Source organism: Podarcis liolepis (genome assembly GCF_965112155.1).
Source record: "Podarcis liolepis genome assembly, chromosome: 4".
Lineage (NCBI taxonomy): Eukaryota > Metazoa > Chordata > Lepidosauria > Squamata > Lacertidae > Podarcis > Podarcis liolepis.
Window position 1 is genome coordinate 49,792,918 of NC_139558.1, and position 144,179 is coordinate 49,937,096.

Genomic DNA, 144,179 nt, shown 5'->3' on the forward strand with positions numbered 1-144,179 from the left:
CTATGGATGTGTCCACACTACAGTTTAGAGTGGATTTAACGCATTCCATGTATGCATGTTTTTCTCATTGTCCAGGATGTCAATTTCGGGTCTATCCAATTTCTCATTTTTTTCCAGTCTTAAATTCTGTTCTCCACATTTCTGCCGCAATTTGAGAATTTTGTTTTCAAAAATCCTCACGAAAAATATTCTAATGAAATATCTCCTAATAAACATATTTGTTTGTAGTTTTGATTAATGTACACGCCTTTGCAATTTCTCCAAATGTAAAGCATTATCATATGTTATTTTCACTAATATATTCATGCTGTGTACACTTTCCCCTAATCTATGCATCTTTGAAAACATCATTTGGTTGGTGAATTGCATTGCAAAATTCAGAGAGGTGAGAATTCTGAAGGCCAGCTGTGCTTCTGGTCTCATACTGTTTCGAAAAGTGCAAGTATGATAGACCCAGATTTACACGTGAAATAAATTGTATTTCTCCACCATGCCTAGCCTGTACTTTCCTCCCATTATTCTTCAGATAATCAGATTAGGAAAAATAAGCCATTCCTCATCCACACACCACAGGGAAGCCAGTGTGGTGTAGTGGTTAAGAGCGGTGGACTCGTAATCTGGTGAACTGGGTTCGCTTCCCTGCTCCTCCACATGCAGCTGCTGGGCGACCTTGGGCTAGTCACACTTCTCTGGAGTCTCTCAGCCCCACTCACCTCACAGAGTGTTTGTTGTGGGGGAGGAAGGGAAAGGAGATTGTTAGTCGCTTTGAGACTCCTTAGGGTAGTGATAAAGTGGGATATCAAATCCAAACTCTTCTTCTTCTTCACAGTCACTGCTGGGTGGATGATTCTTCGGCAATCTCTCACTGCCCAGAATCTTAATAGGAGGCCTGGTGTCAAGAGTGGAAGACCCAGCAGAACCAGCACCAACCACCAGCAGGCTGAGAAGCAGCAACAGCCAACACTGGCAATGAAAAATGCCTCTCCAAGCTGGCATGGCCTTTCTTGAATGGGTAAACCCATCTTCTGTGCCACACTGCCATATCACCCAGATGGAGCGGGCAGGTAAGCAGAGTGAGTCTGCTTCTTGCCATGGTCATTCAGTTGCTCACTCAAGGGACGTGAAGGAGGTACTGGTGGGTTAGGACTTGGAGGATGAGGGCATAGGTGTCCCAAAACCATTTTGCTGAGAGCCACCCCATCCCACAAATAGACCCAATCTGTCCGGTTTAATAGTAGGTTGTAGGGTTCACTTTTGATTGGAAAACCTGATTGGCCTTTCACCGTATCAGCACTGAAATCTGGAACCAGATAAAATCCCTCTGTGGCTGTATGTGGTTGTGTGAGCTGCTAACTGGCTACCCCCCTGCAAAGTCAATGAATTCATCTCAATGCATGCCGAGTGGGACCTTTGAGACCTTTCAAGTGGTTTGTATCTGACCTTGCTGAGCAGGCCTGAGAACATCAGCCAGTGTTACTGAATGTGAAGTGTTCGCATGCATTTGTATGATGCCCTGGGAACAAGTTATTTGGATGATGCAGCTGTTCTTCTCAGAACATAAAACCCAAGGAGTTTGAAGAGAAGTTGAATTAATTTTTTTAAAAAAACTTGTACATTAAATCATGCCAGGGGCAGGGAGAATGAAAAGAGGCTATTTCTGGGTGGCTTGCTTCTGAGGTAGTTAATCCTTTGGCTGCTAAAAGAGCAATCCCCATGGTAAAGATAAGAATACTCTAAAGGCCATGAAGGCCCCAGAGGTCAAAAACATGAATCTCAAAAGCAGCTTAAAAGAAGGCTTATTTCATGGAAACAAGCTCAGCCAAAATGGCAAAGCCTAACAGAAACAGTGGTGTTAAGCATTGTGCATTGTTTGTAGGAGAATCAGATGGAAAGAAATGGCGCAGATCAAACGGGGGGGGGGCAAATGAAGTTAGGTTGATTTGTAAAGCTCAGTCATTTTGGGTCATCAGCACATCAAGCAACATTATGAATGTATTTTCGCAAAGCACAATTACATTCCTAGCTGACTGACTGCTTGACGGAATGAAGCTGTGACATGTTATGGAAGATGCTTCGCTATTTCAATCATTGTTTTTAAATATCAGAGAAGGCTTGGTTTTCTTTTCAGCTGGTCTCGTTAACCATCCTCTCTGTTCTGAACAAAAAGGAAATTCATTCTTCCTATAAAGGAGATGTCTTATTAGCTCTCAGGTTGTCATTCACGGCCATACTTCAGCCACACCATTCACTATTCTGTGAAAGTGGGGAAAGGATGGTGAGGCACAGTTAAAGGGGACCCATAAATTCATCTGAATTTTCGTTGTTTAAAGGCTGCTATGCAACTCAAACTGTGTATTGACAAGGGCAGAGGAATTTGGGGTGTGATTTCTCTCTGCCAATATATCTATCAGATATATGCAGTGGGGGGGGGCTGCAATGAGAAGCAGAATGCACACACCACCACAACCAGACCACCTGGGTCATGGAGAAGATGGAGGAGCTCCAGATGGGTCTGAAGAATTCGTTGTTATTTATACAGCCAGCATAAATGTTTTTCCCGAGATAACATTTCTCCTGGTATATTGGGACCACCAACAAAAGGAGGAGGGACTGAAATCTTGCCGCGTTAATAGCAGTGGTGTTTATGGCTTTGGCATTTATTAACTTGTGGGAGCTGTTTATTGGTCCATAAAATTTACTAATGGGGATATTATCTGTAAATTATATGCTTCCTCTACTGTTCAGGTTATTTATAGTGGCATAGTTATAGTTTATCACCATTTACTGGCATAAATCCCATAAGGGGACTTTAATTGCAAATTGCTTGTTTATGCTGTGAATAAACTACAGCAGTAATGTACAATATGTTGCGCATGCACATATATACTTCCTTACACAACTACCTCCCTCCACTTTATATTATACTTCTATAGTACAGTCACAAAAATCAACCTGGACCCTATGCAAACTCTTATCTTTATAAACAGAGGCTTACATGGCATTTAAGCCAGCACTTCAGTGCATTGCAGAAAGCAGGAGTGAATGTTTTCTGTAACAGGAGCAGACAGAATAGTCTGGCCCAAATTCAAAGCCCTCTGGAGAAATTGGTGTCATTTAAATTGATTCCAGTGGGCTTTGAAACTGGTCAATGCCCAAGTTTTAAACGTCTCATACACAAGATGTGAGGACATTTCATGAGGGCAATCTAGTGTGAGAGTCAGTGTGATGTAGCAACTGCAGCAGGACTGATGTAGTGTCTCTAGATGTGGTTGGAGTTCCAACTCCCATCAGCCCTAGCAAGCACTGCCAACCATCAGGGATGATGGTAGTTGTAGTTCAGCAACATATGGAAAGCATCACATTGGCTAGTACCATAAAGCTCACCCTTGGTCAGCCAAATTATCTCCTTAACCTATGTCACTGGCTTATTTGTTGTGATGTTATTTTATCACCTTTCCACTCTGAATACAATGCACTCAAGGTGGCTAATGTCATACTGAAAAACAATACATCTACAATGAAAAGAGAGAGAAAAACAATGGTATATCGCCTAGTTTATCCCCTAGTTTGAAGCTCTTCAAGCTTCTGGTCACAGTCCAATCAACTAGAGATGCATATAGTATTTCTGAATTTGATTTAGCTAGGTAACCTGCTTGACCAAATGCACACAAACATTTGTGAGCTTCTCCTTAGGCTGTTTTACTCTAATTGTTCCACAAGTTTGCTGATGATAAACCAAGGACTGTAACCAGCGATTTTTTGTGATATTGGTTTATTGTTATTTGTGCTCTTCCTTTTAGTTTCCTGGACTTGTAACTTTATTTCCAAGCAAAATTCCATGTCGGCAAAACAGTCGCAATCAATAAAACTTTGAAGAGAGCAGATACAAGAACTCAAAGGCAAGGGATACAAAGCAAGACAAAAAGAAACACAAACAGTACCAGATGATTCTTAATATAAAGAAAGCAAAGCATAAAAGTACATTGTCAATTTTATGTTTCCAATAATGAATAAAAAAGCAAAATTCTCTAAATTTCTTGAATAATGGAAACCTTTCTTTAATTCGCTTGTAATTAGTGGTCTTCAAAAATCTGCCCACATTCCAAATTCCAGTTGTATATTCATAAATGCTTGGAACAGAAGTGCTTTTCCAGTTAGGAGCTATCATGACCCTTTCCTGGCTGCACAAACTATATATGAAAAATGACCAAATTGCAGTTTTCCACCCCCACCCCCAATAAACCAGACAAGAAGTTGGCCAATAGGTCAAAAGAAAACTTATAATTTGCAATATCTTTTCTACTTTCTATCATTTGCCCACCTTGAGATTTCTTTGTTTTTGGATAATACCATAAATGCGTATCTTATCTGCCACAGTCTTACCACATCTCCAAGTTAGAGTTTCAAATGCCACAAATTATGTTTTAGATTTTTTTTCTATTACCATATAGATATTAATACTGAGAGAACATTGTTATATTTGTCGTGGGACTGCATAATTAAAATTTATTCCCAACTATGATAGAAGTCTCTTTGCAAGAACCTTTTTTCTTCTTTCACAGGGAAGCATTCAAGCGCACAAGCCCTTACCAGAATCTGAAGCTGCAGAACCAGGAAGTGTGCTTTCACTTCATCTGGCATTTGCTAAAACTAGATCATAATGGGGCAATTTGCAGCCCTTACAACCACAAAGTCAGATCACTCAGGACACTCAGATCTGTAAGCCGCTACTTGCAGATCTGGAATGATACTGCAAGGCACAAGACTGCCATCTGAGAGAGGACTAGGCCTGTGTCCAAGCTCAAAGTAACCTATCATGTTTTTATTATGAAAGCCATCCTAATGCAAAAGTGTCTGTATCTTTTCCAAGTTGCATAAAAGGCAAGGGTTTTGCCAGGCACATCTTTTCTGAGTGAAGATATGCAGTGATGAGAGGCTGGTCAAATTGTTTCTTCTATGCGGCTTTTAAAGGGTCAGGAGTCGTGTCAGGGTCTGGATCAGCATGGCCACTATCCCCAAGTAACTTGTAAGAAAACAGAAGGGCAGCAGAGTCTGGCTGTGTGCTTGTGGTGGTGGTGAGGGACATGCTCCTTAGCTAGAAACTTCACAAAAACATTTGGAAACCAGTTATCCAGTGCTCACTGCACATATAACAACCGAGAGTAAAGGTAAATTTAAATGATTTTAATTGTGAAAGTGCATGTACAGTACAGTCTATTGAAGTTTGAAAGAATTACAAAAGTATCTAAATTATATTTCTACAATAAAGTAAAAAAAACCAAAAACTTACATTTCCCCAAAAATCTATAACTGTGATTCTTTTATTTAAAAAAGCATGTACAGTAAGTCTCCAGAGAAAGGAAGTTGCAACATTTATCTGAAAGAGGTGCTAAGAATCTTCATTACCAAAGAGATCCACCATGAGAGGTAAGTATTGAACCTTCTTCACTGGAAGGGTCGGTGGCTCCCCTCTCCATTCATCTTCATACTAAAAATAATAGAATAAGTGGTCAAAACACATGTAGGGCTGAAATGGAAAGCAGCCAGAAATGGCACAAAACACAATGAAGCCGTGCTGTCCTCATTTTCGTCCATAAATCGTTATACAAACAGAACTATGGTATTATAGAGTAACATTAACAAGAATACGTTTAAGCTTAAGAAATCAGGTGCAAGTTTCTAGAACGAATGGCCTTAAAACAGAGGCAGAGACAAGGAAAAACCTCAGCAGCATTAAAACTCACCTGGGGAATGCAAAATCACTCTAATCAGCCTTAATTTGTGCAGAGTCAGTAACAGGAGACTAGCAAAATCTTAGAGGCTACTCTGAAGGCAGAACTGAATATTGATTCCCATGCCCAACCTAAAAATACACCACCACCACAAGAATCCACTGGTTACGTGCAACTAGTGAGGAGCTTGCTCTCCTCAGCCCACCTTGTAATCAACTTGGGTTTCCATACTTTCTTAGAGAACCTGCAGAAAAAGCTTGAGCTTTCCATGAGCTTTCCAAGAAAACTCAAAAAGACCAAACCCAAAAAAGCTCTCCACAGTGCTTCCTCCCTCCATGCTTTCCTAAAACTTACCATGATAAAAGGGTGTTGGTGCGAAAAACAGCTGAGCTCAGCAGTGGCAGAAGCCTCATCTTTAAACCATAATTTCCCAGTGCCTCACAGAAAACTCCCCTTTCCCAGGCAGCGTATAATGCTCCAGAGGCATGCCCAGGCCCATCTTAAGGATGAGGTCTCTATTGCTCCAGATGCTCCCTGCACTATCTCTCTTTCCATTTGAGAATCAGTGCTATAAAAACAGAATACATTCAATATACCCCACTAACAATATAATATGGCCCAGTTGGCAGTTTGATGGCTGTCAGAGATGGGAGAAGACCTCATCTTTAAACCAGGCTTTGGAATTTTGGGACATAAATTGTTTAGTTTTTGCTAGAGATTAAGCTAGCTGGGGAATAGTGATCTTCAGTACAGCATTCTTGGAGAAGATATCAGGGCAGTAAACTGCATCTATGAAGCCATGGGACCAGCGAGGAGAAGATTTATTTCCTGGGACCTGTTAGCTTAGAAACTGGTAGACAGATTAAATAAAACTCTCTGGATTCAGTTAGTCAATGAAAGTGCAGCCTGAGGTTTCTGTGTGTCAGATATAATCATCAAGCACTCCAGAAATACTCAATCCTAAATCACAAGTGAGATGAAGATATAATGGATAAAGTTCAAAAATCCAACAGGGGGATTCAAATTCCATTCCTTCCTTTAGTTTCCCTCAGGACCCCCTTTTCATTAAAATGTACTCATCAAAATTATCTTCAGCTATTTAAACAATTAAAACAAGGGGGGAAATACACCAAAAATACTTTGAGGCAAGCTGAGCATAGATTTTGACTTTCAATCCAGATGTCATGCAGCAGCAGGAAATAGGTTGGAAATTTGAAGTACTGAGACACCCAACATGTGGCTTATGCCTCATCAGAAGAATTTGCAACCTCAACAGTCAAGTAAGAAGTGGTCCTCGGAATATGAATATAAGCGTAGTGAAGTTCCAGAATCCACAAAATGTTTTGGATGTTTTGTTCTCATTCATTACTAAGTACATTTTTAATTATTTGACTGCAATAATTTTTTGGATTTCCTTTGAAAGCTACAGTAGGAGGTTCTTGTTTGTGCAGGTCTATCAGTCAGAAATACTTTTGGCTTACCTGTAAAGGCATCAAGATGGTTTGGAAAACTGGAATTGGATGATCTCTCCAGTTTAGCCCATCGACTAGTTTCTTATAATTTACTTGCTCTTTGCAATCTTCACACCTAAAATCAGATTGGGAATGCACATATTCAGGAAGTGACTGGCTATTACTTTGCTTAACACAGCAATGATTTTTCATCCTTTACCTAAAAACTATCTTTTTGAACCCATAAGAACCAAATGGACATGAATTCATGATGTGTGTGTGTGTGTGTGTGTGTGCAGAGGGGGAAAACATACCTTATGTCACTCATTGACAGCCATTCCCTCAACGAAAGGCAGTGGGGCCAGTGGGGGGTCTAGCATGTTTCATCTCCACAAAGTTTAATGCAAACTACAACAGCCATGATTCCACGAAACCCATTTGCAACTGCTGTCTTGGTTATTGTTATGTACTGAAGTTCTCACCCTGGGCCAGCAGGGGGATACTGTAGATAGTTATGCAAATGTAGGATCGAAAGTGACGTTCAGTGATTGAATGGATACTGTAGATAGTTATGCAAATGAAGGATTGAAAGTGACGTTCAGTGATTGGATAGTTTTAGAAAGTTGCTACAGTAACGTTGTACTGGAGCTCTATATAAGCAGGCTGACTGAGCCCTTCAGTTCAGTTCTGTTCTGGCCTCTGAATAAAGAAGAGCTGTTTGAAGAATCGCTGTGTCATCTGATATGTTCACCCACAACTTAACAGTTATAGTTTTGAAACTATTTTTCATGCTGATTAACATCTACAGACCACCTTGTAAAAACAAAATCTACTGTGAATACTATCTGGACAGAACTAGAGAATTATATAGAATCCCTGGAATCCCTATATCCTACTGCAGTGTTTATCATTGCAGAGGATTTTAACACACGTTTGGGAGCCAACGATGTTAATTTGTACACACAATACAATCAGATTCTGGAACCAGATATCTACTTAGCCAGAGGTACCTCCCATTTGTCTAAAGATCATATTTACAGTAGCCAAAGTTGTAAGGCAGATGGACTTGCTAATATTAAACAGTATGATAGAGGGAGATAGGCCCGGGGAATATACCCACTTTACAAAGCATGGAGGCAGTGCTACAGATTACAATCTCATGATTTGCATATAAGTTTGTCATGGTGTTTGAGGTGGGCCCTTTTCCCTTCAATATATATTACCTTTAAATAAAACCTTGTAAAAAATAATTTTATGGTGATTTATTACAATAGTTAACTATTTCTGCTTTTTTACCTCAAATGCAATGTATGAAATGTTTATTATTATTATTATTATTATTATTATTATTATTATTATTATTACTGTTATGATTATTATGACTATTTATTGAATTTATATACTGTCCAATGCCCGGAGGTCTCAAGGCAGTTCACATAAAAGGACCACAGTATATAAAATGAAAATAAAAGCAATAACCCAATAATATCCCCCCAAAAGAGCCACATTTTAAAAGGATATGGAATGTTGATCAGGTCAACCAAAGGCCTGGCTAAAAAAGGAGTGTTTTGCCTGTTGCCTAAAGGTGTATAATAAAGATGCCAGGAGAACTTCTCTGGGGGGAGCATTCCATAGATGGGGAGCCACTGCAGAGAAGGCCTGTTCTTGTGTTGCCAGCCTCCGGACCTCTCAAAGAGAAGGCACGCGAAGAAGGGCCTCAGAAGATGATATCAGGGTCCAGGTTGGTTCATATGGAAAGAGGCGGTACCTTACCACTGTGGGAGTACCAAATGAAAATTCCAAATGAAGTGGGAGTGCCAGATGAAACTGTTTAGGTAAGTCTAGTTTGAGCTACCTGCTACTATAAGAATTAACAAATGATGTAGAATAAAGGAAAATTAAACTGTTCATTTATTTTTATTTCATATGCTTGGAGTAGACACTGAATTATATCTGGAATTCTCCTATGAAGAAAGGATGAACACCTCATTTGAACTGGTATTCATGTTCCCTTCTCCTCTGTCTGGGAGGGTATGCAGTGAGGAGGGATGTGGCAGGAGTATTTTCTGAATATTGTGCTGGCCTGCTTATGTTTGCTTTCTCTTCCCCAGGCAATCCATGCCTTGATGCTACTAGCACAATTTAATGGCAGGGAGGCCGTGGTCCCTGTAGCTCCCATGGTTTATCTATCATAACGGAATATTTCTTATAGGCTGATTCCTATGGGACTCATTGCTGAATTCCATGAGGTCCGACCATCCTATGTGAAAATTTTAAAAAACCTTTGTTTATCAGAAGTATGCAACTGGTTTAGGGATGGTAATTATGTTCCTGTGTTTTCTTGCTGATGGGGAATCTGGAAAATTGCCACAAATATGTTTTACATTATTATTTTTTCTTCTGGTTTGGGACAAGTAATCACTTATCACATAAAAATATTGAACCAATAAATAGCCAGAATTTTAGAGATTATATCCAAAATCCTGGATAATAATTATTCCCAATCCCTTATGTTTAAATAGCAAACACACCCAATAAAAGTCAACGGGCATTAAACCTGATTTACACTTCAGTCTAAGAATAAAGTGTATTCTTTCAGTGAGCTCTATGGCCCTTGTAATATATTTCGTGTGTGTTTTTTTTACAGCTACTACTACAAGCTTTCATCACAAAAGTATCTTTTGGGGAAACACTAGATGGCTACACTATGCTAACCTCCTGCAATTTTATTAATAAGTTTTTGCCATTCTCTGCTCACAGTATGCTTCTTTTGGCTGACTCGGAAAAGACCAGGGGGAAATGGAAGAGCTACAAGGTTCTAAGGAAGAAACGCTTGCAATGCATGTACAGTGTCTGATGAAAAACTTCAGAACTCAGAAAGGGACTTCTGGTGGTTAAGCAGAGGTAATGGTCCAATGCCCTGAAAAAGCCTTGTTCTTCTCAAATAGCTACCATTCTCCAGCCTCTGTCCCACAGTCCACCTGTCTCCATTTTCCAGACTCTTCTCACCTTCCATTTCCAAATCATCACCCCAAAATTAATCGGTCAGTCCAAGTTAACCTGGCTACCCGAATCACAGAACCAGAATCTATTATGCAAAGTAGCCATATGCAGATTGGCTTAATTTGTGTCATAGGTTTTTGAATAGAAGGCAATATTTGGATATACCGTATTTTTCGCTCCATTGGACGCAGTTTTTCCCCTCCAAAAATTGAGGGGAAATGTGTGTGCGTCCTATGGAGCGAATGCAGGCTTGTTCCATAGCTGCGCGCAATCCCTCCGGCAGGGGGAGGCTGCATGGGGCTATGGCTTCTTTAGCCCTGCGCAGCCTCTCTCGGCAGGGAGAGATTGTGCGGGGCTAAAGAGGAAGCCAAAACAGCCAGCGTGATCCATCCCGCTCACTGCCTTGGCTTGTGCCATAGCCGTGAACAACCCCTCCGGCAGGGAGAGGTTGTGCTCTTTGGGGCTGGGGGGGCAGTTTTTTATTGATTTCCCCGTCTAAAAACTAGGTGCGCCCTATGGTCCGGTGCGCCTTATGGTGCGAAAAATATGGTATATAAACCCAATTGTTTATTATTTTCCACTGGAAGGTATGCACCTTATTTAAAAACAAAACAAAACAGAAGGCAGTATTTCTGACCCTGTGCTTCTCTTAACTACTGTACATTGAATTGTTGCTCCATGCATGCCTTTCCAAACAGAACCCCAGATTACCCCTTCTGTTAACTTCAGGTGCTTTTGCACGCCCATCAAGTTTCTTCTCCACCCACGCTTCCTTTTCTGGTAACTGATGTGCAGTATGATCTATGCATGTTTACTCAGAAGTATGTTCAATGGGATTTGCTCCCAGAAAAGTAGCAATCTAGCTGCTGGGTTCTGAACTTAAGTTTCTGAGCACTCTTCAAAGGAAACTCCCCACAACACACTTCAATAGTCTAGACTGAAGGTTATCGGAGCACAGGTAACTGTGGCCAGGCTCGCTCTGTGCAGAATGGAATTGTGCCCTAAGAGATGGCGTAAAAAGCTTTGAAATAAGTGAAGTGGGGAGGGGAGATCAAAAGCAGCCATGGGCCACAGGGACCAGGGGGGCCTCTCGTGTCAAAGCTACCTCAAACTGCACCTCCTGACTGGGTTCCTAATCTTTCACAGGAAATGCGGCCCCATGAAGATGGGGTTGAACACTAGTTATCTACCTCCTTTTTCACTGTTCCTATCAAAGCCTGAGTTGTGTGTTAATGTGCTTGTGGAAAAAACAGTACATGCTTTTTCTACCCCTGTAAAACTAGTACTGTATAACTCAAGAAATAGTTGGGGACATGCTCCAGTTTTCAAATTTGTTGGATCAAGTTTTCAAAGAATATTCTAACAAGTGTGGCACAGTAACATGGGAAACTATTCAAGCCCTTAGCCTTCATTGCTATCAAATAACCAAAGCAAATTCAATTAATGTCTGTATTTTAGATAAGTAATGCATTCCTTTGGCCCATTTCATATTTTGCGATATGAAGCCCTGTAGTTTATTTTCAGATTAATACGCTGATTTTAAACACACTGTTCAGACAAAGCAAGGGTGGGCTTCACTTTCAGATAACTGGTGCAATACAGTTCACTTTATGAAATACATTTAGGATCAGGGTACACATCACAAATACAGTTTCATATTATTGCTCCATGGTTTATAGATAACAAGGCCCCCATGTTTAATACTTATTACATTTATCATAAGTGATAGAACATAACTCTCTTTTCTGGTTGCATCTATTTAATTACTGCTTTCCAGAAGGAGGAGAGAATTCTTCATTTCACTCCTGGATTCTAGCTGTCCCAGAACAACTTTTGGCAGTTCAGGTTAGTGGGAGTTCTAAAAATGAATTATTTTACTCCCTTTGACTAATACTCATGAGCAGGTGTCAGAAATGATGAATGTGCAGCAAATTGCAAAAGTCATCCATCTGCCTACCGCAGGGAACTCCCTGAAAAGCTCTTGTTTTATGGAGGCACCAGATTTTTTAATAACTGTGCCTTATTTTTATTAGGCATTTCAGAAAAGAGGGAAAAGACAAAAGGTTACCTACTGCTATGACAGGCCACAAAGAGCTTTAAAAGGTGAGGAGCCATTTCACATTCTGAGAGGTTTCACTTTTAACAAGGCAATACAAGGCAAGTCTGGCATTATATAGTCTTTTAATTCAATATCAAAGCCCTCAGCAAAACAGGAGATGGGGGGGGGAGGGGGCTGTTTGATAAGGAGGAAGTGACCTGAGCAAGAAGCCTCATAGCTCCTGAGAACCCAAGATGGATTAGTTAGGAGGAGGAAAATCTGGGCATCAGCAAGGGATGACAACTTGGGTGGCCTTGGGCCAAGAGACGGCATGCTTCTCCTCCAGTGTACTGCTTTGACCCTTCCTTACACAGAGGCTTCCCTCGTGAGTTTCACAGCACATCTTGAGAAGCCCATGCCAAAACACAGTAAAACTGCAGGTTCATTCTCCCCCACCTCAATGCAAATATGGGAGCTATAAACCTTGTAATATTCCTAAAGTCACACAAGTTAAAGCAATAACTACAAGTTAAAACAATAACTACACTCTCATTTTGCAGGCAGGTTGCTCAGTACAATAGATGCCCAGTGGAACTCTGACATCTGTGCAGTGTCGTTTTCAATCTGAGCAGCCCCACACCTCAATAACAAAGGCCCCTCTTTTCATTGAACGTTGTCAGATTCAGACTGCATTTGCAATCTGTGTCTTATATAGATATTTAAACCATCACTATTGAAACAGCTGTCTGAACAGCACAGTTCCTAAACAATAATCCAGGCTGCATCTCTGAGACATTGAATCAGTGTGCAATGTACACACACAGAGCTTATGTGATCCATCTCATTAATAAAAAGTTAAGAAGGGATCCACAGAAAGGCTGTTTGCAATGAAGACAAAAATGAAACTCTCATGAATATGTGAAGCAATCAACAGGGAGAAGCACAACTTGGCAAACTGCTGACAGCTTGCCATTTTATACAAGTCAGGCTAAAGATTCTGGTGACAATTTGAAGGTAGCTGTTTATTGTGTGTACACTCATCTCATTTTCACCTCAGATAAACAGGTTTTCCAGGTTTTCCCAACTGTTTCAAAAGTTTGCAACAGGAGGCAGTTCCCTCTGTATTCCCCAACAGCCCCAGATGGAGAGGGAAGGTTGTCTGCTTCAGCCTGAGTGAGCTTCTCCTCAGTCCTTAGTCATGCAGGAATGCTTTGAAGTTGCACCAGGCATGCCTCCTCCTCAGCTGTCTCATGCAACCCTTTGGCGTAGGGGTGCGGAACCTCGTGGCCCACAAGGCCATTTCCCCCAAACCACACCCATCTGTTAATCAGCTGACATCACTCTGATGGGTGGGTGACATCAGCTGATGGGGGAGTGGGGTTCAATAATATATAACTGGTGCATGCAGCCAAAGCATCAGGATTTAACACCCCGCCCACACAGCAGCTGATGAGAGAACTGGCAAGCACAGCATTGCACCCTACTCCCCCTCAGATACATGGGTGGTGGGTTGAATCCTGCTCAGAGCCTAGCAGAGAGCAAGACTGAAGTCACTATTCATCAGCTGGTGAGCAGAGGGTTCAATCCTGTTGGGTGCTGCTTCACCAGAGTGTTTGTCCCCTGCAGGAAACAGGCTGGTGAAGCTGACTTCACATGTCAACTCTAGACAGATGGGCAGGGCCACCCAGCTAGCTGTCACCTGATGTCATCATGAGGTCAGGTGATTGGCTGGTGGGTGGCCCTGCCCACCTGTCAAAGCTGGACTTCAGGGGAGAGGGAGAAAAGGTAAAGATCTGGACTGACTCCTGCTTGAAGGAGAGTGCAGCAGGCTCCCTTTTGCAGTATAGCTGGAATTTTAAGAGGGAACAGGACTTCTCTCACCGTGGCAAGATTGTTAACTTCTACCGTGGGTCATGGCCTATCACATTTCACTTGCTGGCCCCAACGAAAGCTGCTTTTGGGAACCCTGCACAGGATTGTTGAGGCACCCCTTGTTCTACTTCTGGATATCAGCAAATCCAGCCACAGCAGTGAGACAAAAGAAACGTACATGTATGCCCCGGGAGGCTATGCCTCCTTCAAACCTTCCTCAAAAACTGTTCCTGGTTTCCAGCATTCCTAACTCAACACACCATTTACATAAATTCATATAATCTTAGGTTGAGACTTACGCAGCCAATATCGCTCGCAAAAGATCATCTGCTACTGGTAGCCTGAAGGACTTGCATATAGTCCTGCACTTGTCGCTGGCCAGCAGTCCGCATCTGCACAAACAGAAATGTTTCTCATGGAATTCATTTTTTAAATGAAAATAGAAAAATGTAAAATGCCTGGTTTAAGAGGTGTCAATACCTGCATTAAAAAAATAGTATCCTGGAAAAGATGGTGGGAAAGCTTTTGGAAAGGAAAGCTTCTTAAAATGCAGTCCAGTGACTCTTCCTTGCCTTCAAGCTGCTCCATTGTGTGGAGCTTTGAGTACCAGGGAAGGCTAATACTCATGCCCACTTATTAGGGTCAAGGGCAGCAGCTCAGAGGTAGGTCATCTGCTTTAGCTGCAGAAGGCCCCAGGTCACTCCCCAGCACCTCCAGACCCTGTTCAAACTCCTAGAAAGCCACTGCCAGCCCATAAAGACAATAAAAGCTAGATGGGCCATTGGCCTGACTTCCTGTTTCTTTTTTCTGAGCCACCAGCCCACCTGTCCCATCTCAGTGCTTCTGCCAGGGCCTCCCCCTCATGCACCCTCAAAGAAGGACTGCAGCTCTCTGGATCTCCTGATCAGCTGCTTGGCAAAGGAGAGAAAAGTAAAAAAAAGAAACCACCACTAGGCACCAGGCTCATCTGCCCACCCAAATGACACCCACACCCCCCACACCCCAGAAATCCCTTTTGCTCAAGCACTTTGCCTCCAGGATGCTAAAATGTGCTGAAGGCCAGTGGGAGACAGATTGCTATATTTGCTTCCAAACCTGGAGCTTTGAATTAACAGATTGCAGACCAAAACAATTAAGTCAATAGGATTTAAAAATTGTTCCCTGTAATAATTAGATTCAGACCATAACAGTGACACTGGATTCTCAGAGCAGCAAAAAGGACACGCCCTGCCAGACAAAGAAGGGAGGCAAAGAAGATACACTGGGTCTATCCAAAATGCTGCAAAGGACTTTGAGACAGACATAATATTTTGCCTATGTTCAATGTAAGGGTAGAAGCAAAGCTCTCCGATCACTTAAAGCAGAAGGACACTCCCAAACCACCATAGGCAAAGCAAAGGACTTTAAGGTCTACAATCCAAAGCAGAGGAAGTACTAAACTTACTTCCAAGTAGATGTGATTAGGATCAGAGTGTGATTCCCACTAATTCCAATGGGAAAATCAACATGGACAGAGATGGCCTTCCTCACTAGGTGAGGCCACCACATTTCCAGGAGGGGCTTCATAGAAACTCAGCTATTTCCTCATACCTAACGGAAACATCTACATCCAGCTGCTTACAAGCCATTAGCATCAGAAATGCAGAAGCTGAATAAGAACAACTGTTTTGAAAGTTCAGAAGCTGTATCCTACTCACAACATACACCTTCTGTAAATATATTATAACTTCTCTGTTACCCCCTTGCACCCTTTAAGTACTTAGCTATGTACACAGTCATTCCTTACTTGCTCCGGTCATTGTACACAAGCACTGCCAAGAGTTGGCCAAAATTCTCAAAGCTATTTTTCTTAAGTTGTTCCTGGGCCACTGCTAGAAGATAGGTGGTGTCCATTTCATTCTTATCTCTCAAGCTATAGTATCGCCCAAGGGTCATAATTTCATGTTCTGATAAATTTCTATCTGAGATATTCAACAGCAAATTTCTGAGGAAGAAAAAAAAATGTATATTATAATTGCTTGCATGAAGTGTACCTGAAAAGAGCAACAAATGTATACAGCATTTTCTGAAGTGGCCTTGCATTAGTACAAAACTGCGTTGGCACAAAACATACCGCTAATTTTTAACTAGCATCTACATTAAATCTTATTTTCGATGAGGTTCAACACAATGAATTGGAATGGAAATTAAAAAATGAAATGGAAAAATACATACAGGCATCCATCATTTTATTTGTAGGCTGCCTTTCCATAGTTAAAACCATGCTCAAGGCGGCTTACGACATGAAAAAGGACATAATTACAAAAATATCAAAGGTAGTATAAACAATGAATGAATCACATCAAAAAGTTCACAACCAAATCCAACAATTTCCACATAAATCATAAGATCTAAAAATAAAGATACAAAAAATTAATATCAATAACAGCAACAACCCCCCTAGCAAAAAAAAAATTCCCTAAACAATACCCCAACTCCACAATGTCGTAACTGCTCATAATTGTGCTTTTGCAGCTGTTTTATCTACTCATCCAGCATAAACACTTTTTTGAATAGCTGCATGTAGAAATAATGACTAATTCATGTAACATGGAAACAAATATATTATTTTTTAAAAAAACACCAATAAACCTTCTTCAAAAGTGGTTATATTTAGGTGATGCACAATCTACTGATTTGGTAACAATATTTTTTTGTTATTTTTCTTTTGCTTTCCAGGGTGTTCTGAAGTGGCTTTGCAATAAGAACAAAAAGTAAACTCAATCTGTGTCAAGATTTTCTTAAAGCTATCGTGTTGTTAAATTGATTGCACTATAATTTGAAAGTGTTGGTTTGCAAAGTTCTCTTCAAATTATTACACATGTTAAAAAACACATTGCACAGGATGGGTTTAAGTCATAACAAAAGCCAAATATTTCAAAGAGATGTATGGATGCTTGCTCAAAATCAGTATGACTTTTCCTGATATAAGAAATTCTCAGAAATATAAAACCTCAATATGTGCATGGTACTTTGCCATTTGATTTTCATTTCAATACAAAGACACAACAACCATGCACATTACTTTAAACATCCAAATTGAGTCCCTGAATATGATAAAGATCCATCCGTGCTTACAAAACAGTGCCCAGCTGTAAAATATGTTTGTAGAAAATGGATCAAACCAGGCCATTAAAACGTAATGCCAAATCATCAACTGGCATTACGAGAACAAAATTTGGGATCACACTTTAGCTTTCAAGGAAAAAACAAGCAAATCATCCGTTTCCAGGCTAGATGGAAAATAAGATAAAGGGTGGGGGAGAGCACAGTAACTGGAAGCTTCAAAGCAGAGTATAATTTTTGCATATTTTCTGCCCAGATGAAAATGACTTGGAAGTGGAGTTTGAAGATCCTAGTTTAAACATTTTTACTGTTTCAGGCCAGTGTCCTACAAAACACAGATTTGCAGGAAAATACCCTTAATTAAAAGACAAGGAGAAAGTGAAAAAAGTTTGCGTTTCCACAGGGTGGTTTCGTGTTTACTTTGACAATGTTTCTGCACAGGACACAGGTCTGTAATTATTGCATGTATCAAGAAAAAGGCAAACATGTATTAAATGTGTTCGATGGGATTTATGTAAGTGTGCATAGACTGCAGCCTTAAGGATTTCAAATGACAGAAATTCTCGTATAATGAAAGAATAGGACTGGAAGTCAGGAATAGAATATAGGAACAATAAAGTGGGTTTGTCATCTGCTTCAGTTTTGCACGCATCAGTGAGGCTTTTGTGTTCCAACAAGAACCTTAGGAACAGGGTGAGGTGCGCATCATCAGAACATGCCAGCAACCAGAGTCAGGTGTGTGGACCAAGGCTTGAGACCTCACACCTCTTTTTAAAAAATGGATCTCGGGCAGCTGGAAAACCCTCTGTCTGAATCTTTAGAGAGCAACTTCTAATCAGAGTGGGAAACGCTGATGAACTAGATGGTCCAAAAGTGTGACTCAGTGTAAGGGAGCTTCACACATCTTAGGCAGTATACACACCATAGATTTAAAGCACATCGGCCCTCCCCATAGACTACACTGGTACCTTAGGTTACAAACGCTTTGGGTTACAAACACTTCAAGTTGCAGACTCTGCTAACCCGGAAGTAGTACCTAGGGTTAAGAACTTTACCTCAGGATGAGAACAGAAATAGTGCGCCGGCGGCACGGCGGCAGCAGCATGAGGCCCCATTAGCTAAAGTGGTACCTCAGGTTAAGAACGTTTTCAGGTTAAGAACGGACCTCCGGAATGAATTAAGTTCATAACCAGAGGTACCACTGTACTGGGAACTGTAGCTTATTAAATGTTGGCGGGGGTGTGTGAAAATGTGCTTTAAGAGTAGGGTGTGTATGCAGCCTGTGTGTATTCACTGCACCTATCATTTATAGCAATGAGACTGCCAAAACTCCACACAATATGTCCATCCTACCAAAAGATACAAATTCAGGTCAGAACAAGACTCCATAGGTGCTCCACAGGTACCACTGCTAAGGACCTTGTGTTAGTTAACCTGTTTGTGCTCTATGTAATAGAGAAAGCCAATATCCAACATCCTAGTAGATTTTCTCTCTCTGTTATTGATGATAGGAACCTCACAGAAGATACCCTAAACTTAAACTGCCTTTCGTCTAGGCATTCAGAGACTTACCTAAATTCATCATAATCAATAGTGGTGGTGTGTTGAGGATCAGCAGCTGCAAAAATCTGCTTAATCTCTCTTGATCGAGGTTCTCCTATTGCCTTCAGTTTGTCCAAAATTACGCAGATATTGGCCATAGGAAACTGTAAAGAAAGGGTCCAGGTGAGACTAACAGAACATGTGTGTGTGTGTGTGTGTGTGTGTGTGTGTGTGTGTGTGTATATATATATATATATATATATATATATATATATATATATACACACACACACACACAAAGTACTAATGCACAGCAGCTTGAAAACTACAGTAGCTAGTTATTCATATCCTTTATGACAAAGACATGCATTAGTTGCATTATATTTGCATTGTTTTTAAAACACCAGCACTGAATCCCAAAGTAGCTTTTATAAAAAGTTTTCAAAGTGATGCCAAGTTCAACCTGAGAAAATCAGTGCCAGTCAAAGACATTGTGCTGCATAAGATGTGGCACCCCCTCCATGTACAGAAGCCAACTGAACTTGTTGCAGAATCTTACTTCAGCACCGGAAATGGAACAGCATTCACCATTTGGGAATCTTACACAACAAATCAGAACAAATGTTCAATAAATAGTGGTTGGCATCTAATCTCCCTGCAAACTTTGCTCAAGCACATCAGGATGAACATTCAATAACAGGTTGTCTGGAAGTGACCCTAATGCAACTTTATTGGAACATGGCTATTTCATTAGAATACGTTACGTACGTAGTTGCCCATAACATACGACTTTTTAAAAACAGTGCCCCTAGCGCTGTACTATCCCTTTCAGGATCCTAATTTTATCTCTATTTGGTTGTTCTTTCCCCCAAGGGCTCTTGCACAACGCCTTTGTGGAGAAGGAACCATAACAACTATCAGATGTTCTTATGGATTTTGTTTGGTTAGCTTCGACTCCTTTATCTTTTGCATGGGGAAATTAACTGGTACAGTGCAGACTGTATCAGCAGTTCTCTTTTTTGCTTTTGCTGATTTATTCTTCCAGGAACAAAGGCGGGATTAGGACATTATGAAAGTCAATCTGCGAGCCTGAATCATCAGGCACAAAGTGCACTCCATGACATTTACCAAATACATTATTTGGTATGTATCTCGCAGAGAACAGGTTGAGAACATGGACCCGTTTTTCTCACCGGGTCGTTTTCAAATGAGACAACGGTGGCTCTGTGTTGATCTTGGGGGTGAATAAACAGTGGTTTTCAGAGCCACCATTATTTAAGCAAGATAATAAAACTCCATATGCTTTAAAGGCCAAATAAGGATTGGAAAGCACAGCTTGCCTCATTTGCATGTTTCTCCATGTAGTTGAAAGCATACTCATCAGCATCCACCAAAAGAAAGACGTGTCCATGGAAACACACTTTAGCTCCGACATACAGATCCTTTGCTGTGTAGTACTCAGACAGTTCAGCCTTATATAGCTCTTGCCCAGGCTTCTTAACACGACCTCTTTCCAGGAATTTCCCACCAATTATCCCTGTAACAAGAGAACAATAAATAACAAGTTGCATATTTCAGAAAGAAACCAAAGAAACTGCACCCTCAAATTTCCTATCAGCCAACTGGCCATACCACAATATTTATTTCCACCTTTAAATGCAGATTCCTTGATATGGCCATTTCAGTGTCTGACAAAGGAGTTTCTCATCCTTCCTCCCACCCACAACAGCTAAGTGCATCCCTCATCAAGTTTCTTATGTGGGTTGGGAATGGTATGGGGTGCGGTACAGGAGCCTGCTGGGGAGGAAGATGAACGTGACCCACTGATTTCAATGGGTTGGATTCCACGTTATGTTAACTTAATGAATTCCTGAAAGTAGGGGAATGGGAAACTTTCCTTCCATCAATTTCCTTAAGTTATCTTATCATCCAAGCCTAGGGTGATTCCCATCAGTCTCCCACAACCCGTCACACATTGTTCAGGAGTGTCTCCAGCCCTCAGGAGAGGTTTTTCAAGGGGCTCCTGTGGCTGAAAGGAGATGGGAAACTTTCCATGCATAAACTTCCCTAAGTTAGTTTATCCTAGAATCCAGGCCATTGAAATCAATGGGGAAAGTTAGTTATCCCTGACCTTTGGGCCATGCAAGCTGGACTGATGAAAGCTCAGTTGAATAACATGTGGAGGTACCACCTGGTCAACCCCAGATTTACGAAGTACTTTTATATTCTGCCATTTTCCATTGTGGAATGGAAGTCTTTATGCTCTCAGGGAGTCCACTATCCAGGCACCGACCCAACCAGAGACCCTCTTAGCTTCAACTAAGTGGCAGCTGCAGCATGTGCCCTCAGATCATTCCCTTGGACATATAATACAAGCAGTACATGAACTCTGGTATGCCTGTGGTTCATTTCCTGCTTATATCTGCACTCCCAACCAAAAGCCCCAAAGCATGCATTAGGCATCATAAAATGTTTCATATGTATTATTTGGTGATATAAGTGTCATAAAAAGGGATGGGCAATACAATGAAATTCCATTTAGAGTCCAAATTATAAGTAAATGCAGAACCTATAATGCTTTATTCAACCTGAATTTGGTTCAGAAATCCTCCTTTCACAATAAAACTGAAAGGTGAAAAATCCATTAAGGTAAAATTCAGGATCTGACTTAAGCCTGTAAAAGCATGAAAATTTAAGAGTCAAGAATAGAAGCCAGGTCACAACAGCTTCCTCCCATCTAGTTACTGATGCATATAAGACCATCAGTTTGAGCAGACAGCTGCATTATCTAGTCAACAAAAGCTTTTAATGCCATTATGGGTTCTGGGTTTCTTCACTTAGAGACATTTACTTTCTAGCAACTATAAAATAATTTTTGCAATGAAAAAATATATGGAAAAATAAAACCAATTATTCAGAAGGTACTGACAAAGACAGCACAGCCCAAACTACTCTCTCTCTCTCTCTCTCTCTCTCTCTCTCTCTCTCTCCCCCTCTAGTGTAAAGATCTGGGAGGTTGGAGAAGGTGCAGTATTTTGTTTTCAGAAATACAGTACAACACAAAGTATACCATCTTGTTTACCCGAGCACAAACAGCACCTAGGAAAGAGTTTCTATCACTTCCTCTTGTTGCAGTTCCCCAGAATGATGGAGTATACCAGACCCAACCTTCTTGTATGAATTTTGAGGGTGATGATAAACAAGTCTGTCCCCATTCCTATCACCACTAGTTGAAGAAAGAATGGCTACTAGTCTTATCAGCTGTTATCACAGATGGGGAATTTGTGGCCTTCCATATGTTGGTCTTAGTCTGAACTCCCGTCATCCCCAACCAATGGCCATGCTGCCTGGGGCTGATGGGAGTTGGAGTCCAGTGACAGCTAGAGGGGCACTGGCTCCCAATCCCCGGGCTATCCAATGGCAGTAAATGTCTCTGAACACCAATTGCTGGGAATCACAAGTTGGGGAGAGGAGTATTGTGTTCAGGTCCCACTTTCAGGCTTCCCAGAAGGATCTGGTCAGCCAAGCACAGGAGTCTAGAAAAAGCCAGAAGCCAGCTCACACATCCCTTAGGATTGCCATTTTCATTGCCAATGGAGCCTTCACCCTAGCCTTCACACACCAGCAAACTACCCAACCTACCCAACCGCAGGCAGTACCCCCATCTTGAAAAATATGCACAGCTGCCTCTGAGGCAAAAGGGGCCACAAAGTGCACCAGATAATTATCATAAACACTGGGAGAGAAAAGGGTATAATCCCCTTCCATCCCCCTGCCCCACCTACGGTACCAACAATGAACCATCATCCAAATCCAACAGACTCTACCACCTGCGATCCATTTAGGCCTGGGAATTGCAGTTGCATCGCGTAATCTCCTTAAAAGCTAAACTGCATTAAATTCTCAGACCACCAATACATTACTGAAGCATCAGGAAAGTGCACCTAAATTTGCTTTCCCCTGCCCCCCATACAGCGTACTGCATATTAAATGCCCATACAAAATCAAGTACTCTTTTGCTACCGTGGAAAATGGTGGGTTTCAGTTTAGATATCTCTATCCAGTTACGCAGTTTATGGCCAGAGACAGCAGGAGCTTTTATTGGTGATTAACACCTGTATCAGAACAAATTGGGGGGGGGGGTATGACCAAATTGGAGGAGGCAGCTACCACAATTACATACCACCCAGATACTAACCAGAGGACATGCAGCCTATGAAGTTGTGATTTTACACAGCCTTGTATTTAAGGATTTGCCTGCTAGCCATAGGATATCTCCTCATCATAGAAACGCCCTCCTTTTTTCCTCTGCTAGCCCCCAACAGACTAGCAAAACATTAATCTGCAGGGCAGGGACTTTTGTAGGCTTGTAGACAAGACTGAATAGTAACCTATGTGTCCGGGGCATGCAAACATGCTACAACAATTTGGGTTTTTAGAAATAAGCAAATGTTTAAAGATTCCTGCACATTCAAGCCTTCATCCTCAAAGGAGTTTGACCACTGTGTCTCTGCATGATCCATTGTTATGCTGGCACTAGCTGGTTCCAATACAGCTCTGCTAGGGGTAGGTAATCCTGGGATAGTGCTACCATTTCTAACGCAACAGGTCTGTTTGCCTTCAAATGTGTGTGCCTTGTGTGTCCCTGCATGAGTTATTTCTCGCATTTATTTCCACCCAAGTGACGAAGGTTGTGATCCTTTAATATAAATAAATAGCTAAGGCCCTCTGCCCTTTTCACTAGAATTACCTAGAACTGAATCTGCTCTCTCACCTGTATTTCGCTGGGGAGGCTCAAACACTTGAATGGTGTCATCACTCAGATAATAAGAAACAATGAACTTCCGGTCTTTGTCAATGGGATCAGTAGTAATAAATTGTGCAAGAAATCGCAGTAAATTACTTTCGAGGCCTTGCCTGTAATAGCAGAAGAGGTACTAATTCAAGATTTGTCTCCTTTTCCTTTACATGGAGAAATCCTGCCATTTGTTTAGTAAAACAATTAAAAAGTTAACAGTCTTTGGTCAACTTTTACATCAGTTTGAACCACTGAGAAGATTGCCATTACCCATGCCCAGGTTTTGCCTTTAATGAGTTTGTTTTTGTGTTTCCAAACACATTTTTGTTTGGGGGTGGGGCGGAATAGCCAACCTAAGCTTAAGCAGTAGCAAAATATCAGAAGCTGTTTACATTCTACAAAGTGTTCACTCTGTGAGGTAGCTGATTAAAAAAGCAGCATACAATTTTACAAACTAAAACAATAAATTGTAAATGGCACTCCAATAACCACACCAGACAAGAAACACATGATTTTATGGATCTGGAGTTACTTGGCAGGACACGACCACACACTACCCGCCGCCCCTGCTCAGGTGAGCTACTAATAAAGGAGACCATACAGTTGAATGGGATCAAACCAGGCCACGACTTTATTGCCTACAGATGAAGTGGTTTGACATAGACATTGGGTATGCATTTTTTTCTGGGCTGCCTACCAGAAATGACATCAGGATCAACCCAGCAGCAGGGATTCCTATGACTTACATCAAATAGGGGGATCCCCGCCTCTAAGAGTGCTGAGGCCCAAGTCCCCCGTCTGGGCAAATGGTCAGAAGCAACTCCATCACGGATCCCTTTAACGGGATATCCTATTTCTGGAGGGGAAGGTGAGGGTACAACCCCCCCCCCAACCAAGGCTGAAAATCCCCCAGGTCTTGCACTGAGCTTGAGCCAACAAAGCCCAGCAATTGTGATCCCACAAAGAAGAGCTGGGCATCGGGGGCTGGTGTGAGCTATTTTAAATCCCTCAGGAGAAGGCCTGAGGGAAGCCTGATTGTTCCCGAGAGCCTGCCCCCTGAGAGCCTAGCCCTTCGCACCATTGGCCAATTTGGCAGGCTGACACAGAGCAGGATTTCAAGCCAGGAATGGGAGCTGAAGCTCGTGCTCCGGCAGGGATCAGACCCCGACACCCAGCCCTGCATCGTCAGCAGGAGGGGAGGCACTGGCCATCCCACAAAGCTACCGCACCACCAAAAAGGGGGTAAGCGGATATGTCTGGGCTCTCCCTCCATCATTCTGCTAATAAAAACTCCCAAGCAAACCATAGTAACACAGAAGCACTGATTCCAAAAAAAGTTTAACAAAACCCAGAATCCCTTACAAAACTGATAAAGCATCACTAGGCAGCACAGCATGTGATTAGACAGTGGAAACAGGAAAAGTAAATGGGAAAACAAAGGAAGGAGAGGACAGCATCTCTCCCCCATTACATACTGGACCCTAGTGTGTCACTATTGTGGTTCTTGTTATCTCTTTTAGAGCTAAGCCTTTGAGATTAATGAAAACAGGCATGTATGGTAGGAACACAGACTCTAAATTCTGAAAATCTATTATCTGCTTGACTCATAAGAATTATGAATATTACAAAGCCCTTTTGTAAAATCGGTTGACATAAAAACGTTTAATGGTAATTTCCCTCCCCCTCTCACTTTCCATTTCAGGAATTGAGGGGAGGGGTAGGTTCCAAATACTGCTTTTGCTCAGATACCTGTCTTTTTCCATGAATTTCTTGAAGTCTTTTTGGGGTGGTTTGGGAAGCAAGCCCGTGCAGGAGCAAAGGGAGTCCTCTTCAGAGCCAAATCCATGATACGGTGGGAACTTTCTTTCTACTTTCGGAGGAGGTGGCGCTTTGTACGGAATTGGAGTAAAGTCCTCTGTAACACAAAATTGGCAACTAACATTTCACTGTTCAGTTCCTGAATATGTTAAGAATGGCACTGCATTTCAATATAGGAGTTCTCAATCTAAGGAAACAAAATTGTTCTCCCCTTTTGGCAGATATATTACTGAAGAATAACGTGTGCACTTTAGAAAAGCAAATGTTTCCCCTAAACAGGAAAGCCCAATTTTGAAAATATTTTTCAAGTTGTTTCCTCTGGGAGCATACTGTGATTGATATTTTTCTCTGCTTTCTGTCAACTTCTCTCTATGGATGGGAAAAACCGAAATGTTTCCGTGAGCCTTGGGAGACTGCCAACAAACAAAAGTCCTTCTTATCTTTGCAATGGGCTCAGCCTTTTCAAACCTGTCTTTTCCACTCTGTGTTCTTTTCTTAAATGCTGCCTTAATCCCGGTGAATTGATCTGCACTCATCTCATAAACATAATTTACTCGTTGACATCATTACCATAGTCAACAATGTATAACTTGCATGGGAGCACCCAACCTTTTACATAGTGACTGCCGGGTTAAATAAAACTATTTGGGGGTTAAGCCAATTCATTTCCATTGAGTTCACTTGGTTTATATCAGTACATTTTTGCTGTTTAAAAATAATAATCATGGGCAGACATCCACACATGGCGGTTGGAAAAAAAACAACAACCAGATCTGAGAAGGATGCGTGTGCAGAATTAGAAAGTAATGGTGGGCATGTGTCCTTTGAGAAGAAAGAAATGTAGCGTTTTCCAGTGTATGGGTAGCCTGGTGCCTCTGGGTTTCAGGGCTTGCATAACAAATATGACTCTGATTACAATCTCTCTTGCATACCAACAGTGCCATCTAGTGCAACGCTAGTGGATGCACTAAAGAGAACTTGCATGTTGAAATGGCGTCCCAAAGGAGGCCAAAAAAGTGGATGGACTGGGGAACAGCTTACTTTCCTCCTACCAGGCAATTCACGGACTACCCTGGCTTCAGTCTGAGATAGGAATATATTGTTCAATGGGCCCTGAATTAAGAGAAGCTGCTTTCCTCCCCCAGGAACATTTTTGCCACTTTGCTTGCTCGGGAGGTGGGTAGTGACAAAAGCCTTCCCCCAAAGCAGCCGCAGATTGCCTTTAGCTGAAGGATTCCAGGTAGAAACACTGGGGCAATGTTAGAGACAAGGAGGTATAAACCCTAGTAAAAGTTAACAACCTTTTAGTACTACCTATCTGAATTATTTAGGGTGATGCTTAAATCTCCAACTGCATTCAATGATAATTAAAAGGGCTGAACTTTAACTGGATGAATCTGCTATTTTCATTTTTCAGTCTTAAGTGCAGTATGCCCAGACTTCCACATCAGTTTATGCTTTTTATTATTATTAAAGTGCTCCCCAAACTTCATATGCATTTTAGTGCACATTCCTCCTAATACAGAGATGAATAAAATCATGCATGGTGTGGTTACAGAGACAGATTTTCTCCCTCCCTCGTAATATTAGAACTCGTGGACAGTGAAACTTAGTGTTGGAAGATTCAGAGCAGACATCAGGAGATACTTATTTACACTTGTCGGCACCCATCTGTCTCAAAAGACAATGCAGTGCACCTCCAGCGGCAAAGTCAAACCGCTGGAGTATCACAGCACCCACTGTGGCTGCAGAGACCTGTAACTCATAACCGCTGCCTCCCACATTGTTTTTGCTGCTTTGGCAGCACTGAAGGTTTCTCTCCAGGGCGCAAACCTGGGCAGAGTGTGTGGAGGTCCTGGGCTGTCCAGACGACAAGACCCCCCCCCCCCCGGCCTCGCTGATGTGGTCCAGTATGTCATCTACTTCCTCGCCTAAGTAATCAATGTCGAAACTTATGTATATAAATAATTTACCACAAATAGATAGGAGCAATCTAGGTAAAATTACTGCATAAGAAAAACTGCATTATATGCAGATTTAACTATATTTACTCGGAAGTAAGTTCCATTGATTTCAATGAGACTTACATTCAAGGAATTATGTTTAGAACTGTAGTTCCAATCAGCAATATATTCAGAAACTGATTAGGGGTGAAGTCAGCAGAGAAATATTTTTCCCCCTCAAACTGTAAAGTTACCCTGACATTTTCTAAAGTAATGAAAATATAGCAGCAAAAGACAACAGAAATGCCAGTAGATTTAGTGCAATCTGTGATAATTAGGATTTCACAATAGTACAATCAACTTGTTATTTTCTCTAAGCAGTGATGTTTTTAAAAGAATGTGACAGAGAACAGCTTTAAAAAGATTAGTTAATATATATCTCTGTGCTGAACACATCTGTCGTCTTTTGGTGAGTGGAGAAATTTTCGTTTTTGAACTCAAGTAATTTCTTGTCAGAGAGATAATGCATGGCATTTTGCCAAAAAAACAAAGCAAAACTTCCAATATATCCATCACATGCAAATACATAAACATTGGCTTTAAAAGATTACTCCAATTTATAGTGCATTAAAAATAGAGTTGTTGGGAAATTATGCCTCGGGGGGAATCCACGCAGCCCCAGATTTTGTGGGGAAATGTAATAACATCTGCCTAGAGTTCAGTTGTGTTCCAGAGGTTTCCCCTGTCACCTGGAATTCACTAGAAGCCTCTAATCATGAAGGTGCATAGGAAGCTGCCTTATGCTATTTGTAATCTAGCCCAGTATTGTCTTCTTTGACTGGCAGAGGACTTTCCCATCACCTTCTAACTGACCTTTTAACTAGAGATGACAGAGGTTAAACCTGGAACCTTCCGCAGGCAAACCAGGTGCTCTAAAACTGAGCTATGGCCCCTTCCCATAACCCCGTGGTGGGCTAATTATGTAACTGGCTATTTACATAATATCTTTTGTACCCTGACATAATCTGTCCAGAGGTGAGCACAGTGCAGATTCTGCTCTTCCTCCTGTCCCCAACGAGTTATTTATTTCTTGTTGCATACATTTATGATCCACCCTTCGCCAAATGGTCCCCCAGGGCAGGGACGTACACATTATCATTAAAACTAATTTTTATGTTGTTTCAAAGCTATCGATCGGGGCAGGCCCTATGTGTGTGGTGTGGCCGACAGCAAGTGTGAAGGGCACATGAACTGCTGTCTGCCCACAAAAGGCTTCGTTCAGAACAGAAGTCATAAATATGTAAGCTTGCTCAGATCAGTCACAAATGCCTGGCGTAAAGAGATGGTTGAGAGTAGCAATCAGGTTAGAGAATTGCCAAGGGGGGTGGTAAATGAAAAATAGGTCATATATGTACAACTGTTCCGCAGAGCAAGAAACTCTGGCGGGCGCTTGTGAGACCAAGAAAGTCCATCTTTCAAGCTCTCTTCTTTCCTCCTGTTACTCTGGCTCACACAAACAGTCCTCATGTGAGCCGTTAAAAACTTGGTCACCACAGGAAATAATGTATGAGGTGGCTATGATCCCTAAAACACACAGTCAGTTCAACATAATTAATATTTTTCCCCCTAGCATATTTTAAAACGCTTTGTTGGTCCAAATTCTCTCTGTGTATGTTATTACTCAGTACAGTGCCTCAATACAAGGAACTGGTCCAGATTCCAATGAAAGAAATGTAATACCACTGAGTGGAATTCAACTAAGTTTTACACAAAGTAGAGTCACTGAAATAAATGGACATGACCAAGTTAGGTCCATTCATTTCCATATGTCTGAGTAAAATGTTGTTGAATACCACTCACTGCTTTTAATGTTCTGGATAGCACCCTTCTGTTCTAATCTAGCAGCTGGTATCATCAATGGTAAGACTAGTAAGGTCTTCTCCATCCGTTTAAATGGTGGACCCATATCTGCATTGTACAAGTGGAGCTGTTTCATTTGCTGAAGCAACTAAGGCAGCCAAAACTGCAGGAATTCCATTATTCCTTCACTGGGCATAATCTACATTTTTGTTTCTTAATAAATATATTGTTTACGTATATTTCAAACCTAAACCTGTCCTAAGAATACAAAACTACTCAAAAATATTTTTACCCCCCCAAAAAGACGCTCCCCCCCCAAAAAAAAATAGCCACTCCATGTAAATCCACAGTTCAAAATTAGTACATAAAAGTATCAGTACTGTTACTTACTGACTCCATACTTTGTCCTATAATATTCTTTGGTAAATTCATCACAATCGCAGAGAACTATCTTTCTTCCCCAAACATTGATTACTGACCCTATGCTCAGGTCACAGTCTTTATAAAATTCCTGGTGCACTGCTCCTGTCTAGCAATAGGAAGGAAAAATACAAAAGTCTATATGAATCTCACATTGAAATGAAAGCTTTTTGGGGGAGTGGAAACTTGGCATAACATAAAAGAGGTGAGTATAACAAAATGTTTTATTTCACCACCACCACCACCTTCATTCCAACAAATGCTATAATACAGAAACAGAAACACTGGATTTTGTGGTGTGCATTTTTTTTTAAAAGGAATCTTCCTTGCTTCACATAGCACATACGTAGAGATCAGAAAAAAATGAAGTTGCATTCTGTAAAGTATAATTACAGAAACTAGCTTACCTTACGATTGTCCAGAATGTAACGGCCTTTATTTCCTACTAATCCTCCAAACACATTCAGGACTGTCCGATCTGTGATTGTACCAGGCTGGTACAGTCCAATTGGACCATACTGGGGGCCAAGGAGGGAGAGGAATAGGCTGTTAATATCTGTAACTATCAGGGCAACGTAAGAGAATATCCTGCGTTATCTGGTACCTGAGGCTCTACAAAATACGAGGAGGTCACCTAATGCCAGGTCAGGCTACCTGTCCACCTGGCACAGCACTGCCTACTCAAGCAGAGGTCTTTTGCATCACCTGCCACTGATACTTTCAGCTGGAGATGCAAGAAAGTGAACTTGAAACCTTCTGCCTGAAACACATATACCACTGAGCTATGATCTGCACTCTTATTCCATATCACTATTATCTTATTTATTTCCTTATATTTCTATATATTTCTTATATTTCTATATATTTTATTTTTATATATTTATATTATACATTTCTATATTTTCTTATATTTATATTATCTTATTTATTTTCTTACATTTCTGCTTTCTCTTACAACCTAAGGTGGCATAATGTGGTTTCCCCTTCTAAACCACTGAGCCTCATGGGCTTGCCAATCAGAAGGTCGGAGATTCAAATCCCCGCGACAGGGTGAGCTCCCGTTGCTCTGTCCCAGCTCCTGCCAACCTAGCAGTTCAAAAGCACGCCAGTACAGGTAGATAAATAGGTACCGCTGCAGTGGGAAGGTAAATGGCGTTTCCGTGCGCTCTGGTTTCCGTCACAGTGTTCCGTTGCGCCAGAAGCGGCTTAGTCATGCTGGCCACATGACTCAGAAAAACTGTCTGCAGACAAACGCCTGCTCCCTTGGCCTGAAAAGCGAGATGAGCTCCGCAACCCCAGAGTCCAGGGGTCCTTTACCTTTACCTTACCTATCCAGGTAGTGAATAGAGCTAAACCTGTTTAAAATAAGCAAGGTGGGAGCCTCAAGTGCCTTCAGACCAGGCCCTGGCCATGCTGAATATAATGATATACGTGAGCTTCTGAATCCACTATGGTATTACCACTGACATCAAAGGCCAAGCATGATAAAGGAAGAGATGGGTGAGATCTGCGGCTGTTGCTATGCAGAACTAACAGGTCATAAAGGATATTTCTGAATTATGAATTAAGCCACTAAGAGTTTTGCGCAAAGTCAAAATTTAGTGTCACCACTTGCATCCCATTCTACATCATAGCAGAGGCTCCTCCTGCAGTGCCCCGAAGACCCTGCACCCAGTGCAACCAAACCAGTCTCGCTCCCCTAAGTCCACCTCTGGGAACAGATTAGAAACTACCTTATACTGAGTCAAATCATTGGTCCACCCACCTCAGTACTATAAATAGTGACTAGCAGTTCCTCTCCAGGATTTCAGGCAGGGGTCCCTACCAGGTCTACTCAGAGATGCTGGGGATTGAACCTAGGACTTTCTGCATGTAAAGTAGATGCTCTACCACTGAACTTTCCAACATGGGGGGAAACTCTTAGCCTCCCTGCAAAAGTGGTCTTGACTTTTACTCAGGGCAACTGATTAGTCACTATGGATAGCAGGGTGCTGGACCCAATGGACCTTTGGCCTGATTCAGCACCGCTCTTCTCATGTTCTTCTCCCATGGAAATGAATAGAACATGGACCACAGGTGGGTAGTTGGCACCTAATACACCCCAGTCATCTTAGGAAACAAATGAATAATGACTACCACCCATAGTTTTCAGATATATATATATATATATAATTTACCTTGGGTAGCTTCTTCCTATTGAGGAATAAAGGCACAGCATCCCGACCTGAATTCAGTGGTATCACTTCTTTTATTTCAATGGTGTCATCGGCCAAAAAATAATGTAGCACCACTTCTCGGACATCCCCAAACATGCTTTCAGTGTCATCCCAAACGCCATAAAAACGTAAAACGTGTCCGTCATGCTCCAGAAATTGTTGAAGTGTATCAAAGCGCTCATATGGACGTAAAGGTTTCATACTATCTATCAACTGCAGGTCAGGAGAGAAGAGGTGAAAGCTTTTCTTATGTACAGAAACATCTAGTTTTCATAATAAGCATTATTTCTAAACATTTCAGCAGCTTTTAAAAATGTATTCCTTACAGGAGCCACAAGGGTTAGAGTCAGGAACGCCCACTCTCTGTTGCCCCTTGTGACAAGTCATTCAGGATTTTCACAATGCTGGGGTATATGTCAATTGGGTTAGAGCAGGTAGAATATATGCTCAATGTAAACAAGCATCTGAATAGCACTTTCACCATTAAAACAGTTTCCGTAAAGTGAGGTACTTGAAATCCACTTTTAACACCAATTTATAAAACTGAAAACCCTCAGTAAATAGCAATACTTCTATGACTACCTTACCACCAGGCGACTTTTTATTTTTATCTATGTAATTACCTGTGGAAGGGGTAAAAGGTATGGCTTTTTTTCTTCCTGAAGTTTGTCCTCCCCATATAAAACAATACTAAACAATAAACTAAACTGTTCAGTCCTTATTAATCAACTGGGGGGTGTTTCTGTTCTCAAAGGGGACCTGTTAGTATTCTTTAAAATTATTAACTTAACTTGTTAGATCAGGGAGAGTATGATATGGAGATGGCAGAGATAAGGACAAAGGAGAGTCAGGAGTGGTGGGTGGAAGGGCTGGGAAAGAAAATATGTGAAGAAGAAATTGTTCATGTCCAGAGCTGGAACATCCTAGTGATGAGACAAAACAGCCTATGGGAAGTCCATGTGGTGCCCTCCAGAAGCTGTGGACTACAACTCCCATCAGCCTCAGCCAGCATGGTCAACACCAGGGATGAGAGTTGTAATCCAAAACACCTGAAGGTTACCACATTGCCTACCCCTGCCCTAGGCATTGTACGAGTAGCATCAGAATAAGCTTGTGTACTTTGAGAAGGCTGAACTTTTACCTGCAAATTACAATGAAATAAACCTGGGTGAATCGGGGGCAGAGGAAAGGAAGAGTGAAGGAAGCACAAAGCAAAGAGAACTACCTCCACCTTCTAATTTCTTTAGAACACTTACTGCTGATATTGTGACATCACAGAAGCAAAATGCAGAAGGGGCAAGAGGAAGACTGGGAAAGGAGTGGAGAAGGAAGCAGGGATCCAAGATAAGAAGGGATGGAAAAGGAGATCTTTTTGCCTCCCTATCAACACATGGGTCCCAGCCACTGGTTAATCTGCCTTGATGTTGCAAACTCGAAAAGTAATCATCATAAAACATTAAAAACTAATGCAACAGCTGTGAGGAAAGAGAGAATTTAGTTTAGTTGGGAAGGACGTAAGTGGTAGGAGAGCTGTGGATATAGCAGGCTAATAGCCAAAGCAGTGTAGTAAATAAGAGCTCTGGACTTTGGCCAGGAGGAGCTGAACTGAAATCTTTTTGCTCAGCCATGAAACTTAGTGGGTGGCCTTGGACAAGTCACTATCTCTCTGTCTAACTCTAACCCACTGCACAAAGTTGTCGTGAAGCAAAAGTGGGACAAATTCCAGGTCAACCAGCCTATGCTCCTTGAAGGAAAGATGGAATAAAAGCATGATGCAAGTAATAACCTAGAAGATGTCAGTACTCTGAGGAAAGTTTCTCACAGGGCCTGGGGACCTAAAAGTACATGCTGCTGCTAAAGGGAATGAGTATACAGAGTGCAGGGACTCTGAATTTCACAGACAGACAAATCATTATACCTTGTATTATAGATGACCATAACAAACCGATATTGCTGTTGTTAAACAAATATTTCACAAGATACAAAGAGATCAAGACATAAAAAGTAACAATATGGTAGGTGTTCACTTGGTGGGGGGGGACAACCCATAAAGAAGGTGAATCTAGGGTGCCACCATTGAGAAGACCCTTTCCTTCACTTCATTTGGTGGGGACACACAGAGCAAGTTTCCCATTATGTGTTTATTTCGTTGTTCATTGCTACATGTACATCTCCATTTTTCCCTTCAAGTTGGCATGATGCATGGCTTTTACCCCCACCCCATTTCATCCTCCTAACAACTCTGTAAGGTAGTTTAGGCTGAGAGATGATCACTGGGACAAGTTCACCCAGTGAGCATCATGGTGAAATGGGGATTTGAATATGAGCCTCCCAGATCCTAGTCTAACACTCTAAACAACACACCACATCAGTGTTATTGACTACTACTATGCTTTTCATGTCTTTCTTCTGTGGCTAATTTTTATGTTGTCTTTCAGGGGGATTGTTCTTTGTAACTGGCCTGTTTTATTGATAACAGCTTTAAGTTTAGTTTTCAAGAAAAGTGGAGTGTAAATGCCAACACACAGAGCTAAAAGATACTACAGGCGCCACTCACTTATCAGTGAAATATACTGTTGAAGGAGTTATATTCTACAGTGCATTATTATAACAACAGAGAGATGAACAATTCTCTAAATCTGCCATGGACTGACGCAGCAGTCCTCCTGGAGAATAGATCACAGTTAGATTTGCCCGATTTAGCTGGGCTTAAGATATACATTCCCAGTCAGTTATTTTACATGCCAGCTAAAACACCAAGTATGGTAAATAAATAACAATGGCAATATAAATAGAAATATAGCTTCCCTAGCAGTTGTTATATGCAGTTCAACTAAAAACAGTTCCATCACAATTCCTTTTAGAGACAGAGGAACGGATAAGGGAGGAAGATTAACAATGCAATTCCATACATGTCTACTAATAACTACCTACATGTCTTACTCAGAAGTAAAGAGACATACAGGAGATTGCACTGTAATCCAATTAAGGCAATATTTATTGTCATTTGCAGTGCAAAAGATTTTTGTTTATTTATCAAAATTTGCAGTTCGCAAAGGACAAAGGATCACCACCCTCTTCCTACAGTTTCTGATTCCTTTTGCCTCATGTCATCCTGCAAAAGAACTGTAATGCTGGCATAAGACGGGACAAACAATACCACAGAAAGTGGCTTTAAATGCATCTAAACGTTACTAGTATCAATATGCTTAAACTAGGATCACAAAAGAATTTGCCATTCAGAAGGTTGCCATTCAAAAGTTAGATTGTTGCCATCCCAAAATATATTACAAATTGGAACTATAATAATTGTGCATGTTCATGCTAATGTTTTAGACTACAGCTAGGTTTCTGACAAATGACACTGAAGGTCATCAGTAAAATGTAGAAGGCAGGTTAAGCTTGGCCAATATATGACAGATCAGGAGATTTATTCTACTTAAGCTCTCTCTGGAGTATTTATTTATCACCATGTTTCTCTCCAAGGCTTTAAAACAAACTTGCTATGAATACATTACACCCTCATTCAGCAAAACAAAGTGTCTACCAAAAACATTCAATGGGATCAGCAGGAAAACAATTGAATTGGAATTGTACTACAAGGGATATATAGATGGACAAAGCAAAAGTTTCATATACTGGGGGCTTTTTTGCAATTTTTAAATTTATTTTAGAGACCTGAAGGCCTACACTCAGCAGCTAATTTTGCATCAGTAAGTAAAATCTAGCTCGCATCTTCATAACAACTTTATACTGCCTTTCTGGTTTTTGCACCCTAGAACCTAGGTATGCTTTCCCACAACACTCAATGACTATCTACTTTTCCTGGCGGATGCTACCCTGATTTTCAACATTCCATGACTTAATCTGTCCACTCAGGAATAAGAATATATGAGAATATTCTCTGACATCACAGCTACTCAACCTTTGGTCACAAGCGAGTTGCAGAAACAGTAGGAAAAATTCCAGCTGCTTCTTGCCCGCGTCTCTACAACCCATTTCCCCACAATTATTTCCTTAGCTCTCTGCTTCTATATGTACCTCTTCATAAATTGTTCAATTTTCCCAACCATGTGTTGTCTAGCTGTTACCAAAGAATCTCTTTCCCTCCTCCTCTCAACAATATCTCACTTCCCATTACTTCAGCTCTGTATCCTGAACTTTCTCCTGTTCCAATCTCCTTTTTCCTCCACTCCATTATCTCTTACTCCTCTTCCCTTGACACCCATTTCCTATGTCCCTCTTCACCCTTTTCATCATCATTGTTCTTCCTTTGGTGTCTGCTTGCTAAATTCCTTTTTATTTCCCCTTCAGGCTCCATCTTTAGTCCCATACTCCAATCCACGGAATTTAGGTATCCTTTCCCTCAGTTTCACAGGCCGTCGGATTCCTTACAGGTATCCTGCAGGATAAACTAGTGCATTTGTGAAATGAGTGGTTTTCAGCCATGACATGCGACCTTTCCTCATCTCTCCTTTTTTCGTATTGTGCTTATCAGCCCATTCTTCCTTCAGCTACTTGACTTGCACCTTTAATCTCACTCATCTCCCTAGATTTCTTATTCTTCAATCCCTACTCTATCCCATGTGAACAGAACACAACAATTCCTATCCCTGGGAACTGGATGGGATCTTTCAGCAACCTCATTTCCTTGGGGCCCCCCTTACTGCAACCCCCTTTTGCTTCCATCCATCTTTCCCTAAGGTTTCTGCTTCTAAGGCCAAGGGTCGCCTACTAGGTCCTCATCCCTTTACCCACTCTGCCACTGGACTGTCTTTCAGTTCCCTACCTCCTGTGTCCCCTCCTTATTCAGTGTCCCCTCCTTAGCCTCATTGCCTACCTAGAGCTCCAGTCTCTTAGCCCCACCATCCTGCCAACAGCCCATCATTTCTCCAGCACTTAAGGCCAATGAATCCAGATCTTATGAGCCCACATTAAATCTCCATCAGTTCAACCATATGGGTTACTATAGTCTAAATGACTGTTTATCTGACAAGGCTACCCTTGCCATATAATGGTATTATAGACAAGCAGGCATTAGACATCAGTAAACATTCAAGATTATTTTTTTAGAATTCATCTCTACTAGAAAGAGAGCACATCCCTGTGTCTGCTCTCCTTCTCTTCTGCAAATGGTATTTATGCGAACATGAGATGAGAACACCTATATGTCAACTAGTCACATTTATTACTGAATTAATCAAGATTTTCAGCTCAAATAGCACTGATCTGTATACATAACCAGTTCTGCAAAGGCTCTGGGGAGCTTAAATAATAAACTGCAAAAACCTTTTTGATCATTCGTTGAAAGGTCTCAAAAAGATGGGGAATAGGGTCTGTGTGTGTGTGCCTTTGACCAGAGCAATAAATTGATTAAAGTAACAAATCATATTGCTTTTTCAGGGAGCTTTGGGTTTACTGTTCATTAAACACCATTTTGGATGACAGGTTCATAGCATGGAATATGGTATATACATTTTAAATAAATAAATTCAAAGAAAAACAATTTCACATAACATGTACTGTACAAGATTGTGAAGTTCAACTCAGAAGGAAGCCTCATTGTGTTCAATGGAGTTTATTCCCAGGTACGTACACAGAGCTGCAGTGTTAAAAAATAATTATAAGCATTTTCTTTTCTACTTTTACAGTTTTCACTAATCTGCTGTTCAATATTTATTTACATATGACAGCAGTATACTACATAAATGCACCGGATTTCACAATAGCCACTAATGTCTACCGATTACAGTAGTACGCTATGCACAAAGCAAAATGAAAGAAGGAAACCAGATTTTAACAGACTGATTCATCACCGGATGTATTGAAAACACTGGATTTTACATCAATGGTAAATATAACACTATGCAGACACAAATTGTGTGCTATTTTGCTTCCATCTTCTGCTCTCCATTATGAAGAGAACAGAATTCAAGTCGAGAAATATACTCAACAGTTTTAGGCTGAAATCTTATGCACAGTTATCTGGGATCAGCAGTGGCCTGTGTGATGGGGCAGAGCCTTCTCAGCACAAGCATCACTGTAGCTTGCCTAGATGATGCTGAGGCCAGGGCTGCATGGATGCACTGGTAGACTCAATTCAGCGGCTCACTCAACTCCACTGCCATCCTACCCCATCCCAGTACCCTCCAGTAGCAGTGACGATGGTGTCAGGAGGGTGGCTCTGCAGCTCTGCCCCACCATACTACTTACTGCTTCCTGGGAGGCGTAAGCTCCATTGAATACAATGGATCTAACGTCTGAATAAATAGGCATGGGATTGTGCAATTATTACATTATGTGGCCAGTTCAGATAAGCTTTTTACCTTAACCGGCACATTCTGGATTTGTTTTTCTTCTAAAATAAAATAAATTCACAATGTTAACAACTCTGCATTTGAAATCCCCTGGTGTCAGGGACTGGGCAGAGGAGGAATGATGGAGACCACCTCCCCATCCTGGCCCTTGCAAGGAGGAGGAAGAGAGTACAGATTTACAACAGGGGTTTGAGGGAAGTACAGTGGTACCTCGAGTTACAAACGCCTTACAAAGGCTTCAGGTTACAAACTCCACTAACCTGGAAGAGTTACCTCGAGTTGAGAACTTTGCCCCAGGATCAGAACGGCAGCAAGAGCCCCCATTAGCGAAAACACGCCTCTAGTTAAGAATAGTTTCAGGTTAAGAACGGACCTCCAGAACAAATTAAGTCCATAACTAGAGGTACCACTGTAGCAGCTCAGAGGCAGATGAGGGGGAAAGCTGGGAAATTATGGGAGATCCAGAAAAATACCCAGCTGACATGCTGTTATTCCAGACCCTCCACCTCCCAGAACCTGGCAAGCCTTAAAAGTAGGAAAGCAAAGAGCTCAAAGACAGAGGGCATGTAGCAGCACCCATAGAGAAGACGATGAGAATGATGAATGAGAAAGTGGGAGAGACAGGGGGTAGAGATTCACTCAGGACAACAACATTATCCAAGAGACTGGGTTCTATAGCCTCTCTCTGTAAAGATTGAAATAAAAAAGAATGGTAAGGTAAGAAGCTTTTCCTTGTCCTTATACTTTCCTGGGCAACCAGCCTGGAGCCGCTGACAGCATCCTGTCACTTGTACGAGAAGGGGTTTTATCATAAGCATGCTATAAAAAAACATTCCGATTATTTGGGCAATGCAACCAAGCATGTACTGAACCAGCACTGCTAGAGCTAACCTTCTGACGTTCTTTGGTATAGGGATCATCTGGACACTTTACTGGACAGTTCAATCTGACTCCCATTTTCCTCAAAAAGTTTTTGGTGAATTGATCACAGTCTATAATCCTATATCTTCGACCATAAAAGATTAGCTCTGTATCGATGTTGAAATTATCTACAGTATAGAACTGATCTTCGTTAGGAGGCGGAAGTGGAACCCGATGACGCCGAAGAATTGTTCCTGTATTGAAGAGGAAATGCAGTTAATATCATATATTCCAACCTCTAACATTACACTAAAGTTACTTGATATAGAAAATACTGTTACTGATATGAAAAATTGAGACCCCCAAAAGAATAATAATTCTAAAAGCAGAAAACAAAACAGTTTTTAAAAAATAATAAAGTTATAGCACTTTAAAGAGATAAGAAAAAATGATATTCTCTTAATACTTGTATTCCAACATATTATAAATATGTACTTTTACTGAAATCTATCAGTCTGCATTCCTAAGAAATGAACTGTGAACCAAAAGCTAACAGTAGTCACAGCCAAATAAAAGAAATTAATTCTAACTCCCAAAATCACTGGACCAGTTTATACATTTGACAGAATCAATTGCTGAATCTCTTTCAGGCTTCATCAGAAAATTCAAACAGTATCACATATTTAAATACTTCTCCATCTTAAAAAAAGAAAAAAACATATAAAATTAACATATCAGAGGATTTAGCCTAGGTTCATTATTAACATGCTGTTTTTCTTTGTGCAGCGTGTTTCTTTTACATTCTCTGTAGCTGCTCCTGGTCAGTGGAACTCCCTGCCTCAAGAGACTCATCTGGCCCCACCTCCTATGACATTCTATCACCAAGTTAATAAGTTTTCATTTAGGCAACCATTTGGTTTGCCTTCTGCCAGAGTGCTTAATCTGCCTGATGTACAGTGGTGCTGTGCTATGTTTTTAGTTTAGCTTGTAAATGTGTAGTTTGATTTTAAACTGCATTTAAACTGAATTTTTCAGATAGTATTGTGAGCTGCCTTTTAAGAGTAGAAAGGTGTGTTATAAATCCAATAACTGAATACACACATAGATAAAATGCAACCATCCACATGCAACTAGAAGTGGTTTTACAGCTTGATATTTGAATAACTCCAAGCCCTGAAAAAGTGGCCCTATGTCTGAAATATTAGCACTGCAGTGAGTGGGGAGGAGATTCAGGCCACTGGCAGAGAAGAGAGTCAACATGGGGAATAAGTCATCATAATGATTATGAAAGTTATAATTTTTTAAGAGTATTTAGGAGCATTTATTTATTTATTTGGACTCCAGCAACATACAGCATATTTAAAAACTAAAAACATAAACACATTACAGTACTATTGACACATTCATACAAAAACACATGCCAATTCAGAAAAATTATACAAAGCAATCCCACTCTATAAAAGCCACTGGAAGCTTTCACAGCATACTGTGATAATGACATCATTATCACAGTCCATCAAAATCCACAGGGGAAAATGTGATTTTTTAAATTTGGCACCAAAAATATGTCAGCCAAGGTGCTGGGTGGACTTCACTGGGAAGAGCATTCTATAGATGAGGAGCTTAACTGAAAAGGCCCTCTCGCTTGTCAGGGGGAACTATCCATTAATTTTTTCTATAAACCTCCAACACTTAAAATTGATAATAATATCAAAACAAAGCTTTCACGGTTTTTGCCAAGGAGACTATTAAGTTGTGGATGAACATATCAGATGACACAGCGATTCTTCCAAAGCAGCTCTTTATTTGTAAACTGGAACAGAACTGAACTGAGGAGCTCAGTCAGCCTGCTTATATAGAGCTCCAGAACAGCATAACTGTTTTTTTCCCCAAATAATTTTTATTAACAGGCCAATCACATCACATTATCCATATCACATTAATTCCAAATTATACAGCCAGATTTTAAATTTTGTTGAGGGTACCCATACATCAAGCTCCGCACGAGTCCAAAACAGGCATCAATTATCTTCCTGCTTTAATTAGTCAGTTCTATCCAGTTTGATCCGGATAGTCCTTTGTTACTTCTTTTCTCTTCTTGTTGTTATCGTGTATTCCTTTCTTTGCGATCTCTGATGATTTTCACAAGCAGATTAAAAACTGGTATCTCCGTGTGGGTTTTGTACTCTTCCAAAAATCATATCGGTCAGGGACAGCCTCTGTTAGAACAGCATAACTGTTGCAAGTTTCTAAAACTATCCAATCACTGAATGTCACTTTTCGATCCTTCATTTGCATACAAACTATCCAATCACTGAACGTCACTTTCGATCCTTCATTTGCATAACTATCTACAGTATCCCCCTGCTGGCCCAGGGTGAGAACTTCAGTACATAACAGAGACAAAGGTTTCGGAATAATGAGAAAATATGCAGAACACAGTGAATAATCACAAAGGTGGCAGGGCAGCTTTTAAACTGCTTGCAGGGGGAAAGCCAACAAGAGCTGAGGAGGGTGTGGTTTAGAAAGAAGATGGAAAACTTTATGATAGTTTAAATGGCGGAGGGATAGAACTAGGCATTCAGATTACAGGGCATGTGTTAGCAATTCAGAGAGGCCAAAGCTCAATAGCCTAAAACGCAAGCACCGAAGACATTTGGAGAGATATACTATATGTAAGTGTATATATGCTAATGCTAGAAGCCTCCAAGCCAAGATGGATGAACTGGAATGCTTGGTCTTAGCATACAGTTTTTATATAGTGGTGGAATGAAGAGAATGGTGGGACATCTTGTCTGTGGATACAAACTCTACAGGAAGAGGACATACAGGCAATAAGTGTTGTTCTGTACATCAAAAGACAATATAGAGTCCAACAAGCTAAAAATCCCCAAAGGGGAAGACTCCTCCATAAAATCACTGTGGTTGGTGATGCAGCCCCCCAAGATTAATTTACTACTGGTGGTGTGCTATCACCCCTTGACCAAAATGCTCAGAGTGATATTGAGATGGAGAATGAAATCAGGGAGGCATCCAAAAGAGGAAATGCTGCAGTAACAGGTGACTTCAATTACCCTCACATAGACTGGGTACATGTGTGTTCCAGTCAGGACAGAGTGGTAAATATTCTAGAGACACTAAATGACAGTGCCTTAGAACAGTTAGTCATGGGGCAGACGCTATACAAGATATTTGATAGCATTTATTGGTGAATTCCACACTTCTTTTGTTTCTTTTACATGTGCTCGGAAAAAGGATTTTGGGACGCTAGACTTCGTGATTGTTGGATCAATTCATCAAGCTCTGGTGGATGATTTAGAAGGACTGGGTCCGGCATCACTTTCGCTGCCTGTGTGTGCCTGTACCCATACTCAGCAGAGTTACATCTCAATGCAGCTCCTTCCTTGGAAGTGTCTTCAGGGTTGAAGTAAGCAATAAACACTCATGGACACCAGAACGATTCAGTCAAGTGTAGAAGGTATACTTGACAGGCATAAAAGTGTATTGGTAGCAAATATATACAGGCATTCACCACTGCCGTGGTCAAGGCATGCTTAGAGTCCAACAAGAGTCCAAGACTTTCTCTCTGCTTCTCTCACCGCAAGGCGCAAGCAAGAGACTCACAACAAGTTACACAGAATCATTGTTATCAGCATTTCCTGTCACACTGCACCTGCCCAAAGAACAGTTCCCACAGAAACTGTCCTTGCACAGATGAAACAATCTCAGCCTTCTGCTGCTTCTTGAAACTTCTTCTGTTTCTGGAACAAATGATTCTCACACACACACACAGAGAGAGAGAGAGAGAGAGAGAGAGAGGGAGGGAGGGAGAGAGAATATCAACACCCCCTCTCATTTTTACAGAAACAATAGAGACCATGACCATGTAAGGAGTACTTACACATCATGCACTGCAAAACCCCAACATTTTAACCAATTCAGCATGTCTCTGAAAAACTAAGATTTGGTTACACACCAGCAGCAATCAGTTTGCTTCCTGGATGTCCACCACACCAAGGAATCGCCAAACTGAAACACCATACTAGACACTGACTCCCAGTCAGGCAAGCAGGACCAGTCACTTTATACAAAGCACTTCAGCTCCTCGGGTCTTGAGGATGACCACTTAAGACAGTACAGTGGTACCGCGGGTTACAGACACTTCATGTTACAGATGTTTCAGGTTACAGACTCTGCTAACCCAGAAATAGTACCTTGGGTTAAGAACTTTGCTTCAGGATGAGAAGAGAAATCGTGCTCCGGCTGTGCAGCAGCAGCGGGAGGCCCCATTAGCTAAAGTAGTACCTCAGGTTAAGAACAGTTTCAGGTTAAGAACAGACCTCCAGAATGAATTAAGTTCTTAACCTGAGGTGCCACTGTAACTACAAATAACAAAAACATGTTCCAGCCCCCTCCAGGCTACAACAATACATAGAAACTTGTGATACACAGAACACCACCTTTTCATCTCTTTCTCTCTGACTTCCCTCCTCCCTTCAGCTTTGGGAGAAAATGGACTCTGCCTTTTGGGAAAAGAGATGAACACCTCTTGGCTTCTTCATTAGCCTAAGAAGAATGATCACAGAGAAAATTGCTCCCCTTCTGGGAATTCTCCTCCCAGAATATCGGGTCCACTCTACTGGCACAGAGCAAGAACCCCCTCTGTAAATAACAGACATCACTCCCTATGTTCCTGGAGATTTAACAGCTATGGGCACTGTACTCAAAACTTGACTGCACAGCTTGCACACTTGCATCCCATACTGCTCCAGAGGGATACGAAACACTCCTGCTTTCAACTCTGCAGGAAACTGACTTCAGGCTAACCACCATTACTAGACTGCTGTTGGAGCAAACCGTCTACCATCTACACAGCATCCATGGAACTCACTGCCACTAGACTATAAACACCACAACGTAGGCAAAACCATTGACCAACTAGTTATGCAAAACACAAGTAGGCTCCTCCTGAATTCACCTCAGGAAATGGGAAACACTAAGCATCCAGCTTAAGCCCAGAAAACACAGCTTGTACAAGCTTACCCCGCCTGTTGGGTACCCCAAGATCTACTTGGCACAGGCTTTAAATAAACATTGTCAACCACCAACAACATCACCAGCTAATCAAACTGCAACACCCCTCAGGACAATACTTCTCCCCTCTGGGAGTGGGAGTAGCACCTGCTCCTTGCTGAGCAGAGTGCGGATGATGACACCAGCTCTTTACCGTGGTCTGAAACTGAAACCATTTAAGCTGTTACCTGGAACTAGCCAGTCCAGAAACGTCTGGTAGCTGAATCTGGCCCAATTCCAGCCAGTCAATCATTCCCATTAGAGTGAGACTGATGCCCTGTCGAAGGCCTTACACATCTCCTCCCTAGTTGCAGACACAGACTAAAACAAGCAAACTTCCAGCTTGTGAGCCTGAGGGGAAATCAACCCCCCTCTTCCGCTTCTGCCTATCGCACACCAAAATAAAACTCAGCCTGAGCTAGTTGTTCAAGGCAACTCTGCATTTCAAAGCAGAAAAACAAATAGATAGCCCTGCCAAACTCGCCTCAGCGATATCAGACAGCACTTTTCAGTTGTGAACTCCTGAAAAGTTTTGTCCTCTATTTTGAGAGAACTCCATAAGCAAAACATATTTAAACAGTACACATTACACGATTAAAACAGGAAAAACTTCAGCAAAAAAACCCTCTCCTCTCCCACTCACAGCTTGCAGACTGTATTTGAGCTCTGCATCTGAGACTGTGAGATTTATTGCAAACTTTACTCCCCCCTCTGAACCAGGGGAAAACCAATTAACATTTTACCTTGTGTAAATCAGAAACTATTGCCCAAGGCCAATGAATTATGTTCTGAATATCACCATATCAATAGAATTCACACCTGAATTCACATCTGAAATTCAAAGGTATTCCAAGATCTTTACAACTGACAGACTTAGTATCGTGAGATCGTAAAATATAAAAACAAGAAAACTTAATCTAGTACAAAATGCTATCTTTCTACTGTGTCTCAATCAACATGATTAAAATCTGTCTGCTGTTTCTCAGAGAAATGCATACATCTGATCGCAGACTGTGAGGTCTTTCAACTATCAATTTCATGATATCATAATTCTTGTCTTATGACTGGGTACACTATGGTTCCATCCCTACTACTCCATTTAACACTGTTGGGGTGTTGCGAGTCTGCAATCATCTGGAAGGGGAATTCGAGTGGTATTAAAACCTGAAGTGGCCAGCCACATAGCAAAGAAAGGAGAAAATGCCTTCTGCTAAAAAGGAATGGAGCACTTTCTGAGTATTCTTTTAAACTATTTTTAACATTTAGTAGCAGAATGCTGTTCTACACTTCTACACTCTGCATCACATTTTTCCAAGAACTGCTTTGCAACAAAGGAGCCAGGATAAGCAAAGGGGATCATTCGGGCTCTTCTGGCTCCAGGGAAGAGCAGGGGACTCAACACAACTCAGACCCAATTGTTTTGTGATGTCCTCGCAGCAAGGCTGCAAATCAATACTTTCCCTTTGGATGAACAATTTTTAAGAAGGTGCACAGTGCAGTGTGGTGCTTTGTGTAACCTATAAATTTCTGAAGCAGATGTTCTTCCTCCAAATTTAGCTAAACACCAATTAAAATCACTGGTGTTCTGGCTAGCTTTCCCTATGTTTACTTGGAACTAAGTCCCACGGATTATAAAATAACTGTCTAGTAAGCAATACTGCCTTCTTACCATCCCACTGTACCTCCGTTCTCAAATAAGCAATAGTACACATGTGGGGATGTCTCCCTTGGCACTGGATGGATCTCTCCTTGCCTGTTATGTCTGACTCATGCTCCTTCAAGCCGCTTTTACAGCCCATTCCTATGCATGTGTATGCGTAAGTAAGTCCTACTGTATTCAGCAGTGCCCAAAGAGACCGTGGCTGCACAGGATCACAGGAATACATTAAGTGGCAAAACTCTTTATTAAAAGGTAACGGGAAGACCGTTACAGAACAGGTAGCAGTATTGCAAATAGAAATGCTGGAGCATTACCAATCATGCAATCAACAAAGCACTCCTCCCACAAGGTACCTCAACAGGGCTCTTGCACAGGATGGGCTAAAGTAGGAATCATGCTCATCATCAGAAAAATCAACAAAAATCAGAAAAGAATGAGAAAAGAATTCAGAAATTAACAGCAATGGCACTGCCTGGACTCTCCACAACAACTGAATGAATAAAGGACTGCAGTTCTAGAGCAACCTACAGCTGCCACTATATATACACGGATGGATGAACCAGTTAGTAAATCAAAGCAAAGTACTTATTATGGTAGGCTGTCCAACAAACAATGTACAAAATATGAAATAAAAAAATATAAAATCACAGCCTTAATGGAACCAATTATTAATGGTGGATCTTACAAGGATAAAATCCTTAAAACATATATTTTGTTAAAATACTCATGCATTTCTTCTCTATTAAATTGCATACACTTGAATCTGCAAGGAAATATACTGGTGCTAATAGGCAAAGATGGAGAGGGGCAATGTTTTGACCCAGAAACATGATGTCAATAGAGACGTGACTGATTACTATACAGTACTGACAGCAGGTCAAACAGGGAAAATGCTGGTGTATAATATGCAGCAGATGAAACAATTTCATCCATAAGCAAAATCTGAGCATTAGAGACAACCTTACTTTTAATGCTTGTTATACACATCAAGTCTGCATCTTTTCACAATTCTTCCAGTAATTATTTCATTACATCTGTATCTCCTCCAGCAATTTTCAGTGCTCTCAGTGCCAAATTAGGCAAAAAGTTACAGCCCTAAACTCTTAACCCACTACACCACAAACACAGTTTTCAATCTGTGGCTTTAGATACATCCTGACAATAAACTGCAGAACATTTTGCAGAGAACATCTAGCTCAAGGTCAGTGGCGGCTATATTCCCTACCTAAATTCACTGAGTAGTAGTAGTTCCTAAAGAGTGGAACAACAATTTCTTTGGAACATGTTTCCTGTTCACCCAACAGCCTTTATGCCCTATCGCCCTCTTCCAGCTAGGATAACCAGACCATGAGTATACACAGTGCCAAGTTTCTAAAGTATTTGGGAACATCCGATGCCTTGAGACAATCAGTGATTCATTGAAGCTGGAGGATGTGACCGAGGCCTTATGTGCCTGACTGCACTTTCCTTTCCTATCCAGCTGGCCTTAGGGAAGCCCGCCAGCAGGCCGCGTCTTTCTCCTGTTCCACTGGCTGACCTTGGAGAACTTGGCCAGCCCCTTCTGAGCTGTGCTCTGGATTGTGGGATCTGGACTACACCAGAAACTCACGTTAACCCTAAGGGATAGATATAACCCTTCCATATCAGAAAACATTAGCCAGCCAGTGTTCAGTTAACAAGAATAAACAGTATACGTATGCAAAAATTTCTCCATTCAGTCAAATCCCTGAACACAGACGCTTTCTTGTTACCACTATGTTATGCATTCTGTCTTTGGGAAGGTGATAGAGATTTGAATTTATCTTTCAAGGTGATCATTCTCCCCTTCAGTCCAGAATCTTGCATCCTCAGTAGTTCTGAACTACTATTTGAAGCTTTCTTTCTGCCCGGTGGTTTAGTCCTGATCAAGGTTACACACATTTCTGTCCCACATTGACTTTGCAGTTTGAACTAGTTTACTTCATATGGTTATGTTTTAATCTTTGCCTAAATGTTTCCTACGAGTACAGAGAGAGGCTGAAGGTGACATCTCTCTCACCTAGAGTTGATGCCAAACCATAGCACAAGGGGCCGTATTCATCTCAATCCCTACACTAGTGGAAGCCAATACAAGGATTCCCATTAGTGTGACAAAAATTCACCCCTCCTCCCACTGCATCATCCCCAAAATCTTTTGTCGTGGGTTGGGAAAACCCCAGGAACAAATGTAGAGGGTACACGGAGGGAAGAGAAGGTTCCATCACTCACAGAAAATCCTTACACTGAAAGAACCATAGCGCTACATTGCAGCCTTATATCTCTACTGGGAAAGACACACAAAAATAAATCTCTCTCCTTGGTTTTGGCAAAGTTTCAATCAAGAGCCTCAGTTCTGATTGGGTAAGATTCCCAAAAAAGTGAATGAAATGTGTGGCCCATGCTATCTCATTCAAATAAGTTTAGGAGACACCAAACTGGTTACTGATTCACAGCTGGCCTCAACCTGAGTCACTGGAACTTGTGTTGTAGCTGAACCTAAACTTGAACTTCTTAACATTTAACTGTTTCCCGCTTGTAAGCAATAATAATACTATGTAAAGAACAAACTGTATCAGACAGGCAAAGATTACAGTTTATGAAGAGGGATGCTTCAAGGAGAGCATTTGTAACTAAAAAATACCTTGTGGAATTCCACTGTTCTTCACTTGGGGCTCAACCACCTGAATTGTGTCATCTTCCAGATAAAAATATATTTTACAATGTCTTATTCTGTACAGCTCTTGATTTTTGTCAGGAACTTCTTCATCAAAATAAGCATCAAAAGACAATACCTATACAAAAAACACAAATGAAAATCAACAAGCACTGGTTGTAAACAAGTAATGTGAAGCTGTAAATTAAACAAAGCAGTGCATTGAGCAAATGTAAGCACAGAGATTTGGATTTCAACATCTGAGCTTTCTCTGATAGTGCAATCCTATATATGTCTACTCAGAAGTGAGTCCAATTAAATTCTGCGTGTAGGACTGCAGTGTGAGTCATCCTGTCACACATGTGATTTGAATTGTTTTCTACTTAGAGAAGTCCAATACACTTGTAAAACTTGCATTGATTAGAGTGTAGTGATGTGCTAATCCCTACCTCATCATCCAATGTGTAGACTCATTTTTTCCCTTCTATTTTCTCATGCTGTATGTGAAAGCAGGGCTTTGCTGGTCCTTATCCCTTCCCCCCGCAATGAATTATGCTGTGTTCTTGTACTGATCATCATACTTACATTCATCACGCTTTCATTACGTAAGAAATCACATTTAATCAGGCCTTATATTTATCACCCAAAAAGAGGAGGGTTACAAACCAGTTTCTTTTGTTAACTTTGCATAATTAAAGAGTTGGCTGAGTATGGGTGATGTGTTGCCATAGTCAGTGACGTTGTTTGGAAGCAACAATATCAACATAACATACACTAATTATGTTGTGTGTATGTTTCGTGGAGCCAAAAACCACTCATTAATTCCCCATGATTGAGCATATGAGATTGGGGAGGTGGGTAGTTGCAGGGCAGAAGCCCCACATTTGTGTATGGATGCAAATCTGGACAATTTCTGCAACATCCCTGTAACAGTGTACAATCGAGTACTGTTTCCCAGCTTCTCTCGTTGACAACATTCACACATGGCACAAACGACACGAGAATATCACTTGAGAAAATAGTTGAAACGAGGGATGGGGAACCCGCAACTGTTCAGAGGCTGGCTGAGGCAGCTGGGAATCCAACAGCATCTGGTGAGCCACAGATTCTCCTATCCCCAGCCTCAATGCCACTCAATGGAGCTTACTTCTGAGTAGACATGTGTGGGATTACAACAGTCTGCAAGCTAACACATATTGTGAAAAAGATTGGCAAGTATGTGAAAGTTGTGCAGAAATGCTACAAAATAGAAATTACAAAATAATGTTATTTTGACACACACACTCCGTACACACACAAGAACACACATTAGTTCTGTTCAGGCATCAGCTAAACTCTTAGTTGTTTTTACAAGCCTTTGTAACTTAAGAAATATTTCCTGTACAATCTGCTATTGTACATATTACTGATCTGTGGTTTTAATTGCAATTTTAAGACTGTTTTAGTGTGCCATTTTATTATTTTAAGCCACCATGGGCTCTCTTGAGAGGTAGGGAAGGCTATAAGAAAAATGCATTTATTATAGTTACATGATTAATGGTCCTTCCTAAATCAGATCTTTTCTGGAGCCAACAAGTGTTACAAAGTAATCCAGGCTAGCTTCCTGATGAGGTGATCACCTGGGTGATGGGCCATTGGGGGGAACAGTGGAAAGGGGCTCTGTGTGAGACGGCAAATGTATGAGGCCCCTCCCACAAATTGCAGCTAGTCAGAAGGCAGGTAGAAGGACAAAGCCAGAATGGAGTGGTGTGAGCAAGAAGAAAAGCAGCAACCTAGAGTGAGCCAGAGTGATATTTGTTTTCTGATTAAATTTACTGAATTATTAGTCCAATATTTCAATCAATAATACTGTTATGAGTTGTGAGGGGGGCTGTATGCAGAGAACCTCCAGTAATTTTCTTTTTTTATTTGTCAAGAAAGTCCACACATATCACACAAGAAGCAGCCCTCCTCAAAGTCCCCACTGGCATCTACTATATACTCCTGAATCCAGACCAGAAAGGACAGCATCAGGGTACAGAAGAGTGGACGATTCTCTCTAAGGATGGTGATCAACATTACATCTTCCTATTTATGCTTTGAAAAATAAATGTAGGAAAGTAACTTTCTAAAAGCCAGAGATACATAAATATAGTGCTGTATGAACTCTGGCAATTCCCCAGGAGGTTTATGGGATGTTAATTTCACAGTGAGGCCTGATTCCTCTGGTGCTGCAGAGATGTGTAGCACTGATTATTTTCCAGCTTTGAAAATGTGCATTGGAAAATTTATTAATATAGTCCTAAGACAGGGGACCCCAAGCATGGACACCTACTGGGGAGTAAATCCCTTTAAACACAGAAGTATTTACTTCTGAGTAAACATATCCATGTTGCAGGAAAGATGAAATCCTGTAGCATGGCTTACTGCAAAAAAATGCCAAAGTATGCCTTGCTAGCAAGATAGAGTGACAGCAGCTGTGGGGGTGAGAGAAGCTATTAATGCAGAGTAAAGTCTCGTCTGAATTTGCACTTAATGAGCAGATTTAATCTCCTAATTAGATAGGCTGTGCATAGATAATTAAACACTGATTATATGGCTAACATTACAAATATCAAAAGGGAACAACCATAAGCCTCAGCAATAAGAATTTTCAAATTAGCAAAGAACTGAATGTTGCAGATTATACCTTCCGATTCCGATCTCTGAACTTCTGCAATATTCCTATTTCATGTACGCATATAACATTTGTGACAAAATATCACCAGCTGCCTGGTGTTTGGAGTGTCTCTGTGTTAATGTTTATTCTCTCTCTTTAAATAAAATTAACAGAAGTTGTATATCAAGTAGAGATGATGGGTGGCGGGGAGAGAGAATGGAAATTAGCCAAGTCCTGTGGGGCACTCTGGAAAATGCATTATGTTTGGCTTGCTTGGACAGTATAATTTGATGAACAAATTTTACGAGGAACATTTTCAAGCATGAATTGTCCCATATGCAACTTAACTATTTAACATCCTAATCCCAAGCCCAGTTAAGTAATTGTATTTGGATTTATGCTGATTGTGCCTCACTGGTTTTCACAGGATAGGATATGATTTAAATCCAAAGCACGTTGGCTGAACTGGCTTGTAGATCATGCTGCAAGCATTATAGCCTTGTAGCAAGCATTACACAATGGAAAAACTAAACACACCATTTTATGTATTATTAAAATGAAATATGAGCACGCGCTTCTCCTTCAGTTTCATTTTAAATTTTCAGGAAGTCTACAAAAGAGGGACAAAGAGATACAATTCTTTTAATGCATAACTACTTCATAAACCACAAATTTACAATGCTGAAATACCAAGCCTAGAAGTGAAAGTACCTTTAGATGGCATAAGAATAACAGCACAATGCCTATAGTACTTAACATTTTTTGTTCTTTAAAAAAAACACACATTAATAACAATATTTAATAAGTGTAACAATATCAATTCAATAAATTAATAATAATAATACATTCATCACTCACATTACACTTTTTTCAGTGTTCAAAGCCTCTCATCTCTATTATTTGGAGGATAAGAAATAAGTATTCATGCATTCAACCCAAGGTCTTGCACTTTCCACATGTGATCTCCCTTTCCCCATTCCCTTCTCCCCTTGTATACATAGCTTAACAGAAGCCTTCCTGGCTTAGATGTAACAGCAAATCATGGTTGTCTAAGTGAGCCGTCAAGGCCAGGATTGCAAACCACAGTTGGATCCTGGTTAGCAATCCTGGACTAGAGCTCTTGCACAAACCACAGGGAGCAGATGAGCACAGAGCTCATTCCCAATCCTCCTTCAAACCGTTAATATGATGTCTCAATGCAGTAATTGTCATTAAGTAATCTCCACAAAAATGCTATAGGAATGGATATCACTATTATTGCCCTCATCCTGGAGATGATGGGCTGAGGATGAGAGATTGTGGCTTGCCTAAATCTACTAAATTCATTCACACTAAAGTGAGGTTCATAGTTGAGGCTCTTGACTGCTCCACTACCCCAGCGCAGTTATTCATTTATGCTCTGTTTCCAAGACTAGAGGTGTCTTAATATTAGTACACAGGATGGGGTGGCCCAGCAGCTGCTGCGCTTCACATTCACAAAGCACAGGGTCAGTGTTACAGCAAATTTATGCCCCTATGTTTGCATAATCAGTTTATCTGAAATAGCAAATTCTCTTCAACCTCTGATTTCTTTACAAACTGGAGGGGTAAATTCGAAGCTGAAATAAATTATATGGGACAAAAAGAACTTTTGGGAAAATTGGAATTCATTCATTCTTCTGTTTTCCTTGGAATAAATCACTGTGTAAAATATTGCAAGGCAGGGTGAGGTGTGTAGGGCTCTTTGGAATTAGGCAAGTGCCCAGGGAATGACATAAAACAGCAGCCAGTAACATGGCAAATACTCTCTGGAATTGTTTTTCTATGTAGACCGATGCTTCTCTCTGAAGGTGACAATTAGGAGATGAAAAGCAACCTCTGAATTCTGAAAATAAGCCACAATATCAGAGGCAAAATGAATTTCAGGAATGGCATTCTGGTGATTCAAAGATGCTAGAAGCCTGCAGCACAAGATCTGGCAGGTAAATTGCAATCCGGACCCCTCTACCTGCAGCCCATCTCTTTGGTGGGATAGCTCAGTCAGTAGAGCATGAGACTCTTAATGTTGGGCAAAGGATTCCTGCATGGCAGGAGGCTGGACCAGATGACCCTCAGGGTACCTTCCAACTCTACAGTTCTACAATTCTATGATTCTGTGATTTTTTGGAATCCCTCGCTCAAGAGAGTAAACTGCTTGGAGGTTTTAGGCAATTAAGCAGTATATAAATCTTATCAAATAAATAATTTGAAATAAAGGTCCCCTGTTCCCTAAAATGTCCCTTGTGCATCCAATCCAAGAGCATGAAACTGTCAGATGTCAATAGAACAGAACATCACCCAGTTGTGTGTTGCTCACCCTATACACCCTTCTAAGGGCTACGCATATTTCAGGTTTCCCCTAAGGATGCTGGGGTGAAGGAACACACAAGCCACTGGAAACTTGCAAATAATGTGAACCAACAAATCTGTCTCACTGTACCTGTTTATCAAATGCTACCCACGAAGGCGCATCACATCCAACCCCTCTAGGAAACACACTGTACTTTGGTTTCAGCTTTTGTCCAGGCAAAGGTTCGCCTCCTATTCCAGGTTTGTCTTCTCCCACCAACATAGAAACCTTATTGCAGTAACTCCAGTGTTGAGATTTATGGAACTTTTCTTTCCCTAGCTGCAACCAAGAGGAAATAAATAATGTTTTCAGAAAACACAAAAGGGCATTTTTAGATTGCAGTTACAAGAATAAAACCTATGGATTCTGAATCACACAATTCAGAATCCATGAAGCAATGTTAATCATGATAAAATAATAATTAAAGGGCTTTAAATCTATTTTAATTTCAATCTAAATGCCCATGTCAATTTTTTGGTCATTTTATGACTCATATGTAACATGAAGTAGTTTTTCTGGGCATATCTGCCAAACAATTCCACTGATTTCTGTGGCACTAAGATGGAATGCCATGGAATGAATGGGATTGCCCTCTTTAGGAAAAACTGTGGAAACGAATGGAACCACTGAGTGTTGTTGTGCTTGTAGGTCTGAAATAACAGGAGTGCCGTGGAATCTATGGCTCTGAGTAGAGCAAAGATGGCAAAACACAAGCACTCAGCTCTATTATTAGTTTAAAGTCTTCCATATTATCGGGTGTATGGGGTAGGGCACAACTGAATGACATCAAAAACTAAATCACAAGTGGGAAAAGTAGTGACATCTTATTTATGACTGCAAATGTGGGGTTTGCACCAGAGCTAAATCTGGCTAGCCATCTTGGTTGTGAGCCCTGGAAGACCTGCTTCTTGCCTTGCAGTCTTTTCCACCTAGCCTAGGAGAGAAGGGCCTTGACTGACTCCAGCTGCAAAAGCTGAGGCTGCTTGGACACGGGTATTGTTTAGGCAGAGTCCTTGGGGGTTGTTGTTGCTGTTATTGATCTTAACATTCCATATATTTATTTTAAATCGTCTTACAATTTGTGTGGAAATTGTTCAATTTGATTGTGTATTTTCTGATGTTTCGTTTATTGTTTGACTTCTTTGGTTATGTTTGTAATTATGTAATCTTTTTCATGTTGTAAGCCACCTTGAGCATGGTTTGGACGATGGAAAGGCAGCATACAAATAAAATGATGGATGGATGGATGGATGGATGGAGCCTCAAAGTACAACATACAGTAGTTATTTGTCAGTTTCACCACCACCACTGTTTCCAGCAGGGAGTCTTAAGACTTTCCCTTCAGACTTTAGCTGAACTATTAAAATTGACAAAGGGCCTCTCCAAACTTAGCTTTGAGGCAACCTGCAGTCAAACTACACATTACCTTAAATACTACAGAGAAGTATGATCAATGCTATTTTTTTCAGAACATGCAGGTTAGGCTTGTTGGGCAGCTCAGGGTGGAGAAGGGTTAAATCAGGCATAGGCAAACTCGGCCCTCCAGATGTTTTAGGACTACAACTCCCATCATCCCTGACCACTGGTCCTGTTAGCTAGGGTTGGTGGGAGTTGTAGTCCCAAAACATCTGGAGGGCCGAGTTTGCCTATGTCTGGGTTAAATCAAAAAGAGCTGTGTGCTTATATTTTTGGAGACATACTGACCGAATAACAAACAAAGGAAAAGAAGAGCATTGCAGAAGAGCAGGAGCCATGTGTCCATGCTCCATAAGGAGATGCTTGTGTATTGTGCCATCAAAACCAACATGCTTTATTTTCAGCTTGGTCTTGCTGTAGTGCCAGCACAGACAACACTCAAAATATACAGCATGTTGGTTTTGATGGCACAACGCCAAAGCACCTCCTTCTGGAACATAGGAATTTTCCTCAGATTCAGTTACCAATTTTTGGTTCAGGTTTGTGACAGCATTAATGCTTATCACATCCATCACAATGCTTTTCCATAAGAAGGCTAGTATAGTACTGCACACAAGCAGCCCAGCCTGACAAAGCTCTGGGCCACATTTAAACAATGGGACTTAAGCAAGCGCTTGACCTTACCCCAATGACTAGGAACTGATATCAGGAAGTAAAGGGCAGCTTATGCCTTCAGTTTTTGAAAGTAGTAACAGATGGGTAGTAGTGACTGGTAACAGCAGGTGAGGAGGATGAGAATCTCACCCCCATCATATCACCCCCATCCTGATGGTGGGAGTGCACAAGCTGTTTCATTTACGCATGACCATCATACACTAAGCTGCAGCATCCAATAACAAAATGATTTAATGTGTAGATCATGCTTGCAAGGTCATGGGGCAGAATTTTTAAATAGTGCTGATCCTGGCTGTTACATTTGGATTAGCAACAATCAGCACAAAGACCGGCACATCCAGAGACACAAGTTGATCATGTTATCACACCAGCATGCCCGCTACTCACAAAAGCAATACACTCGCTGGGGAAGTAGCAATCTTAAAATGAGATCTACCACCACTTTGTTGCTGAAGTGGTGTAGAGTTGTATCTTATGAAAACGAAGCTAGTGCTCTTCTCATTAGAAACCTATGGAGTTGTCAATACAGCATTATTGCTCATTGGGGAGAGATACATCTTTCTTCCATACATTGTTGGACTCCATCTCCCCTCAGCCTCAGCCAGCCTGGCCAACAGCCACTAAGCTGCCACCAAGGTCAATGGCTGCTGTAAAATGAACTGTAAAAGAATAAGTGCTCTCATGCTCAATGAAACTGGCCAAAATCAGCTTTTGGTCTAACAGACTGCTAGTAATTTTGGTTTATTATAAAAATGTAAGAATTGCTTTGTGGGATCTGACCCAAGACCATTCTGTTTCTAACAGATACTAAAGGAGCAGTGACATGAGGCAACAAAAGAAGAGGCAAAGCTTCAAAATGGTCCTGGAAAATAAATCTCTATCAAATAATAATACCCCTTGGGAAACAATAAAATGCTCTGACACATTTTGGTAAATGGTAACCTTCCTCAGGGGGAAGAAACATTAGTATTTGATAAAGAATCATTTTTCAGGGTCATTTTAAGGCTTAGCCTCTTCTTTTGCTTCCAACAGAAAGAAGTTAGCCAGATGTCTCTGAGTCTGGGCACTCACAAACAAAACACAAAGATAATAGTCCTGCTTTGTCTGGATTTGGCATATGATATTCAGAGGTGTTTGTTGCTACTGTACAATGGGGCAGGATCTAAAAGTGCCCCAAACCTGGCCTAAACAGAAGATGTAAGAAGTTTCTATTCAGCAGGGAATAATGTTAAGTGGCTGCCTAGCTAACAATCCATCACCAAGGTGCTTGTGGAAACACAAGTAAACACTTAACAGTTCCTTACAATGCATTCTGCTGAGCAAACCAACTATTTTTAATAACCAAGACAAACTACAGTATTCACAAAAAGTCTGGAAAAGCAACATTTCCTTTAAAACTTCTTCCAAAGAACTTCAGAAACAAAGTGATGGAATTCACTTCAATAAAGAGCAAAGCAGAAGCCTGGTTTAAATCCAGCACTTACTGTATTGGATAACCCTAGAAATAATTGTCTTGTGGCTGAGCCCATATTTTGCAAGATTCACTCCTGAACCTGTCATTTAACAAATAATCCCTGCAGATAAATTGTCCCTGCAGATTTATGCTTCTTCCAATAATAGTACAAATCCATTCATAAATATGTTCTTAGAACACACTCAGATATATCTATGACTTTGACTTCAGCGCTCACTGAAATCAACAGGATGTTGTCATTTTTAGACCCAGCTTGGGCTTCAAAAAAACAAGTCATGCCAGACGAATCTCATCTTTTTTCCCCTTTTTCTTTTTTGATAGAGTTACAAGCTTGGTGGATCAGGGGAATGCTGTGGATGTACTGTATCTTGATTTCAGTAAGGCTTTTGACAGTCCCCCAGATTGTGGAGAAGCTGGTAGAATGTGGTAGATATGATAGCCATCTTCAAATATCTAAAGGGCTGTCACATGGACGATGAGCAAGCTTGTTTTCTCCTGCTTCAGGCAGTAAGACCCAAACCAATGGCTTAAAGTTACAAGAAAGGAGATTCTGACTAAACATCAGAAATAACTTTCTGATAGTAAGAGCTGTTTGACAGTGGAACAGATGCCCTTGGAATGTGATGGACTCTCCTTCCTTGGAGATTTTTAAACAGAGGTTGGATGGCCATCTGTCATTGATGTTTTAATTGAGATTCCAGCATTGCAGGGGGTTGGACTAGGTGACCCTCTGGATCCCTTCCAACTCTACAATTCTATGATTCTATGCCCATGCAAATGATGCTGCTTTCAAGGCACAAAAATCCTTACATTAATCCAATAGTAACTGGTACCCATTGGGACTGACAGGGCAGAAAGCAGGGAGACAAACAGTGGGTGGAGCCAGAGCCAATAACAGACAGAGCCAACAAATTATAGCTTTGCCTCCCTGGTTCGTTCTACAGAGGAAACAATGATACTAAGGAGAAGGAAATGAGAGCCTGGAATGTTTAAGTAAAAAGGACTACAAAGGGGGGCAGGCTGAGGTTGGTAAGGCAGTACCTCATTCACCCTAATGGACCTGCCTCCCTTGCTGAAGTATTCCTTTGATACATGTACCTTTGTATTGAATATGGAGCTGTGAGTGGCCAGTAATGCTTGGGGTATATTGAAGACTGAGCTTGCAAAAGGCCCCATACACGCTATGCATTTAAAGCAGATGTCACCGCACCAAAGAATATCAGGAACTGCAGTTCATCCCTCACCAAGCCACAATTTCCAGCGCCTTTAAGTGACCATTCCTTTGATGTGAACCACGTGCTGAAAATGCATGTTGCATGTGCAACCGAAGTTGTTATAAAGTGTAAGAGGGTTAAGGAAAGACCTCTCTGCCTCTGCACAGCCACAGGCAGCCAGCACATAGAGATAGCAGGAGATGAACTACGGAGATCTATCTCAACATAAGGCATTTCCTCGTAGAAAAGAAGAGGTCGTATGTAAAAGTGATGCTACAAATCACACAGGGAGGGTGAAGGAGAAGGGGATAAGTGATTCATATCGCTTCCTCCCCACCCCACTTTTTAATCCTTTTCACCTCCTGGTGCTGCCCCATCCCACCCCCAGCCCCACCCTATCTTCTGAAATGACAAGTCCCCAAACTTGAGCTGGGGGGCGGGCATTCTCGGTCCAGCTTCATAAAGGGAATTCAAGGAAAGTGGTTCTGCCATGCAGTGGGAGCCCAGTGCAGCGGGAGGAGGGGGTGTTGTTATCACGTCTCGTGTTTCATCCGTAGCGGGTCCTCCTGAGCCGGATTTCGGGAGGAGATCCGCGCGAGCACGTGGAGGCGCGGCGTCTTCGAGGAGGAAGGCAATGCGCGTTTCGGGGGGGGGGCGCCGTGGACATGAACCTGGGGAGCCCCCGGGCGGGGGAAGGAGGAGGCGGCGGGAACCAAGCCGACCCCCACTTACATTCTTGTTGAAGGAGTTCCCGGGCAGGAGCGGTAGCGCCATGGCTGCCCCGGTCCCGCCCGCCGCCTCGGGCTGGTGTTGCTGCCCGAGCCCGGCCGGTCGCCCTCCGCGCTGCCCAAGGCCGGAGCAAGCGCCGGCGCGCTGTTTGGAGTCCGGTTGCCTGGAGACCCCCCTTTGACGTCACAGAGGGCGGCCGGGAAGGGGGCCGCCGCTCGCTCCGCCCTTGCTCTCTGCCGCCCCCTGCAGTCGCACGCCGCTTGCTGCAAGCTCGTCAACGCTGGAAGCCTTTGCGCCCCTCACTTCGCGGCTGCTTTGCTCCCCTCGCAGCAGTATCTTCCAGTTTGAAAGCTTAGGTCCCACGCGCAACTTCGAAATAAGTCTCTCTCTTCCTTCTCACCGCGCGTTAAATACGTATTGCCAAAGCTACCTCAGAGACTCAGGCAGTCTCAGAGCATAATGCAGTTCAGGCCAAGTGGCCAGGGTTTCCTTTGTACAAATGAGGTTGTTGTTGTTGTTATTCGTCATGTATTTATTCCCCACCCTTCACTCTTAAGGTCCCAGGGTGGGTTATAGTATTGAAACACGGTATAAAAGCAACAACAGCAACAACAACAACTAATGATGATGATGATGATGATAATTTATTTCTGCCCCGCCCATCTGGCTGGGTTGCCCCAGCCACCTTGGGCGGCTCCCAACAGAATATTAAAAAGCAGGATAAAACATCAAACATTAAAAACTTCCCTAAACAGGGCTACCTTCAGATGTTTTCTAAAAGTCAGATAGTTGTTTATTTCCTTGACATCTAATGGGAGGGCGTTCCACAGGGCAGGCGCCACTACCAAAAAGGCCCTCTGCCTGGTAAAGCAACTTACCGTAAAATCATCAAAATAATTTTTAAAAAAACCAATACATCTCACTTGTCAAAAGCCAGGATAAAGACACAGAATGTGTCATTAAACTATGGGACTTGCTTCCAGAAAATGCAGTAATGGCCACCCACCTGGATGTTTTCAGAAGAGAATTAGACATATTTGCAGAATAAAAGGCTCTCCGTGTTGATGCTTTCCCTCCATTGTCAGAGGCAGTATGCCCTGAATTCCAGCGGCTGGGGAGCACAAGGGAGGAGAGGGCTGCTGTGCTCTTCTGCCTGCTGGCTCCCCAGAGTAAGGTTACCAGATTTTTTCCAATAAATCCGGGGGACACTTTTCAACTTCCTACTAAATAGATGGATTTTGTCAGGGGACTGTTTTGTAAATCTGGGGTCTGTCCCCGGAAACGGGGACATCTGGTAACCTTACCCCAGAGGCATCTGGTTGGCCACTGTAAGAACAGGATGCTGTTCTAGATGGACTTTAGGCCTGATCCAGCAGGCTCTTCTTATGTTCTTATGCATCACTTGGTCTCCCGTCATCATCCAAGCTGCGATATGTCCTGAGCTGTTTTTACATGACCTTGGAACCCACAAAGTTTCGCCTTCTCTAGTTGATTACTGTGATCAATACACATTTGTCTTCTGTGCCACAAGTTCTGTCACCTCTGAAGTGAATCATGGTAACAGCGGTTGGGGTTTTCTAAAACCTACAACAACATGCGTGCGCGCACACCTTGCTACAGGTGTTATTTAATTTAGGAATCCTAACATGTCTGCATTGTCAGCAATTAATGCTGCTGCTGTAAATGGTGGCTTTTACCATGTAAACTTTACATCATGTAAGCTTTAACCCAACCGGCACCTCATCTGAAGGAAGTGGACTCTGATCCACAGAACCTTATGCCCTAATGAAATTTGTTTGGCAATAACAAGGGGGAGGTACCTGTAAGCCTTCCAGATGTTGGACTAGAACTCACATCAGCCTCAGCCGCCATAGCCAATGGTGATGGAAGTTGCAGTCCAGCAACATCTGGAAGGCCGCAGGTTTCTGATCCCTGGAAGATGCCACAAGCCTCTTTCGTGTTTGTACTACAAAACTGGTCTTGTAGAAACTATAACATGCCTAAAGGAGTGAATTTAATGTTTAGACAGTAATTCTGTCAGAATTTGAACATTTTTAAAAAAGTGCTTTCTCAAATATCCACAGTTCTGAAGCAACCTAGACTATAGATGAAGTTTGCATACACACTTCTCTTTTTTGCAATAACATCCATCACTTAATAATTGCAAATTGTCAAATTGCTAAAAAACAAACAAAAAACCCTTTTGCTTTTACAAAAATCAGTTTCCTCCTAACAACTTGAAAAATGTGTGCTTTCATCTGTCAGGAAACAGAAATAACATATACTTTTGTCAGCATCTTATTAAGTAAATTGCAAGTGAGACTGTAGAAGCCATCATTGCAACAATTAACATTCTGGAAAAACATGTTATTTGCTTGGGCCCATATGGTTCTTTTCTCTCTGTATTGATATACGGAAAGAGAATGCAGAATCCCAAAGGATCTCAGGCTATGCAAAGGACTTCTCCTCTCCCTCCTCAACTCCCAACCCCCTGCCTCTTCAGGCTTGCTTTTTACCAGAAAAGTAGGTCATGACAGAACATAATGCTAAGACATTGCGATGTGAATTATGAGTCAGCAGCAGGGCTGGATCAAGACCTTTTGAGGCCCTAAGCACTGAACATATATGTGATTCAAAATAAAAACAATGCTAAATTGTAAAATAAAATTTTATTTTTCAAAATGACACAAGACTTACATGTATGTTGAAATGTAGGTTCATGTATGTCATGTGCAACAAATGACAGACTCTGATTTTCTCACATTATTTTGATCTACATTAGTAGGGAACCCTCTGCTTCAGGTGGGGAGAAATAATAAAAAGAGAAAAGAAAAATGGCAGAAGAGCTGGAGCAGATGTAAGGAAGTGTATCAAAATTCTGATTTTCCCCAGGATGACTCCTTCAGTGCTTTTTGCTAAATATCTTTTAGAAAAAGAAAAAGAATTCTCTCTTTTTGTGCCCCTGATTTACTAAGCATGTGCTTAATCTGCCTATTCGGTAATTCAGGACTGCTCAGTAGTTTTGTTCCTAGGATGGATCAGCTGTACAGGATCTAACTTTACAACCAGTTGGCCAAGTGCTAACCATAGTTTTCGCTCATTTTTATTGGCTGCCATTTTTTGTTGAATTAAAAAAAAACACACCTTTGTAGCAAACAAGCCAACAAAATGGCCCGGAATGGAAGGCATGCCTTCTGCTACTTTTTTATGTCCCCAACACCGACAATTGGGAAACACTGGCGTGCGAGCATTCCAATTGGAGAACAGCCTTTACAAAAGGTGTTGTGGACTTTGAAGACACTCGAACTCAGGACAAAAGAGAGAAATGCACTAAAAGGAAGGCACATTTTGAAAACCCTCACCATGATTAACTCCCGCCTGGAAACTTACGTCCCCACTGTGGAAGGACGTGTGGATCCAGAATTGGCCTCACAGTCACTTATGGGCTCACGGTTATGACTGTGTTCATGGAAGACAATCTTACTCGACTACTAGTGATTGCCAGAGAAGAAGATGTCCCCAGCTCAAGTCAGCATGAATCATAAACCATATCAGAACAATCATTTTTTCTTTATCAGTTCTTCAATATTAGAAATATATTTGTTGCTCATCCTAGTGAAGAGGAACTAATAGACAAAATCCAGGCCACAGTTTTCTACAATGAATGGAAAGACTGAAAAGACTAGGAGATGATTGCATACATGCCTAATACACATCAAGCATTATCAGATTCACCCCCTCAACACATTAAAAAAGTGGACCCTTTGTGTCTCTATCCTGGGAAGCCTGTTTCATCACTTGATTTTGAAATCATTGTGATTTGAAATCAGATGTGTGCATGTGTGAGGTGATTTTTTTTAAAAAAAAATATTTTGCAATAACAACCACCTTACTTGCGCTGGTATTTCCCCAGACTAAACCAATTGCAGATTAATGTCTAAGAATCTGACTGTATTACATTGTCAGAAAAAAAGACACTGTTTAACTAGTTGAGCCTTGTGAAAAGCAGCTAGAAGGATACAGATTCCTGTTCAGTGACAATGAAGCAGGGAACAACTTTAGTCCATACTGAGCTACTAGCTTTATTTTTTCGCAGTCCCTCCTCACTCATTACCTTTTCAGCACAAATAGACTTATTTCATGTCCAGCCTTTGCAGCCGGTGAAGCCATTATTCCTTGTTCAGCATCTTCGCACAATGTCTAGGTGAAAAAACCGCCCTCGGATATCAGCGTCATTTCCAAACCAGAGTTCAGTAATCATTTCCTTTCAGATGCAATCCAACTCAAATAAGTCTCTTTTCACACCACCGCCTGTATGGTCTGTTTCCTTGGGGGCTTGGATCTGATTCTTTATAGACAGGTGATAACAGCATGAAAGCAAATTCCAGTTCACAAATGTTGTTATTGAAAAAGATGTGACTACCCCCCCCCAAATTGTTAAATTAAATAGATTGCTTTATAAGCAGTACTGTACAGGCTTAGCAAGGATACTAAAGAAAGTATCCTACACAAGAGTTGATTTAATTTTGTATCGGTAAAGCTCAACAAGTAAGGTAAAACATCATATCAAATAGCAGCTGGTAAAATAAGGAACAAAATCTTCCTCTATCAGCCGAATCAACCCTGGTGTCATAGGATCCAGCTCCCACAAATTATATGAGCCCCCCCCCCAGTTGATGGGCATTGCCATTCAAATGGTGGGGCCCCCAATATTTTATTCAAGTTGACATCCCTGACTACGAAGCAGTGACAGATACTTGGTGACGTTATTTTCTGTTCAGATGTGTGTGGGGTACTCCTGTGTCCTTCTGTCTTACAGAGGATTATCACGTTTCAGGTATGGGAAACCTCTGGCCCACAGATATTACTGAACTATAACTCTCTTTCACCTTAGGAAGCATAGCTAATAGCCAGCAATGATGGGAGTTTAGTTCAGCAACATATGGAGGGCCAAAGGTTCTGTATTTGAAGAGCTGAACTTTATTTTATTGAGCTCCTCTGTTTCAAGGGCTGGCCCTTCCAAGTTCAGTTTAAAGATAAAGAAATTGAACTACAAGGGGACCAGAGACCTTAACAATTAGCACCAGGACAGCACACTAGTCACAGTCTTCCCCAGTGTGATGAGATTTATTGTATTTCTCATATTTAAATGATAGCATTTACTGCCTTGCAGATGGGCGGGGTATAAATAATAAAAGTATTATTATTATTACATATAGATTAGCATGTGCAAATATGTGTCCTCTCTTTTTTGGTGCTGTGTTTCCCCTTTTTTGACAATGCATAAGTGACCACTCGTCAATCATGTGTGTGGAGCATTTGTTATAACAAAAAATAGATGTTGCCCAGACAATCAACTTGCCTAGAATCTGGTCCTGAATTATATTCTGCTTACTTTGACAGACACATAATACTTATTTGTATAGTACTGAAAGCTCAGTTGCTGGTTCCACTTAGAAAGAGCTCTTAACCTGCTGCTTTCTGCTTTGAAAATCCCTCAGGCATTACCCCCAATTTTCCCTGGAAATGACTAAAAAAATCTGTTCCCTTTCTCCTCCTCTTCTAATCTTTCTGAGAAGAAGGGAAGTATCCCCTCAAATTTTAAAATTAAGTCTTCTTTTGCTAATTTGTCTTAAAATCTAATATTGATCAAGGGTTCTTCAAAGATGTGCTAGTATTCTCTAATTGGGCCACTATACTGTTCTGTCCCACATTCAGCATCTATTTCAATTAAGAAAAATAGGAGAGAAACAGCCTTATTTTTCTTAATAAAAAGCATTTCAGCTGCCCTTGCAGGCCTCTTTGAGGATCTGTTGATCAAAGCTGCTCTAAAAAATCATCTTTTATACCTGGAATATGATAGTCTATTTTCAGCATAATGCAATAATGCAATGTAAGATATTCATACAGTGGATATACATTGTGTTTTGAAGTAGGAGGGAGATAGGAGACAGAGAGAGAGAGAGTCAAAAGGCTCTTTTATCACTGAACTCAATGGGGCTAGATAAAAAACAAAAGCTTTGATCCTTAATTCTTCATTATTTTATTTCTCTTTTGTTTCTTCCCCTCCCTTCTGAATGTTTACTTGGTTTTTAAGCACATTTTCTAATAATAACAACAAGCAATTAGGTGAATGCACCTTCATTTGAAGGGCAAAGTACATTTGCCTACATGCCATAGGGAAGCAGGGGTGAAGAATCTTTGGCCCACGAGAGGTTGAGCAAATGGCGGTGCCTTTCCCCCACCCCTTCAGCTGGTTGCTATGTAGGCAAACAACAGCCAAGGTTGTGTGTGCATGTGGACTGAGAGCTGGATGCTGAAGGCAGGGGAGCTGGAGACAGAGAGCCATGTCTTGCTATCTACTGGAAAGCTGTGGCTTGGGGAATCCCTGGAAAGCAATGGGGAACTCTGTTGGGGTATTAATGGTGTGAGCTCCTCAGTCCTATGCTCAGGTTGTATATATGTGTAAATAAAACCATATATCCCAAATACATCCCGGTCTCCACTGATTTTCATTCTGAGGAAACCGAAACCCGGGGTAAGCATTTGAACCCCTGGAGTCCCTCACCGTTCTGAGGTTGGGGTGGGTGTGACATTGTTTATCGTCTCCTGTGTCCATTTTTTGGTTACCTCAGATAAAAGGGGCTAAAGGGATTACTGACCATCAGTGGCAGACCCTCCAAGAGTCCCTATTTTCCAGGGACAGTCCTGGATTTACAGAACCAGCCCCGGTTTCTGGTTTGATCCCGGAATGTCCCCGTTTTCCTTAGGACATCACTATTTTCATCAGAGAAATGCTGGAGGGTATGGAGCTATGTGACCCCCAAGCAAAAAAAAGTAACTATACAACTTTTAGAAGACATCTGAAGGCAGCCCTGTATAGGGAAGTTTTTTAATGTTTTATTATGTTTTCATATGTGTTGGAAGCTACCCAGAGTGGCTGGAGCAAGCTTGGTGGGGCATAAATAATTAAATTGTTGTTGTTGTCGTTGTTGTTAAGGAATAGGACACCCATCCCTATTTTCATTGGAGAAATGTTGGAGGGTATGCAGGTGCTCCAACATGCTTCATGTAGCTTCTGAGGCAACCATTTAGGCATCTTTGGAGAGTCTTTGTTTTGGTTTATACATTATAGCTGCCACATTATATTAAAAAGACAACTTTAGATGGTTCTATGTAGTGAGCATTACAGTGGTACCTCGGGTTACAAACACCTCGGGTTATAAACACTTCGAGTTTACAGACTCCGCTAACCCAGAAATAGTACCTCGGGTTGAGAACTTTACCTCAGGATGAGAACAGAAATTGTGTGGCGGCAGCGCAGCAGCAACGGGAGGCCCCATTAGCTAAAGTGGTACCTCAGGTTAAGAACAGTTTCAGGTTAAGAACAGACCTCTGAACAATTAAGTTCATAACCCGAGGTACCACTGTATTGCTAACAGAGCTTACACTGTGCAGGTTGAGTGGCTCTCACAATTCCTCTGTATATCTCTCCTTATAGCAATTTGGAGCTGCATAGTAAAAGAAGCCTCAATCATTCCACGTAGGAAGCTCATGATGTGGAACTTTTAAAAATGGGCACAGAGAGAGCACTCAGTAAAACAATACAACTTCCATGCTTGCAGCCTCCAACTGTTTCCCCCACTGGCTACGTTCCTTATCCCCAAGACTATTCCATTTGGACCATTGCAGCAGGGCTGATAGTGAACTTTCATACCATCCCACATCTCACTCAAAAGTAAATGTCCTGACATTTAACACAATATACATGCACGAAACTCTCAGCATACAACTTAAAAGCAAAATATTAAAAAATGCAATGCTAAAATGAAAACACAGCCTTTAACTGCTTTTAATAATACAACTCCCTGTGCATTATTGATCTGAAGGGCCTGCCAGGTGGCACAGAGAATGAATGAAAAGCCTCTCCACCTGGTGGCTGAAATGTAAAAAGTGGCCATACGCTTTAAAAAATGGGCAAATAGACAAACTCCAATGGCCTTTCCAGGCCTTGCTGATTGCAAGGCGGGGGGGGGGGGGCTACTAAGGTGGGCTTTGTGCTTTCCCATTTCCACCTTCAACTCAGACTGCTTGATTTAAATCTGCTTTGGAGTTGCACATTTTACCACTGTCAGACGTTCTGTCGTGTTGCTTAGGGATGTGTATGGGTTCAGCATTGATCTTTTGGTCCCAGTTAAACATCGTCATGGCGGTGGGGTGGGGGTATCTTCTTAAACCAGAAGCTCTTTATGACCTTTATTAATGACTTTATTATTTGTTCCCAATGTTTAAATGAATAAAGAAAACGAGAAACGCAGGGAGTTGCAGAGGACCTGCTGACAGTCGCAGACATACAAGAAATGGAGGGGATAAAGTTATGATCCTATGTCCACCTACCTGGGAGAAAGCCCAAATGAACTCAGTGAGACTTGGTATAGGACAGCACTGTAAGAGAACAGGAAGACGAAAGACATGGGGCAAGAACCTGGTACATCAAGCCACGTCAATGTCTTAATGGGTAAGTTCAACTCCCCCCTCGCCAGATATGAAGACTTGTGTTGCATTCTTCCTTTCTTTGTCTGAAACACCCAAGGACTGCTTTAACTGCCACAGAATCTCTGGTGAGACCGGCCATCAGCTCTAGCAACCTTTTCTTCCACAGACACACCTGTTTACTTTGCAGATTTGCTTGACACTAGCTAGAAGGCAGTACATGTATAAAGTTATGTCGTGTGTGCCAAAAGGGTTAAATTTAAAGTTATCATCCTTGACGCGACTTCCTTGTGCCCTTTGGGGTATCTTTTGACAATGGCAATTTGTCCCGGTGATATAATACCGCTGTTAATTTGGGATGCCTTGTCCAAGTCACTGAAATGTTGCCCAGAGGTTTCTGGGGTGGAGTTCTCAGCACAACAAGCCACACTTCACTCCTTCTCACAGTTCCGTTTTACAGCAGAGCCAAGTCACACTTCTTGTGGGTGTGAAAACACTCGACTATTTCCTGTACACAGTCACAAGACTGGAGGTTGACAAAAAAAAAACCCCCAACAAATTATGTTACTTGGTCTAGCTCTTCTGATACGTATAAACTGCAAAGAATCCTTAGGGCTAATTCCAGTTAAATGAAACAAGTTAATGTACATTAAAACCTTAGCGGGATTGACATTGTTCCTTTTAAAACTATCCTTGTTAAATAAAAGAGAGTCAATATGTTACGTGTTGTGCATATATTACAAATGGTTGCACAAATATTTGGCTCGTCGCTTTGAGCTAAATGGCATAGTATTTGCGCTGGGAGAATTAATAGCTTTAACATGTGCTATATAAAATTATGGGATAACCATGGATTGCACTTGGATGCCATTAAAGGGTTCTAAGGGTTCACTCAACATACACATATACCCAGGAGTAAACACTATTGAACATTACAGGAGCTACTTTTGAGCAGACAAGCATAGAATTGGGCTGCAAGTCATTATGACCTAAGGAAATTTATAAGACATATACTGGACATACAGATAGATGCTGTAAATGTCAAAAGCTGAAGGGTCTTTTACAGCCGAATAATTTTTATGCGACTAAGAAAACCAGGATCAGTGACATCCTCAAGCCTAAATTAATTTAGAATGCAGCTGCTTTGCTGCAACTTGGATGGAATAATTTTGTTATGTAATATATAATGTGCCGCCACCACCCCATCTCAAGTTGCAGCTCCTGGGTTAAAGATGCAAGAATTTTAGGAAAATTAAAAAGAATGCAACTGGTATTAGTGTCAGAGTTGAAATTCTGTTATGATTTCCAGATTGTTGATATAATCATGCATTCAATACCATCTCACATTCTCTGCAACATCTGACAGTTGCACACAAGGCTGGATTAAAAGCAGGAGCGTATGTCCCTAACGCTGGATCATCACCTTGTCGTGATGAGTGGGCTTGCATGCTCCTATGACCCTTGTGAGCAAAGCCGTCAGGAATCTCGTACTCCCAGCAGGGTCACCCAAGGCGGCAAGGTCAAAGGGAAGGAGCTAGACAAAGTATGACCCAAGAAGTCCTCAATGGCACAACAGGTGGATGATAACAAGTGGTATGTTACAACGGCTGTGAAGGCAGATGAAGGCTGCAGCAGATAGGAATCTACCGGTTTGTCATGACTACTTCATGCCATCGGAACAGAGCCCTACCACGAAGGCTGTGTGTTGGTCAACGTTCACTGGTCTACACACATAAAACAAATTCACGCAGAGGCGTCTTCCAAAAACCCAACCCAACCCCCCCCCAAAGTCCCATGGAAATTGGCAAATGGTAACGGGGGCAGGATCATGAAATCTGGAAGCCCCTAGTCATGAACCGGCACATGGGCGGTGGATAGAGATTCAGCCGTTCTGACTCAAGGAACGAGGCAGTTGAGCAGCTCGGCAGCTGTGTCCATGACTGAGCAGCCCTTTTTAGGCTCCACTCTGCTCACCCCAAAAAGGGGGAGGGGCTAGAAAAGGTGCCCTAAACATAGTCTGCCTCCATTTTTCCCTGACTGGATTACCGTGCCCAGTGTGGTCACCACCTAGTAGTCGTAAAAGACAATTGAACTTTGGAGCATGGAATATACGGTATATTTGGAATATAGCAAATGAAAAACAACAAAGCCAGTGGACCTGATGGGATACCTGCTGAAATCTTCAAAGTGAGCAGACTTGAACTTACACAACAACTTCACAAGTTCATCGAAAAAATCTGGGAAAGAGAAGAAATCCCAGCAGACGTTAGGGATGCTGAAATTATCAATCTCTTTAAAAAAGGTGACAGAACTGATTGTGAAAACTAACGAGGCATCTCTCTATTATCTGCGGCTGGCAAAATTCTTGCAAGGATCTTAGCAAACTGTCTCGTAACAATATCTGAGGTGACCCTTCCTGATTCCCAAAATGGTTTTTGGCCTTCTAGGGGGACGGTGGACATGATTTTCCCTGCTCAACAGCTTTAAGAAAAATGCAGAGAGCAAAACCAACCCCTGTATATGGCGTTTATTGACCTGCTTTCGACACTGTAAATTGTAATGCCCCGTGGACTGTCCTTCTGAAAACTGGCTGCCCAGATAAATTTGTAAACATCATTCGGCTCCTCCATGATATGACAGCAACAATCGCAGATAACAATGGCTCTCAAAGTGAACCATTCACAGTGGAATCAGGAGTTAAACAGGGTTGTGTTATTGCCCCAACTCTATTCATTATTTTCATTGCCATGATCCTACACTTTGTCGAAGGGAAACTCCCCACAGGAGTAGAAATCATATATCAAACAGATGGAAAGCTCTTCATTTTGAGCAGGCTGAAAGCAAAGAGTAAGGTTACCATAACTTCCGTCATAGAGCTTCAGCATGCTGATGACAATGTAGTGTGCGCACACTCAGAGGATGACCTCCAAACCATCCTCAATATCTTTGCAGACGCTTAAGAAGAGCTTGGCCTATCACTCAACATCCAAAAAAACCAAAGTGCTGCACCAACAAGTACAAAATAACCCCTCTGCAGTGCCACAAATCCAACTCAATGGTGTAACATTGGAAAACGTTGATCACTTCTCCTACCTAGGCAGTTATCTTTCCACAAGGGCCAAGACTGATGCCAAAATCCAGCATCGCCTGAGCTCTGCGAGTGTGGCTTTCTCCCGACTGAAGTGCAGAGTGTTTGAGGACTGGGACATTCGCAGGGAAACCAAAATGCTTGTTTACAACGCTATTGTACTAACAACCTTGCTATATGCTTGTGAAACATGGACCACTTATAAATGCCATCTCCAACTCCTCAAAAGATTCCATCAACGGTGTCTCCAAAAACTTTTACACATCACTTGGGAAGACAGGCGAGCTAATATCAGTGTACTGGAAGAAGCAATGATCACCAGTGTTGAAGCAATGATTCTTCAACATCAACTTCGTTGGACTGGTCATGTTGTGCGGGTGCCTGATAATCGTCTTACAAAGCAACTACTCTACTCTGAACTTAAAAATGGAAAGCGTAATGCTGGTAGTCAACCAAAGAGGTTTAAAGACTGTCTCAAGGCAAATCTTTAAAAATGTAGTATAAACACTGACAACTGGGGAGCACTGGTCTGCAAGCGCTCCAGTTGGAGAACAGCCCTTACCAAAGGTGTCATGGGCTTTGAAGACACTCAAACTCAGGACGCAAGGGAGAAACGTGCTAAAAGGAAGGCATGCTTGGCAAATCCACACTGTGATCAACTCCCACCCAGAAACCAATGTCCCCTTATGAACTCATTGCTAAAACCGTGTTTATGGAAGACAATCTTACTGGGCTACGAGTGATCGCCAAAGAAGAAGAGTGTGTGTGTATATATATGTGGTAGATTATCAGTGAAGTGTTAATGTCAGCTGTTTTTTGCCCTCCCGTTCCTATTACATAATTTTATTCAAGCAGACTAGCTTGTCAATTGAAAATTAAATTGGTGAGAGATTCAATTAATACATTACACTGCTCACTGTCAGTACAAACATGACTCACAGCAGTTTGTGCTGAAGACTAGCTGTGGCTTCAGCTGTGGCACGCATGACCTGCTTTGTTTTTAATGTGATACCATCAACCTGAAATTGAGGGGCTTTTGCCTCTGCCAAGCTCGGCAGCGCTTTCAATCGCAATTTTAATTAAAGATTTGTTTCTCTCCTGCTTCAATAAAAGAGCCGGGGGGGGGGGGTTAGGCAGGCATTGAAATTAGAAAGCTGGATTATGCATGAAAGCAACATGGAGGGCAATGTTAACTAACATTGGTGTTAATCAGAGCATTGCGGTCGTGAAATCGAAGCAAGTCATGGAATCCATACAAATGGGCCCATATATCACACATTCCAACACACATCTGCGCCCAATGGGCAGTTAGCATTCCTTCCCATCACTTGTCAAAAATGTGTAAACTGGACACTGGCAAGGACCAATGGGCCTTGATAGTCCATATAATTATCAGATAGCTGGAGCAATAGTTGGAGGAAGTGGCCCTATCTGCAAGTGTGCAAGGTGTGGGCTGCAGTAGCAGTTTGCATCCAGACTGTAGCACTGGTTCCATATCATAAATCCGAATTGCTAAAAAGGAGAATGGTTTCATGAAAGCTGGGGATATAGGGATTATGGTTCAACTGGAGTGGGGGCTCCCCCCTGTTGATGCCCATCGCTGGAGGGAAAACCTCAGGGGAGGACTGTTACATTTGAGCCCTGTTTGGGGACTTGCTGGACTCAATCACCGTATTTTTCGCTCTATAAGACGCACCAGACCACAAGTCGCACCTAGTTTTTGGAGGAGGAAAACAAAAAAAAAAAATATTCTGAATCCCAGAAGCCAGAACAGCAAGAGGGATTGCTGCGCAGTGAAAGCAGCAATCCCTCTTGCTGTTCTGGCTTTTGGGATAGCTGCGCAGCCTGCATTTGCTGCATACACACATTTCCCCTTACTTTTTAGGAAGGAAAAAGTGAGTCTTATAAAGCAAAAAATACGGTAATTGACTACTAAGATGCAGGCCTAGATGCACCCCTGGTCTTATTCAGGAGGAGTTGCCCTTTCTTCTTATGCATCCGGGGAGAAAATTATTTCAAATGTAAAGAACTTTAGTAGACATCATGCTGGTGGAATCATTAATGTTGTCCAGGAAGACTGCGACTTTGTACCTCTGACATTTTTTACACTGTTCTTGATTTCGCTCTTTTATGCAAAGGACACAAGTTGGGGGTTCAGAGAGCACTGTCGCTGTAAAGCCGCCATTAATTGCACTGAAGTTTCCGCAGGAGTTGTAAGCGGGTCTCGCAAAATGAATGGAAACAGTGAAGCTCAACAATTGGTCCTGTAAAAGATTTAGTTCATTACCAGCCTCATCCCACTCTGTTAGAACAACACTGTGTTTCCCAAGAAAGCATATGTCAGACATTAATTTTGCACTTCATTTATCAGTGTCACTTATAAACCATGAATCATACCCAATGAACTCAGGGTCTACACATTTTGACGTAATAAGAATCCTTGATTGAACTTGCAAGGGCATATCCGTCTTGTAAGGGTTCTTCAAGTAAACTGTGCCTATTAATACAATAGATTTTCTATCTGCAGTCAGAATGAGTGATTTCTACACAGTCCATAGCCCAATTAAACTAGTACTTGGCACTCTGTCAGTTTAATCCCATCGGCTTCAATTGGGCTAAAGCAACTTAAATCCAAGTACTTCCTTCACATGTGGATCAAGTGGTAAATGTGGTAATCTGAATGACCCAAGATTAGAAAAAACAAAAAGCAGCTGTGCTCAGAGGCCAATATCTGGTAACCAGATTTGCTTCACTGATTCGGAAACATGATGGTTTTGTCTTATTTCTTTCTTTGAATGCTTCTTTCTCAAAATCATTGCTCAATGTAAGAAACGCCTTAGAATGTCAGCACCTTTCCTCATTGAAAAAATACAGGCAAGTTTGTCAGGAAATGGAAATGTCTTACTTGATAAATCTAAACTTTTTAAAATGGCGCAGTTAACATGTAATTTCTAAGAGATGAAGACGGATTTCCAAAAGATGCAAAATATCACAGGAAGATGGAAGTTCTTTCCCTTCCAACCCTAAAAATCTTGGAACATGACACAACAGATGCATCCTTCCACTTTAACAGATATTGTCACAACCACCAAGAGAACAGCTATCTACTGAAAGATTTACAGCTAAAATGCGGGATTGTACAGCAGCCTTTCATACCTTCAGTTGGGAACATTAGTATGGACAGATGGCGAAGGTGGAGTAGCCCATCAGGAATCCATTTCTCTGCTTTGATGCATACAAGTCAAGGCAGCTACCACTCCAGAAGATGAAAGAATGTGGAATTCAGATGTGTGTGTGCATGTGTGCGTGTGTTTCACCATCAGTCGGCCTGGATAGTGCAGCAGCTAAGTACTGGGTTCAAACAAGTTCAAATCCCTGCACAATAATGCTCAGCAGGTGGTCTGCAGCCATGGACTCATCACTGCTGAACTGAGCTCCTCAGGGCAATAAATGAATGTTAATTAAAAGATTACAGAATTCTCTCCACTTGAAGCTCATTGGAGAATACTGATCAACCTAGTCCGGGTGCTTCATTAACTAGCAGTAGTACTAACTGCCTATTTGCTCTTTATAAGGATTTCCAAATTCAACTTCCTCTCCAAGAAACCATATCCCAATTTTTGGGATATTGCAGTTATGAAGCAAAATCCTGTCTTCTGTTCCTGCAAGGCCAGGCTCCTGGGATTTCATAACTTGTATTTTGAAATATTTCATTTGATTGCAATTGATAGTTTAGAAGTATTTATTCAAGGGGTGATGGTGTACACTTCCATAGGTTTTCAGTAACTAGAAAAACCCAAGCGTTTATTAATCAACTATCTTTTTGTGGTGTAGGTCCATCATAAAATATTACCTTTACATGTTTTGTAATTTTTAATATTTGGGAGCTGAACTAACATTCCAAGTTCTTAAGAAATAAGAGCCCTGATGGATCAAGCCAAAGGTTGATCTATTCTAGTACTCTGTTCTAACAGTGGCAAACCAGATGTCTATGGGATACCTGCAAGCCAATATTAACCAGAGGAGTAATGTGATGCAAGAATGAAAGGGCTATCACCCCTAAAGTCTTAACTTGCTGAGAAACTGAAGCGGGATGTTATCTTATGAGGGAGAAGGATAACATATTAAGTGTTTAGAGCAAGGGAACGTCTGTTGCCTTTCAGATGTTTTTGGACTACAACACCTATCATCCATTGCTAACGTTGGTTGCAGCTGATAGTAAATAAGAGTCCAGCAATTGGAGGGATATAGAATCATAGAATTGTAGAGTTGGAAGGGACCTTGAGGACCAGCTAGTCCAGGCATCCCCAACCTGCGGCCCTCCAGATGTTTTGGCCTACAACTCCCATGAGCCCTAGCTAACAGGACCAGTGGTCAGGGATGATGGGAACTGTAGTCCAAAACATCTGGAGGGCCAAAGGTTAGGGGTGCCTGAACTAGTCCAACCCCGTGCAATGCAGGAACATGCAGCTGTCCCATATGGGGATGAAACCTGCAACCTTGGCCTTATCAGCACCATGCTCTAACCAATTGAGCTATACAGGTTCCTATCATGAGTTCCAACCATTGGTTTGGTGGGGAGAAAGGATGATGGCACAAATTTTCTCCTTTGAGTATTTTAAAATCATTATCCAATATCCCAATAGAAATAACTGCAAGACAGTTGGAATGAGCAGAGGAAGAGGAGAAAAAGAGCTGAATTCTCATCAGCATCACAATGATACTGCAGGCCAAAATAAATTAATCAAGTCTGTAGACTAGAGAAACCAGAGAGAGAAAAGGTGGCCAAGAACTGAGTCCTGAGGGACAGTAACAGAGACAAGAACTGGGAAAACAACGTTATATTATTCTAAAGTATTTGCTAATGTATTGCAAGACAGAAGCAAATGCAAGAAAGGACCAGTAAACCCCAAAGAACCAAAAAATGAAGAGTGTCCAGCAAAAGTGGCATATGAAAACTTTTAAGCAAAGGCATCAGATTGTTTTTCTTTTTTCTTTTCATCTTCACAAGAACTGTAACTCAGTGGCAGCACTAGAATAGAGAATGGGGCAGTAGCCTTTAATATCACTGTGAGCTGGAGAGTAGACTTAAAAAATAATAATTTGGCCTGTAGCTTGCTCTGTACAAGTCCTTTGGCAGAAGATTCTTGGTTTGTTGCAAGCTTGTACTCTCATCCATTTCATGTCCTCTTGGATACTGGTACAGCTTCCCAGAGTTAACAGCTAATCCTTATTTAGCTTCCAAGGGTTAAAAAGGAGTGTGTGATTTGGAACTCTTGGGTCCCCCTGCTGAAGCTAAATGCCCACAGAGATGCAGGGGAGAAGCCAACTCTTACATACACAAATCAGTTTTAGCTGTATCCTTGGTCACTGGTCCATTTACTGCATCTTTGCTTGCAAGTCCATTATACACATGCATATGTCCTTTTGTATCCTTGTCTTCCCAGTAAACTGGCAACAGTTTCCAACACCACTTGTCCTGACCAAGCCACCTTTCTAAGAATGCTCCCTCACTGTACTGCACCCGAGAAAGTAAACTGTACAGCCTGGTTGCAATAGGCATCTTTTCATATATATTTCTCCACTGGACACTTGTTTGCATCTTGAAGCTGTTCCTGGAGCAATCCTAAAAGCTGCTACCGTTAAAATGTTTCCTGGAAACGGGTCATTCCTGCAATTTGCTTATAAACGATCATCTGTTCCTCTGATTTTTACATCTGCTATTGCCCACAATCTGCTTGTGTGATTGATGATGGAACCACATCAAGTTGATACAACATATGAAAACACACGAAAGCAAAGATCAGACATTGATTGATCTTCACTCTTTAATAGGTTCACAATTGCCTGTTACTTCATCTTTGCAAAAAGGTATTACAGATGTATACAGTATTTTTATTGCAGTGGTTTCTACAGAAGATGGCTAGTTCTGCGCTTGAAGCACAATATACACATTTAGTCATAGGCATGATTAAACACAGCATGGGATTGTCTTAAACAATAATAAAAATATATCCCTAAAATTGGGGGAAAAAGATGTAGAGCCAAAAGATAGCTTATTAAATATGCTGAATTCTGCATGGAGATACAATAATAAAAATCATGACAAAAGTTAGCCAGTTCTTGTTCCTTCAGGAATGCTATGCAACACACTGTAGATTTTTCAGCAAACCTGTTTCAGCAAGCTTAAGGAGGCAAAAGCCTAAAATGCAAAATACTCAAGATTTGTTTGGCAAATCCATCCATCTTGCTCTGGAGTGATTAGAGAGCGACTCAGACTGCCTCACTTAAGAACTGTGTGTTGCTACCCTTCTTCATTATCATGGTTAAGCCAGCAGGAAGAGAAATGTCCTTAAGATGCAAGGCCCAACAAGAAGCCGCCGACAAACCCGCCAGATACAACTATGTTCTGTTTAAGGAATTCTGTTGTCTGAAAAGGAAAGAGAGTTCACTATAGACTGTGGAAATGGCGTTACAGCAAAAATAAAAAAATCATTTTTAAAATAAACAAATACTTTTTGCACTCGGATAACCACCAGAGTTATGGAGTACTGTAACTCTAGGTAGAGCTTTGTTAGTTGTGGAAAGATTGTTCATTGCTTTAAAAAGGAACTATCTACCTTAGTCTTGAATTATAAGTCCATAATGCTTGTGTAGAAGGCATCTGCAACCACCCTATGACATTTCAAATGCTTTAAAATGTTTTATCATAAATACTTTAAATAATGAACGCCTAAATAAAAATTCCAGAGGAGTAGTCTGTTGCAAGAAAATCTGCAGTCCTTAGGCACCTTTAAAAGGCTAACAAATGTATTGTGGCATACAGTTTTGTGCATTTGATGCACCAGAGTTTATGCCAAAGTACATTTTTTTAGTTTTTTAAGGTGGCATTTGTTCTCAAATAAAAACCTATTTCTAAGGAAATATAATTGTTTCATGGATACAGACATCTGACTCTTTAAGGGCCAATGGAAGATTGAATAAATAAAATCTGCTATAGAACCAGTCAAAAGGCCTCCAGGCACCAAACAGTCAAACATTCAAGTCAGGCAATATACCCAAGTGAAGGACTCTTCCCATGGGGAGTGGGGACTGCATTCCCTCCCTTCTTGCTGAAGTCCAGGGTAAAGAAAAGGCCATCTGGGGCACAGCACTTGAAGTGTGCAGCCCAAAGCTTTACTCAGCACCCCTTTTCCTGGAGACAAGGGTCATCTAACATACCATAGGTTGTTAAGATACGGAACATCTGGAAACCCAACATCACATCAAGGCTGCAGCAAAATCAATATTCAAAAGCAAGTAAGACATGCTTTACCTCCTCAATCAATGTGTTGATTTCAGGAGCTGCCTTGTTTGCTCGTTTTTTGAGTTGCTTCTTTGCTTTGTTTACATCTTTTTCAACCCTTTTCCAGTCAACCTGTACATAGCCACTATGACTAGCAATCTAGGAAAAGTAAAAGACAGACATCTGAAGAGCTAGAGCAAAAAAAATTCTCAATGCATTTAAGGAAATGTACTCATTTAGGAAACTATTATCTGCTAAAAATAGGTCACCTTCCACATTTTGTAACAACATAATCCCCCTAGACTGTATATATCTTTAAACTTTTAATTTTAAGATAAATCAGCAGAGAGACGGCAATAAATATTTAAAGGCTAGAATAGTATTTATGGGCATGCCACTTAAAACCTATCAGTTTGTTTATAGAATCTATTTTTGGCTTACAGTCATAATGTCTTTAATGGTATATTTACATATGGGAATCCTAATCCTTGCTGAAGGCCAGCTTGCAGCGTGGGGGGAGGAGGCATTTAGGAAGGGGTGGAAGTGTGGCTCCACTTGCAAGGAAAAGCTGTACTAGTTGGATGGTCCATCCACACTGGAGGCCCTTGGTACATCCACCCAGAGCTCAACAGGCACAGAAGTACCACCAGCAGTGAGACTCATTCAGCAGCATTCTGGGGCATATCATATTGCCCTGGAATGCTGAATCCAAAGTCTTCTCTCTTCCTTGCCAGTCTCCTTAACTGAGCCAGCCTGAAACTCATTCCCAACACTGGGGGTAGGGATTAAAACTATCAGTGAGGGGAACACCCCCCTCCCCAATAACAAAAAATGCCTTCCATGTTCCACCCTGGCCAGAGCAAATAGCACTTTCCACTTATGATTGCTATGTTATATTTTACAAAATAGCCCCCTCAATGTCTCATACTTAAATAAGAGACATGAAAACTCTTAATGCTAGATGTTACAAGATAACTATGTTCATGTTGTGTAGTCATATTTACAAAATGAGCATAATGATATTTTCACAGAGACTTTAATTTTTAAAGTGTGCGTGTGTAAATGAGATAAGATAGACCGAACGACACTTCATCAACCCAAACTCTAACGTTTTATTATGGGCACTTTGTGGTTCTTCTCACATGGATTTTAGCAGAGCTGCACCAGCATGAGGAGATCTGGGAAATACCTTCCAGGGACCACTTTATGCAAAACCATTCAGCTGTTGTTACAGCCTCCACTTCCCTTTCTGTTTACTGAGCAGTTAACTTGCCTATATTCAAATCATAGCACTTTCTAAATAATTAAAGTCTGCATACTTGTAGCAAGAGAAAGCCGCCGCCTACTGCAGTCGCTGCAAGTTTTCCAACCTTCTGGAATAAAAATCCTGCACACCTTGGAGGAACGAGAGAGAAAAAGGAAAAGACAAATTAACAGTGCAATCTTATACACGTCTACTCAGAACTAAGGACCTCCAAGTTCAATAGGGTTTATTCCTAGGAAAGTGTTATTGGATTACAGTCTGAGTTGTCAAACTGTGCATACTTACTGGGCTCACAACATATTTACTTTCAAGTAAATGTGCACAGGAGAATAGGCAATGAGGATAATCTGATAATTGGTTACTGTGTTCCAGAATTCTCATTCTCGTGCTCAAGATTGTGCATTTTGAAACTCCCTAACTGAATACTGTTGGCAAGTGTAGAATCTCATGGGATAAGAAATATGCAGGAACTCTCATTATTCTCATTCGCAACCCAGACAGAGCAACATGAGACTAACAACACAACAAGAGATATGATTTAGTGGTCTTTGCAAAATATGAGGCTAGAATCTACTTTCCTGAATAAATAAGCCTACATGACATTACTGCATGCAATCAGTTACAGTGGTACCTCGGGTTACAGACGCTTCAGGTTACAGATTCCGCTAACCCAGAAATAGTATCTGAGGTTAAGAACTTTGCTTCAGGATGAGAACAGAAATTGTGTGGCGGCAGCGCGAGGCCCCATTAGCTAAAGTGGTGTCTCAGGTTATGAACAGTTTCAGGTTAAGAATGGACCTCCAGAACAAATTACATTCTTAATGCGAGGTACCACTGTACTTGATAGTTAACTTCTATAGGTGGATCCTGTTGATCAAACTAATCTGTAATAAAGATGCTGATGGATATAAACTGCATTGTCATAATATAATTTACACCACTATTTTGAATACGTACTTTCTTTTTAGGTCCCTTAGCGCTGTGGAACTTGTGAAGATTATTTTTTCTACCTAGTCAATCCCTAATATCTAGCTCTATTTTATTTTGCATTCTGAACAGCGACATTACAGTGCCACAGAAGGGTGGTTTCACTTTACCAACCCACTTTTATTTCCAAATCTTTTAATGAAACTGAAGTTAATTAAATAAATACTGAACTACAATACCTCATTTGTAAGCATTTGTAGGTTGCAAGGTGTAAATGTAAAAGTATGAAGTCACACTCAGAGTAGGTCCATTGAAATCAATGGTCTAAACCAGGCTTCCTCAACCTCGGCCCTCCAGATGTTTTGAGACTACAATTCCTATCATCCCTGATGACTGGTCCTGCTACCTAGGGATCATGGGAGTTGTAGGCCAAAAACATCTGGAGGGCCGAGGTTGAGGAAGCCTGGATTAAAGTAACTTCAGTCCATTCATTTCACTGGTCCCAGTCCAATTCAACTGACATTGAGTATCACCCATTATCTTTAGTCACAGTTAAAAACGCCAACTATTCAAATCCAGTCTCATAATCAATTGTGCCATCCCTGCCCTATCTTAAAAAAAAAAGATAGCAATTTTTTCTCCAATATATTTTGAAAACTGCTTATAAGAATGTTTGAAACCTCTTTTACTAGTTCAGTGTGATCTCAGAAATGCAAAACTTATATCACTTTAAAAATACTTTCAGAAGAAAATTGTTCTATTAAAAACACACTACAGTATTTAAAAACAATTGGTTCTCACCAGCCTGATACGCCACCCATTACAATCTGAGTAGCTACGGAATACTTTTCTACAATAGGTCCAGAATTCCTGCCAAACACTCGGTTCCACCAATGATGGCGCCTTGCATATTCTGTTAAATCCAGTACTTCGTATGAATCCTCATCACTGTCATGCTCTTTAAAAGAGAAATTGATAGTTAGTTTCCCTCTACACTTTTAAAAAAAGAGTAAATGCGTTGCAGCTCTCAGCAATGCTAATTCACAAACATATGCCTGATGAAAGTGATTTAACTGAACACACTAATAATCCAGCTGTTCAGGAAGAGCAAGCTATATAAAAACAACTGGGAGATATTACTCTAATTATTTATATTAATCTCCTTCCACATAAATCCCGTGGCAGTGTACAAATTATAAGAACAGCAGCTTTTTAAAACAAAAAATATGAGAAGGTGAGTTTAAAAACAATACGAATTGGACACCAATGGCAGGGACCCATTCATATAGCTGGGAAAGCTTGAAAAAACAAAAATGTTTTCAGTTGTCTCTGGAAAGTGGAGAGAGTGGCTGTATGCTGTTCCACAGAACAGGAGCAGTCATAATAAAGCCCTGTTCCAATGATGTCCACTCGCTTGCACCACAGGACTTCTGGTTTCTCTTTTCCTTTTCCCTCCTCCAGTCCCTTGCAAGCTCCCCAAATCTGTTCTAGAGGGTCCCCCACCCTCTGCAGATTTTGGGGGGTGCCTATGGGACTGCAGGGGGCAGGAGAGGAAGGAAAAGGCCTGTTGTACAAGTAGATGCCTCCTCACAATATGCAGAATCTCACTTACTGCATTTTCTTAATTATATGAATATTGATAAAGATAAAAAGGCTATACATTCTAATGTACAATTTGAGAGTACTATGGAAAGGCAAAAAAAACTTCTAGATTTCTAAGCTTATTAGATAACGGGTCCCATTCAGTTTAAGAAGTATATGGCATATGCATATATATATATATATATATATATATATATATATATATATATATGCAGGTTTTGGTGTCTTCGGGTGTCTTCCCGTGTAAGAGTTGGGGTGTCTAGGCGACGTTTCGACGAGGTCTCACTCGTCATCTTCAGGCTGGTGCTTACGGCTTCTTGTTACTGGAACAGAGCAGGATCTCAGTGTTTGAGTTCCTATAAATACTGTTGAGGGGGTGTGGTGTATTCTGGGCAGAGAGGAAGTTCCCAGGATAGTGTGACTTTTCTTCTTTTGTTCCTTAATTACTTGAGGGATATCTTGAGTGATTTCTTGAGTGATATTCTGAGTACCACTTAGGAGGGTCATTAAGAGTGGATTAGTTGCTAAAGCTTTCGTGTCTTGACCTCTTGAACTTGTGAAGAGTTTTTCTGAGAAGATGGCTGTACTGCACTTAATTGTGCTCTGGCTTGGCTTCGTGTATAGGGGCGAGCTGTGGTTTTGTGCCCTGTGCCAGTCAGATCTGTGTAGGGATTGCAGGGGGGTGTAGCATCCGGAGGTGCCACTATGGTTTGGCTACTGGATGGTGTCTGTAATTTATCTGTGGAGAGGGTCTGGGTTTGGGTCTGGTGTGGTTGATTGGTGATGGTGTTCTGTGTGCCTCTGGTTCTGGTGTCGGTTTTTGTGGGGAGGGCTAATTTCCAGATGTCTGGCAGGCGGGACGTGTCGTCACGCTTGTTCATGTTGTGAGGGTGTTTCTCTATCTCGATGGCTTCCATGATTATTCTCTTGTGGTGATGTTCCATGTTAAAGAGCAATTTGGAATCTGCAAAATTAATTTCGTGTCCTGTTTCTTTCATGTGTTGGAAAAGAGAGGAAGTTTTTTCTTCTTTTTTGACGGCATTCTTGTGTTCTGTGATACGTGCATTTATTCGTCTGTTTGTTTGTCCAATGTACGTGGCTGGGCAGACTTTGCAGGGTATTTCATAGACCCCTTGGTTTTCCAACTGGATTTTATCTTTGGGGTTTCTGAGGATATTGGCTATTTTTTGGTTGGTGCAAAAGGCTGTTTTGATATTGTGTTTATGGAGGATTTTGCTAATTTTATCTGTAGTGCCCTTGATATAAGGAAGGAGGGCCATGCCATTGTTTTCTTCTGTGTCTTGGTTTTTGGGGGGTGTTTCTTTTTGGATTAGCTTCGTAACCCTGTTTTGCTGGTATCCATTGGCGATTAACACATTTGAGAGATTCTGTAACTCAGTTGTCAAGTGGTCTTTGTCAGCCAGGCGTTTGGTTCTGGAGATGAGAGTCTTGGCTACGGAGTTTATTTGTGCAGGGTGGTGGTGTGATTGTGCATGTAAGTAGCGGTTGGTGTGTGTTTTTTTCCGGTAGATGGTGTGTCCTAGGGAGCCATCAGGTTTTTTGTAGATTAGGACGTCAAGGAAGGGAAGTTGGTTGTTGGCTACTATTTCCATAGTGAATTGTATTTTGGGGTGTAGGCTGTTGAGATGTGTGAGGAAGCTATCTAGTTTTTCTTTCCCGTGTGAGGAAGATAGCTTCCTCACACATCTCAACAGCCTACACCCCAAAATACAATTCACTATGGAAATAGAAGCCAACAACCAACTTCCCTTCCTTGACGTCCTAATCTACAAAAAACCTGATGGCTCCCTAGGACACACCATCTACCGGAAAAAAACACACACCAACCGCTACTTACATGCACAATCACACCACCACCCTACACAAATAAACTCCGTAGCCAAGACTCTCATCTCCAGAACCAAACGCCTGGCTGACAAAGACCACTTGACAACTGAGTTACAGAATCTCTCAAATGTGTTAATCGCCAATGGATACCAGCAAAACAGGGTTACGAAGCTAATCCAAAAAGAAACACCCCCCAAAAACCAAGACACAGAAGAAAACAATGGCATGGCCCTCCTTCCTTATATCAAGGGCACTACAGATAAAATTAGCAAAATCCTCCATAAACACAATATCAAAACAGCCTTTTGCACCAACCAAAAAATAGCCAATATCCTCAGAAACCCCAAAGATAAAATCCAGTTGGAAAACCAAGGGGTCTATGAAATACCCTGCAAAGTCTGCCCAGCCACGTACATTGGACAAACAAACAGACGAATAAATGCACGTATCACAGAACACAAGAATGCCGTCAAAAAAGAAGAAAAAACTTCCTCTCTTTTCCAACACATGAAAGAAACAGGACACGAAATTAATTTTGCAGATTCCAAATTGCTCTTTAACATGGAACATCACCACAAGAGAATAATCATGGAAGCCATCGAGATAGAGAAACACCCTCACAACATGAACAAGCGTGACGACACGTCCCGCCTGCCAGACATCTGGAAATTAGCCCTCCCCACAAAAACCGACACCAGAACCAGAGGCACACAGAACACCATCACCAATCAACCACACCAGACCCAAACCCAGACCCTCTCCACAGATAAATTACAGACACCATCCAGTAGCCAAACCATAGTGGCACCTCCGGATGCTACACCCCCCTGCAATCCCTACACAGATCTGACTGGCACAGGGCACAAAACCACAGCTCGCCCCTATACACGAAGCCAAGCCAGAGCACAATTAAGTGCAGTACAGCCATCTTCTCAGAAAAACTCTTCACAAGTTCAAGAGGTCAAGACACGAAAGCTTTAGCAACTAATCCACTCTTAATGACCCTCCTAAGTGGTACTCAGAATATCACTCAAGAAATCACTCAAGATATCCCTCAAGTAATTAAGGAACAAAAGAAGAAAAGTCACACTATCCTGGGAACTTCCTCTCTGCCCAGAATACACCACACCCCCTCAACAGTATTTATAGGAACTCAAACACTGAGATCCTGCTCTGTTCCAGTAACAAGAAGCCGTAAGCACCAGCCTGAAGATGACGAGTGAGACCTCGTCGAAACGTCGCCTAGACACCCCAACTCTTACACGGGAAGACACCCGAAGACACCAAAACCTGCATTCCTGTACCCGTGAAAATCTACGAAAGCAAATATATATATATATATATATAGTGGATATAAAATGTTTGCTTATGTGGCACTAATCTGAGAACACTCTCTCAGGAATCCACAAAGCAGAATACTAGCAAGTCAACTAAGGCGACAATACTGTAAATATTTCAGATAGCACCCTTCATTTTCTGCAGTGTGATATATGTGTTTCAGTGACATGCAATCATTGAACATATCCTACCATTAGTCTCCATGGCCATTCCAAGGCCTTGACCTGCAGGTTTACTTCCAGTTCCCCTCTGTACACATTAAACACACATGCATACAAAAATAGGCACATCCCTGCAGTGTTACCAAAATGCAGAGATGGCAACAACAACCAAAGTACTCAGAAGAAGTTCCATGCAAGAAAGAAAGAAAGGGAAACCAAAGGCACACAGACACATAAGCTACTACTGCAGTCAGATTTTCACGTTCTTTCAGTAGTTGTTCCGTAAAAAAATTGAAAAAGGAAAGCCAAGACACTCACAATTTTTAAGATCAGGCAATCATGTCATGGATTGGTGGAGCATTAAGTCTGTATTTTGTACTTCAACATAATGGGAGAATACTTAAAAGAGATTTCACTGCAAAGAAAATCAAAAGAGCTAGGATGAAAATGAACACTAGCCTTCATTTCCTGTGCAGTAAATCTGTCAAACGTGATCCCTAAGGATGTAAGTTTTTAGGGTCATTAGGTGAAGGACACCAATGACATTCTGTCGGAGCTCAAAATCCCCATAACTTATAATGTCATGGGTTTAGTGTGAGCCCTAAATTATCCATGCTTTCCAGTGTCATTCACAGCTGACATTTCCTCAACACCTACCTAAAATATTTAAAATTATAAATAAAATAATTCTCCCTAAGGCATTCGAAGTGTAAATAACACTAACCTCAGTTATGCAAAATTAAAGCAATGACAAGCCAAAGAGCTGCAAGGCAGCCAAAGGGAGCAACTTTCAATCTCTGAATAAAGGGGAGTGGAGTGGCATCACACATGGCAAGTGGCTGAGCACTCATTCCTCATTTTGAGCCATGGAGGACATTTGCTCTACTAACACCCAAACACCAGGTGTGGATTCCCTGCCTGCCCATGTGGGCAAGACCAGCAAAGACAATGCATCGACTTTCTTGCCATCAGTATGGGAATACTCATGCAGCCTGGGTAGCCAACATGGTGCCTTCAAGGTGTTGTTGGGACTACAGCTCTCATCATTCCTCTCATCATGCTGGCTGGGGCTGGAGGGAGCTAGAGTACAACCATGTCTGGAGGGCACCAAGTTGGCTTCTCCTATCATACAACAAAAAACTACGTAAATTCAGGTAAATGTTGTATGGAGCTGGAAGCGCAGGCAGCTACATCAAGGATGGAAGAGATGAAACGTAAAATAAAAGACAGCCGTTAACACATACCCAGAACAGCTTGCATGCAACATTACTTAATCTGGAATAACTACAACCATTCATTAACACGGATTAGAAAACACACACCTCACCCACAAGAACAAATGGTGCGAGCAGAAGAATCTATCAATTCTTTACTATTCTGACTTCATATTAGTACCTACATAAAATATGCCAAGTGATAACTGTTCCACATGTAGCCATCTTCTCTCTGTATGTGACACCTTAGCCACTGCACAGGCTTACCCTAAGAGTCATTTCACTCATGGTAGAGCAACAAACCCGAGTTTGCCAGCCAATCTCTTCTCTCAGACAGGCACACCTGCATGATATATATGCTTTTTGGTGCCTGTCTATCCCAGCCACGCTTTAAATTTTTAGGGGACTCATAAGGTGAAAGAATAGCCGTACAGCTAAAAGCAGTGATCTGAAAACTAGACTAGGGGACGGAGTGGATAGGGTGACAAAAGAGCAACTGTATTTTTGCTTCCTCAGAGAAACCAAACCCTCTCCCTCTTAATTTCGCCAGCAAATACACTGCATTGTTGCACTATCCTGGATCACAAGGTAGCCTTCCATTGTTAATTTTTTGTGTTAAATCTCAATCGGAGTCAAAGTCTGAGTCAAAACAATCAGAGTCTTGCAACACCATGAAAACCAACTAATGTATTAATTATACCGTAAGTTTTTGCGGGCTCAGTTTATACAGTTTATGCTGTAATAAATACACCAGATAGTGTTTTTAAGGCGTCATGAGGCTTTGACTGAAGTAAATTAGTGCTGGATGAACCTACCAAAAGCTAATACTCCTTACTCTAAGCCATAGAGCCTCCAGGGTCAGCAGCATACATCTGGGAAGCTACCAGCAGGAAATGTCTCTGCTTGTTAGAATCATAGAATTGTTGAGCTGGAAGGGACCCTAAGGGTCATCCAGTCCAACCCACTGTGAGCTCCCTGTGGGCATCTGGGTAGCCACTGATCCTAAACTAGGTGAATTTTTTTAATCTGACCCAGCAGGCCTCTTATTATGGCCAACCCTCAGCACACTTATTAAGTAAGTGAGAACCACTGAGCACAGAAAGCCTTACTTCCGAGAAAGCCTGATTAGGTTGGGACTGCGAGAAAATGTCCTGGCTGGAGGAGGCCCCTAAGCGCCCTGACCCTCGCCGCCTCTAATACATTTGTACCCCCTCACCCTCCGCCCCCCTTGGGTCTGCGCAAGCCCCGCCTACTCTGGAGCCGCGCGCATCCAGCCAGGCCGCCCCAGCCCCACGGATTGGGGGTGGGCGAAAGAGCAGGGCAGGAATGAGAGAGAGAAGCCCGGGAAGAGGCGGGCGAGTGGGGCTCCCAAGTCGAGACGACTGACCAGCTCCTCCATCAACCGGCTCCGTCTCTCTGCGCAAGGCAGGCCATCTCCGCTCTGGGAGGCTCGAGCGCCATGGAAACTGCGCCAGGCGGCCCTGGAGGAAGCCGGGCTCTCAACTGACCTGAGGCGGAGCTAGCTCTCCGAGACGCCATATTAGCAACTGGGGAGGACGGGCGGGCGGGGCGGGGGGGGAGAGAGAGAGGCAGCCGCAACTGCTCCGCCCACTCGCCGCTCTACAACATTCCACCCCCGCCCCCCCTCAGGAAAAAAAAAATCGAGGGCTCCGGCAGCAGCGCATGCGCGACCCAAGGAGAAAACCAGTAAAAGCGTTTTTGTAAGACTCCTTTCGGGGCCCCCGGCTGTCACGGAGTCGCGTCGCCGCAGAAGCTACTCGCGCGGGATCATGGGAGTTGTGGTTTTGAGTTCCCTTCTCCCTCAAGCGAAACGGATAGAGTGTGCCGAGGAAGAGGGCCTGCCCGGAGACCCGGAGCATCCGGGTTCCTTGGGCGCTGTGAAAGCGAAGCGCTGAGCAGCCGCCCCATGTTTCTGGAGCGCGCAAAGCGCCGCAGAGCAGCGCCGATCTCCCTGAATCCCAAACGTTTGTAGAACGCTGTGTTGCCACAGACTCGTTTACTGGGTGAAACTGCAAAATACCAGTGAAAACCAATTAGAAGCAGCAAGATCAAGTCTTCGGGCCATTCACCATCCCTTCTAACCCAGTGCTTTTTCTAAAAAAATAATAATGTTTAGGTGTACTCTCATTTTCCTACTCATACTGAAATACTGCCCCTCAATGAGGCCAAACTTAGATTCACAAAATGTTTAAGGGTATATGTACCACTGCATTCCCCCCCCCCCCGAAAAAGCACTGGTCTAACCTACAACACAAGACTGAAATGGGGTGGAGGAGAACTAGGTATACCATTTTGAGGTCCTTGGAAGAAAAAGGTGGTATATAAATAAGTAATGAAACCAGACAATGAAATAGAGTTTCATAGGTTTGGACAATAAAAAGACACCAGAGTAGGCACTAGATGAGCCTCGCCAGAGCACCAGTGTAGGAGGCAAGGTGGAACAGGCTTTTGGCAAGGAGCACATGATCACTAGAGCCCATTACAGTATATTACTTCACAGGCTGCTGGGTAGGAAATTCCCTGTACATGCACATACACTGGATTCTCTGAATGCACACACCAGGAATCAACTTTTCAGATGCAGTGTTGTTGTTTTCTGGTTGTTTGGAGGAGCCGATTTCTGCCTGGTTTTGGTGTTTCTTGGGAGTGAACTAGGAATTATTAATCTCAGGCTTCTGATTACAACTACAATTCAGCATTCTTTCTCATTCCTGAATTAAATTGCCTTCTTGCTAATCATGTGAATGAACAGATAAATAAATCAATTAAAGGGCCAGAACTAGCAAAAGCATAAGAAGCAACCAAAAGTGAGAGCACAGCATTTGAGAAGTTCATTAACAGATATTCAAAATTACAGTCGGAAGGATGCGAGTGTGGCTAACTTTGACTTAGAAATAATTAAACAGTCATGGTTGTCTTAAGTTCCTCATTTTATAATATTCCTGCCTGATGCTGAATGATAATTAACATCACTTGAAACAATGGTTGTAAACATGTTATGTTCTTTATTACAGTGCCACATAGCCCAAGTCCACTTTCACCAAAGGTCTTGCCCCATAGCCGTCACCACCCCAAAAATCTAAACATTCCTGTCCCCCGTTTTAATTCCTGAGGGAAATAGTAATGCTGAGCTTAGCCACTGTTGGGGCAGCACCAGCACCTGAAAGCCTTGAACCAGCTCTCAAGGCCTATCTTTGGCCTACCATAAATGTTTTTTTCTAGCCATGACTGCAAGAAGCATCAAGTGGCTGGATCCTTTTAATATCCCACAGTGCCCCGACGTAGTATAATTCTGGGGCAAAGGGGAAATGGTGGCACGTTGTTCAATACATTGCCTTTCACATAGGTTATTTCTCTGATGGCATTTCAGTGAGATGCAACATACAACCTTAAGAAAGCAATTCCCATGGGAAAATTGATGCAGTTACTTCTGCTTGGAACCATGTTCTATGCTATACAAATGCTCCCAAAACATTTTCTGTGCCAATCTAAACAGTAGTAAATCATGAGTCACTCCCCTATAAAAGAGCCAAGAGATTGTACAATAAAGAACAGAAACACTGTCCCTTTTTAGTACTGCTTCCAAATGCCAGGATAGGCTCATACCTTCATTGGACCAACCAAAATGTCACAAAAAATAGCAAACAAGCTTTCCTGATATTCAGAATTGTTTATCAAGCTAGATGTTTAAGCAGTGGCAGGGGTGTGGGAGCAAAAGAGAGAAACTGGCTTGAAAGACACATTCCCAGTGCCTTCCTATTTCCCCACACACTAGGAGCCAAGGACGGCAGAATTGGGCAACAGCCCTTTAAAGAGCATAAAAGGGAGCTGGGCCAACAGCAGGATCAGACCACTCAGCCTTCAGACACCCCAGTCCTCAACCCTCTAGAGTCTTTTGCCCAAAGTGGTTGTGATAAACTCAAGTCCATTTCTCCCATGGAATCAATTTCAATCCGTTACCCCCAAGGATGTGGACAGGCTGCTTGGACGCATGAAACCAACCACCTGTCTCCTTGATCCTTGCCCATCCTGGCTAATAAAAGCAAGCCGGGAAGGGCTGGGCGATGGGCTCTGCGGGATGGTGAATGCTTCCCTCTGTGAGGGAACATTCCTAGATCCGCTGAAAGAGGCAGTCATTAAATCGCTTCTTAAAAAACCATCTTTAGACCCGGCCAGTATGGCCAACTATCGCCCAGTCTCAAATCTTCCATTCTTGGGCAAGGTGATTGAGCGTGTGGTTGCTGAACAACTCCAGGCACGCCTGGAGGATGCGGACCATTTGGATCCCTTCCATTCGGGATTCAGGCCTCATCATGGGACTGAAACTGCCTTGGTCGTGCTGGTTGACGATCTCCGGCGAGCTAGGGACAAAGGTGAGAGTTGTTTCCTAGTTCTGCTGGATCTCTCAGCGGCCTTTGATACAATTGACCATAACATCCTTCTGGACCGTCTAGAGGGCCTGGGAGCTGGGGGCACTGTTATACAGTGATTTCGCTCCTTCCTCCTGGGCCGTGTTCAGAAAGTGGTGGTGGGGGGTGAGTGTTCAGACCCCTGGGCCCTCACTTGTGGGGTGCCTCAGGGTTCCGTCCTCTCCCCCATGCTTTTTAACATCTATATGAAGCCGCTGGGAGAGATCATCAGGGGGTTTGGACTGGGTGTCCATCAATATGCAGATGATACCCAGCTCTACCTCTCTTTCAAATCAGAACCAGTGAAGGCGGTGAAGGTCCTGTGTGAGTGCCTGGAGGTGGTTGGAGGATGGATGGCGGCTAATGGATTGAAGTTGAATCCTGACAAGACAGAAGTACTGTTTTTGGGGGACGGGGTGGGCTGGTGTGGAGGACTCCCTGGTCCTGAATAGGGTAACTGTGCCCCTGAAGGACCAGGTGCGCAGCCTGGGAGTCATTTTGGGCTCACAGCTGTCCATGGAGGTGCAGGTCAATTCTGTATCCAGGGCAGCTGTCTACCAACTCCACCTGGTATGCAGGCTGAGACCCTACCTGCCCGCGGACTGTCTCGCCAGAGTGGTGCATGCTCTAGTTATCTCCCGCTTGGACTACTGCAATGCGCTCTATGTGGGGCTACCTTTGAAGGTGGCTCGGAAACTACAACTAATCCAGAATGCGGCAGCTAGACTGGTGACTGGGGGCGGCCGCCGAGACCACATAACACCAGTCTTGAAAGACCTACATTGGCTCCCAGTACGTTTCCAAGCACAATTCAAAGTGCTGGTGTTGACCTTTAAAGCCCTAAACGGCCTCGGTCCTGTATACCTGAAGGAGCGTCTCCACCCCCATCGTTCTGCCCTGACGCTGAGGTCCAGCGCCGAGGGCCTTCTAGCGGTTCCCTCATTGCGAGAAGCAAAGCTACAGGGAACCAGGCAGAGGGCCTTCTCGGTAGTGGCGCCCGCCCTGTGGAACGCCCTCCCATCAGATGTCAAAGTGATAAATAACTACCTGACATTCAGAAGAAATCTTAAGGCAGCCCTGTTCAGGGAAGTTTTTAATGTGTGATATTTTAGTGTATTTTTGGTTTCTATGGAAGCCACCCAGAGTGGCTGGGGTAACCCAGCCAGATGGGCGGGGTACAAATAATAAATTATTATTATTATTATTATTATTATTATTATTATTATTATTATTATCCCATGAGCTTCCATACGTTCCCACCATACATGCCCCACAACCTTATTAAAACCAATGTATCTTGCTCTGTTCTACAGCAACAAATAGCCACAATACAAGGCAAACCAGAAGGGAAAGTGTTTGGTACTCAACTACTTCCGCCATGGGGAATGCATAATGGAAGTCTGCAGTAGCTTGTGGCTGTGCACTTTGAGCCACTTTAGCGCACGGGTTCTGACTTCAGCTACACAAAGCGCAAGGTGAATTCATTATTTATTATAAGCAAATGAGATGAATTTAGGTCAGCTGCAGGTGAAACCATCGTCAACACACAATGACCCTTGGTAAGGGAGCAACAGAAAAGTAACAGGATGCGTGCCAAGTGAACAAGGAAAGGAAAGGTTCTTAAACTAGTTGAAAATGCAAACTTTTGGAACCAAAAGACAAACATGTCAAATTCTCTCTGAAAGGCCATTTATCTCATTTTGAAAAGCTCTCATGCTTTTCAAGCTAACTTTTAACATTAGCATTAAAAGTTATTAAATGGTTGCATGAGCTGAAAGTCAGTCACACACCCATCCTTCTCCTGCCACTGAAAGCCTCTCTGAAGGATAGGATGTGGACTCCTGAGCAGTTTGAGCTATGACTATATCACCATTGGAACAACGGTAGTGGTGATATAGGGAAATTACTCAAAATTTGGTGGAGGAACACTTCTACCGCTGCCTGATTTGGAGAGGTTCCTCTCTCCCACTGCAACCACCTGCAACACAGTCCATGCTGATCTGGAGGGTCGTTACAATAGCCTGTTCAAACGAAAAATAGATTGTCCAAGCAGCTTTCCTGCACCCTTCATGGGTTCTGAGCAGATGACAGACCTGCAACAATCCACAGATAACCTTGAATCTAGTTGGCACTCCCCAATTAATATGTCCAAAATGTGGGCTTCTAGAGCACCAGTGAGGGGTGTATGCAGGGGCGTACGAAGTGGGGGGTGGGCCGCTCCGGGTGCCACTCGGGGTGATAAGATGGCCCTGCCTCCCCCCAGCTGTAGAGCAGCCGAGGGCACGCACAGTCCATATAGGCACCGCTCATGTGGCATCCGTACAGGCTGCCACTCTTGCGCACTGTCCATATGGGCTGCCTCTCGCACGCGCCATCCATATGGGCATCCGTACAGGGTGCCACATGTGCACACTCCGTATGGGATGCTGCACATGTACAGTCTATACAGGATGTCGCACATGCACACTCTGTACGGGCTGCCCTCCCCCGGGTGCCGGAGAGGGTTCCTCCGCCACTGGGTATATGGGGTGTCAGGGAGAGGTAGTACCTCTGGTGGGAAACACGTCATGCTCTTTCTGAGGTAGTTCGTCCACCTTTGGTCATCACCCTGCTCTCAGCTCTCACCCTGTGGCTCCTAGAAGCTGTCTGTGTGTGACAGCAGCCACATCCTAGGAATGGCTTTGACTGGCCGGCTAAACCAGGTGAAAGTAGCTGATGGGTCTCAAACCCTTGGTGAGTTAGAGACGCCCCTGCACTTGAAGACAGGCTCTGGGGGATTGAGTGGATGAGACCAATAGTGGGTCCAATGGTCAAGAATGCGGGTTTTGCACATTCTGTAGAGGGAAGTGACGGTCAGATGGGGCTCATTGACCTGGGAAGGTAGCCCATCTAGAAGGAAAAGTCTGATACCAAACCTCCACTGCCTTTAAGGATATCTTTGGGAGGAGAAAAGGCTAAGGAGTAAACCCTACACAAATCTGGAATGGAATCCCCAAAACACTTGCATAGTGCCTTGTATGTCTCTTTCTGGCAACTGTAGCCAAGGTGGTGTCAAATGTATTGCTCTGCTTTCCTTTGGACTACATAAGTGAGACCAAGAGTGGGGTCTTGTTGTCTGGGCAGCCCAGCACCTCCATACACACTGCCCAGACTTGTGCCCTGGGAAGGTCACTTTGGTGTTGCCAACGAGGCGGTTTGACTTCACCCCCAGAGGCGCACTCCATTGTCTCTCGAGACAAACAGATGCCAACAACAAGAGCTCTATAATAATGTAAATTCACAAAAGTTGTGTGATAATTAGATATTCATGATAGAGTGTGGCTGTGTAAACTTTTGGCATTAGAGTATTTGAATTATTTTCTTTTAATTTGTCTACAAATTATGCTTACTTTTCCTGTCACAAACACACATTACTGTTTATAGCTTGTGATTTTTTACGAATATTGATTCTCTCTTCTTAAATTCTTCTTTATTTGTTTGGGCATACTTATAACAACATTGTTTTCCTGCCTACATGTTTAAAGATTTTGTGTTATTTAAATAGCCCTCTAGATAGCAGAAGGGCCACAGCTCAGCAGTAGAACATTTGCTTTGCAAACAGAAAATCCCAGTTTCAACCCCCCACATTTCCAGGTAAGGCTGAGTGAGACCCCTAGAGCAGTGTTTCCCAACCGGTGTTCCGCGGCACACTAGTGTGCCGTGAGACATCGGCTGGTGTGCCGTGGGAGGGAGGCGGGCGAGTCGGGCGGTGAGAGGCGGCGGCGGCAAGGATCTGCGTCGAGCCGGGGGCGGCTCCGCGGTGGTGGTGCCAAGCGGCGGGGCAGCGCGTGCAAAACAGAGGAGCGCGAGACAGCGGAGGAGGAGGAGGCCAGCATGTCCGGGCAGCAGCAGTAACAACAGCAGCAGCAACTCCCGCCGCCGCCCCCTCCTCCGCCCGCTATCGCCGCCACCACCACAACAGCCGCCGCCGCCTCAGCTGCCGCCGTCCCTCAGTCCCTCGCTCTGCTGCCTCCCCCCCCCCACCCCCAAAGCTTGGAGGTTCCCCGGCAAGGGGGAGGGAAAAAAAGTGAAAACTTTCACTTTCGTGCGTCCCTCCCGGCGTGACGCTGCGCGCTGACGTCACGGGGCTGTAATGGTGGTGTGCCGCGAGATTTTTTTCATTAAACAGGTGTGCCGTTGCCCAAAAAAGGTTGGGAAACACTGCCCTAGAGAGCCATTTCAATCCAGCATACCCAGTATTGTCCTAAATGGATCAACTGTTGGACTTAATACAAAAAATCTTCCTGTGTTCCCATAGCTCTCCTTATTGAATCTATTGTTGTTTCTCTCGTCTTCAATGATTTTTTAAACATAATTTTAAATTTGGCTTGATATTTATTTACTTCTTGCAACTGTATGCCACTCTTCCTGCAAGGAACTCTGGGCAGTGCTGGTTAAACCAAGAGAGTCCCTGGCCCAAGGTCACTAAGGTTGCTTTATGGCTGAGCACGGGATTAAAATGTGGGTCTTTGCAGTACTAGGCCATCCCTGTTCACGGACACCAGCACCCTGTTCACTGACACCATCACACTGGCTCTGAATATATCTTCCTAAAATATATTTCTAAATAAAATATTGCATTTAGATGAAAAACAATGGAGAAAGCAGTGTTTTAAAAGGCTTTTTGTCTTGAGAGGTCTTCTGAAAGAGAGCCCTTTCTTCAGCTCACCAAGGAATGAATGAATATGCAAAAATTGAATGTAACATCTAAGGTGCCAGACTGCATTCCCCAGGTATGTGCTACCTAACTGAAGGGATGCTGAAGGGATTTTCTGGGAACAAGACCCACACTCTGTCCCACTCTGCCAGAGCAGATTGCCCGGTGGCTATAAATTAATTGGTGTGAACTACTGCCAGGAAAACAAGCTTTACCAGCTTAGCAATGGTAAGACTTGCAGAGAAGTGGCCTCACTTTATACAAGTTGGGCTCCAGTGGAGAGCTTAAAGTAAGATAAGGAGCTGCTTCAGTGACCTGCAACACCTGTGCCATGTTTGTCTTCCTGCCTGAGAAAGTGCAAAACTACACCTGCAGCAAATGCAAGCTGGAAGAGAAGGTACAGCAATTTGGGGCTCACTTATCCACACTTGGAGCTACCAGGCTAAGATGAAGAAATTCTCTCTAGACCAGAGCGGAACAGAGATGCAGGCAGGGTGTCCCTAGGGAGGAGGAAGATCGCCCAATGTAGGAGACAAACCTGTGGAGGAATGTGACCAAAAAAGCAGGCTTGTCAGGAGTCGTGCTGTGTCTCAATTCCATGCCCTCACTTTGGACGCCGATTCTCGGCCAGAGGAGCGAGAACTGCAGTTGCAGATCTCAGAACACACCAAGGTGGCTATGGAAGGTACAGTGTACAGAGCAAATCCTGCCGCTTCCCAGAGAAGGAAGATACGTGTGGTGGTGGCAGGTGACTCCCTGCAGAGGTGCACGGAGGTAGCAGTGTACAAAGGTAACTGCCACATGGAAGATGGAGCAAGCTTGTTTTCTCCTGCTCCAGAGGGCAGGACCTGAACCAATGGCTTCAAGTTACAAGAAAGGAGATTCTGACTAAACAACAGGAAGAAATTTCTGGTGCTAAGAGCTGTTTGACACCTAAGAGCTGAGAGCCATTGTGGTGTAGTGGTTAAGAGCGGTGGACTCGTAATCTGGTGAACCGGGTTCGCGTCTCCGCTCCTCCACATGCAGCTGCTGAGTGACCTTGGGCCAGTCACACTTCTTTGAAGTCTCTCAGCCCCACCCACCTCACAGTGTTTGTTGTAGGGGAGGAAGGGATTAGAGACTCTTAGCTGCTTTGAGACTCCTTCGGGTAGTGATAAAGCGGGATATCAGATCCAAACTCTTCTTCTTCTTCTTCCCTCTGAAGGTGGTGGGCTCTCATTCCTGGGAGGTTTCTAAGCAGAGGTTGGATGGCCATGTGTCATGTATGTCACTTCCAACTCTACCATTCTGTGTTTTTATGATTCTATGAAGTACCATTGCTGACACACGAACATACATTTTCAGCACTCTTTAACTATGGAGAAACTGCTATTACATTTCTCAACCCAAGTTTTTTGGGTCTTGTGACTCATTAGGGATAATTGTGGAGAAATCCAAAACTCAATAAAGGTTGGATTGTTAAGATAAAATGGAGTCTAAATTACCTACCTTCAGGGTTCCTGTGCAAATAAAGAACAAGACATTTAGTTCTGCACAATATCAAAGCAGATAGGGAGATGGTGTATTCAGGGTGGTCTAAAAAAGCTACAGGTCTGAAATAGTTCTGATTCTGTTTGGTTAATAAGTTATTTTCCCAGCATGTTTGGAGTGATTTCCCCCTCTGTTTTAATAATGTATTTTGTAATGCTTTGTGAATCATGCTCTATTCTGAGTCTGCTGCACTTTCTGTTAAATTTTAAAAGAAAACTTATTTTATCTTTGCTCATCACCTTGCATCTGCTTTATTATTCCCCATTTATTATTTAGTTTGTGGGTTCGCTCACACTGAACTAAGTGCTTTTTAAGAAAGGAGAAGGCAGAGTCCCTGCAATGAAGAGTGGAACTGCTGATGATTTAAGGAAAGGAGCAGCCTGCTGTAACCACAATGGAGAGAGGTCACCAGAGAAAACTCTGTGCCCAGAACCATTTTTGTGGTGGTGGAGATATTTCCTTTTAAATGCTGCATCCCTGAAAGTCACCATGGGAACTGTTGAGGTCTGGTTTGCTGACAGAAAAAGAAAGTTTTATGCATAAAGCTGAGTGGAATTTTAGAGGTAGCTGCTTGGAACATAAATCTCATGTATGGCACATGGCCTTGAACAGGCGTGGGGGACCTGTGGCCCTCCAGGGGTTACTGGACAACAGCTCCCATTGCTCCTGACCATTGGGTGTGCTGGCTGTAGCTAGAGATGTGAAGGCCTGCAAAAAAATCCCCCTTTAATACAAAAAACACTCCCCTTCCCATTTTTTTCTAACGCATTTTTGCCTGCTCCACCCCCCAAAAAACCAGGAAAATTGAAATTTTGGATTATGAAATATTTATAAAATGCTTAAAGCAAGGTATTCATGCATTTACTCCCCCAAAACAACTTCAAAAAACTCTAACAGAAAGACATTAATATAATATGATGTGCAATATCAGATTATTTCACTTCCTGTATGCTGAGAACTTTGCCCTCTCAGGTTTTCCCTGATTGACTTCTGCTCCCCCGCCTCTTAGAAGACAATACTTTTTAAAATTAACTGGAATAGCTATGCAGTGTCCCCAAATATAGCATCAGAAGTCTGGAAGCAAAGTTGCTGTTCCTGTTCCAGCTTAAAACAATGACTGGGTGCTGCTAAATTGTCCAGATCTGGAAGGACCCTCAGATTCTATCAGTTCTAGGGAGGGCTCTGATGACGCTAGTGATCCAAGGGTGATCTGAGGACCTCTAGACTATTCACCCCAAATCTGTATACAATTCTGCTTTTGGTCACTTACGTATATGGCTCTGTTACAGGGGTGGCTCGTCCTGTTTTGCCACCTGAGGCAAAAGAAGAATTGCCTCCTCCTGGCCCCACCTACCACACTCCACTTCCACTGCTGTGGCACCCTGCTTCTCACCAGTCTCGGTGGGAGCTGGGCCGCTCCTCCAAGTGTTGCCAATCAGCTTCCTCCTCCCACCCCAGGGTGGGGGGAGCCAAGTGGCAACTGACAAGCAGGGACACCCCAGCTATCGCCAATCATGGCAGGAGCCAGTGAACTCCTCCAAGCTGTGCCTCTTGCTGGGCTTCTCTGCCTGGGGCTGGGGAAGATGACTGGCAATGCCACATGCCAGAACACCTCCCTCTCAGCAGTGGAAGTGGGGTGGGCGAGCAGAGCACTGCCTCTTGCACTTCTGCCGCCTGAAGCGAGTGCTTCACCCCGTGTCATGGGAGGGCCGGCTCTGTTCTGTTCCATGTGGGATCAAAGGAAACTGGCATACCTGTTCTGACGGCTGTTGCAGTCCTGTGGTCCTAAATGCCACATCTTTTCAACAGCGTTGTCTACAGAAGGCAATACACGGGATCTGTACAAACCTTGCTTTAGGAGCAAGTCTTCTAGATAGCAGAAGGATTTTGTCCCCAGCAACTACGAAGAGGAGAAGCACCAAACTCTCTTAAAAAAATTACTTACTTGTTCGCAACAAAGGAAAAGGTTTTTGTGATTTCAGGCTGCTCTCAGGATGTGAAAGCAGATGCACTGCTAGTGTTGTCAGCCTTGAGGTTATACAGGGCTGTTCCCAAAAGCCCCATTTCTTTCTCAGTATTTCTTTCTCCTTGTCATATGCAGATCCCAGAATAACATTTCCTGTCTAGAAGGCTATGATACTGATGCATTCCTTGGATTAGTGGAATTGGATCTGTTCTTAGATGTCAGTTTTCTTGTAGAGATTAAGGTCTGCTCCAGCTGGGGAAGATAGTCAGCAGATCAAAGGTGTATTTTTAGCAAACTTCCATGGGGTAATATTGCTTTAATGATCATATACTTGCATAATATTTAATATCATTAAACACTAAATTATCTAAAGCACAGATTTAATTCTGAGTATCTTCCCTAAGGAGCTGGATAATAAATGTTAATTTTCTATTTTATTTTTAAAGTTCGGTAATATACTGCCCAAATCTAGCACTTGTCACATAACAAATTAGTATGGCACTACTAGCTAGGTTCTGCATTGGATTTGAATAAGATTCAAGGTTGGTATTTCAGGAAGAACAGTAGCTCAGTGCTAGAACATCAGAAGGTCCCAGGCTCAACTCCTGGCATCTCCAAGTTGGGAGGCGAAGGAAACCCTGGACAACTGCTACCAGTCACTGTAGATAATACAGAGCTACATGGACCAATAATCTGACGCAGCTTTCTATGCTCCTATGTTCTGAAGAATGTCACTTCAGAAGGTTCTCTCATGAAATCTGGCATTGAGCCTTCTGCGTGTTCCATGGGTGGCTGATGCCCATTGGCATTTGTAGAGCAGAAGACAGGGAGACTACCAATAGCTGGAGCCAGAACAAATGATAGGTAGAATCAACTAAGGGCTGTCAATGGCTGCTGGTCATGATGGATGTACTGCACACTATTTTCCAGGACTAGAGCTGTGGTTCCAAATGTCAGTTGCTGTGGGACAAAAGAGAGAAGGGCTACCACCCCCATGCCTTCTTTGTGGACTTCTTAGAAGCATCTGGCTGGTTACTTTTGGAGACAGGTGGACTTTTCATCTGATCGAGGATGGTACTTACATTTTTACATTCTTCAGCTCCCTGGGGATGCTATTCAGGTGGCAGTGGCAGGTGGCAATTAATCATTTGGATGATTATTAGTCTTTTCATTTGTAATTTTGCTTCACTCTAATAATAGATTGTACTCAAAATCACTAATAGGTTATTGCTTTGTCATCACCAATCATATCCAGACTTTGCAGCAATGAGCAGTTTTAATTGCATTAGCCTTCTGAGTTCTGTGTAATTTTGAGGCTTTCCCCTTGTTCATCAATCTAATAGCTCATCTGCGGATGTTGATTAGTGGTCTGTTTCCTGGCATATTTGAGGAAAGTGGGTGTCATCTTCCTGATGTCATTGGAAAAGAAAGAAAGAAGGTTAGGATGGCCTTTGTTAGAGAATACTTTTATTATTTTAAGCCTTCAAGTAGGGATACTTGAAGAGAGTCCTAACTGATAATCTAAGTACAGAGGCTGAGTAACAGCTAGTAGTAAAGTTAAAAATTTGTTCAAACATGTCCAGTTAAGTTAAACACTAACATCAGCTCCGCCACCCTCTCCAAATTATGATATACTGGTGAAAGAGTAGTGAGTCCTAAAAAGCAATTAAGCTTTTAAGAAGAATAGTGTTCATGTATGAGATAGTGAGGGGAGAGCCTATAGATGAATTCTATATGACCTCTTCTGCATTCAGGTGCAATTCTCGGGAGCTGATAGTTCTTATAATAAGACACCAAATTGTACCTGGAATCGGAGTAGTTGTACTCTAGAAAAGCCTACTAACAAGCCCAAAGCTCACCTTTGAAAAGGCTATTGAAATCTGCCAACCTTATGAAGTAGCTCATAGCAAGCTATATGGACTATACTTCAAAATCTTGTCTGATCCAAGCTTAGGGAAACCTGATTTAGTAAAAAGGATCCAAGTAGCAGAATTAGAGGAAGCAATGCAGAAATTAGGGTGCCCATAATGCACAATCCAGACTCGGATTACAAGCCAAGTTGGAGACGAGCTATTATAAGCAGAGACAACAAATCCATTTTGTTTTAAACTGGACCCTTTGTGGTTTGGAAAGTGATAAGAAATTGCACTGGAAAAGGGTGGGAAGACATATGAACACCCTCCAAGCAATGCAGAATGAATGCAGAATGAATGTCCATTGCGGTATACCCATTCCATAAACAAATCAGAACAAATGCTCAATTAAGACCGGATATAATTTGACCTCTGTGTAAGCTTTGTGCAAGCAGATCAGGATGAATGTTCAATAAATAAGTCATCTGGAGGAGCCTTTGGTCTGCAATACACATCATTCTCAATTATTTCTATTGTAAGTAGTAGTGTTATGAGGTTAAGGGGGGCGAGTAGACTGCATGCTAATGCCTGGATCCAGCAAGTGTAAAAATATAATACAGGCTAGCTTCCTGATGAGTTGATATCCTAGGTAATGGGCCATTAAGGGAACAAAGGAAGTGAAACTGTCCTAGATGGCCTTCTTTTAATTCACTGGTAGTTAGAAGAACAAAGATGAGAAGGGAAAGGTGAGTGGTGAGCTAAAAATGGAAAAAGTAGCACACTGGGAAGAGAGAGAGAGTGATGGTTGATTTCTATTTGAATCCAAGGCTGCAGCTATGGAGGAAGCAAGGCCCTCCCAGGGTGTTAATGCTTTGAACTCCTCCATTGTAGGCTCAGGTTGGATATATGTATAAATAAACCATATATCATAAAAACACCACAGTCTCTGCTGTGTCTCATTTCCAAAAGGAAACATGGACCCTGAGTAAGCGCCTGGAACCCCTGGAGTCTCGCACCACTTGGAGATTGGGGTGGCATGTAACAACACGGATGTCTTCTTGGAATGCTCCCAGTAGACCACAGGGGCAGGGATTCATTTGAATGGGTTATCTCTAGCCCACCTCTTCAAAGATTATCCCATAAACTGGATCTGGTATTTTTATCCAGCTTCTGCTCATGCAATTGGATTTGAGCAAGCTGCATGGATAACTTCTTCCAATTACATTTTGCGTGTGTGTGTGATTTGCTTCTGTGGAAGCCTTCCAATAGTCAGCCTGTGGATATACACATTATATTGGGAATTGGCTCATAATCAGACAGTTTAAGTCTCTGTCAGCCCATGCTCCAGTTAAGTCAAGAAGCTGAACCAGCACAGGACTTTGAGAAACAGGTTTAGTGCTTCTCCCAATCTTTTGCCAGACTTGCTCAATTATATGAATGTCAGGGGCTTCTGTTATATTTTAAACCATGCACTTAATGCATACATACTTTAATCTTAAAGAGCTCAAGAAGCTGAGGGCAAGTAATAGGTTGAAAACACAATATAATTACTAGCTCTTGACTCACCCTGAATTCGGCAGGGCTCCCCCACAACAGGCATAGCAAGCCATAATCTTGCCAAGTGGCTGGAGCAGGTCACCAAACAGGTTATCATACAATAGAAAAGTCGTCCCATGGTGGGCATCTTCTACCAAAGATGTTTGTATGAAGTGGTTTTTCATGCAGCTTGAAGGTAGTTAGTAGTCAGGAGCTTGAGCTACAAGTTGGGAAACGCCTAGTTCAAATGAGATCTCAGCTCAATGAAAAGTTGAGGCAAGCCACTACAGCTGTAGCAGTGGAATAATGACACTGGCCTATCTTGCAAAGTTGGGTGAGAAGCTGTATGCAAACGGCTCTGGGCACGTTGTAAAATGAAATTTTGGTAAAATTCTGATGTTTATGTTGCTCTTCACTGTTACAACCATGTTATCACATCTTGATTGGCTTGGCTGAAAATGAATTACTTGGGGAAATGTTCGAAGAAATTGCTTTTTTACATGGAAAGATGCCCAGATAGGCGATGTTTGAACAATGTTTGAACAATGGGGAAAATTGTGGAAAGAAGATATGAAATTCACTATGTGTTATATATTGAAAGAAAATTACCTCAAAATGCAACATAGATGGTATTTAACACCTGAAAGAATAGCAAAAATGAATAAAAATTGTAGCGATGTCTGCTGGCGATGCAACACTGGAAAAGGGACTATGATACATATTTGGTGGAATTGTTTAAACGTCAAACAATTTTGGGAAACAATTTATAACGAAATGAAAAAAATGTTCAGATATTCACTTAGGGAAACACCAGAAGGTTTTCTATTGGGAATAGTACCAGGAAGCCTAAAGGAAGAAGACAAGACCTTATATTTATACGCAACAGTAGCCGTAAGGCTATTGATTGCGAAAAATTGGAAAAGCGGTATTGTACCGACAAAAATAGAGTGGCTTGCCAAATTATTGGAGTACTACAATATATCCAAATCAATGGGAGAAATTGGAAGGATCTCAAAAGAGAAGATAGACAGGGACTGGAAGGTGTTTAAAAGATACTTGCAAAACCATATCAAAAAATCAGAACTCCTATTAGAATGAACAAGTTCCGTTTCAAATACTGAAATACTAAATAAGATGGATAACAATGTGTAACAGAAAAAGAAGTATGAAATTAGGTTAAAGGTGTGTGAAAAAAAAGTAATAGAAGTGGAAAGAAATTGCAATTGAGTAGATTGGAAGTCAAACACAAAGGTGGGGTGAGGGGTGATGGGAAAATGAATTATCCGTGGGATTGAGTGTAGGTATGTTTGAACACTTTTAAGGCTTGTATGAAATGTATTTTTGTATATGCTTGTATATTTGTAATATATGTGTATTAAAAATTCTTTTTAATAATTTTTTTTTTAAGGGAAAGATGCCCAGACAGTTACTTTTTCAATTGACTACCACCCCACTATTGTAACATGCAAATAGGGTCTTATATTCTTTTTGGAAACTAAAGTGGTAACATTCATTGTTTGTTACTTTCATAATAATAATAATAATAATAATAGTAATAATAATACATTGATAATGACTCCTGGACCTTTAAGAAATCAGCATTGTTTGCTGCATTGGCTTTGATACTAGGTAAAGGTAAAGGACTCCTGGATGGTTAAGTTCAGTCAAAGGCGACTATGGGGTCCGGTGCTCATTTCGCTTTCAGGCCAACGGAGCCAACGTTTTCCCACAGATAGCTTTCCGGGTCATGTGGCCAGCAGGACTAAAGTGTTTCTGGCACAATGGAAAACCATGACAGAAGCCAGAGCACATGGAAATGCCATTTACTTTCCTGCCGCAGTGGTACCTATTTATCTATTTGCACTGGTGTGCTTTTGAGCTGCTAGGTTGGCAGAAACTGGGACAGAACAACAGGAGCTCACCCCGTCTCACAGATTCGAACCTCTGACCTTCTGATCGGCAAGCCCAAGAGGCTCTGTGGTTTAGACCACAGCGCCACCCACTTCCTTTTGATACTACCTGGTAGAGTGTCTTTCTTTCTTTCTTTCTTTCTTTCTCTTTCTTTCTTTCTTTCTTTCTTTGCAGTCACAGATTATAAGATTCCTCCTTTACAGCCCTGACTTTAATGCAAGTGTGGGCTGCAAAGGAAGAATTGCGAGTGTACTTAAAAAGTGCTCCCAATTTTTCCATTGAAGTTGAGTCAGCTGACTGCATATGATGCCAGGAGATTAATATGAGGGTGGTCATGCCTACCTACCTGTTAAAAGTAGTTCACTCTGATTTTGGCTCAGAGCCTCCATGGCTTGTGCCAGTAATCTTCCTGGTCCAGTTGGTTCCTCTTCCTCTGTGCCAGAGGCCTGATAGTTGCTCAGAGCCAGAAGAATGACACCCATCCCAGCTTGCAAGTGTTTTAAAGCCACCCCCACGAGGCATGAGAGGATGCTTCCAGAAGAAATGTTTTTCTCTTGTGTGAATGCAAAAGCACTTTCCCTAGAAATCAGGGAGATTCCAAGGATATATCACAATTTCTCTTTCAGAACTCATATCCCAGTTTCTTCTCCATCCAGTATGGCACTGCTGCAGCTTACCTGGATGGGGCAAGATGTCTGCAAGGTCAGGGCACTGATGGAGTCTACCCAACATTCTGCAAGTGCACCTGCACAGCCCTGACCTTGTCACTGCCCTGCCACATCCTGATGCTGGTGACGGGAGGGCAACTGTACCCTACCCCATAAGCCACAACTGTTTCTCTCTTGTCGTTATTTCCACAGCCTCTGGTGGCAGTGCTACCTATATTTAAAAAATTGCATTTGTCCACCCCACATTGCATTTTTGCCTATTCCACACTGCTAAAAGCTTTAAAATATAGCCTTCAAAGGAAGAGTGGACAAAACTTGACTAGAACAGCCAGTGGTTTTTCAATTTGACATGTTTAAATTATGCACTTTGCATAGAAAGCTTTCCTTATGAAAGAGTGTAGGATCACATGCGTTTTATCTCTGCTAGTTAAAACCAGAGTCCCCTTCAGAACAGCCTAAAGTAGGGGAATCCTTCAGGCCAGATTCTAAACTGACATCCAGAATTATCCAGCCAGAAACAGAAACATGACAAATCCTTTAAAAAGTGGTAAAATTAAAAGGAGGAAAACTCCTTCCTCCTTCCATAGGTGGGGAAAAAAAATTAAATGAGGCAGCAAAGTGAGGTGGAAAAAGAATAATAGGAACAGGGTTGCAGAATGATTTAATCCATTCAGGCAGGTGCATTCAGGGGTTTTAGCCAGGCACTCAAAAAGGTGTGTGCTGAATGCTTGATTGGTACATTATGTGGATTTTTTCTTAAAGAACAAAGAAGAACTATTAAAGATTCCAAACATGTAGGCAAAACCTAGAGATGCTAGGTCTTTACTGTATCTACATGACTATTTAACTTTTGGAAATAAATCATAGCATGCCCTATGTCAGGAGCCACCCTTTGGGAAAACCTCACATCATGCTCAGGTTGGGTGCACACCATACATTTTAAGCACCCCCATAAAGAATTGTGGGAACTGTAGTTTGTTTAAAGTGTTGTAAGGTAAGGGGTGAACTACAGTTCCCAGGATTCTTTGGGGTGTTTTAAATGAACAATGTGTGTGCAGCCCGAGATTCTTAAATTTATTTATTTGAAAGATTTATTTACTTCCCTTCAGCAAGGTTTCGGTGGCAGCTAGTGGCGGCAGCAGCAATATAAAATGCATAGTTAAAATATACTGAACAACAGCAACCAGAGAAAAAGGCTTCTTGGTGGTGATGCCCCATTTCTGGAATGCTCTCCTCAGAGAGACTCTCCTGGCATCAACACTGTTTTATTTTCAGTGCCGGGCAAAGACAGTTTTGTTATCCTAGGATGTTAAAGGCAGTTTCTAGCCTGGAGGAAGGGTCCAAAAATGTAACAAAGCCCAGACTTTTTTGAAATGGAATGAAATGCAGCATCAGGAGGTTGAAATTGAGAAGAGAGGTGAAGAGGGATGAAAAGCAGCAGTAGAGAAAGGGTTAAATGCTGCCCCCCCCCCGAAAAGTTGCTCCATCTTATTCCAAATCTCCTCCTCCCCTGGCTGCTATGTTGCTGAAGTTTCAAGAGTCTCCACCATCCTGCCTGGCTTGGTCTCTGGTCTCCCAGAAAGGAAACAAAGAGCAGTGACTAATAATGCTGTGTCCCACATATAAATATAAAATATTTAGCACAGCTTTCTATATATTTAGCCTATATTTCAGAGGACAACTTCAGTTTTGTACCTCACAGCCCACTGTTAACAATTAAGTTGTCAAGCAGCATATTGTTCTGTCGCGTTGGTTGCTAGAAATATTTGATGCCTACTCTTAGAGAAAATAAGGCTTAGTATTGCAAAGTTCTTGAGCCGCCATCGCCTTTCACACTTGATTTGTGCCTTATGTGCCCCCTAGCTAGTAGGTCCCCTAGGGTTACCATATTTCAAACAGTGAAAATTGTTGACCTTTTAAAAAAAAATTGCCCAAATTCCCATTTTGGAGCTATTTTTATGGAAAATTGCCAATTGCCCAAGATGTGCACTGCTGCCAATACAGTGTTGCGTATATGCCTGGGAAATTCCGGGCGTTTGGCAACCCCTCTTCACTTGGCATCCATTGCTTCCCCATTGTAACAGTTTTCCTCTCTTATCCCCAGAGTATGATTACTGTGCTGCATTCAACATGGCGCTAGACGCCATGGGCGTCCATGTCTTTAATCTATGGAGCTTGTCAGATCTTAATGAGGGGTATCACAGTTGGATAGACCTAGGAAGTAACCAGCAGAAGAAGCAAAGGTCAAAGAAAGGGGATAGGAAAGGCTAAGGCAGGGTGAGGAGTGGTGCAAAAGGATGAGCAGGGGGCAAAGGGAAGATTTTGAGAGGAGGGAAATTGTAAGAGACCCTGGGCAGAGAGAGGAGAGCTGCATGTGGCTAAGAGGTGAAGAATATTGATGTTTGCTTTGAACTAACCAGCCAAGACTTCGGCTGCAGATCCCTGTTCTTTCTACAAAGGAGTTGTTCGAGAAAAGCACATTCTGCTCCTGTGTTATATTAAACTAGCTGTAGATGTTTTTCTCCACCGCATTACACTGTAAATGGATGTGGTCTATTGTCTCTTGTTATTCCCAAGGTCTCCTTCAGCATTACTGCAGCCCATATTTCCCCATCCCATAAAATATTTAGATTCTTGGGGTTTCCCTTTTTTTTTTTTTGCATCCAGATTCACGCATTCTCCTTGTGTTTCAGTATATCCATGAAATGCAAAGACTGATGCAACCACAGCTTCTTGAGTACTGCTCCCCACACTAAGATTCCAGCGAGTTGCCAAGTGCTTGCAACAGAGAGCAAGGAAAGTCCCTGGACATGCATTGGAACAACTGCATTTGAAGCTATGTCTATAAGCTTTGAATCCATTTTCTGTTATGAACATTCAAAATCTATTACTGGGCAGGATGCAGGAGAACTGATATTAATTAAATACCCTGCAATTTAAAGGAGACGTTCTGCCCATTGTTCAATAAGCTGACTTGAAAAAATATATATGCATGTATCTTTTTGCAAGGGAGTGACGTGTGTCTCCAGTTATAATCCACAAAAGAAACATTGTAATAAACCCACCAGTGGCAATATTGATTAGATTCAGTTTAGCAACTGAAACATGCATGTTTAAATGTATGTTTGAAAACTGGCAATTGTTTCTTGAAGTTATATCGTATCTCACTGCTCCATCAGCTGCTAGTTTTGTGAGTTCATCATCAAAGCAATTGTATAATTGCAAATTTATTTTTATGATTTGTTGGGGGGGGGCGGAATCATGATCACAGCAGTTATTCAGGAGATGGATAGCTGGAAAGGCAACAGCTATGAAATACATCAGTTCCCGCTATGAAAAAACAACGAAAACACTATTGAGGTATCAAGATTAAAAGCACAAACTATTGAAAAGTACTAAGAATAGCAAGCTTTTCAAGGAAACATTTATTCTAAGTGAGTGCCCCAAGGTTTATTTTGAAAAGGGGAAACAGGATGATCTTTAATAAAACATGCTCCAGCTAAAGGAGGAGGCTTCAATCTGAACATTTGTCTCTGTTTTTTATCCTGTAACCAGAGATAACAGAACAGCCTCATCGGCACAGTAATTAAACAAGATATATGCATCTGGCTCTCCTAGGTCTCATTTGGCTGGAAAAAGTTTTGGAAACCCAAGAAAGCAAGTTCAGAAGATAAAGTTAACAAATGTGTATGGCTGTTATGGGTTATCATGAACCAATCTAAACAAAATGAAGTGTTTTCTAATAATAAAAGAGAAACTTCCCATACCCTGCTGCTTTCCAAATCTTGTTAATGAGTTGTTTTTCACAAAGCACTAACAAGTTTGAGGATATTGGAGATAGTAAAAAGCAAAACTCCAGCTGCTTGAAAGCCATTTGTAGTTTTGCCATTGGACTTCAAGGGAGCCAGAATTTCAGCCTTTGAAACAGAAGTTATGATGTAAGCTTTCTGGTGAATTATAGGTGGTGGTGGGAATCCTGTTGTTTAAACCATGAACTGGAAGGAGTTTAAGTCTCTCCACCCCCCCCCCATACCTATCTCTCATGTCATATGGGGGCCATGGTGTGGGGGGTGACCAATGGGTTTTCCTCACTCAAGTGAAATGGAAGCTGTTGCAATGCTGCTCTTTCTTTATCATGTTTGGGTAAATGTAGCTCTGAACCAGCTGGGAGGATCTCAAGATGTTCCTCCTCTGCACACCAGCACTGGACCCCCAGAAACTGGGGGGAAGCTGATGTTGGGAGGACTGACAACATGGGGTCCATCGTACCATCTAGGACTTCTCTACTGATGACATAGGAAGGAATAGCATTGTGCTGGCTGCCACACCAATTGAGTACAGTGGTACCTCGGGTTACAGACGCTTCAGGTTACAGATGCTTCAGGTTACAGACTCCGCTAACCCAGAAATACTACCTCAGGTTAAGAACTTTGCTTCAGGATGAGAACAGAAATCGTGCTACGGTGGCTCGGCGACAGCGGGAGGCCCTATTAGCTAAAGTGGTACCTCAGGTTAAGAACAGTTTCAGGTTAAGAATGGACCTTAGAACAAATTAAGTTCTTAACCTGAGGTACCACTATAATGTAAAATAGTGTAAAAGAGCCAGTGTAGTGTAATGGTTAGAGTGTTGGACTTTGACCTGGGAGAGCAAGGTTCAAATCCCCGCTCAGCCATGGGCTCACTGGGTGACCTTGGGCCAGTCACACTCTCTTACTTAGCCTAACCTACCTCACAGGATTGTTGTGAGGCTGAAATGGGGATGAGGAGAACCCGGTACACTGCCTTGAGCTCCTTGGAAGATAAAGGTGGCCTCTAAATAAATAAATAATAAATAAAATAGAAAAAAGCTCGATGCAAGCAATATGAACAGGGGCTCTGGGAAAGCTATGCTAGCTAGAGCTAAAGTGCTGAAGAACTTACTGGGTTTTTTTTTACTTTTTTAAAAAATGTAATAATAAGTTTTGAATACATTTTGGTACATTTGTAGTATAATAAATATTTTAAGTGTTGCTTACCATGACTCTCATATTTTTAGAAAGCAAGTCTCATTGTAGTCAATGGCAAAGACTCCCATGAATGTGCATCCAACTTTTTTGAATTATATCCAGGATATGGAAAATGGCCCAGGCATTTTAAGGGATGGGAAAGCTAAAAACAAACCCAGAAGGTCAAAGTGTGGGATATCCAGTCTCATACAACCAACATGCTTAACTCTAATAAATGCATGCAGGGGATAAGACCACAGAGTAATTTTTTTGCCAGGCTTAGCTAGGTCACACACCCTCACCTTGGGAGGAAGGGTTACCAAGCACTTTCTTCTCTCATTTTCCACCATGTAAACTCTACTAGTAAGGAGGTCTAAGCTGGATGCTCCACATTTAGGCTGCATGGCTTAAGCAAGCCATCTTTGTGTTTCTATACAAATAATTTAGAAACATGTATCATTTTTGGAACTTAAGTTAACTTTTCTTAACTTAACTTTTCTTAACTTAACTTTTATTGTTGATGTATGGAAAAACACATTAATCTGACCTTTAAAGAGTTTGCAAGAAACCATTTTAACTTACTAAATATGCGGTCTATTCCTATGCTAAGGGAAGTGGGAAACTTTGGGAGCAAGTTAGATGGGGATATTTTTAAGGCCTATATTTCCATTCTTCACTTTTCTGCATGTTTTGTTATCTTAAATCTCGGCTGAGGCTCTCTCAGTAAAGAGTACTTGCCTCAAACCTGGATCTTAGGCATCCAGGGAATTCTCATTTTAATTTTTATTTTATAAACCTCATTTACAAGGTATATCTATTTTCTCTTTTATGGGACGCGGGTGGCACTGTGGGTTAAACCACAGAGCCTAGGGCTTGCCGATCAGAAGGTCAGCGGTTCGAATCCCTGCAACGGGGTGAGCTCCCGTTGCTTGGTTCCTGCTCCTGCCAACCTAGCAGTTCGAAAGCAAGAAGATAAATAGATAAGTACAAGTAGATAAATAGGTACTGCTACGGCGGGAAGATAAACAGCATTTCTGTGTGCTGCTCTGGTTCACCAGAAGCAGCTTAATCATGCTGGCCACATGACCCAGAAGCTGGATGCTGACTCCCTCGGCCAATAAAGCGAGATGAGTGCCAAACCCCAGAGTCGGTCACGACTGGACCTAATGGTCAGCCTTTTTATTTTCCCTTTTACCAAATTAACCATCACAAACAACCACCACCTAAGATAAGGTGTCTGGGGATGATTAAAGCATCTGCTGTCTGTATGTTCTTACAGAAATGTTAGCAACATTGAGAGCTGTGAGCCACAGCAGCAGCAGCAGCCCAGTGATGGCATAATTCCACCTAGATCAGCATGTGGTTCATTACCTTCACACTTAACAGTTACAGCACTGTTGAAACTCCTTTTCTGAACACTGCAGCATAACTCCTAGAACTGTGAAAAGCATGCACACACAATCCCCATATGGGATATCTTCCTTTTATCATGATCTCTCATAGCTATTCTCTTCTCACGTTCCAGTTTTACCAGTCTGCATCAGCAGGGCTCTCACCTCAACATCCCTTCCTTCAGTTCAGTTCAGACAGAATTGGGATTCAAGATGTCCTTAATGGATTGGAGAGCGCAAAAAATAAGGAACCCACTGTACAGAAACATACACAAATAGAAAAAAAAAACACAGGGGATCAGGTCAACATACAAAGACACAATACATGGCAAGCAAAGTACAAAGAATGTGTTCTTCACAATGTACCCACTATTATAAGGCCTACAGTACATATAAGGGGTACTCCAGAATCATCAAAATAAGTACAATATGTTTTCATTATCTCTGATGCAAGGAAATCTTGGAGGTGGCGGAGCAGCTGTAGCAAACAGGACTGCAGCCCGGTGATCCCAGTTTCGAAGAGAAACTCCTTCTGCCTGTGAGGTTAATAAGGTCCCACATTGGGTGCAAGTTGAGGCAACTGCTACATACGGATTGGAGAACTGGGCCAAAATGAACACAATGAATTTTAATAGGGGCAAATGTCTGGTTCTTAGGCAGAATGAACCAGCTGCACAAAAATAAGATGGGGGACACTTAGTTTGCCAGTAGTACGTGTGAAAAGGATCTAGGGGTCTTAGTAGACCACAAGCTTAACATGAGTTCACGGTATGATGCAGAAACAAAAAAGTGAATGCTTTTCTAGGCTGCATCAACAGAAGTATAGTGTTATGATCAAAGGAAGTAATAGCTCCAGTCTATTCTGTCTTGGTCAGACAACACATGGAATACTGTGTCCAGTTCTGCGCACCACCATTTAAGAAGAATATTGACAAGCTGAAACATGTGCAGAGGAGGGTGACCAAGATGATCAGGGGTCTGGAAACCAAGTCTTATGAGGAACAGTTGAGGGAGCTGAGTATGTTTTGCTGGGAAAGGGGGAGACTGATATGATAGCCATCTTGAAATATCTAAAGAACTGTCACATGGAAGATGGAGCAAGCTTGCTTTCTCCTGCTCCAGAGGGTAGAATCTGAAACAATGGATTGAAGTTACAAGAAAGGAGATTCCGACTAAACATCAGGAAGAATTTCCTGACAGTAAGAGTTGTCTGACAGTGGAACAAACTCCCTCAAGAGGTTGTGGACTCTCCTTCTTTGGAGGCTTTTAAGCAGAGGCTGAATGGCCACGTGCTTTTGTCCTGTTAAAGGCAAGGTGGTTCTTTTAAAATGAGATTCAGAAGCAAAACAAAATACACAAGTGAGTGAGAAGATTAAAGATTTTATTCCAAAACAGCAAGCAATGTATGCATACCAAGCAAGCACTTCAATCTGCCACTTGGAAGCCCTCAAGAAGTGGCGAAGTGACTCCCCCAGGTCTGATCAGTCTGTACATGACCTTCAAAGAAACTTTGCCCAAACTGTTCAATTTTATAGATAGACTGTGTGGCTCCCAAGACTGGCTACGTGCAGATCATCCATTAGCCACCCGCTCCCAAGGCCTCCTTTTCTCAAAACAACATCCAACATCAAAGAAGGTACCCAGCATTATCGTCCACAACTGATGAAGACAGCTGGGGGGGGGGGGAGCTTCTCCTCTCAATGTTCTCAGGACATTAAAGGCTGTTCTCACACCACCAAAAAAACTTAACAAGAACGAGGGAGGGGGAAGGAACAGAGGCAGGAAAGGTAACCATGTCAGATCACCAGTGGCGTAGTGTGGGTTGTCAACACCCGGGGCAAGGCAAGTAATTTGCGCCCCCTAACCCGTGGATTTGCACCCCCTAACCCATGGATTTGCGCCCCCTAACCCTAACCCCCAGATGTTGCGCCCGGTGCGGCCGGCCCCCCCCATGCTACGCCACTGCAGATCACTAACAACTCCTTAATACATTTTTGTCTTCCGGATGCTTTTCCCATACAATTATTGATGCTTTAGTTGAGATTCCTGCATTGCAGGAGGTTGAACTAGTTGACCTTCGTGGTCCCTTCCAACTCTAAAATTCTATGATTCTAGTTCATCTTCACCTCACACAATGTCTCTATGCTTAAAGCATCTGGGAGAACAGCTTTGGATCTTGCACAGGAAGCGCAGCAACACAAAGTTCTTTTTGTACTTCCTGTAGAAACATGCCAAGTAAGAATGTCCCTGTCTCCACCATGGTAAAATGTGTGAGCGCCACACAATCTGGGACTTGTGCATTTTGCTTTGGGAGTGATGTGTGACTATAAACCGCACACATTGCACAGGAAGCATAAGTCACTGTCTTGGTTTCTGTGACGAGGGTAAAACTGCTCACAGGGCACTTAAAATCACTGCTGCATGTCTGCAAGAATCCCAGGACTGACTAACCTGTGACCCTCTAAATGCGGCTGTGCTGCAAGTCCCTTCCCTCTTGACCATTGGTTATGCCATTTGAGGCTCATGGGAATTGGAGTCCAACGTTTCCTGGAGGGTCACAAATTAGGCCTCCTTGCTTCAAAGCGCCAAGCTATGTCTACTGATACATGTCCTTCTGCTGTAAAGCTACAATGGGTGGCTGGGTGGCTGAATGGGACAACAACATCTTCTAGGAAGTTGATTCTCATTGGAGCCATGGATGTGCAGAAACATGCAGAGACTCTACACTGGGAATGATGAGCATAGTGATGAAAAGCAGCTGGCAAAATTGTCTGAAATTTTTAAGGAGCCCTTTCCTTTGGTGAGGTCAAATCATGAACCAGCGGATGTACTGAAAACAAGCATCCCTGTCAGGCATGTGTTGAGTAACCACAAAGGACCCTATGTGCATATTGATGTACATGTGTAGAGCTACTACAGATGAAGTGGGATCCTGAGTACTGTGGTACCTCAGGTTAAGTACTTAATTCATTCCGGAGGTCTGTTCTTAACCTGAAATTGTTCTTAACCTGAAGCACCACTTTAGCTAATGGGACCTCCTGCTGTTGCCGCGCAGCCGGAGCACGGTTTCTGTTCTCATCCTGAAGCAAAGTTCTTAACCCAAGGTACTATTTCTGGGTTAGTGGAGTCTGTAACCTGAAGCGTATGTAACCTGAAGCGTATGTAACCTGAGGTACCACTGTAGTGCCATCAGTCTCTCCTAAAGGATTGCCAACTTGTGAGTGACCGTGTGGCGGTGAATGGTGAATGGAAGCCTGCAAGGCCTGCTCACAAGCTCTTTCAATGCATGGCAGGACTCATTAAAACCTGTCCCCCAACCACCAGAGGTTCCCACACAATGACTTCCTAGGAAGAGTTGTTTCCTAAAAGGGTAGTATTTTAGGGAAATGGATGGGATGGGGCATAATCAAGCCCCATCACCAAATGCGTGCACTTTGCTTTCTCATAGTTTTGTGTATGATTTTGTACAATTATGATCAACTGCCATTTGTACCCTCAAGTTGTAGCAGGTGATACTTAGTGGAGTCTGCTATTCCAGAAATACTCTTTCATAGGACTAAGTACAGTGCTTTTAGGAGAAGTTAATAGAGAGGTGTTCGTTCCTCTGAGTGCCATAACTGTTATTCACAGATGATGACAGCTTATATGTCAAAACATTTCTCTTTAATGTGTACATGGAGATGCCTGAACTGGCAATCTGGATTTGGAACCTGGAACAAACTTGCTTATTCTGAGAAAATAGGAGAAGAATAGCTGATCAGTCATAGTTGGGCAATAGCTTCCATCCAAAATGTCACAAAAGCATTTGCATTCTCTAGAATTCTTTATCAGGCAAGACGCTACAGAAAGTGGATGAGGGGAAGACAAAAACGAAAATAGCGAAAATTAGACAAATGATGTAGTCATGAGCCATGGGTTATATCCAGTGCTTTTTTCTGGGGGAACACAGGGGTACACATACCCCTAAATATTTTGTGAATCTTTGTACCTTTGTCCATTTACTGTATTTATATTCCCCGAATTGAACTATAAATTTGTGATTTTCTTGAGTCAAAATGAGAGTATCCCTAAACATTTTTTTTGGGGGGGGGAAGCACTGGTTATATCCAATTTAGTTCTACTCATAGTGGACTCACTGAAATTAATGAACCTAAGCTAGTCATGTGTACTATTGCCAATGGATCTACTCTGAGTATAACCAATGTTGGATACAACAGAGCATCTTGACAGATAAACAATTATGTAGCATTTTCACTATGAAGCATTTTCATGTCATTTATTTAAAAAGTGATTGAACTCATGGACTCATGAATATATGTTTGTATTATTTGAAAGCAATAATTTAATTTTAGACAGCGCTTTTTTCTGAATTAGTGGACTGATCCTATGATCTGCTATATGAGTAATTGAGTACAATAGTTTTTATGCTAATGAGATGTCTAAATGTGTAATATGCTAACACTGTAACTTGTACTGCTGTTGCAGCAACAGCCACCATCTATAGTTTCTGGTGCAGTGACCTTTAACAAAGCGTTATGTAGTCCAGAGTTAGGCAGAAGGGTTTGAGGTGGGAAGCAGCAAAGCAAGATTTTATTCAACTCAAAATTTTTACACAGCTAGGTAATACTTTTTATCCAAATGTTATTTATTCAAGTTCATGCTGTTAGTGAAAGAGGATTAATATATAACCTAAGATTTATTTGAACCAATATCCGTAACAGAAAAAGTACATAATATTAAACATGTAATCAGCCTTTATATATTTTGTCCTCTCCACTTCCTTATTTTTTTGGAATGCCAAGACTTTTTGCCTGCCAGCAACAAAAACTCAGACTTGATTTGAAAGCTACACCCCAAACTGTGGAACAGCTTTTTTCAGCCTCCAATCAAGCAAGCAGAATTTGCCCAGTAACAAATAACCAACATCTAAGGTGGTAAACACCCTCAAGGTATACTCTGCAGGTTCAGAGAGTGGTGACAAAAGATACAACCTCAATAGTCTGTTTTAAGATGCCTTGAGGTTTTTTAAAAAAAGAAATAGGCATTTAAGAAATTTAAATTTATATGAGGTCAGGTGGTTGTGACTTGGGAAAAACAGCTTTGTAGGCCAAATTAGGATCTCTGCCAGGCCTAATGAAACTAGTGGGATGAAAGTCCATCACTGATTCAGTGCTGCTTATCCTGTTTTACTATAATCTACCCATCTTAATTTAATGTGTCCATCAAGGCCTTTTATGCACACAGGTGAGCAGGGGCTGTCTCATTTTCTTGAATATTGGGAAAGCTCTGCATTTCCTGACTCATTGAAAAGTATGGAGGAAGGTGAAGAGATACCAAAAGAGGATAAAATACTTTTTTTATGTATGCAACGATGGCAGTGAGAATGCTACTACCCCAGAGATGGAAGGAAGGAAGGAGTACCAACAAGAGAATAATGGCAGACTAAACTGATACAGTATGCAGAGATGGCAAAACTGATGGAGAAGATCAGAAACCAGGAAGATCAAGTATTTTTAAAAGACTGGGGTAAATTCTTAATTTATTTAAAAGACCACTGTAAAGAGTTAAAATCATTGGCAGGGGTGTAATGACACTTCTAATGTGGAATTACAGGTAGGTATGGTGACTATAGATATTTAGCAGATGGATAAAGGAAAAAGATGCAGAAAACCTTACTTTGAATATGGAACCCATGAAGGGAGGGAAGGTTCAATAGAACCTTTTATTTCAATGTTTGAAATGGTTAAAGTTAAAATGTATAAAATCTTGTAAAACCAATAAAAAAATTTTTTATTAAAAAGAGAGAAAAGTATGGAGGAAGACACTCTTGCAGCAAAGTTTCCATGTAGGTTCTGGTCAATTGATGCAGAGATGTTTTAATGTTTTCAGCTACTTGTTCAAAATCTGAAAACATTTCTTTGCATTTGAATGATTATCTTATAAATATAAACTATGATAATCAAATACAACTCATTAGATTGGGGTAAGTCTGGTCCTTTAGCATAGGAAGCAGATAACAAAGTGTAGTTTACAACCTACATACAGTAAAACTATAAGATCTGAGCAGGGGTTGGGGGGAATAATCACAAAGGGGGCTTTGGAGGAATATTTTGTTATTAATAGTGTGCTATAAAGTTTTTAGCAGTGTGGTGAATAACTGTTTCCTCCTAATTTCTAGTCTGAATAGTGTTAAAGCACAGAACACAGGGAAGGATTTAACTGAGGAGAAAAATGCAGTGGCCATTTTTTTAATGGATTTCCATGACAGAACTACATTTTGAACCACAAATCAATTTGATAAAAAATATATAATGGAAATCAGTTTTAAACAATGGCCATGACGCTAAAGATTAGCAAATCCATGCTGAGATGCTTCCTGATTTTGGCTGGAGCAGAGGCAGAGGACAAATATAGCACAATCTTCTGTTTCTGATGCAACCGACAGCACAAAATACTATAAATCATGCAAAAACAACTGTCCTGATGTTTTTCTGCTGTTTCCTGGCTAGAGGGGAAAGGGTTCGAACTTATCTGATTATTTTGAAATCTGACACGCATATCAGCATGCCATAAATATAGAAAGCCAAATATAAAACTTCAGTATGCAGTAACTATTTGTTCCTTTCCAGATTTTCCCAATTCTAAATAATAGTAGAATGAACCTTTGTGTAAGGATAGAGTAGTAGATCTCAGTGGTAAAGCACATGTTTTGCATGCATGTCGTAAGAACATGACACGAACTCCACTGAATCAAACTGAAGGCCCCTCTAGATCAATATCCCGTTCTCCCAGTGTAAACCAGATGGCTATTGGAAGCCTTGCAAGATGGACCTGAGTGCAACAGCACCCTCCCCAATTGTGATTCCCAACAACTGCTCTGCAGAGGTGTACTGCTTGTGACAGTGAGGTTAGCCACTGGCACCTCCTGTTTAAAGGTTCTCACATGGTATGATAAAAGGAAAGAACCTTTCCCTGGAGAGCTGCTGCCAGTCAGAATGGGCATCACTGGCTGGCTGGATCAACGTTCTGACAGCATAAAGCTTCGTGAATTCAGCTCAGGACACAACTATGCATTCTGAGAGTAGCACGTTAAGAGAATCCTTCTTGCCATCTCTCCTCTGTAAAGCACACTGGGAGTGGTGGTGATTTAAATAGAAGAAGGGTGGGTGCTATTTGCTTTGCAACTCACCTTACACACATTTAGGGTAACTTTGCCTGTGTACATGGCTTTGCTTTACTCAATAACGTGCAATCAATTTTTGTAAAGGTTGAATGTATTGCTCATGATATGGTTTTTAAACTGAGGCACCACTCACCACACAGATACATTTTTATGCGAGTTTGCAATATATAAATAAAATAATAATTTGAGATGATGAATTAACAGCGTGAGAAGATCCCAAGGAGTGGTGAATGCTATTTTTCAGCAGATCAATGAAGGAAAAGACAGTAGCTTTTCACCTAGGCATTTTCAAAGAGGAGTGGATAGTTTGTAATTAATAATGGTTTTACAATTAATTATTGCTCCTTTAAGATATTCAAACCATTTTATGTTTTATTCCGCACCACATCAAAATTATTTAAGAACAGACAGGATTCTGATGACTTTAAATGACAAAAGATAATACAGAAATAGAAATTCAGTCTGTGTCTGATCATATAAAGATTTTAGTGATGTCAACCTTTCATTGTCATTTCACATCAAGGCACTGGAGAGCGGAGTAATCTTGTTTACTCATAAGTAACAAGACTGTTTCTCACTAGTTAAATGTACATAGGATTACAAACAAGTAAGATGGCATTTTTTCACAATAGCAGAAATAATTCAGATAACAAAATCCTGGGAGGAAATTTTAAACATTCTAGAAGTCAGCAGGAATAAAATTAGGATAGGTAATAATGATAATCTGTGGTTCCAATATTTTCCATCCAGGATGAACAAAAGGAATGAGACTTTTAAGATTAGTGTGAGAACATTTTTAATAAACTAATATGAATTAGTCAATATGAATGTGACAAAAACATACTGTCTCTTAATAGATCTAAAAACCAAATTAGGAAATTATCTGGGAAAAGTCACTGGGAAGGTAACAACAGAGAATGAACAGAACTGGTTTTGCGTTTCTTTGTTTTTTACTATGCCCAGCAGCATTTCCTATTATTAGTTTCAAGAAACTCTGGTCAGGTAATGGAATTTTACTATTTTACAGTGAAATAAAGATGGCCAGGATGATTGTTGGCATTGTAATAACCTGAGATTATGCATGGTGAATATGCCTAAAGAGAGATTTGAGTGACAAACATTTATGCTATTCAGATAATGATAAATTACATTTCATTTAAACATCAATGTTTTGTGGGTAAATGGTAACTCATTTAGTATTGGGCACAAAATCTGATTCTAGAATCTTTTCAAAAGAGCAAAATCTTAGCGACTTTGAAATGGTGAACAATTGACTCACAACTAGGGAATGATGAGGTAAGATCTGGAAAACTAAAGAGATGATCAAATTAGTATTGTACATTTGCAGGATAAAGGAAAAATACAGGAAGTCTTGAAATATGCTGGTTATTACTGTTAACTACTGCAGGTAGTGATATCTTCAAGTCTCTTGTTTAAACTCTTCATTCAGGTTCTTAAGTGCAGCTGGAGAAAAACTTGTGCAGTATGGTTAACTTATTATAGAAATCCTAGCTAGTGGTAGCAGAGCTGCAGAGGGGAAGGTGGTGTGGTGAGGGTCAATCACGTGCCTTTTACTGGTGATTTTTATCCTGCAGAAACCAAGTTGTTCTAAGAAATTTATGGCAGAAATTATAGTACAGTAGGCCGTCCTTGAAAATTGCTTTGTAAATTGTGCAGAATCGAGTGACTTACCTGTTGGTCGGAATGAATCACCAAGAAAGTGTTCCTTCTGAGCTTATGTTAAGTATTTGTATTTGCAGATCTCCAACTGTCCTGGAATAATACAAGCTATTGAGATTAACCTATAACCCCTTGTACACTAAAGTGACTACCTCCTTCCCTATCATGACTTAAAATAACAATGAGCACCCTTTAGCTTAGCCATTTGTGTAGCCTATGTATAAGAAAGGCACCCAGTGAAACATTATTAGTGGCTAATCCACAATTGTTGGAACAATCCCTTAGGTAGATTTTCTTCTGAAATTTATTTTATTTTTGTCAGCTTTGGGGTCATTTTAAAGGAATTAAAAATTAGCAGGGTTTTATCTTAATATCCTAGATTTGTAAACAATGATAGAAAACAAAAAACTTATTTATTTTTAAAAAATTGACCTGTCTTTAAATCTAAATTGGGCTCACAAGGTGGCTTAAAGCAGAAAATATGAAGCATTTAATTTCTATATGTAAAATACAGGATACATGCAAGTAAACATGCATAAGGCTGCATCGGCAACTATTTAACATATATTTATAACATTTCTTCCATTAAGAAATTGTCAAAATAATACACAAGATTTACAGTACAATCCTATACATGTTTACTCAAAAGCATTCCCCACGGAGTGCAACAGAACTTATGCATGGGTGAGCCTTAAAGACATATCTCAGGTCTTGTCTAATTCCACTTATACAAATTGACAAACTAGAAGGTATGCTGTACAGTACAGCATCTCTTAATGAGGCATAGCTTTCCTGTATTAAATGACCTCCTTCCTAAAGAGTTTTATAAGAGCACTGCTCTGGGCTGCTGCCCCACTTCTTGGGAAGCTGGTGTTTTATGTATTGATTAGAATGTTTACATCTTTACAGTTATTAACAATTCTGTATATTTTAAAAGTTGTCTGTATATCACTTAGAGACTGTCCTGTGTTGAGTAACTAACAAAACAAATAAATGGAGGTGAAGGTAACTGGAAGTTGTGCTTTCCTGAATCAGACCAAGGTCTACTAGTCCAACATGCTATTCAAAAATTCTAGCATCTATTAAGTTGCTGATTGGCCAGGAATGACAAATATAAAGGGATGGTTTCTGCTTTCCTTTAGTACTGTGTTTACTACGGAAAGTTTATTGATGACTGTATACTGGATGCCCATCCATCAGTTGTGAATATACAATACTTTCATTTATGAAGACTTAGTGAAATCAGTTCTCTCCTATTTCACCAACTGGAAATTATATATGACAGTGAAACTGTACTTATTTAGAGCCCATCACCTGCAATAATATGTTCGTCAAAACCCTCAGCCTTCATTTATGGCTTTCCATGTGATGAAACTGATTTTGAAAGTATATCCCAGTTGGTCAGATAGTGAACATACCTTAAAATTGTATTTTCAATTATTTATTTAGCAAAATATTTTAACCACTTAATTGTAGTAAAACCTCCAAATTTTACAATATTAAAATTTTCAATGAAAAAAGTTTTTTAATTACCCCCCTCCCCGTTTTTAGCGGTTCATATTTTATCTGTAAACCACCTTGACTCCCTGACAGGGGAAAATACAGGATATAAATATATAATAACAAGAATCAGTTAACACAATTCAAAACACTTAAATATAATTAGAATTAAAATATTAAGACATGTCAACATCTGTTCGTCTGGAAAGGCTTGTCTAAACAAAATTGCTTTAAGTGAAAGCACTTCCCTGGTGTCAAAGGTGATCTTTCAGTACATATATTGGAAGCCACACACACACACACTATACATCCTATATTACAGATGGGTGTCAGGAACCAATATTTACGAAGCATCTAAATGTCTGGAAACCATCCCTGAGTAAGAGAGGCGCACAGTTTCAAAGGCCATCTCCCCAGTTGCCTTGCCTCCGAAGGTCAGTTGGAGGAGGGTTTCTGAGAAGAAGAATGTTATGGGAGCAAGTGGTTCTTCAGATACCGCATCCCAAGAGTTTTTGAGCGTATAGCTTCAATCCAGCAGCCAGACACAAAGTGGCAGCCAATGCAAATCTTTCAGTATAATCAGGTTAACAACCTGCTGTGTTCTGAAACAGCTGAAGTTTACAGGGAAGTTTAAGGGAAGCCCCATATATAAATTCAACCTAGATGCAGCCAGAGTATTAGTAACTGTGGCAAGGTCATCTCTTTCCAAGAAGCGGTGCAGCTGATAGGCCAAAGTTCATGGAAAGTACTTCATGCTACAAAAGCCCTTTAATTATCCATTAATTTGACCAGAACATCCTTTGGCATCTACAAAGATTCTGAGCCCCCCACCCCACTGTCTCCTTTGACATAAGATGGTGAGGGTGATTACAATTTTCCCCTTTGAAAAGTACATAGGGCAAAAAGACCAAGAGAAGAGTGGGTACATTTTTCCATATTCTCTTTCAGCTCTGCTTCTCAAGGTCACATTAGCTGCACAGCAATGGACTGATAAGAGAGGGTAGGAGAGAAAAAATAATAATCTGGGAGACTGAGGGGAGGAAAACAGAGTGGTGGGGGAGACAGGAAAGATGGGTCCTGTGACTTGTTGGTGGTTTCATTGCTTTCCAATAGATTTGCCCCCCCCCCGCCCCGTGCAATATACCAATGTAAGCTTTAATATTGTTGTGGGCACCCCAATCTGAGCAGTGAGACTCCGAACGTGCTAGCAAATACTTCTGGTGAGCACTGGAGACAGTGGTGACTGTGATACATGGTTGTGTGTGTGTGTGTGTGTGTGTAAATAAAGGCTTACTTTAAGAACAAAGAAAGGACTCACAGTGGTAACAGTCCAACGGCTTTGTTCCCCCATTAGGTATCTAGCACCCTTCCTATAGTCCTGGATTCAGCACAGAGAGCAAGTCAAGTTTGTGTTCCCCAGCTCCATAGAGACCAGACTGAATCCTGTTCTGTTGTTCTCTTACACCCACCAGTCAACATCTCCAGATATGCAATGGCAGAGGAAGGGGGGCAGGGGAGTGGTCCACTCTGGATACTATCCGGGGTGGGGTGCCATCACAGCCGCCTCCCTGACTTGTGCTGCGCACTGCTGGGGCGCGTGCTGCGCACCCCCGTGTCGGGCGCCATGCCCCTGAGAGCGGCGCACCACGCCACCCCAGGCGCCATGCCACACCCCCAGGACACGCGCCATGCCCCCTGGGATGTGCACCAGCTACGCCCCCACCTGTTCTCCGTCCCCGGTGCCAGAGCATGCAGCTCTGGCACTGAAGACATGGTGAAGAATGCCCCCTTCTAGAAGCATCACTAGTTAATTTATTATTTATTGCATTCATATGCCACTTCTTCTCCAATGATTTCAATTTGGTGTATATGGTTCTCTCTCCCCCCCCCCCATTTAATCTCCAAAACAATCCTGTGAGGTATGTTAGACAATGACTGGCTTAAGGTCACCCAGTAACTAGCCACGTGGGGATTTTAACACTGGTCTCTGAGGTCCTAGTCCAGGCTTGCTCAAACTCGGCCCTCCAGATGTTTTTGGGCTACAACTCCCATGATCCCTAGCTAGCAGAACCAGTGTTCAGGGATGATGGGAATTGTAGTCTCAAAACATCTGGAAGGCCAAGTTTGAGGAAGCCTGTCCTAGTGCGACACTCTAACCACTATGCCACACTAGCTTATCATGTCCATGGCACCTGTACTTTGCAAACTCCATAGTCATGCACAGATACACTTAATAGTTTCTGTTAGGGCCAGCCCTTAACAGAGACTGGTTTCACCATGTCAGCAGTTCCTTCTGCTATAGTTTCATATATAAAACCACTGCCCAAGGATGATCTCTGGATCAACACCACAATCCTAAAACAATATGATGGCAGAGTGCCATGTAAAATTATGCAAATTCAAGAATATCCATTTCAGTTTTACTGGATGCAGTTTTTACCCAGACCCTTGGTAAAGCTGTGTGTGTGCATGTGCTCTGTGTCTGTGTGTGTGGGGGGGGGGGGGGAAGAACAGTGAACCAAGGGAGAAGAGAAACAAGCAGACAAGGTGGTGCCTACTACAGCTCTTCCAAACTTCATATTTCCAGAACGTTGGTGAATGAAGTCCTTACATTCCAAAATTAACGACAGGCTTTATAAATGAATGTGGTACAGCATAACACAATGGCTGTGGTATGGCTCAGCAGAAATACAGAGTCAATTCAATTTTCAGGAAAAGCACCACTCCCATTTTCACCAAAGCAATTAAAACCGAGGAAAAATACAATATGCAAATATGAGAAGAAAAAATGACCAAGTATTTTCAAAGGATTTCACAAACGAAACTATACAGTATGGAAACATAATACTTCTTCAACATGCAAGTCTTCACAATACTATTATGAGGTGTGCCAGTACTATGTGCAGCTGGAAAATAAAGAACTAGGGTAAAGACTATTTGCCTTTGGTCTACATTTAAGTCAATTTCAAGAACTCTACAGCAGCTCATAAAAATTCATTGGATGAAATTCTTTCTTACCTGAACATCACAAAAACAAGGCATTACACTAGTAACTGTATCTAAAAGTACTTGGAGACAAAGTTATTATTTCCCAGCTCACTCTCACAAGGACAATTTTCATCCGACAAGAATGTAGCACACAGCTATTATAGTGTAATAGGGAAATTCTAGTTAGGTTGCTCAGAAGAAAGCCCTGCCGAGGTAGACAGGGCTGACTTTCAGGTAAGTGTATACAGTATTAGACTGTGTTTGATATTTTAGGAAATTGGGCAGTTTTGAAAAAGCCCATGTTTCCATTATGTAAAACTACTGACATACACTCTTTCGACAGGCGAGTTTAGATAAATACAGAATTATTAATACGAGAAGTCTCCCAAAGCGGTCCTTGGGGAAGCAAAGCAAAACATTTCAACTTTGCATTTTCTTCCTTCCGGGTGTACTGAGGGGAGCTGAAGACTCGTGAAAGTGCATTAGTTAGGGTATGTGTGTGTGAGAGAGTATGGCGTTTGTTGTTTTTCTCCCGTAAGCGCCAGGAAACGTTTATACTGTATTTGCGCTGCCCTGTTTTCCACAGCCCAGGCTCGCCGCTCTCCACCCTAACACGTGTCTATTCTCAGGAAAGGTAATCAGCAAGGAAAATGGAGGAAGCCCTCCCGAAGCGGTCTCTGTCACACGTTCTCCCTGGAGTCAGAGGCTTCCACGCACACGGAAAGGCTGCTTTCTGCTTCGGGCTGAAGAAACACATTAACTTGGGAGTCGCTTTTTTGTGAGGGGGGGGGGAGTGCGGAGGCCTAATGCGGGGCTTGCTGCTCCCTGACCCCACTTCCTAGGAAAGGGGAAGGCGCCTGCCCACGGAGCCCCGAGCCCGGACTGGCTTTCTGGAAGTCGTCCCCTCGCCCCTCCCGCGGCCAATTACGGCGGGTCGCTCCTCCGCGGCGGCAACTTAACGGTTCGCCCTCGCTGAGAGGGACTCGGGGGAATGTCGCCGCCGCCGCAGAGGAAACGGAGCCACTGCGCCCAAGGCGGCCGCGCGCAGGCTTAGCAGGGGACGCCCCGCCGCCGCTTCGCGAACCGCCCCCTCAGAGGCGTCCCGGCGGGCTCGGCTCCAAGCCCCGGCCCACTCCTCTCTCTCTCGCTCGCCTCGCGCGCACACGCACCGCGCAAGGGAAGCCATTATTATTCGTTGGTGCCAGAAGAACCACGCCCCAGACCCGGCCCAAGGGAAGGCGGGAGGAAAGCAGGGCGGGGGTCGCAGCCGTTGGCCGAGAAGAGCGCCCCCTCCCCGCACCCTTCTGCGCAGGAGGCGTCCGGCGACGGGGGCAGTAACAGCCACGCGTGTTTTCACGCGCACAGGCTCCCTAGCAGCGTCTCCAGACCAGCCGCCTGTTTAAGCGCAGCAGCCATTTATGCGCACGCAATCCCAAACCTATTCCCCCTCGAGCAACTGCTGGCCGCCGCCGCTGGGGCCTCCCCGCACCTAATTTAAAGGCCGCATACAAACTTGCTGCTACTTCGGTAACTGACAAAGTTGCTTGATTGACTCACTGACGGTTGAATAACAGCCCATAGTGTACATAAATCCCGCCCTCTCAACCAATGGCGTACGGCCAGTGATGAGGGCGGAAGCCGAAGAGATAGGGGAGAAGCGACTTAAGCTTCCGGTTTTCGATTGACGTTCTGTAAGACTCCTCCACTAGTGGGGAAAGAGTCCTAGACGCAGGGGCTGCGCGGAAACCAACCTCAGATAAAATAGAACCGGGTTACACGGCCCCATTTCGTTGCAGGTTTTAAAGTTATCGTGACAGTTCTCCCACAATGGTTTCTGCTCGTTGGATGGGCCTGCGCCCTCATTCAGTGTTGAATTGCTTTTTTTAAATTATACAATACAGTTTTGGAAATTCAGTTCTCCCCCGTCTTGCTCCCAAGTCGTGCTACACAACTGGGAGAATTTAAAGCACATCTCACTTCTTAAGCAAACGGTATGATTCGTTAGGCCGACGGAAACGAGTTTGTAACCAGTTATGTAACGCATCTATATAGCAGTACAGTATATAAATTTCGGTAAATAAATAAGTGGGCCGCTTAAAAAACTGAACAGAAAAGGAAAGTGTGTATCTGGCCACATAAATGAAGAGGGCTGGTGTATAGGTCCTTTAACACACAAAAGTACACGTTTGACCTCGTGCCCTGACAAAACTGAAACGGGTTGATACGGAATAATGAATCTACGAATCTCATGATTAGAAATATACTCTCGTTTTTCATATCCTGTGTTGTTCGTCCGTCCGAGAACCAATTTGCTCTTTGAAAGTCGGCAAAGCAGGTAAAAATTCAACAGTGCAGCTTTTTACATCTCTATGAACAGGGAAAGGCCACATGCGTTGAATTTCTGCCTGCAGAACTACCTAGAAACCACAACACAGTAAATGCCAACGTTTTTAAATCCTGAGTAACTTGGCTTCTCAATCCCTGCCCTTCTTCCGCGCGGGAGGTCATAAGGCTTTCAAAGCCCTGCCAGACTCTGAATGACATGAAGAAATGCTTCCGCAGAAACCTCTGCTGTCTCTATCCGTTGAATATCTGTCTCGAAAATGTGGATGCTGTGCCGACAGGGTGTGAGGAAGGTTTGGCTCCTTTTCTACTTTTTAGAAAAGTAGAGGAAGTTTCTAACGCCACCCGCCCCGCCCCGGCACGGCCACACATGGAGGATTCCGCGCTCCGGCTGCAATCGGGGTACCCGAAGTACACCTTCCCAACTCCGCAGCGTAGCCGCTACGTGAAAGGCAGCGCGGCTACCAAGCTCGAGCGTAGCGGTAGAGGAGCGCTATGACTGACGTAAGTCAACAAAGGTCACGTGGGCGCGGCTGGGCGCGGCGATTGGCTGCGTGGGCACAGGCAAGCGGGGTGGGGAGGGGGGGTCACGGTGGCGGCGTGGGGTTCGCTGTGTGACACAATTACAACAACTTTGTGCAGCTGCTGGGGAAGTTTGTACAGGCAACAAATACACCCCGCGCGGGCGCGCGCGGGCCCCTGTCACTCCGACTCCACTCACTCCTCGCCGCCGGGGCTGGCGGCTCAGCAGCGATGTAAACACTGCTCCGCCGCCGCCGCCGTCACCGCCGCCAGCAGCAGCAACAGCAGCCGCCTCCTCCTCCTCCTTATTCTCCTCCCCCTCCTGCCTCCCCCCGCGTCTCCAGCGCTGGGGCTCCTTCCCTCCCTCCCTCTCTCCCTCCCTCCCTCCTCCTCCTCCGAGCAGCGGGGCTCCCCCCCGCCTCTCCCTCTCCCTCCCCCTCCCTGCCGGCTGTTGTTGTTGTAATAAAAGTTGTGTTGGTGGCGTGTGTGTGTCGGGCACCCCGCCCCGCCCGGCACTGGGGGGGCCTTGGGGTGGGCGCGCGGGGAGGGGGGGCCTTGCGATCGCGAGTTAATTGCGCTGCGTTTCCATGAAATCGTGTGGAGTGTCGCTCGCCGCCGCCGCCGCCGCCGCCTCTACTGCTTCTTTCGGTGATGAGGAAAAGAAAATGGCGGCGGGGAAAGCGAGCGGCCAGAGCGAGGAGGACTTCGCCAGCCTGACAGCGGAGGAAAGAGAAGTCCTCGCCGGCCTCGACAGGTACCCCCAACGGCAGCATCCGCGCTCCGGCTCGTCCGGTGTTCTCGCTCGGCCGGGGTGTGTGTGTGTGTGTCTTGTGTGTGTGCGCGTGTGTGTGTGTGGGAGAGAGAGAGGGGAATATAAAAAAGAGCGGCGGCGGTTGTGGTGCTCTCGTCAGGTCGGAGCGCGGGCGGCGAGCGCGAGGGAGCGGATGAAGGCGTCCGTGTGGGGCGGGCGAGGGGGGCAGCCTCTCGGCGGACGCGGCTGTTTTTCTCAGCCTGTCTCTCTCCCGTCTCCCCCCTTCTGCAGCCGACTCTTCGGATTTCAGAGGCTTCATGAAGATGGCGCCAGAACGAAGGCCTTGCTGTTAAAGGTAAGGGGGGATTGGGCTCCGGTGGGGGTGGGGAGGAGGCAACCGACGAGGGAGCCACCCTCCCCTCGCGTGTGTTGTGTGGGCTTGTGTGTGTGCGTGTGTGTTGTGTGTGTGTGGGGAGCAGAGCTGGAGGAATTAAACCGCTGCCGCCGCAGCAGCAGCGCGCCCGTGGGACTCGCCAGGAGACTTGGGTCGAGCCTGCCCTGCGTGGCCACCACCTCTTTCCCTGGCTTTCGGACGAGAATGGCTCTCTTGGCGCGCGTGTGGTGCCCGGAGGTGCCTCCCTCTGCTCCCCTGTGCGCGGAGGGGGAAGAGAGGGGCGCGTGGAGTGGAAAGCTGCTCTCGGTCACTTTCTGGGCTTTGTCCAAAAAGTAGGACAGAGAGTGCCTGCGCATCTGGCCTGAATCCCTCCAGCTGGGAGCAACCTCGCGAATAATCGGGAGATCGGGCGTTCCTTATCTGCCATTGGCCACCTTGGACCTCCTTCCCCCCCCCTCCTGGTTTTTTAAAGCCCTTTTGCTCATATTTACTCATAAAGCTGGAAAGGACCGAAGCGGCCCAACTTAATTCATATAAGCACGAAAGAAGGGCTTTAGAAGAAGCGGGATCCCTTTTCTTCCATGGTGTGTCACTTTGGGGAGTCAGTCGCCAAGTGATTTGTTTACTCTCGAGCCATCTTCCTCCCAAAGTGCATCTTCCTTGAGTGAGTCTTCTCTCCCAGGCTTTTCGCCTCATCATGCTGTTTTGTCAGGCCATGGGGGAGAGGCTGTTGCTGCTCACCTGAGCGTGTGAAGAGAAATCTTGTTCCTATATTTAAAAAAGTTCTTGGTCCTGTCATTTAGTTAACTAATGGCTGCTCCTGACTGCCCAAGATGGCCGGATAGGGAGGGGAAAGAACAGGGTGGGAGGAGGTAAACAGGGAAATAAATAGTAGGGATGAATATGTATATCAGTTGAAGAGTGTGGCTTTTTGGAGCTGCAAATCCCACTAATGTATTGAGAGCTCCTGCCTCCGGTTTTCTAAAGTAGAATATTGCACTTTTACAGCATGGATAAACGGCATCAACCTGTGGAGCATGCAGCTAGATATGACCATTTAATTTTCTGGACAGTTTTAACCATTATTATGCTGCAAGAAAGGCTATAATGCTGATTCATTTGACACTGCATTTTCAGAGCTAAGGTCTATATTTTGACATCTTAATGTTTTGGACTGGATATAAATGAAATTATTTCCTTATTTTAAAATTGGCATTCCCATTTGGATTTAATAGTCTACTTTAGACCTTAATGCTTGCTTACATTTTTTTCCTTTTGGTGTAACTGGTGAACTTACTACGTTGTGAATGATTTTTTACGTGGGTATGTCTGTTTTGTTTTATGTAATGGCACTTTCCTCTGTTCTATTGGCTTTCGTTGCAATGTTAAAATAGACAGGTTCTCCAAAGCATTTAATGTTTAAGTAGTTATTTTAATTTTTAAAAAATCTGCTGTGCGTATATAGTTTCTGGTATGTTAGAGACTATCAGAATTTGAAATCTTACTGAAAACTGTTTTAGGATAAGACACATATGTTTAAAAAAATGGATGAGTTTCTGCTGCTTAAAATGTTAGGCCGCAATCTGCAAAGATGAACAGCCTGAGTACTTTTGGTATTGTGTTCTTTTTAATATCACACAATATAACTGTAATGTGTTTTCATTTTTCTTGCATATTTAGTTCACATGTGTATTTATCTTTTGTATATAACTTGAGGCTTAGGTTCTTGTGACATTATTAAAACAGAGTTTGGTACTTGTGGATTTTAAGGGTTAGAACTGAGAAGGTTTCTTTTCCTATTGAGCAGAGCCCAACAATTGGGTAACATTGCTAGAGTATACATGAAAATGGATAGTATATTGTTATCTTGTCATTGTATGGTTTGGATTGACGTTTCTGAATATGAAAATATATTCAAGTTAACCCTATGCATGCTTACTCCAAAATAAGTCTCATTGAGTTGGTTAGGGCTTACTCCATGGTAAGTGGGGACAGTATTATAGCCTAAATTAAAAGTATGCAGAAATTGCAAACTAGGGCAGATGGATTTAAAACAGATGGGTTCTGTTGAAAGAGTGATGTCCCAGGCCTTATGTGGTTGGGGGCTTAATTTCCAGAATGGGCTGTCACCAGGCAAAGATTGCAGTGAAGAGCTTCATTGAAAGTTGGTCATAGTCAAACATGTGTATAAATGTAAAGCTCATGGCTGACATAGCAAAAAACCAGTAAGTTCACCAATAGTTTGTGTCAAAACCATGGATGGTGCAACAATTTATGCCTTATGTGTAGTAGGTAATGGTCATGGTGTAGAACTCTTCATTCTTAGATGATAACGCCAATCCAAACCATCTGGGAACGAAGTGCTTCCTCTGAGTTATAATAGTTTTTTAAAAGGCAAGATCTAAGCAGCCAGTTGAACACTTCAGTCATTTTTAGGTTTCAGCCTGGGTTCATTTACATTGTTCATCAGTAGTTCTGGTGAGGGCTGTGGGCCTTTTCAGATGCACAAGGCCAGGCCTATGAGGTGCTGAACAATTTCAGAGGAAAAACTGCCTGTGTGGAGAGTCTGACTTTTGTGTCAGAAAATAACTAGGTTCTATTTTGCTATTGAGCAAAGTATCACTGAGTTGTGGGGGAACCTAAACGACTTTCCTGTTGGGTTACTTCCTGGGTCCATGATAATCCTGAGATATCTGTCCTATGGATTGGCATCTTTAAGTTTTTTGTCATAGTTACTCGCTCAGGTAAGCTTGTGGTTTATGATAGGAGCAAGTTCATAATGTGGTCATTATTCTGAGTCTATTTTACTCCCCCTCCCCCACTGTTAGTTTTTTTTTTATGTAAACAGTGTTGCTTCAAGTTTGCTAATCAGTACAGTTTTAGAACATGCAAGTACCTTTAAGTGTATGGTACCTAGTGACAACAATGGCAGTCTCTCAGGAGCACTTTTCTAGGCCTGTTGTAAGAAGTTCCACTGTTTTTGTTGGATATGAAAATTATATGCTTCTTGATCTAAGGTGCAGAAAGGGATATTTAAATTATGATATATCATATATGTCTGATTCTGCTCTTAATTTCCCCATGCAGAATGCATTTTCTACTCTGTAGGGGGGGGGACAACACAGGAATATGCGTTTTGTACTTCTCATACCAAGTGAAATACTAGTGTAAACAAATCCTCAGGGTCCGATTTAATGTTTACAAGCAGTTCTTCATTTGAAGCATTGAGCTGATAGGAAAAAGGTGTTGCAAATATTTCCCTGATACCCTGCTTTGGATAAGGCTAGTGCATCTGCTTCTGTTCTTAATATGGGGGCAGGGCAGTATGATGACTCTTACTTCCTGGCTTGCAGTTAGGCATTGGTGGGTGTATATGATAAGCAAGCTTCTGCTATTGCACTCTGGTTTTTGGATCTTCTAGTTCCTCTGTGCACTTGCTTAGGTTTCTATTTGTGCTGCAGCAATTGTTTTGTTATACTGTAGACCTTATTCTAATGAGGTTTGTGATAGTATGGTGCGCGAACCTTTCAGGCTTAAAGGGCACGTTAAAGAAGTATGGTAGGCCCAATATTATCCTGGGTCACCCCTCCCCCATGCACAATTAAATATAAGAAATTCTAGTATAAAATCTATTTATACTGCTGACTAGTGTGCCAACTAGATTCAGTACGTTGAATAACTGTGTGTAAATACATTGCATTTATATTTCCTTATAAAGTATGTGTAAAGGTAATGTTCATTGCATATTAGGACCGAAGCCTAAATATTTAAATATCTATACCCATGTTTGTAGGTTGGTGTTTTCGCCTTGCAGCAGAGGGCAACTTCTTTCTCACTCATACCCAGAGGTTTATATCCTAATGTCAGTGATAATATATTGCCAAGGAAGCTCTTAAGTAAGGTTTTACTGTTATGCAATGAGAGGTATGCCTATGCGTAGGGTTAGATAGAATTTGCCATCAGATATATTCAGTGCACTTTGAATCCATCCTCAGTCATTTTTGCCAGTACTTTGTATAATGTTTATGGTTTGTTACCCTAATGTTTCATGGGAATTCTTGTTTACTGTTGGAACAACTTTGTTTCAAAGACAGTTGCATGGAGTGAAATGTATTTTATTTTAAGGTCTCCACTACAGTTTCATGCATTTTAGTCTTCTGTTTATTTTATTTTCTCTCTTTTCTAAGGCAGCAATTCACTGGTACATTGGGTGTGTATACAGTGGTACCTCGGGTTACATACGCGTCAGGTTACAGACGCTTCAGGTTACATACTCTGCTAACCCAGAAATAGTACCTTTGGTTAAGAACTTTGCTTCCGGATGAGAACAGAAATTGCGCGGCAGCAGCAGGAGGCCCCATTAACTAAAGTGGTGCTTCAGGTTAAGAACAGTTTCAGGTTAAGAACGGACCTCCGGAACGAATTAAGTATGTAACCAGAGGTACCACTGTATAACAGAAGTCATATTGACTGAAGTTAGTATGACAGTAATTGACTATGTTTTTATTTAGTGCATTGATAAAATTAGGCCATAACCAATAGGTTTGTCAATGTTTTTTTAATAGAATGTAATGGACATACTGTTCAAGGAATGGATACACTAAGTTTCATTCTGTTAATTTATTTTTGCAATTATTCAATATAATAGTCTAGTTTTGCAAACACATGTGTGACTAGGATTATCAGAGAATGTGTAACTTATTGTTAGGTCCTTACTGCTTCTATTTGGAAATAAATCAGATTGATTTCTCGTGGATTTTTTTTTCTGTTTGGTGATACAGGATGGTTAAAAAACCAATATTTTTTAAAAATAGATTTCGCTTAGTCATATTTTGGTAATGTTGTGATCTGAGGTATTTAGACAGTGATATTCTGTAATTTATTTATTTGTTGCATTTCTAAAAAAGTAAGCCGTTTCAAGTTCCATGTAAATTGAATTGATGGTTTAACAACAAAAAAGGAAATATCTCTTGCAGGACAGAATCAGCTTCTCATTGTGACATAAGCTAGACATTGCCTTACAGAAATTTGATTTCTCACTTTCCCCATGCAGCTCAGAAGTCTCTTCTGAATATCCTGCAAGTCTTTTGTTGAATGTGTGGTCATATTGCATTTACACAAGGAGTTCTGGAAAATGTCCTGCAACCCTATGCTTGTTTTCTCAGAATTAAGTCCTACTGGTTTCAGAGGGACTTAACTCCTAGGTAATGCATAGGACTACAGCCTTAGAAATGTGACTTCTCATGTGGAGCTCATTCTGTGACTCCCTGGATTGAGGCCTAATCTAGCTACAATAATGGAAACTTTCCTACAAACACTATGAATCAGAATGATCACTGAGATACCAGTGATAGTCCTGTACCTGTAAGAGATTTCTGTAGGAATGCCATTACTGGTGGCATTTTATACTTGGATAGAATGCAAGTCTGGAATGATCAAAATTAGATAGACATCATATGCAGGTTGGCACAGGTCTAAGGAAGCAATATTCCAAAATGGTCACTGGCCATCCTCCTATTGTGCATCTACATCCATAAAATTTATATCAAACTATAATTAGGGAGTGTTTCATTATATTATATTATTATCATTTTCACTAGTTATCATTTATTTTATTTTATTTTATTTTATTTCATTTCATTTATATCCTTCTCTTCCTCCCAGTGTGGCAAACATATCAATAACAATAAAAACATTCTAAAAACAGTTAAAAACAATCATTCTTTCAATCAATGATTCCAGGGTTTCACAAGAACATGGTGCCATCATGCCTAAATAAGAGAATAAAGAACTAGGGGTGTGCACCCTTAAATAAGCTTTGGACCATCAAAACTGATACACCCATACAGCCAAAGATTGTAATCTAAGAGGTGATGCTATACTTTAGGCCAGTACTTAATTTGGAGAGTGTGTACGTGTGTGTACACATGTACCAAGAATAGCCGAAATATGTAAAAATGCATAAGAAACTTGAGTGTGCTCCCTAAATTAAGCTTTGACACACCCCAATTAATATATCCACACATCCCAAAAAGTCTTTTTTCTTTTTGGGCATCAATAGTGATCTTTTTCTTTTTCTTAAAGTCTGTTCATGGAAATATGAAGGAATAAATATATACATCATTCTAGATCATTTTTTGTCATTGTATATTAAAGTATAAATCTTGGAGTTAGCTAGTTCTTTTCAGCCACCTTATGTTTTGGCATATGGCCATAAGATAGCTACATCATTTTTAGACAGTCTGCTATTACATTTTCAGAATTACAACTTGTATTTCATTTGAGTATATATTTTTAAGAGAATCACAATTTTTGGATCTCTTGTTCACATTCATATTTTCCATTTTTCTCTAATAGGAAGTATACTGAATGATTATAATAATTCAGCCTTTTAATCTCTACTTGATTTAAATATATATATATACACACACACATACATATACATACACATACATACATACATATATAATTTTAGAGAATAATTTTATATATACAGTTTTATAACTTGCTATTATAACTAGATCTGAACTATTTGGGAGCACTCTGATGAATGGGTTGCGGAAGCACCTTAAAAAGCTAAAGTTTAGAATGACTGCAGTTTTAATTTGCTTGGCAAACTAAAAGCTGAAGGTGGAATTACAGGCCTTAAATTTTAGTGCAATTACGATTCAAACAATAAACATATTTTCTTATCAGATAGGATTCAGATTGCTTTACTAATATAGATTAAAGGTATTGCTCATAGAAGGGATAGACTCCTTAAGGATAATTTCTTGAGTTCTCTGTGTCCAGCGTTATGGATTCCTGAAGGCCTTCATTGGTGCTGTGTGTATGGTAAATTATGATGTGAAGCATTTAGTTGTTTGTAAGAACCTGTGGATGGAACTTCCTCAGCAGTTATTACAGTTGTGGTTACCACAGTCAGTGAGGGAAACCAGTGCTTTATTTTTGAAAGACCTTTTCTCCTTGGTTGTAGGAGGAGTGGCAGTTAACTAAAGGACTATAGTGGTGCTCATCGTTCCCTTGTGAACACTTCTCTTGGATCTTGTAAATCAATGGTTGCAACTAATCTAACCCAACAGGCTATTTAGTAAGAGAATGGGAACAAACCCCCACCCTCATGTACCTGCTGACAAGATTAGCCACAGTTTGTACTCATTGTGTGAAATAGATGGAAGTGAGAGGAAAATTCTAAGGAGTGAGAAGCGGGGGTAAACCCTCCTCCTGTTTCATGCTCATGTCTGACTTCACTTCATTGCCATTTACTGGAAGGGTTAGACTGAGACGCACAGGTATATGAGGACAATAATTTCCATACACTGTTCTGTTTTTGTGTGTTCCTGATTATGTTTCATTCAGGAAGTAACTAGGGGTTTGTTACGTTATTGTCAGTCTGCTAGTAGTAGTTAGGACTAGGCACTTAACAGTGGTGCAGAGGAGCCATCTTATGAAGCGGAATTGATATTTACTGAGTGGGAACAACACAACAAAACTACAGTAGTACCTCGGGATGCGAACGGGATCCATTCCGGAGCCCCATTCACATCCTGAATAGAATGTAAGACGCGATGGTGCATCTGCGCGGGACACGTTTTGCCACTTCCGCGCATGCTCGTGACGTCATTTTGACCGTCTGTGCATGCGCGAGTGGCGAAACCCGGAAGTAACGCGCTCCGTTATGTCTGGAGTGCAACCCGAAAGCGCTCAACCTGAAGCACATTCAACTCGAGGTATGACTGTATCTGAGATCCAGTAATGTACAAGTAACTCCCTAAACAAGCAGAAATGGCTCCAGTATCCAAGTTCTAAATGTGGGTATTATTTCATGATCTTACTATATTCGATAATACCTGTTAGGGATTGATTAGCTGCTTGTGCGTAAAAACGTGCTCCCTCAGAGTTTGTGCGACCCCACAAACCTCCGTGTGTGACGGAGCTCCTCAGACATGTCTGCTCTAGTCACTAGTAGAGTCCGACAGTGGCTGTCTGCGGAAGCGTTTCCAGCAAAGGAGCTCCTTAACGGAAACGCGTCTCCTGGACTCACGGCGTGACAGTTTCCGGCGAGGTGTGGGTCTCCCTATGGGAGACTCAGATACCTCCCCACTGTTCTCGCTGGAAGCGTCCCTGAGCCCTCCCTCCTGCTCGCATTCCCTCAGAGACCCACTCCTCCCCCTGCTGGTCCCTGCTTCAGCTGTTGAGTCTCTTTCTTCCTCCCTGAGTCCCTCCACCACCTGATGCTCCGATGGCAGTTCCCTGACATCCACCTCCCCTCCAGGGCCCCCTTCACCCCCTCCCATTTCCTCTCCCCTGGGAGGTGAAGGGCTAAAACCCCGAAAAGAATCTTCCTCATCTTCCGACGTCTCGAACCATTCCCTCCATCGATCGTCGTCCTGGCTCGCTGAATCCTCTTCCTCTTCAGAATCTGGGAACCCCTCCAACTCCTCTTCCTCGTCGGTGGTGGCAAAGTATTCCCTTCGGAACCTCGCTACAGGCTGAGGTTTACGTGGGAACCTCTGATGAAAAGTCTCTATTAAAACTTCGTCATTGACATCCTCTGCCCTAACCCGGGTGTTTTCCGACTCCGGTTCCCCTTCCCACATTACCAAATACTCTACTTGATCTCCCTTCCACCTGGAATCGAGGATCTCCGCTACATGGTAGCTGTGTTCCTTCTCCTCCATTGCTGGTCCCCTTGTGACCCTCCCTTCACTGTCTCCTCTATACGGTGACAGCAACGACCTGTGAAAAACTGGGTGCAGCTTCATGTGGTTCGGTAACCGGAGCCTGAAAGCCACTGGATTGACCTGCTGCATGACTTCAAACGGACCCAGCCTTTTGGGTCTTAATTTCTTACAACCTCCTTTGAACGGCAACCCTTGGGTTGACAGCCACACCTGGTCCCCCACCCTGATGCTTTCACCTTCCCTTCGGTTTTTGTCTGCCTGCCTCTTATATTCCTCCTTAGCCCTGTTTAAGTTGAGTTGGAGCTGGCGATGGATCGCTTCCATTTCTTCAACGAACTGTTCTGCAGCTGGAACGCTCCAGTTCTCCCCCTCCCCCCCTGGGAAGGCTCTGGGATGGCACCCGTGATTAGCCAAAAAGGGGCTCATCCCCGTGGACACGTTCTCTGCATTGTTGTAGGCAAATTCTGCCAACGCCAGCTTCTCCACCCAATCATTCTCTCTGTCATTAACATAACACCTCAAATATTGTTGGAGAACCCCATTTGCTCTTTCCGCCTGCCCGTTGGTTTCTGGATGACGGGCCGTTGAAAAATTAACCTCTACATGCAGTAAGCTCATGAGCTTCCTCCAGAACCTGGAAGTAAATTGTTTCCCTCGGTCTGAAACCACCCTCAAGGGGGCGCCATGCAACCGAAACACATTCTCTACAAACAATTTGGCTGTTTCTTCTGCTGTGACCGCATGTGAGCAGGCTATAAAGTGGGCCATTTTAGTTAACAGGTCTACTACAACCATGATGGCTGTTTTCCCTCTAGACTTTGGCAGATCAGTCATGAAATCTATTGCCACTGCTTCCCACGGTCTTTCAGGTGTGGGCAGTGGTTCTAATAAACCAGCCGGCGCCCGCCTCTCCCCCTTGGCTCTTTGGCATTGTTCACACCCTCTCACATACTCCCGCACATCTTCCCTGACCTTGGGCCACCAAAATTCCCTGGTAACCAGCCACATGGTCTTGTGTTGCCCAAAATGCCCTGCTGTGGGGCTATCGTGCAGCTGCTTGAGTACCTTCTCCCTCAATTCCCCTTCAGGTATATATAACGCTCCCTTATAATACAATGCCCCGTTTCTCTCCTCAAAACCACCGGATTTGTCTTCCTCCCTCCTGAGATCCCTGAGTTTGTCCTGGGCGTATGCATCCTGCACCGTACCCTCTACCAATTCCCTTTGCCCCACCAAAGTCGCCCCACACACCCAGCGGTCCTCTGGAATGATATGGGTTTCTTCGGGTGCTCCCTCCCCCTCCAAATATTCAGGTTTGCGTGAGAGAGCGTCCGCCCTAACATTCTCTGGGCCTGGCACGTAACAAATCTCAAAGTTAAATTTGGAGAACTCCTGGGCCCATCTCAACTGCCTTTGGTTGAGCACTCGCGCAGTTCTCCAATACTCCAGATTTTTATGGTCCGTGCACACTTGCACCTTATGTTGTGCACCAACTAGCAGATGCCTCCATCTCCGGAACGCCTCATGAATAGCAAGAAGTTCTCGGTCGTACACCGTGTAGTTCCTCTCGGATTTGTTCAGCTTTCGCGAAAAGAAGGCACACGGTCGCCACTCTGACTCCTCCTTCCCCGGCTGCAGAAGAAGCACCGCCCCTATGGCTCTGTCAGATGCGTCTGTTTCAACCCTTAGCTTCTTTTGTAAATCCACATGCAGAAGTTGTTCTTCAGAGGCGAAGGCCCTTTTCAGCTCCTCAAACGCTCGCTCCGCCTCCGCCGTCCATACAAACTTCTTTTTACTGCTGAGACAGTCAGTGATGGGCGCCGTCAGATGGGCGAAGTTGCGGATGAACTTACGATAAAAGTTTCCAAACCCTAGGAACCTCTGCACATCCTTCTTGGTTTTGGGTGTTTTCCATTCCAGCACTGCCTGTACCTTGCCGGGATCCATGGCCAATCCCTTGTCTGACAGGCGGTACCCCAGGAATTCCACCTCCTTGGTATGGAACCGACACTTCTCCAGTTTGACCCACAGCCTGTTGGCTTGCAGTCTGCTCAACACTTCTCTGACGTCTCTCACATGTTGCTCCTCATTCTCCGAATACACCAACACATCATCTAGGAAAGCAACGCAATTCTTGTAGAGCAAAGGACCCAGTACGTGGTTCATAAAAGATTGAAAACACGCTGAGCCTGCTTGTAATCCAAATGGCATAACGAGGTATTCAAATGCCCCCAAAGGGGTAAACATGGTGGTTTTCCATTCATCCCCTTTCCTTATGCGTATCAGGTTGTACGCCCCCCTTAGATCCAGCTTTGTAAAAATCTTTCCCTTCCTCACCCTGGTCAAAATATCATCAATCCTGGGCATAGGGAAAGCCACCGGTTCAGTCACTGCATTTAACCTCCTAAAATCACATACAAGTCTCGGCTTGTCCGCGTTTTTTTTGTCCACAAAAAACACTGGGCTACCCCCTGCTGCTTTGGACTCTCTGATGAAGCCTCTCTTCAGGTTCTTGTCAATAAACCCTCGCAACTCCTGCATTTCTCTGTCTGACATGGCATACAACTTGCCCACGGGAAGCTGTGCTCCAGGGAGTAAATTGATCTGGCAATCAAAGGGTCTATGAGGTGGTAGTTGGTCAGCTTCCTTCTCGCTGAACACGTCGCTGAGATCTGCATACTGTGGTGGTACCTTCACCTTCTCCATTACTTCAGTCCCTGCTAGGGTGGCTTGGGCCCCTGCTGAACCCTTTTCCCCTTTGCAGTGTTCTAAGCAATGTGCTGAACCAAAGGACACCACTCTTTGATGCCAGCCAACCAGCGGATCATGTAGAGCTAGCCAGCTCATTCCCAAAATAATGGGAGCGCCTCCCAGGGTGGCCACATTAAACGCTATCAGTTCTGTGTGCCTTGCCACCCTCATTATCATTGGGACAGTCTGCAAGCTGACTCCTCCTCCCAACAACTCCCTGCCATCAATCGTGGTCACCTGCAGGGGGTTGCTTAAAGGGATAGTCTGTATCTGGTGTTCAGCAGCAAACTCCTTGCTCATAAAATTGCAGGAGCTGCCTGAGTCCAATAGCGCCTTTATTTTTAGGGGGTGCCCATTTTGCAGCTCTAGCGACACTTCAATCACTAGAGCAGGTCGAGGAGCTTCTGGCACGGGCACTTTCACTGCTCTTTGGCCTGGCTGCAGTGCCCCGATTGTGGCAACCAGGCGTTGGCTTTTACCTGCTCCGTTCCCCCCTGTTCTCCCCCCTCAACAGCTCCCACCATCCCTTGCCATTCCTTCCTCTGGGGGCAGACTCTGGCAAAGTGGCCTGGCTGTTGGCAGAGATAGCATTTCCGGGGGCCCTTTCCCTCCTTCTTAGCCCCCTCGCTGGTTTTTGAAAATGCGCGCGCGCGCGCTGTTCCTATTTCCATCGGCTCTGCCAGCGGGAAAGCTGGCTCAGGAAGGTCTGGAATGCGGAACTCCTTCCAACGTTCCCCTCTCCCTTCCCGCCTCTCCAAGGCTCTTGCCTCCTGCCGCGCTCCTATGGTCAGCGCAGATTTGGTCAGCTGATCCATAGACTCCGCCCTGGGGCTCCGTGACAGCTCGTCTTTCACCGCCGAAGAAAAACCTTCTTCAAATAGCATTTGAATGGGTGCCGCCGATAAATCCCAACTCAGTCTGTGAATCAGCATGGTAAACTCAGTCCAGTACTCACGGACAGATCGACTTCCCTGCTTACAAGCCATTAGCTGTCTGCGCACCGCCCCTTCCTCAATATCGCTGGAAAACATGATATCCATTGCACGAAAGAACTTCCTCGTGTCCTTTAGTATGTCATTGTGCGTTGCCATTAGGGGTCGAACCCAGTCTCTCGCCCCTTTCTCAAGATGCCCAATTACGAAAGCAACTCGCGATTCCTCATCAGGGAACTCATCGAACTGCACATTAATGGCATATTGCATCTCTGTCCTAAAGGCATGGTAATCCTTGGGGTCCCCCCCAAATTTTTGCACCAATCCTGGTACCTTTCTGGGGAATTGAGTGGCTCTCCCCTTCTTGTCTGCATCCTGAGCCCTTCTCTCCTCCAGCCTCGCCGTCTGCAGCGCCAGTTGGACCTCCAACGCTCGGTATCTATCTTCCAAGCTTGGACCAGCTCCAGCCCCCGCTCCTCCGGTTCCGGTTGGTTCGCTCATGATGCTTTCTCTTGCACAGGCAGCGTACAGAGACTGTCGGACTGCTGTTAGGGATTGATTAGCTGCTTGTGCGTAAAAACGTGCTCCCTCAGAGTTTGTGCGACCCCACAAACCTCCGTGTGTGACGGAGCTCCTCAGACATGTCTGCTCTAGTCACTAGTAGAGTCCGACAGTGGCTGTCTGCGGAAGCGTTTCCAGCAAAGGAGCTCCTTAACGGAAACGCGTCTCCTGGACTCACGGCGTGACAGTTTCCGGCGAGGTGTGGGTCTCCCTATGGGAGACTCAGATACCTCCCCACTGTTCTCGCTGGAAGCGTCCCTGAGCCCTCCCTCCTGCTCGCATTCCCTCAGAGACCCACTCCTCCCCCTGCTGGTCCCTGCTTCAGCTGTTGAGTCTCTTTCTTCCTCCCTGAGTCCCTCCACCACCTGATGCTCCGATGGCAGTTCCCTGACAATACCCAAACTGGAACCTATCCAAATCAGGACATAAGGTATCAAATCTTACCCTCATATGTTTGGCTAATTGCTGTCATTTATTGAAGGGCCAGGACTTGTATGTATGTGCTGATTCTCCTACCTGGGTCATTAAATAGATATTAAGGTTGTAAGATTTTGTGTTCATATTCCTCCATTTGATGCTCAGCAAAGTATGAACTTCAGGAAGCCTGTTTTCCTCCCTCCTCTTTTTCTGGATCTGCGGGAGAAGACATCTATAAGACTGCACCACCTGCATTGATTCATGCATTTTTGAACTGTTCTCAATAAACTAGTCTCACTGGTCTAGCAATATTTCACTGTATTGTGAGTTGTTTTGCGTTAGCCACTATTCTTTGGCACCATCGCTGATAAGTAGCAGGCTAAAGCCACATGGGGGAAGACATTTCTCTTCACCTCTCCATCTCTATCCTATCTTGTCTTTTCAAGCTAGTTTATTTGCAATTTATAGTCTGTCTTTCAATAACAGAAACTCAAATGTGGGCATTTCCTCTGTCTCTTTGAAAAGTCTCAGAGAGGGGAATAAGGTATGTGTCCAGGTAGAGAGACAGAAGCATGTACAGGGATGATCTTTGTGGTTCTTTCTCAACCACTTTGCCTTTCCAGGTGGAGAAAGGTGGAGAAGGTAGAAAAAAGCATTGGGGGATGAGAGTTCTTTCCAGCTTGGAAATGCCTTGGGAAACCATTTAGCTTATTACTTTAAAAAAGTGAAAGTTTATTCAGTTTTAAGGCCACTTGCATGAAGAAAGCTTGAGCATAAATTAAATTAATAGCAAATTTTGTAATTTTTAATCTTTTAAAGTAAGTAGCTATACAGATGTTGTATAAATGTTAGAGCTGGGCCTTGCCTAACCTGAAACATATACAGGGTTTCTTATTCAGTAATCCCACAACTTATGTGGGGGTTATGTTCTGGGGATCACTTCTAAAGCAAAAATTGCACAGTCAACGACCATTTTGTGTGGGAGTTCTGTTCCTGGCCCACAAGCGTGTATAAGTATGTCATATCCTGTTCCACCACGTCACGCCCCTGTTCCGCCCTTTTCATGACTTTTTCAAGTCATGTTCAAGTTTGCCATCGCACCCATGTGCATGATCACGCATCTTTTGGACGCGTGTTGATTGGTAGTTGCCTGTAATCAAAACACATTGGGTGCAATCAGGGCCAATTTAGGTTTTTCAAATTTCAGCAGTGCCCTGTGAGAGTCCAAAATTCAGCAACTGCACCTCTAGCCTTCCATTCTGCTAAATATACTAGTTGTGAAGCCCTGTGGCACCTCCTTAGCTTCGTGCTGAGTGTGGCAGAACTGATTGTGCTACCCTAACTCTGCCTCTGGTGCAAAATCGTTTTTTCCTGGAAAAAAAAAATCAGTTTATTTATTTGCCAAGCACATAAAGCTGAATGCAAAAAACTTTCCTCTTCTCCCAGGCCTTTGGCTAATTAAACAATGGCCTTTTAAACAATGTGTTTGGGGGTTTTGTGTTCATTTGTTACTATGATATGCATTTTTGTGTTTATTGTAAACTGCTCTGTGAACTTCAGGTGAAGGGCGACATAGAAATTTAATAAATAGTAGTAATAATAACAGTAGCAGAAGTTTTCTTTGGTGGATCCCCATTTGTGGAACACTCTCCCCAGGCAGGCTCACATGGTGCCTTCGTTACATATCTCTGTGGGGTAGGTTTAGGTTTTGTTTGTTACTCTGTTTTGTGTTTTTATGTTGTAAACTGCCCTGTGAACCTCAGATGAAGGGTGGTATAGAAATTTAATAGTGATGATGATGATTCCTAAAAGGTGGGCTCTAATTAATTATAATAAATATTTGGAGACTTTCCATCTTCAATATTTTTGCTTCCTATGAGCATCTTCATGTATCACCCTAAGATTCTAATATGGATTTCCATCACTGAATGTGGAACATTTTTGGGAGGTCAATGCTGTGTCCTGGTCTGATGCTAGTCTCATAGCGCGAGACAGGTAAAGAGTTGCAGGACCAAGGATAGTTCTGAGTTGAGTAACTTACTGTGACAGAGATTGAGATCGGACAGACTTTTATAGCCTCTGCTTCCAGTCTACCCTCCCCCACTGTGGAGACTTCAGATTCTTAAAGGGTCAACTCTCCTGCCTGAAGATGGATACTCCTCCTTTCTATAGTTTCTCTGTGCTTCTGGACTGGTTAGGTACTGCGGGAGGCCTTTGATTCTTGAGTCTTGGGAAAACTCCCATGATGGGCCTTGGTCCTACAGGACCTGATGGTCCAGGGGTTCTTCTGGGAGCTTCTGTCTGCCAGCCTTGGATGCAGTGGTCTCCCGATCTCCAGCAGCAGGATCAGACCCCTGAACTTGGTTTTGCTCTTGGTCTGGCTCCTAGCTAAA

At 42.5% G+C, this 144,179-nt stretch overlaps 3 protein-coding genes and 2 long non-coding RNA genes across 8 annotated transcripts in view; 3 read left to right on the plus strand and 2 right to left on the minus strand.

Moving 5' to 3' along the window:
• Positions 1 to 853: 853 nt before the first annotated feature.
• LOC310704700 lies at positions 854 to 4,278 on the plus strand. The gene is made up of 2 exons (XR_014524964.1): positions 854 to 1,064; positions 3,801 to 4,278. It is a non-coding gene; the product is annotated as an uncharacterized lncRNA (long non-coding RNA).
• Positions 4,279 to 5,305: 1,027 nt separating this feature from the next.
• On the minus strand, positions 5,306 to 59,120 carry EFHC2 (EF-hand domain containing 2). Its single transcript, XM_083498447.1, has 15 exons — positions 58,898 to 59,120; positions 53,477 to 53,665; positions 48,369 to 48,519; positions 39,007 to 39,230; positions 31,760 to 32,011; positions 29,990 to 30,100; positions 29,553 to 29,691; positions 25,291 to 25,456; positions 23,518 to 23,660; positions 20,084 to 20,280; positions 18,774 to 18,907; positions 15,883 to 16,080; positions 14,396 to 14,488; positions 7,214 to 7,319; positions 5,306 to 5,488 (listed from the first exon to the last, which is right to left on the minus strand). The coding sequence occupies exons 1-15, from the start codon at positions 58,937 to 58,939 to the stop codon at positions 5,390 to 5,392; spliced, it is 2,244 nt and encodes a 747-aa protein (XP_083354573.1). The 5' UTR covers positions 58,940 to 59,120; the 3' UTR covers positions 5,306 to 5,389.
• Positions 59,121 to 76,289: 17,169 nt separating this feature from the next.
• FUNDC1 (FUN14 domain containing 1) lies at positions 76,290 to 87,866 on the minus strand. Its single transcript, XM_083500653.1, has 5 exons — positions 87,623 to 87,866; positions 80,753 to 80,909; positions 79,080 to 79,155; positions 77,791 to 77,919; positions 76,290 to 76,905 (listed from the first exon to the last, which is right to left on the minus strand). The coding sequence occupies exons 1-5, from the start codon at positions 87,651 to 87,653 to the stop codon at positions 76,828 to 76,830; spliced, it is 471 nt and encodes a 156-aa protein (XP_083356779.1). The 5' UTR covers positions 87,654 to 87,866; the 3' UTR covers positions 76,290 to 76,827.
• Positions 87,867 to 118,616: 30,750 nt separating this feature from the next.
• Positions 118,617 to 122,717, plus strand: LOC310704703. Its single transcript, XR_014524967.1, has 2 exons — positions 118,617 to 119,865; positions 119,941 to 122,717. It is a non-coding gene; the product is annotated as an uncharacterized lncRNA (long non-coding RNA).
• A 4,628-nt stretch (positions 122,718 to 127,345) lies between these two features.
• The window catches only part of KDM6A (lysine demethylase 6A), a 104,477-nt gene continuing 87,643 nt past the window's right edge, over positions 127,346 to 144,179 (plus strand). For 3 of the 4 annotated variants that reach the window (XM_083498410.1, XM_083498407.1, XM_083498409.1), the window contains exons 1-2: positions 127,369 to 128,050; positions 128,339 to 128,402. In XM_083498410.1, coding sequence (XP_083354536.1) covers positions 127,884 to 128,050; positions 128,339 to 128,402 — 231 coding nt within the window. In that variant the 5' untranslated portion in view covers positions 127,369 to 127,883. Of the gene's footprint in view, positions 128,051 to 128,338; positions 128,403 to 144,179 lie in introns of all 4 variants that reach the window. The other variant, XM_083498408.1, reaches the window with a different exon arrangement.

What these genes read in the sequence shown, in the direction of transcription:
- FUNDC1 (XM_083500653.1), bottom strand. Translation starts at nt 87,653, where the DNA reads ATGGCGTCTCGGAGAGCTAGCTCCGCCTCAG. An exon ending in GAGAGCTAGCTCCGCCTCAG is followed by an intron (nt 80,910 to 87,622) that starts GTCAGTTGAGAG and finishes TCTCTTTTAAAG; the next exon opens with AGCATGACAGTGATGAGGAT. An exon ending in ATGGGTGGCGTATCAGGCTG is followed by an intron (nt 79,156 to 80,752) that starts GTGAGAACCAAT and finishes CGTTCCTCCAAG; the next exon opens with GTGTGCAGGATTTTTATTCC.
- EFHC2 (XM_083498447.1), bottom strand. Translation starts at nt 58,939, where the DNA reads ATGGCGCTACCGCTCCTGCCCGGGAACTCCTTCAACAAGAAT. An exon ending in GAACAGTGGAATTCCACAAG is followed by an intron (nt 39,231 to 48,368) that starts GTATTTTTTAGT and finishes TCTTCAATACAG; the next exon opens with GAACAATTCTTCGGCGTCAT. An exon ending in GCCTCCCCAGCGAAATACAG is followed by an intron (nt 20,281 to 23,517) that starts GTGAGAGAGCAG and finishes CTCTTGTTACAG; the next exon opens with GGATAATTGGTGGGAAATTC.